The 136,529-nt window shown below is 48.9% G+C and overlaps 11 protein-coding genes across 23 annotated transcripts in view; 7 read left to right on the forward strand and 4 right to left on the reverse strand.

Annotated features, from left to right (window-relative positions):
• The first annotated feature begins 663 nt into the window (after positions 1–663).
• RAC2 (Rac family small GTPase 2) lies at positions 664–9,913 on the forward strand. Of its 2 annotated transcripts, XM_005015967.6 has the most exons (7): positions 664–864; positions 3,798–3,869; positions 5,480–5,597; positions 6,945–7,007; positions 7,545–7,704; positions 8,813–8,947; positions 9,664–9,913. In XM_005015967.6, exons 1-6 carry the CDS (start codon positions 830–832, stop codon positions 8,941–8,943), a joined length of 579 nt encoding a protein of 192 aa, XP_005016024.3. In that variant the 5' UTR covers positions 664–829; the 3' UTR covers positions 8,944–8,947; positions 9,664–9,913. The 2 variants fall into 2 exon arrangements, with proteins under 2 accessions (XP_005016024.3, NP_001297286.1); NM_001310357.1 differs by lacking the exon at positions 9,664–9,913 and having other exon boundaries at positions 830–864; positions 8,813–8,943.
• Positions 9,914–12,105: 2,192 nt separating this feature from the next.
• Positions 12,106–17,648, forward strand: SSTR3 (somatostatin receptor 3). 2 transcript variants are annotated; one of them, XM_005015970.6, is made up of 3 exons: positions 12,106–13,109; positions 14,849–15,061; positions 15,781–17,648. In XM_005015970.6, the coding sequence occupies exon 3, from the start codon at positions 15,836–15,838 to the stop codon at positions 17,039–17,041; it is 1,206 nt and encodes a 401-aa protein (XP_005016027.1). In that variant the 5' UTR covers positions 12,106–13,109; positions 14,849–15,061; positions 15,781–15,835; the 3' UTR covers positions 17,042–17,648. The 2 variants fall into 2 exon arrangements, with proteins under 2 accessions (XP_005016027.1, XP_005016028.1); XM_005015971.6 differs by having other exon boundaries at positions 14,857–15,061.
• Positions 17,649–22,838: 5,190 nt separating this feature from the next.
• On the forward strand, positions 22,839–31,734 carry C1QTNF6 (C1q and TNF related 6). Of its 2 annotated transcripts, none has more exons than XM_027450242.3 (3): positions 22,839–23,534; positions 27,215–27,452; positions 28,566–31,734. In XM_027450242.3, exons 2-3 carry the CDS (start codon positions 27,221–27,223, stop codon positions 29,111–29,113), a joined length of 780 nt encoding a protein of 259 aa, XP_027306043.2. In that variant the 5' UTR covers positions 22,839–23,534; positions 27,215–27,220; the 3' UTR covers positions 29,114–31,734. The 2 variants fall into 2 exon arrangements, with proteins under 2 accessions (XP_027306043.2, XP_038021378.2); XM_038165450.2 differs by lacking the exon at positions 22,839–23,534 and adding an exon at positions 26,143–26,379 and having other exon boundaries at positions 28,566–29,457.
• Positions 31,735–42,907: 11,173 nt separating this feature from the next.
• IL2RB (interleukin 2 receptor subunit beta) lies at positions 42,908–56,820 on the forward strand. The gene is made up of 10 exons (XM_005015973.6): positions 42,908–44,038; positions 45,276–45,373; positions 45,697–45,823; positions 47,422–47,527; positions 48,759–48,867; positions 49,882–50,030; positions 50,429–50,600; positions 52,088–52,184; positions 53,918–54,002; positions 55,649–56,820. Exons 2-10 carry the CDS (start codon positions 45,292–45,294, stop codon positions 56,474–56,476), a joined length of 1,755 nt encoding a protein of 584 aa, XP_005016030.1. The 5' UTR covers positions 42,908–44,038; positions 45,276–45,291; the 3' UTR covers positions 56,477–56,820.
• A 3,865-nt stretch (positions 56,821–60,685) lies between these two features.
• Positions 60,686–78,049, forward strand: TMPRSS6 (transmembrane serine protease 6). Of its 3 annotated transcripts, XM_038165190.2 has the most exons (19): positions 60,686–60,873; positions 60,965–61,358; positions 62,809–62,974; positions 63,158–63,300; positions 63,485–63,552; positions 64,653–64,837; positions 67,611–67,652; positions 68,618–68,822; positions 69,210–69,346; positions 69,659–69,771; positions 70,258–70,367; positions 71,631–71,776; positions 72,620–72,718; positions 73,404–73,517; positions 73,808–73,924; positions 74,674–74,842; positions 75,553–75,824; positions 76,119–76,255; positions 76,946–78,049. In XM_038165190.2, exons 3-19 carry the CDS (start codon positions 62,809–62,811, stop codon positions 77,102–77,104), a joined length of 2,382 nt encoding a protein of 793 aa, XP_038021118.1. In that variant the 5' UTR covers positions 60,686–60,873; positions 60,965–61,358; the 3' UTR covers positions 77,105–78,049. The 3 variants fall into 3 exon arrangements, with proteins under 3 accessions (XP_038021118.1, XP_038021116.1, XP_038021120.1); XM_038165188.2 differs by having other exon boundaries at positions 60,686–61,358; XM_038165192.2 differs by lacking the exons at positions 60,686–60,873; positions 60,965–61,358 and adding an exon at positions 61,377–61,464.
• Positions 78,050–78,452: 403 nt separating this feature from the next.
• Positions 78,453–87,580, reverse strand: KCTD17 (potassium channel tetramerization domain containing 17). 6 transcript variants are annotated; one of them, XM_027450209.3, is made up of 7 exons: positions 85,867–86,370; positions 84,810–84,918; positions 82,949–83,040; positions 81,988–82,083; positions 81,501–81,626; positions 80,598–80,742; positions 78,453–79,177 (listed from the first exon to the last, which is right to left on the reverse strand). In XM_027450209.3, the coding sequence occupies exons 1-6, from the start codon at positions 86,071–86,073 to the stop codon at positions 80,647–80,649; spliced, it is 726 nt and encodes a 241-aa protein (XP_027306010.2). In that variant the 5' UTR covers positions 86,074–86,370; the 3' UTR covers positions 78,453–79,177; positions 80,598–80,646. The 6 variants fall into 6 exon arrangements, with proteins under 6 accessions (XP_027306010.2, XP_071893984.1, XP_071893979.1 ...); XM_038165242.2 differs by lacking the exon at positions 78,453–79,177 and adding an exon at positions 80,280–80,419; XM_072037883.1 differs by lacking the exons at positions 80,598–80,742; positions 85,867–86,370 and adding an exon at positions 87,425–87,580 and having other exon boundaries at positions 78,453–80,419.
• A 4,564-nt stretch (positions 87,581–92,144) lies between these two features.
• On the reverse strand, positions 92,145–94,982 carry MPST (mercaptopyruvate sulfurtransferase). Of its 3 annotated transcripts, none has more exons than XM_005015986.6 (3): positions 94,843–94,982; positions 93,748–94,400; positions 92,145–93,144 (listed from the first exon to the last, which is right to left on the reverse strand). In XM_005015986.6, the coding sequence occupies exons 2-3, from the start codon at positions 94,340–94,342 to the stop codon at positions 92,846–92,848; spliced, it is 894 nt and encodes a 297-aa protein (XP_005016043.1). In that variant the 5' UTR covers positions 94,343–94,400; positions 94,843–94,982; the 3' UTR covers positions 92,145–92,845. The 3 variants fall into 3 exon arrangements, with proteins under 3 accessions (XP_005016043.1, XP_021125557.1, XP_027305996.1); XM_021269882.3 differs by having other exon boundaries at positions 94,749–94,890; XM_027450195.3 differs by lacking the exon at positions 94,843–94,982 and adding an exon at positions 94,767–94,790.
• A 228-nt stretch (positions 94,983–95,210) lies between these two features.
• Positions 95,211–102,415, forward strand: TST (thiosulfate sulfurtransferase). Its single transcript, XM_027450201.3, has 2 exons — positions 95,211–95,796; positions 101,943–102,415. Exons 1-2 carry the CDS (start codon positions 95,211–95,213, stop codon positions 102,239–102,241), a joined length of 885 nt encoding a protein of 294 aa, XP_027306002.1. The 3' UTR covers positions 102,242–102,415.
• Positions 102,416–102,924: 509 nt separating this feature from the next.
• CIMIP4 (ciliary microtubule inner protein 4) lies at positions 102,925–108,054 on the forward strand. The gene is made up of 6 exons (XM_005016018.6): positions 102,925–103,070; positions 104,585–104,660; positions 105,262–105,908; positions 106,349–106,496; positions 107,559–107,669; positions 107,882–108,054. The coding sequence occupies exons 1-6, from the start codon at positions 103,062–103,064 to the stop codon at positions 107,965–107,967; spliced, it is 1,077 nt and encodes a 358-aa protein (XP_005016075.3). The 5' UTR covers positions 102,925–103,061; the 3' UTR covers positions 107,968–108,054.
• A 2,124-nt stretch (positions 108,055–110,178) lies between these two features.
• LOC101794299 (cytokine receptor common subunit beta) lies at positions 110,179–126,873 on the reverse strand. The gene is made up of 13 exons (XM_027450172.3): positions 126,703–126,873; positions 125,242–125,371; positions 123,662–123,834; positions 122,692–122,837; positions 121,969–122,134; positions 121,555–121,693; positions 121,293–121,453; positions 118,937–119,070; positions 118,687–118,840; positions 117,733–117,823; positions 117,370–117,499; positions 114,970–115,067; positions 110,179–113,474 (listed from the first exon to the last, which is right to left on the reverse strand). Exons 1-13 carry the CDS (start codon positions 126,788–126,790, stop codon positions 113,018–113,020), a joined length of 2,067 nt encoding a protein of 688 aa, XP_027305973.3. The 5' UTR covers positions 126,791–126,873; the 3' UTR covers positions 110,179–113,017.
• Positions 126,874–135,471: 8,598 nt separating this feature from the next.
• LOC140002520 (cytokine receptor common subunit beta-like) overlaps positions 135,472–136,529 on the reverse strand; it is a 15,892-nt gene continuing 14,834 nt past the window's right edge. Inside the window, exon 14 of the mRNA XM_072037908.1 lies at positions 135,472–136,529. This exon is cut by the window's right edge and continues 293 nt beyond it. Within this exon, the coding sequence (XP_071894009.1) occupies positions 135,790–136,529 (740 nt within the window). The 3' untranslated portion in view covers positions 135,472–135,789.

The raw sequence follows: 136,529 nt of genomic DNA on the forward strand, positions 1-136,529 counted from the left end.
GAAGGGTGGGTAGGGAGAAATTGGCTTGCATGAACTTCTCTGTTCCACCAGTCTTGGCTTTTATAATAGCAGCAGAAGAGAGAATATTCAGTGCATCCTCTGATGTGTTTGCTCCACTTCATTGTGAACACGTAGACAGAGCCAATACTTCTTTGTATAGCAATCTGGGGGCAGGTGGGGAGGTGCGACAGGACCTTATTGGCACCAGTGTGGTGGGACAGGGCAGCTGTGGGGTGGCTGCTGCTTCCTAGAGGCCACTTCAGTTCCTTGTTCAGCTTTTGCAGAAAATATTATTCCTTGTGACGTTTTGTCGTTGACACGGATTCTGGGAAGACAAGAAAAATCTTCATTGCCCCAGCTCTTCATTCCTCCCCAGGTCCCACTGAAGACATCCTTGCCTGTTTACACCTCCTCCAAAGTTTGGATGATGAAGGAGGGAGGGGGAAGTCCACCCTCCAGCCTCTCACCCCTCTTTAAGCTTTGTTCATCTCCTGTATAAAAGCAGTTTGGTGCCCCCAGCCGTCCGCTGGGATGGGGCAGGAAGGGAGTGGGTTGAGACACACGGGGTGAAAAAAAAGACAGCAATAATCTCCCAAACCACAAAGTCAAGCACGCCCCGCCTTCAGCTAACGGCCTGGGCTCAGGGCGGCGGTGGGAGGGGAGGAGGGACCAGAGGGCGATTGAGTAAAGTTCCCTCTTCCATTTCCTCCCTCCCTGCAACCTGCCACTCGCCTCAGCTCAAGGTCTGATAACTCACATTTGCCCGCTGTTTGCCTTGGCCTGACTTTCCTTTGCCCCAGGCACTGTCCTCCGCCACGGGCCCAGGGACATGCAAGCCATCAAGTGTGTCGTGGTGGGAGATGGGTACGTACCCCCTTCTTTTTCTGTGGGTGCGGGGAGGGAGGGGTGGTGGCATGGGGTGAAGAAGAAGGTCACTGCTTGGGGAGACTTCCCCAGGCTTGCTGCTGACCTCTGGCAGCCTCATGTTGCCTTTCTCGCTCTCTGTGCCTTCACCAGGGTGAGGAACTTACCTCTGGGGAGGCTGGGGGAGGGTGGAGGAGAGGGCATTTTGAAGGGCATCTGCAAACGGGCATGGAAAGTGGGGCTGTCCTTCACCGGCTTGGCAGATCTGGCCCGCACACAGGAGGTGGTGGCGTCGCTGCCAGGCTCAACCTGTAGGCAGGAGTCAGGTTGAAAACCCGAGAGGTGCAAGTGCTCTCCTGCAGGGAAATGGCTCCTTGAAAGCCATCTGCTCACTGGGGCTGAGAGAGGACAGGGCACTGTGGTCCTGATCCTGGTGTATGCGTGTTCAGACACGTTGTCTCCGCCTCAGGGTGTTGGGGAGAACATTTTCAAGGGGGTTCTGTGGGCACCAGGAGGAGGAGGCGCTCGCACTGAGGTGGGCTCAGGTTTGTACCCCTTTGGGAGGGGGAGGCAGCCTGGCCTGGCCTTCGAAGCACTGTGGCAGCTCTGCCCACATCCTGTGCTCTTTGGAAATGGCTCGATCTAGGGGGACGAAAAGGGAGGTGTGGGGGACCACGTCTACGGTCCCCCTGCCCTGTGGGATGAGGGAGTGAGGGGAGCAGAGCCCAGCAGGTGGGCAGGACGTTTGGCATGGAGTCAGTTAATTCATTTCCCAGCTAGGAGCTGGCCAGACTGTTATCTGGGGCAGCTATCAGGTAACAGATGAAAAGACATTTGCAGCAGCCCTGCTCCCCACAGTCACTTCCTCCTTCAAAACTACCCTGGGGAGGAAGAAGTCTTTAAACATAACAATAAATGTCAGACATATTTTCAGGGGGTTGGGGGAAGGGAGAAGGAAGGAGACAGCCCCTCAGAAACATCGTTACCTCTCAGCAAAGTCCCCTGAAAGCTGCAAGCTAGAGCTGGATGAATAACGCCACCAGGCATTTAACCATTGCCTTGTTAACCCCCAGCTTCCTCTTCACCCATTGCCACAACGCTTGTAACCACCCCTCAAGGCACCGTTCCCTCATAACAAGGCTAACCCCACTACGTGTCCTGCTCTCAGACTCCCTCACTTCAACCCCTCCTAAATCTGTCATCTGCCCCATCGTTTTGTTTATCTGCATGCTGCACCGCTCCACCCTCCATCTTGCGACACAGAAGTCCAGACATCCCCCATCACTCTGAGGTCTCGTTTCACCTCCCTTCACCTCCCTCCCAGCCACACCAGCCCTGTCACCCTGCCACAGACCAACCTTACTGACTACAGGACCTTAACTAAAACCCCTCATGTTCTCCCATGGGTGTTCTGGCCCCATAGGCCTCTCCATCACATACCATCGACCTCCTAGTGCTCCGTGAATTCAGTCCCAGGAACCTGCAGGTGTCCAGACCTCTAACCCCACATCTCTCTTTGCCATAACCTTCACCCCTTCACTGACTTCTTGTATTCCTCTCGGTTCAATCAGATTAATTCAGAACTGTTCACCCTTCCATCACTAACTCATACCCCCCAACACCATAGATCTCCTGAGCCATCCCCGCACACTTTCAGGAAGCCTCCATGGCACTCCTTCAATATCTCTATAACAAGAGGGAAGCAGGGGAGCTGGGGAAAGAGGGAACTCGGAGAGGAGGAGCTCAGAAAGGGAGGTGGAAGAGGGAGGAAAAAAGAGTCAGAGCATGCTGAAGAGCTCTGTTTCCTCCTCAGCTGCTCCACAGTGCAGCGACCGGGGCAGGTGCCTTGTGACCAGGGTGAAGATGCCAAGTGTGCATGTCAAGGGCACAGTAAAATGCAGGGCCACAGCTCTGCAACGGGAGACCTCACAGGTACAGCTGAGGAGGCTGGAGCATGGGTCCATGGCCAGCAGGAGTGCCTCCATCAGAAGGACTTGGGCTCTTCCCCCATAAAAGGCACCTCCTTGATCCTGCAACTGTGGTTGTAGGCTGAGGACAGAGGTTGCTCTTCCCACGTCTACTTTGCACATGCTGAAACTGAAGCCTGGCCAGGTTTTCCCAGGCCACACAGACCTGAAAAATGACAGATGAGCAGAAAAAGGATTCTCCATCCCATACCTGCCCTGGCTGCTTTATCTTCTTGGAATTTCTCTCTACTTTTTTTTTTTTTTTTTGCCTCACCACAGGCTTTGCCTTGCCCTTGACACCTCCTCCCCTTGCCGGACTGCCCATTTCCCTTCTCTGTCACATCAGTGCTCTCACCCAGCCTTGGGTTGTGCTGCTACCCCATCTTACTTGCTCTCCACCCTGCTGCAGCATGTGGGTGGGGGAAGCTGAGGAGAGAGGAAGCACGAGCTACATGCGCAGAAACACCACAGGCAGCCTCAGGCAGCCACAAGGAGAGGCACCTTGCTTCTGGTGTCGGTGATGTTGCAGCTCGCAGCAGCCTGCGGATGGTACAGATGGGCAAGGCTGCAGACAAACGGACAGCTTAGCTCTGACACTCCTGCACCAAGTCACTATGTGTATATCCTGGCTGTGAGTGTGCAGCACTGTGCACGCACTGGAAAACGGGCTCACTCCCAGCTCGGAGTGGATGCATTTTGGCTGAGTGATCTCTGTACCAAACCATAAAAACAAGCCTTCGTGCTCAAAGACAACAAACAGCTCTGGGTGACATCCTGTCTTCCTTTCTACCAGTTGTCTGTCCTATGGCTACACGTTATCTGGTTCTGTGAATGTGTTTCTCCTTCCAGGGGTTTCCTAACAGGGCTAACTTTGAGGCATGGAAGGATTTCCCCATCCTCATCTCACCCTAACAAGACTGATGGCACTACCATTATTCCCTGCTATGTTTTTTCTTTCTCTTCCAGAGCTGTGGGGAAAACCTGCCTCCTTATCAGCTACACCACCAATGCCTTCCCAGGAGAATACATCCCCACTGTGTGAGTGACACATCTGCAGTCATGGGGTGGGTGGGAGGTGGGAAAGTAGGGTGTAGGAAGACCTGTTCTGCACTCTGAAGGCAGGGTTGCAGTCTCCGGGCCAGCAGAGAAAGAGCTGCCAAACCAACGAAGGTGCCTCTGCACTTCTGGTCTGTCATTCACCTTTCAGCACAATGGCCTTATAAAACCCTAGTATAAATGGGATATTTGGGAAACATAAACCAATCCTACCTGCCTGCTAAGTTTACAAGTAGCAGGTGGAGTCTTGCGAGGTGAATCAGTCAGGCAACAGGCTACAAAAATGGGACCAGACCAAGGAGAAGATGACTGTCTGGACAGGGGTCTACAAACCTTCCTTGTTTGAAGTAATGTCTTTGGAGCAGGCCCTGATAACCCTAATGGTAAGAATGCAGGATTCAGATAAGTGCCAGAGCAGAAGCACCATGCAATTCAGTGGATGTGTGGATTAGGTAGCAAGCTTAGGGCTGCCTTTGGCTGAGTGGTCAGGTGCATTTGTCTCCCCACATTACGTGGGGTATGTTTGGAGATGCACACAATGCATACTCGTACCATACCACTGGGGTGTGGAGTTTGACTACACGCTCCCTGAGGAGGGAGAAAGAGTGTGTCACGCTGCCAGTTCAGGTGCAGGAAAACCTCAGAGCCTCACTTTTTTTTCCAGACCAATTTGCATCGGAGGCTGCAATAATAACTGTGGCAACAAGAACCCATCTCACCTCAGTCTGGTTTTTGCAAGGACATCATCCCTTCCTGGCAGGTGGCCATGAAGCGGACGTGCGTTTTGTGGGCCACAGACCATTTATCTTTATGCCTGAGATTTGTGGCTGGAGATGGAGAACAGAGGCCATTTTATGCCCCTGGGCAGTATGGCTTATCTTACAAAGGCAGTGTGTGCCATGAGCACATTCAAAATGTCTTTGCATTGGTTCCTTCCCATCTCTGTTTCTCTTTATGAAGCTTATGAAAAGATACACCAAAGCGAACAGGAAAGAAAATTTTCTGAGAACCCAGGGCAGAACACCTCTATGGATGAAAAAGCCATTTTTGACAATATGTCTTTCCCAAGCATGCAATCCTGACAGCTGTTCTCAAATATTTCATTTTATGCTTTCAAAGAGGAAGGGAGCACACCTGGGTATATTGACCTCTGCTCCAGCAGAGATGTTGAAGAGTGCAGGGCTTTGGGACAGTTACAGAGACATGTGTTGTTCTTCCTCACTCTCAAGGATAAATCTGTGGTTTAGAGCACAAATGAAAAGCATGGGGACTTGACTAGAGTAAGAATGGTTGTGGGAAGGACATTGAGGAGATAAGCAGGAATATCACACGTTTATTGATCTGCATGCAAGATGGAGAAGGTGAAGCTGCAGCCAGGCACCTGTTGAGGACAGCTGGGTGATGGGGAGGATGTTGATGTTGAGTGGAAATTCTGTCAGATAGAGGTTCACAGGAAACCAGCATCAGCCACGTGAGCTGAGAAGAGGAATCACTATGCTTTGCCCTGGGGTACACACAGTGAATTTTCTGCCCCACTGGAAGAGCTCCCTCTTCTACTTTTTTGAGCCATGGTTTATGTCTCTGCATTTCAGGTTCGATAACTATTCTGCCAATGTGATGGTTGACAGCAAGCCTGTAAATCTGGGGCTATGGGATACTGCTGGACAAGAGGATTATGACAGGCTGAGACCTCTTTCTTACCCGCAGACGGTGGGTCACATTCCATGCTCCTCCTCCCTTGTTCCTCTTTCAGATATGTTTCCTTTCCCTGCTGAAAAATCAGCATTCGCCATACAGCAGTGACGGGATTGTTCCCTTCTCTCTTTGCCCTTTTCTGACAATATTTATGTTGATACACAGTGCCTGGATACCCTAAAGGTAAAAGGCATTTATAGGAGTTTTGAAGCCCTCATCTAAATGTCATTACTGGGATAACTCAGCAAGAAAACAGATCCTCAAAGATACTTTTGACTCCCCTTGACACTGATTTCAAGGTGGGGTTAGATGCCTTACACACCTCTGGTGAAAAAATGCCCTTCTGATGAAACCCAAGTGTCTCAGGGAATTTTGGAGCTAAGGCAGGAGCTTTCCACATTCCTATGAACCCCTATGCTGGCCTCTGACCTTTACAAGAAATCAGGTGTGTGGACACATGTATTTGATCCACTGGAGCCTCAACTAAGCCCAAGCCTCTAACAGAACAAATGGATGGTTCTTATCAGATACCGTGTTCACCGGTTTTTCACCACATTGTCAGAGTAATTTTAGGATTTCAAGGTCACCTCCCCTGAAGGGTGTTGTTCCAAGCAGTCTCTTGGCAAGTGCAGAAAGACCCTCCTGCCTCAGGCATTGGTCTGAAGGTTGCCATTGCAACCAAAAGGACTAGGAATTGAGGGCACAGTTTGTTTCAGCTAAGTTCAGCCACCCGAAAGTCAGATGCCTGATATAAGCTGCTTGCCTAGGCTCCTTCTGCAGTCAGTGCATATTTCTCAACACATATATTTCTCAACAACTTGCTTGCACCCACTATGGGACATGTGCCAAGCACAGGTAGGGTAAAGTCTTCTGAGCCCCTGGTGGCTATAGAAGTATGTCTAACTTCTGCCATGTACAGGAAAAGTGCTTATGTGGATAACATCCTCTGCCTCATTTGCCTCCTGAATATGCACTTTTGGAGTTCAATGCATTTTTTTCTCAGCAGCAGGCAAAATTATTCTGTCCTGAAAACTATCTGACTTTCTATGAGAAATGAACAGGGCACTGTCAGACCGTTTCCCATGAGGATGAGTGTGCCTACCACAAAAACCCCATCCTTGTAGTTAACATTTTGGCTCTTCTGATAGTGGTGGCTATGGTTACCATGAGTCAGGGGAGCAAATATTCTTCTCTCCTCTAGAGACAATCAGCAGCAGCCTGGACTGTGTCAGATAGTGAGAGACAGCTTTCCCCAACATGACCCTTTTTGGTGCTCACTCAGTTTTGCTGTCCCTTCCCTGCCTCCTGTATAGCAATCCCATGCGCTCATCCTAACTCTGCATCTTGGTTGTATGCCTACAGGACGTTTTCCTGATCTGCTTTTCCCTTGTCAGCCCAGCATCTTATGAAAACGTCCGTGCTAAGGTGAGATGGCGTATCCTGGTCCTTCAGGGGTTGTGGAGGGTAAGCTTGGTCTTGCAAAAAGAGTGACTGTGGGTGGAAACTGCTAATGAGATGTCTAGACCCAGAGAGGTAATGTCCTTTTTTTTGTGTCAGCCAGAAGGAATTAAAACATAGTATTTCCTTCCTACAACTGTCAAGTTTCTCCTTGGGTTTCAGGGAGCCGTGACTGATGGCAAACAGCTTGTGCTTTTGCCTAGTAGACTGCACTCAGCACCGCCTCTCCTTTCACCCCTCACTATTCCCCTGCTCTGATGTTTTAGTGCCTGAGGGACTCAATTCATGCTTTGAGCTCCATGTGAAGGATTATGCCTATGGACCTGGAAACGGGATGGTCTGGGCCAGGGTATAGTGCCCAACACTGGATGGAAGGGCAGTGGGGAAGGACAGGGTGTCAGCTATCTTGATGGATTTTTTTTTCAGGCGTGCCTCTTCGTTTCCCCTTAAATGTCTATATGAGTAGTTATCTCTCTCATCTTTGGCATTTTGCTCCCTCGCTAGTGGTTCCCCGAGGTGCGGCACCACTGCCCTAGCACGCCCATCATCCTCGTGGGCACAAAGCTGGATCTTCGTGATGACAAGGACACCATTGAGAAGCTGAAGGAGAAGAAGCTATCCCCCATTACGTATCCTCAGGGTCTTGCCCTGGCCAAGGAAATCGGTATGTACTTGCAGGCAACATCTTGGGCCTACTGAAAGGAGAGAGGCAGAAAATAAAGGCTTCCCCTCAAGCTAATGTGGCTTCCTTAGAAGTATTTCTGAGGAACATAGGGTGACACATGAAGGGCAAAATGCACTTTGGGAGGCTCAGGAAGGAGATGGGCTCCTTAACAAAACCTCAACACCTCAAGCCTCTCTCTTCTGCCCCTCTCTGGATGCCACCCTCCACACGCATGCAGTACACACATGCGAGTGCCTAAATACACACTTGCATGCCCTGCTCTCCTTTTACCCTGCTGTTTCTATCTGGGCCAATACTTTTCTGTGAAAGCCGCAGCTGCTGTGTGGGCAGAGGCCTTCCGGAAATAGGCGGAAGACTGAGTTTTCTAACATCTCTCAGGAAGAGCTGCAACTGCAGCTTCCTGTTCCTGCCTCTGATAAGCGGGGTTTATGCATGCAACCCCACACACTACATGTATCTCACCCCATCTCTGGACACCAGCCCCCTTCTGCGTTCTGGGACACGCACCAACGCCTGTGCCTGGTAACCCCTCAGATGCAGCAGACAGAGAGAGCAGAGAGGGGGAGAAACCCAGCTTAAGGGAGGAGTTTTCAACTGGGAGTTTAGAGGAGAGGGTGGCCAACCAGGATATCATAGCCAGACTCATGCAATGGCTCTGCTTCGACTACAGGAGGGGGGAAAAGGCAAGCCCTGGTCTTGTACAGCTGGAAAGCTTTGCCCTGAAGTCACTACTGCCTGAGTGAGTGAAGTGTGTCCTGCCAATGCTTAATGGATTTGGTCACACAAGCCCTGTTTACTCAATTTGGGCAAGAGCCAAGTGCCTCGCATGAGATCTCTGACAATTCTGGAGCCCAGAGTCCCAAAAAGGAGGTGCTAGGTGGTTTAAGATGCCACTGAGGGTGCTTGATGCCAGGCAGACTGAGTGACACTTGAAACCCGTGGATGCTTGAGGCCTCATCTCAGTGATCTGTGGTATTCCTCCTCCTCCTGCAAGGGTTCTCTTCTGAGTCAGGACCCTTCACAGCAAACTTCCAGATACCCCCAATCTTCTTCCTCCTCATGACGGTGCCTGCTTTCCTCCCAACAGACTCCGTGAAATACCTCGAATGCTCGGCATTGACGCAGCGCGGCCTCAAGACGGTGTTTGACGAGGCCATCCGAGCAGTCCTCTGTCCACAGCCCACCCGGACAAAGAAACGAGCATGCAGCCTCCTCTAGGAGAGTAAGTGTGAGAGGGATCTCTGGGGAAGATACCAGTGGCCCTTTCTGTCTCCTGCACCCAGATGGTTAGGACCTGCTGTGTCTGGTGGGATGGGTCACCCTCAGAGAACAAGAGGGAGACAGCAGTCGTGCTTTGGGACAGGACAGGATGTGGTGGAATGGAGAACATGGGCCCCTTGTCCACTTCTCCCCTTCTGCCCATGTGCAGGTTTGCCACCATCTCTGGGTGCAGGGAGGCACAGGATTTCCTACCCCTGCCCTCACAGAAAAGGACGGTCTGTCACTTTCTGCCACTGAGGGAACAGCATCCAAACTGCCCTGGGCATGGCCAGCTGTGAGCTATGCAAAGCTACAGCCTTTGCCTATAAATAAGGCAAAAAAAAAAAAAAAAAAGCTGTTCCTTATTCATGGGAAATTGCCTAAATGGCCCTTCCTCTTACCAGAGCCTGCTCACCTCAGGGGATGTTCTGTATGGCTGTGCATTAGCAAGCAGCAGCTGCACCCCCAGGACTCCTTTATTCCTCATATTGTCCCTTCCTGCCCTTCCCCTTCAACTCAAGGAGACAAAACTTTGGCCAGAGCCTGAGGAGAGAGAAGAGTGAGAGCTTTCCAACCAGGGCCTGGCCCCCTTCCTTCTCCTATCACCACCGGGGCCAAGGGAGGGAGAGCAGAACAGCCGAGCAGGTCTCACAAGGCCTGTCCTTGTTTTGTCTGCAGATCCCGGCCCCGTCCTGACGCCAGGCTGTGCCCGACACGCAGGAAAGCGATGACTCCACCATCCCGGAGCTGAGTACCTTCCAGCAGTCACTGCGCTTCTCACTTCTGCTGGCTTGAAAGACTGTTGTGGGTCTGTAGCACTGGTTCGACCGTTTGCACAACTGCCCCACGCCCCGGCTGCCCCTTCCTTTCCTCATCCTGAAGTCACAACGTAGTGAGTAGGACCCAATAAAAAGACCGTACGTCCTTACCGTGCCTCTGGTGTGTCACAGCTCAGGGGACAGCGGGACAGCAGTGAGCAACATTTGGAGGCACCCGTTAGCCATAACCCTCCTTTGGAAGGGGATACCCAGGTGGGACCACTCTGAGCTTGGTTCTGGGGAGCCCAGGGATTGCAAAAACGGTGTCAGCAGGGTGACCACACCTTGGCTTTTGCCCTTCTCAGGCTCCGTGTGCCCACTTGAAAAAGTTTCCTCCTCCCCTAGCAAAGCTTTGCCTCTTCTGCAAGCTTTGGGAGGGGACACCCTTACTCGGACTGCTCTCTGCAGTGGCTGTCCCCGCAGGGTGCTGGGGAAACCCTTCCACCAAAACATTTCTGCACGAACGCTCCTCAGCTGGCGTCATAGGCGGTCATATCGGTACCCGCACTTGCTCACGCCGCCAGGCACAGGCAGAGCGAGAACAGGAAGGGGGAGGGAAGGGGAAAAAAAAAAAAAAAAGAAAAAGAGAGCGCGAGAGAGGAATGAGTCACCAGTCCAGACAAATTGCCTCCGAGTCACTAAAATTAAGCTGGAGAGAGTGGTCCCAGCGGTACGATGGATCTGGCAGCTGTGAGCACCTGCCTCTGCTGATGCATTGCAGGGACTCGAGAGTCAGAAGTGCTACAGGGTGGCTGCCACCGCCACCGCTTGCAGGTGGGAGGAGGGCTCCGGGTGAAATGATTGGCACTGCAAAATCCTGCAGTCCTGGGAGGGCACGGGGAAGCCGTGGAGTTGAGCCAGCTCGCCTCTCCTCGCTGCAGCGCTGCCGCTGAGCTTCCCAGGCTGCGTCCTGCACCGAGGGGTGGTGTGGGTTGTGTCGGCATCAACCTGCCACAGCACAGCCCCCAAAGTACCCTGCTGCTGGGGAAACCTGTGTGAGTGCAATTCATGGCTGGATCTGCCTACAGCAGTTCAGTGATAGGAGACACTATCTGCTGGTACCTGCAAAGCCATCCTGGAGGACATCCTGGGGCAGCGAGTTCCACAAATGCCTGCATTGCACATGAGCTGCCAGACAAATTGCCCAAGCCCCACACAGGGGTAATGCAGATTGTGCCAGCACCGCTCCACAGGAGCACAAATTAAGTCTTGGGTGTAGGTATGTGCCTGTGGGTGGGCAAGGGACAGAAAGCCCTTGAGACTGGGACCCATCCTCCCTAAAACATTGCAAACATCACCCAAACCACTGAATTCCCAGCAAGTTGTTACTCTGCCTCCAGTTTCAAAGCTTTTACCTCCTCAGTGTGTTCAATGCTCTGTCTCCTATCCCATGCATCAATGCAGAGGGAGGAGAGGCTTGCCATATGCATGAAGCAAAATTGGTGCATCTGTGGAGGGGCACGAGCTGAGCTCCCCTTCTAACACAGCTCGAGCAGCTTGCACAACCACCGGTGGAGCTGCCTGAGGCTGAGAACGGGGCAGGACTCCAGGCATTGAGGAAGCAAGCTGGAGAAATGGAAGTTGTGGTCCTGTGACTGTGCGTATGCTAACACGTCCTGCAAAGGTTAGCTGGCGTGGGCAGGCCTCTGCTGTTGCGTGGCTGTTTCAAGACACGAGCCCTTGGGCTCTCTGCGTGGTGCATGGACACGGCCCTGCCATGACAAAGACAACCACTGGGTGCTGCCCATGCCATTTCTTCCCCAGTGAGAACTCATCTCTGCTGTGGTTCCATAGAGTATGTGGCCAAGACCTCAGCAGAGGTGTCCTGACAGTTTTCTAACCTGCATTCACCTGTTCACCTTCGAGCAACACTGGCTGGACATAAAATCACACCAGCAGTTATGGAAGCCCAGGTTTTAGCCCATGGCTATGTTCTTCTAACAGAGATACTCCCTGCTTGTGCTGAGGCTGGAATTGGCTCTAGGAGCTCAAATGCTCATAAGAGCAGTGCCAAATGCCAAGAGCTGTGTGACTGCACAGTGCAGGGAGTCATCACCGTAGGCTGCAGGGCAGGGAGGGAGTGAGGAGTATAGGGAAGCACTCAGAGCAGGGAATGAGATGGGGAAATCCTAATTTCCTTCCTGGAGAAGTCCAGTTACAAATGAGCTGAATTTCTTGCCCTGCCCCGTTTCTTCTGGGTCCACCCCTTCACCCCTTGCAGCACAGATTAAAATTGATGGGAGAGTTTGGGGCTAATTAGTTTTGCGTTTTTTTTTTTTTTTTTTGTTGTTTTTTTCTTCCCCAAAGGAAGTGTAAAAGACATGAGGTTCTGCAGGGAGCCAGGGGAGGGAGAAAGCCGAGACAGACAGCCCCCTGTTTGCCCATCTGCCCCCCGCCAGAGGTGCTCGAGGGGCAGAGCAGAGGGCAGCAGGATCTGTGTGCTCAACACCACCCCTGCCTCTGAGCATCTTGCGAGCCACAGGGCTTTGCTGTCAGCCTGCAGCTCCGCGCAGCACCGGTCCCTGCCTGCAAGATGCTGGCAGCAGGGAGCTCCCGGGGAGGGGGGCATTTCCACAGCGCTTTGCACCACCATCACCTCTCGCTGAGGAGGTCCTGGCTGAGCTGAATCCCCACCGCCACGCCACTCTCCCACCACACAGCTGCTCTCTGCATCCCTTTCTTCTCTCATCTCCCCTCCGCTCCCCCCCGGCTCCCTCCTCCTTCCACCCCGCTCCTCCATCGCTGCCTCCCACCCCCTTCCCTGCGCTCTCCCCTCTCTCCTCTCTTTGCTCTAGTCTCTCTCTCCCCCTTTCCCCTCTCCATCCCGGTCGCTCCCCTCCCTTTCTCCCTCTTCCCATGCCCTATCGCTCATCCTTTCATTCCCATTCTCCTGCTGCTGCTCCTGCGCCTGGCGCCCATTGGTCGCCAGGATCCATCCCCCAGCAGCTGCCACCCCTCTCCATCTGCCACCCCCAGCCTCCGAGCCCCCTTCTCCTGCAGATGGACAAGGGACCGGGGTCCGCTGAGCCACCAGCGTGGGGATGAGGGGTCTGGCATCCCTTCACGGCCACGTCCCCCCCATGAGTGGGTCCTGGGGCTGAGGAGGCGAAGTCCAAGCAGCAGGCAGAGAGGGGCGATGGGCAGGCCCAGGAAGGAGGACGTGCCCCTCTGCTGATGGGACATTTTAGGACTCGATCCCTCCTGGGACTGCTGTCCACAGTTGCTTTTAAGAAAGCAAGGGGAAGGGGAAAACTATGACACGGATTCTCCCGGTGGAGCAGAGGAAAACATGCATCCCAACGACACGTAAGTACCCGGCGGGCACCCGCTCTTCCCGGCTGTCTCCCGCGGGCATGAGTCCACGCAGAAGTTAACTCCGAGTCCCAAAGAAGCCTGCTGACCCCCCTGCTCTGCCAGCACAGCCTGGCCCACACCGTTTTGCTCAGCCCTGCAGGGAGGCAGCAGCCGTCCTGAGCCGGGATGGGACCACGGGAAACAAGGTGGGCAGGAGGGGAGGGTGGCAAGGGGCTTGCAAGTTGCTGGGCTCAGCGGTCTCTCCCAGCTTTTTGTCCTGTTTTGCAATCAGGTTTTAGCATCCCCTGCCTCCTCCCAATCAGTGCAGAAATATAGAAAAAAAATATTATTATTTTTTTTTTCCTAAAAAAAGCAGTGGCACCAATTCCCTGCCCCTCCTTACCTCTCTGCCCACCCCTGTTCTCCAGCTGTATGGGCCAGGAGCATTATAGCAGCAGCTGTTAGGAGATCCCAAGCCTCTTGCAACAGGTGCTGTTCACATCTCTAGGGACAGACCCCAAGCAGATGCACGCTTTCAGTCTGAAGCCAATTTTCCTCACCACTTTCTACCTACGTGGGTGCTGCCAAAGCAGCCAGCAGCGTGGATCCGACCCAAATGAGGCACTGATGTCCTGTGGTTGTTCTTTAAAACCAGCCAGAATATCTGCTGTGGAGCTTGAGTTGGTAGATGGTACTCGAAAAAGTTAGAGGGGCGCAGACAGACCACGCCTGCTAAAAGACGAAGTTTCTCTACCATAGCTGTTTGAGCTGGAGAATGAGTTTGTAGCAAATCTGTGTTTTGTGATGTATGCTTTAGCGTTTTTGGTAGGGCTTTTGGACCTCTGAAACTGGCTTTAATGTACTGCTAAACAGCCTGAGCCACCAGCTTTGAGGTCTAGACCCCAGACACTTCCCCACATGCTTTTCACCCCAGCGTGAGTGTCCTTATTCGTATTTGACATCCATGGGGCTCTTCTCCAAATGCCTTTATGGAAATTCATGTGCATGAAGGAGGAACATCCACAGGAGTTCCTAATGATGTCCTCACATTTTAGAGGATCATCTTTTTTATGAACACATTGTTCTGGTTTCTGCCACCTTTCACAGGGATCTTTCTGCCCTAGAGCAGCCACTGCCCTCCCCTTTCCAGCAAGAGCTAATGGGCACATGCGTCACTGGAACAGCAGTGGAAAAAACATCAGAGGAAAGATCCTGGAGCTTAGAAACTGAGTATCAAATCATTTCCTACTCTGCTTATTTATTGCATCCATTCATGATGTGTGGGTCATCCCAGTACTGCAGGACCCCAAGAGATGGTCTTCCATCAAGACAGTGCTTCACAGCCCAAGGCACATGAAAAAAAAATCCTAAACAATTCCAGTCCTTCAAAGCCCATTGAAGTATAGCATAAAATGTTTATGCAATAGCCAATAAGAATGGGCTTAAGATAGAGTTGCCCAGTTGTCTTTTAGTAGGACATATCAGACGAGGTTCTTTCAGCATAAGATTTGGTACATTTGTGGAGTCTGATGGGTTTGCCTATCTGATATTCAAGGGATCCATCCAAAACGCAGGTCTCCCCTGAGGTTCCCAGAAGCTGAATGACATCAACAAAAAAGACAAAAAACTGTACTATCAAGACATGTGTGAACACTGTTGGGATGCTTTGTAAAATCCTGTCTTTGAGGAAAGTTTCTGGAGTGTTTCTGGCCATCTAAAGGTTGTTAATATTGGGAGTCCTTTCCTTTGAGATCCCCAGGTTTCCTTTCAAGAACAAAGGAGCTTCAAGGCCCTAAGAGATCTGTCAGTATGCGTAAAGGTGAGCCTCAGGGTCCCTGTACTCTTCCACCAAGTCATCATCATTCCCAAGGAGCTGGTGCAGCAAGACGGTGACCCTGCCAGTCCAGAAAATTCCACCAGAGCTGGAGTGATTGGGAAAGCATCACACGTCTCCCCTGCATAAGGTATGCCAGGGTGCCTCTGGTCTGGAGTAACTGGGCACTGTTACTTGTCTGGAGCCCTGACTATAGACAAAAGGCACGTCCTTCCCTTATCTGTCTCTTCTCTCCCTGCAACTTCTCACCCAGGGTCAGCAGAGAGCTGGTGGAGAGCTGAGAGCTTGTTTGCTCAAAGCTCTCCCTGAGTGAGCTGAGAGTGCTGTTTCCATGCCAAACCCTGATGTGACGGGCAATTGGGCAACCCACATTAGGAGAGCCGGGACACGGCTTTGGTGTTGTGAACAGCTGGGGCAGGCAGAGCCCCTTCCATTAGCAGTGTGTTGCAGGGTGCAGAAGGAGAGAGAGAAAATGACAGAAAGACGAGAGAGAGAAATGTATTGATCCCTCTTGGAGTACCCAAAATAATCTTGCTCTTCCTTTACTTTCAAACTAGCATGACACAAAAGAGTGACTCTCCCTGTACCAAACCTATTGCATGGTTCTTTCCCTGAGGATCTTCCCCTGGAGGAGAAGACCTACTGGCCACACATGTCCCTGTTTATCCCTCCATGCCCACTGTGCCTCCCAGGTCTGGATGGGATCGTTATTGTCCCACATGTTCCCGTGGCTGCCAGCATCCACAAACCCACCTTGACTCCCCACACCCGTTCACATTCAGACTCTTAATTGTTCAGCTGTCGTATCCCCAGTGTAAATACCCTTTCTTCTCCTCTTCTCACCTGCAGGTTGCTGACTGATCCTTCAGGGAGACCTCCCCTTGCCCTCTGCCCTGCCTCTGCTATGGACACTTCTACTTTCAGCCTCCCCACGCCGGCAGTGTCAGAGGAGGGGAATGCCTCCGGTAGCTGGGCAGGCTTCACCACCCCCAACAGCTCCACCACCGCCAGCCCCGGTGTGGTTTTCAGCGGTGTCCTCATCCCCTTGGTCTACCTCATTGTCTGCGTGGTGGGGCTGGTCGGGAACTCCCTGGTCATTTACGTGGTCTTGCGGCACTCGGTGAGCGAGTCGGTGACCAACGTCTACATCCTCAACCTGGCCCTAGCCGATGAGCTCTTCATGCTGGGCCTGCCATTCCTGGCCGCACAAAATGCCCTGTCCTACTGGCCGTTTGGGTCCTTCATGTGCCGCCTGGTGATGGCCGTGGATGCTATCAACCAGTTCACCAGCATCTTCTGCCTGACGGTGATGAGCGTTGACCGCTACTTGGCTGTGGTCCACCCGGGGAAGTCCTCCAAGTGGCGGACAGCACGTGTAGCCAAGGCCGTGAGCGCGACCGTGTGGATGCTGTCATCCGTAGTGGTGCTACCTGTGGTGGTCTTCTCAGACGTCCCCTTAGGCATGAGCACGTGCCACATCCAGTGGCCAGAACCTGCCTCGGTGTGGAGAGCTGGCTTCATCGTCTATACTGCCACCCTGGGCTTCTTCGGGCCGCTGCTGGTGATTTGTCTCTGCTATCTCCTCATCGTCGTCAAGGTCCGCTCCTCCGGCAGGCGGGTGAGGGCTCTGTCCTCCAAGCACAAGCTTTCAGAGCGCAGAGTGACTCGCATGGTGGTGGCCGTGGTGGCCGTCTTCGTCCTCTGCTGGCTTCCCTTCTACGTCCTCAACATAATCAATGTCGTTTGCCCACTGCCAGAGGAGCCATCCCTCTTTGGTGTCTACTTCCTCGTGGTGGTGCTGCCGTACGCCAACAGCTGTGCCAACCCTATCATCTACGGCTTCCTCTCCTACCGCTTCAAGCAGGGCTTCCGAAGGGCCATCTTCAGGCCGTCCCGCCGAGTCCAGAGCCAAGAAGTACCAGCAGGTCCACCAGAGAAGACGGATGATGAAGGGGAAGAGGGGGAGATCAGCAAGATTGCCCAGAATGGCAATGACAGGCAGGAACGCCCGCTATGCAGCGGGGCAGGAGAGAGCAATGAGCAAAAACCACTCCCTGAGCAGCCTGTGGGCTCTGAGAAGAGCAACAAGCTGCATGTCAGCTATTTATGATGAAAGGGATGGTGCAGGGGAAAGAGACATTGAGAGGTGGGATCCCCTTCACCCTCTGTGCTATTCCACCTCAAATGCAATGGGCAAAGTCAACACAAGGGAATATTAAAGGTCAAGATTATGCTTAAGGATGAAGAGGACTCCATGAGCTTGTGGAAAAAGCTTATGAACACGAGAAGCAGTTTGCCCTGAAGGAAAAACAGCAAGGAAAACTCTCTGCAGCTAAGACCTGCCAGCCATTTGCATGAATGGCTGACCCTTCTCTAGCTCTCCAGCAAGTCTTAGGGACAGCTTCTGCACTGCTCCTGGCTGGAGACCATGCTGACTGCTCAAATCCTGCTCTTTCTTTCCAGGGTTCTCGTGGACTCTGGGCAGGCCGATTAGAATTACCTGGGACAGCAAATGGGACGCTTCTTTCCTGAACTCTGCAAACTTCAGGTTTTCCTGGTGACTCTGCACCCTGGTGGATGATGTAAGAAGGGTAGAAAAGAACTCAGCGAGGCATGGGTTGGAGGCAAGGTTTATTACAAACTGAAACACCCTTTCCCTTTTCCTCTTCCTCCGCCTGACTGTAAATAAACAAAAAGCCTTTGGACTTAAAGGCCAACTGAGCAAAGCCACTCTGTGTGTTAAGAGGAGGGGGGATGCTATAGATTTGGCTCTCCTGGGAATACACAGTGCCTCTGATCTCTGTACGGAGCAATGTTTGACTGGTACAGGAGATCAAAGCATGTATCAGCAGAAAAAGGGAGCAGAGGGGGCTTGGGAGATCTCCAGTGTGTGAGATTTATGGTTGCAGAAGTCTGGGAAATACTACAAAGTGATGGTTCTTGTGGGAAATGAGAGCACATTTGGCTCTGGATGGGGAAGAAATGATGTGTCTGCATGTGCACGAAGGTGGCTGTGTGTGAAAGTATGCAAGTATATATGGCAATGTGAGTGTGTGTGAGTGTGTGACTAGTTGTGTAAGAGTGTGAGATGACGTGTGTCGCTGTGAGTGCTGGGGGAGAGCTTGCTTCTGTGTGTGATGTTGGAGGGAAGCTGTTGGTGGCTCTGAGTGCGCAGGTTGGAGGAGCAGCAACGTACAAAGGCAGGTGGGATGAAGGTCTCTCCATTCACTTTGCCTTCACTCCTGCAGGCTCTGCTAAGCGTCTGTCCCAGCACCTTGAACTTCTCCATGAATGCCATTGCTAAGCTACAGCCACCAAGAAGATTCTCATACCAGTGCCCTTGGTTATGGGCACGTCCCTCCACAAATAATTTAGAGGAATGGAAGGGAGGGACCCATCAGGAGGAGACATGCCTCCCTTAGCTCAGGAGATGTCGGAGGAGGCAGTCTGTGGAGGATCAGTGACAAGAGCTGGAGGTGATCAAAAAGCCTCACAGGTCACTTGAGAGAAGTCATGAGGTGTGAAGGGATGGCTTGGGGCATGGGTGCTGGCTCAGAGGACAAAAGCGCTGAACTGGGAAGCAGAACAAGCTGCAGTAGCTGAGGATGGAGTCAACAGAATAGAGTGACTTTGTGAGGAAGCACGAGACAAGGTCACCCAAAGATTGTGTGGGAAGAAGTGAAGGTCTGGCAGGCATCAGGGGAACGGAGTGCAGGACACCTGAGTTTGGGAAAGGACTGTAGCAGGGCTTCAGGTGAGGAGGCATGCCTCAGGCAGGCCAGAGAGCAGAGGAAGGGTGGGAAGGGATGGCAAAAATAACCAAGATGAAGACATTTAGCTAAGCCCTCCGCCACTGGTACAGCCACCACCTCCCTGACCGAGAACACTTGTCCCTGTGACTCCTCCACCCTCTTGTTTCCTCTCTGAGCCCGGGACCCTGGTGCCAAGCCATCCACGCCTGCAGGCTCAGCCTCAGAAGCCAACGCTGAGCCACCAGTGACACCACCCACCTTCTGCTTAGCTCCTCTGGCAAAGTGCACTTGCTCCCCTAAGTGTGGGCAGTCATATGCTGAGGAGTGTGGCTCAGCTCCCAGGGAAAAAAAAAATAAAATAAATAAAGTAAAAGTGCTTGGTAGCCATTTTCTATCCTCTGCTGCATCTTCACATCTCCTCCTCCTTCCATCCATGCACCAGCTCCCCACGCTGTGGGCCCCGGTGAGAAAAGCAGCCAAATTATTCATGGCCGTGGGATACACAATCTGTTGCACTAAAAAGGCCTCGTTTTATTTTTTATTGTTTGGCTTGGGAAGCTCCTGCAGCATCCACTGGATGAAGAGCAATAAATCCTAGCAGAATAAAGACGAGCTGCAGAAGCTCCTGCCTCAATAAGAGGCAACAAAGAGTAGAAAGTCAGAAATGTCTGGCTACCAGGTGGCCAGATAAAAGGACAACACAGCACTTTAAAGAGGGGCCTGTGCTCTGCCTCTTGCAGAGAAGAGTAGGGCAAGGGGAATGAGGGGCACAACCAGCACAGAAATACCTGTACGAGCAGGGACTAAGGAAGGTGTGAAACACGGGATGAGGACCTCACAGGAGGCAGCTGAGCGGGATGGGGGCAGATATGGGAAGGGTTTCTTTCTCTGGAGCGGCTGCACAGCTGCCTGGGGAGGTGGGGGGAGCTCCCAACACTTAGCAGAGACGCTCTCCTTCCCCACCAAACCGAGCTGAGGCTTCGTTTCACACGCCTTTGCAGGTCCATCTGCTGCAAGTCACCAGTCGAGAAACTCCGCCGACTGCTTGGTTTCTTAAAACACCTACATCTCCGAAAAGCTCAAGCACTGCAATGCCTGCACTGATGGGATACGCCACAGGGACCCCTTTTTGGCACAGGGGATGTGAGCCCACCAGAAAGGCAGCTCTGCAGGGGAGCCAGCTGAGGAAGGGAGAATTGGGGGTCTTTAGTTTGAATGAAAAAAAAGTTCAAATGAAAAAAAAAGATCACAGGTATCATATCATTCTGTCTTTGGTTTCCTTCTCCCCCCTACACCACAGCTTATATTTCAGTGACAAACCAGGGGAGTGGGAAGAGGTGAAATGAGGTAAACCAAAAATAAGATTAGGGGGCAAAAAAAAAAAAAAAGGTATTTTTGCCTGAAATTCATGAGGAGAAAATGAGCGCTACAAAACTCTGCAAAGTATCGCCATCGATTAAAAGGCATTTGGGAATGATGAAGGTTACCTCCCTGTCTCCCCACACTGCCCTCTCTCCTCGGCTCTTTCTCCCTCCTGGCGTGTCCCCGGCTCTCCCTGTGACAATGGCACTAATCCGGGTGCCCTTGTGGTTCTCCTGAGGACAGCACGGCTGGCTCTGGGCAACCCAAAGGCCACAGGGACCGTGCGCAGCGGCTCAGTGAAATTCTGGCCGTGTGTCGGGGGGGGATTTGTTCCAGTCAGATGTGGAAATGGATTTTTCTATTCTGGGTGTGGAGGCACGGAGATAAGGGCTCCGGCCCTGCGCCGCACAAAGGGTTTTATTCTCATCACGTAGAGATGGGAGCTGCAAGACTAGAAAAGGCCGCAGTGATTTCAGCAGTGTTGTGCAATGTCTCTTCCCAGCGAGTGTTTGATCGCAGGCAGGGTGTGAGAGATGCGGGGAGCCCATCCTGCTGGCTGCCGAGAGCTTGTACGCACACGTCAGAGTGCAGAGGAGCAGATACAGAGAGGCGTATGCACGCGATGCATATGCATAGATGTAAATGAGTGTTTACGTGACCGTGTGGATATGTGCGACCATGTGAATGTGTGTGTGTGTGTATATATATCCACGTCTGTGGGTGCTTTTAATTCACGCATATCTGCGAGTGCAGGAGAGCATACGTGGCCACCACGAGGATGCACGCACGCCTAGACACGCGTGTAACTCCTGCACGCCTCAGCCCAAGCGTGTACGCGAGAAGACAGCACATCCACACCCCCACAGCCCAGGCAGAGCCTAAAACTGGGAGCTGACAACGTGATAACCCCCCTCACACACATTTCTGCCATCCCAATATCTGCACTGGGCAGCTTCAGACCCCCTCTGTTTGACCCCTTCTTCTGGAGAGAAGCTGGAAGGGCAGGAAACAGCAGTAGGGGAGGGGATCCTGCAGCGAGGGGATGTTTTCAGGCTGTTTGTAACGCAGCCCACACTTTAATGTCATTTGAAGCTGTTGTTAGGGAGCTGGTGTATTTGTAATCAGCAGGGTAATGCAGTGGCTCAGCACAGACAAATGCAAAACTGTCCTGGCTGCTTTCTGCGTCACTTGCTGCACAGGACTTGGAAAAACAGGGTGTGGGGAGGGGGATGAAGCAGTTAACCCGTTGTCAAAATAGGAGAGCTAGTAGTTAAAAGAGGCAGGGAGATCAAAAAAGGGAAGCCCCCCTCCAAAAAGAAGATGCTCCTGCCTCTCCTGAGGATGCAACAGAGAACTGAAATGCTTTATCTGCTCGAACGAGTGGAAAATATGCAAATATTTGCTCATGAAAACTTGGTGTTCTTTGCCTTCCCAAGCATAAAATATGCAAACGCCACGCAGCGCACAGCCGGCTCGCTCAGATCTCACACTCAGCACGTCATGCACACACACACACACACACGGCATGGCCGTGCAGCCAGCTGTGGCACGTCCCTCTGCACACCACAGACAGGGATGTGTGGGAAGGAGATCTCTGTGCCCTGACTCACTTGCAGCAATGCTGTTTCATCTCTTCCCTGCAGCGGTCTTTAAGCTAAGCTGGCAGAGGGGACAGGGGGACGTGTGCCAGCACCCAGCCTGCTGCCACCCACCGGGATGCCATCCCCGACCACCTCCTGCTGCACAGGTATCCAAAAACACCTGGTGTGGTGGACCAAATGCCTGCAGAATGTGGCAAGAATCTCTTTGACCAGGTTTAGGACCCGCTTCAGGATGGTGGGACCTCTTTGTTTCAGCCTCCCTGGTGCCAGGATGGTTGCAGCTGGAAATATCACAAAGCCAGGAGTTTCTGTGAGCTCTTAAACAGCAGCTTCCCACCTCTTGACACACAGTGCTTGTTTCTCTGGGGAGAAAGCTCACGGGCACCTCTGGAGAAAATCTTCTTGACCTAACCACTGTTCACCTTCCAAAGCACTCCTTGTGAGAGATGAGATGCCCCCAGGAGCGAGCTACTGTTAATAGCTGCTCACTGTCACCAGGAGAGGGCTAGGAGTGTGTGTAGGATGATGGTTCAACACAAGAGTAGAAGCTCCTGGGTCTCGACCAGAGTGGATGGGGAAAAGAGGAGCCATTGAGGTGGCAAGAGGGGCTCTAAGAAAGGGTCACCTGTGGGGAGAGGGCAGCCTGGATGACGTGCATTGAGCTGCAGCACATCTCCAGCTGATGCAGGGTGCCAGCAGGTCCCAGATATCCCGTTCAGATGTGCCTGGCAGGCGCGGCACTGAGATGAGCTGTGGGGGACGAGCACAAGCATCCATCGTTCATGCTCAGTGCTGGAGACAGCCAGCTCCAGCAAGAGTTTTGCTGTAGCTGCAAGCACAGGTGAATGGTTCATCCAGCTGCTCCACGTGGCGTTTAAGCAATGCACAGTAAAAAGGAAAAAAAAAAAAAAGGAAAAAAAAAAGAACTAAAAAAAAAAAGTAGTAGCTTTGCCAGGCTTTGTTCCGTGTGAGAAAAGCCAGGCTGCCACGCTGACAGAGCAGGCCACAGAAGAAATTGCTGCTGGAAGAAGTGCCCTCAAACGCTGCCGCAGGAGGCTGCGTAAAGCCAAGGAACGTGTCATTCCTCGCTGATCCAGGCCCCGCTCGGGCAGCAGCTATGAGTGAAATGCAGCCACGCAGCTGACTCGTAGCAAGCCTGCACATCCTCAGCCGTCCCCCCGCCAGCGGTTTCACACAGCGTTGGTGCTCCTGGGTAGCAGGGACTGGCTGCTGCACAAGCCCGCAGGCTGGGAAAGATTTCCCTTCCCACCCCTCTCCGCAATCCAGCCTGGGACGATCAGCCATCCCCCAAAAAAACAGAGCTGGGATGTGCCAGAGGGCCTGCTGCTGTTACGGGGTGACTTGGGGCACCCCGAAAATCACCGCCACCTTTCCATACCCTGCATGTCCTCCTCCCCATCTGCAGGCGCTGAGGAAGAGCGAGACCACGAGTGAGGCCAGGACCACACAGTGATGAAGAGGAGGAGAGTCCCAGCCCTGGCTCCTTGGGGCACGTGTGACCTCCCTCCCCGAGGGTGGCGGAGGCAGCAGCCAGGAGCGTGAGCTCTGCTTCCAGAAGGAATCAGCTGAGCAAAGCGCGGGGCGGGTGGAAGGAAGGAGGCAGGGAGCGCGAGCCAAGCCCGACACGGGGCAGCACGGGGGGGGAGGCACTCACCAAGGCCTCCGAGGCGGGATGGAGAGGACGGTAATTACATAAGAGCACTTGGCGAGCATCTGGCTGGAGTCAGCTGGGCCCCGCCAGCCCTCCCTCCCCTCTCCTTCCCTCCCTCCCTTCATCCCTCCCTCCCTCCCTCCCCAGCGCTGCTAACCAGGAGCAGCTGAGGATAACACCAAACCCAGCACGGGACCCCTCCGGAGGGGTGCGGAGGTAAGAGCTCCTCTGCTTCCCCTTCCTGCTTTGTGCTGCTCTAGGAGAGTGTGGGGAGAGGGCTGGGGAAGGGGAAAAGCGCCCTGGTCCAGGAGAAGCAGCCAGGAAGGGGAAGGGAAGGGGCTGCTCCTCTGCCTCATGGTGTAGACGGACGGACGGTGCCTTCGCAGCAGAGGGAAAGCTTGGGTTTTGCCACACGGGTGGGTTTGTGGTGGGTTCCTGCCCGGGTAGCAGGGCAGGGGGTCCACGTGTGCGGGAGGAGCTGAGCTGCACGAAAGGGGTGGGAAGATTGGGGAGACACCAAGGGATTTCCTTCCTTCTGTACCTGCGGCAGACAGGGTTAATAGGATGCAGGGAGTCGCTGGGGGAGAGCCAGGCTTTATCCCCTCCGCTCTCCTTTGAGGGGAGGGCTTCAGGAGAAGGAAGGAAATGCAGGACGAGGAAACAGCTGCTTTTCAGCAGGGATTGCTGTTGTCCAATCTGGCCAGAGCTTCCCTGGGCTGCCTCCAAGGCAGTGTGCAACAAGGGAGAGGGAGGCTGGTTGAGCACGCAGGGTGCCTCCAGGCTTGGGTTACACTTGGAAGTGTGGCTGGCACGGGGACAGCGGATAGAGCTCTCGAAACCCGTCATATGAGCACGCAGCCATGCGAGCCAAGACCTCCTGTAAAAGTGGCCGCACTGGCAAAACGCTGCTGGTACAGCCCATTCCCTTCAGGGATCGGGGTGATATTTCTCTGGCGATGGTGTCTTTGCTGGCACAAGTTGCTGCCCAGCAGGGCAATGCCACCAGAGCAAGTCTTTGTCTGCTGCTGGCTCCCTGAGTGTCCTTGTTCAGCTTGGACAAGACGTGGGGTGCAAGGTCCTGCTCACCACCCACTGCTGCTCTTCCAGAGAGATGAGAAAAAGGCAAAAGCCCAGCCAGTGAGGTCCTCCACGGAGAATATTTGCTTGGTTGTGAGCAGCACCTCACGTGTGTGGATGGAGAGGTAGGAGGGAAATGAGGGCAACCGCTTTCGTGCTTCCTGTTCCCCTAAAAAGGTGGAGGAGGTCAGATACAAGGCAGAGAGCTGCAAAAAGAGGTAGTGTCATGCTTGGGAATAAGACCTGAGAGAGCGAGGCACTGCAAGCTTTGATGAACAAGGAAGAAGACTGCCTTCAGTGTCAGAGTCTCCAAGTTTTCTTGCACCCCAGAAAATGTGTTGGCTAGCAGCAGTAGTACTGCCAGCTGCGGAAATCCCCAGCAGCAGCGGGCAGAAAATACAACTCATCACACAACGAGCTGCTCCCGTCAGCTGGCAAGGCTCCACCGGCGAGCAGCATCCCTCTGCCCCTTCCCCTCTCCCCCCCTCTCATTTTCCAGAGGGGGAAACCGAGGCACAGGCAGAGGTGGGAGGCTCAGTGCTGGGAGCTCGCGAGCACGGCAGTGAATTTCTTAGGCCTCCTGCAGCCGCGGCTGGAGGCATACTGGCTCCGTGTTCATTGAGCTGCAGGCTGACAGGCAGCCCGAGAATATCTCCAGCCCTCCCAGCCCCCTCCCTCCCTTCCCCCCGGCTTGCAGCACATATTTTCCCAGACTTTTCCGCTTGCTTCTCCAGTGGTGTTGGGGTCCTGCCAAGCGCCAGCCACTCTCTGGGAAGCAGGGCCTCCCGTTCCCGAACCGAACAACTGGGAGAAGGAAAACAAAAACATGAAAAAAAAAAAAATAAATAAAAATAAAAATCCAAGCATGCTTAGGCATGCACAAAAAGCCTTTTCCACTCAGAAGCCTAGAAGTCTTCTCCAGCTTCCCTTGGAAACTGTGCAGTGCTGACTTGGCACTTCTGGCCCTATTGCTCACCCTCCCTTCTGCCTTCCAAGGATGCACATGTGCACCCGCACGGGGCGTCGGTTCCCAAATCCAGTTTTGCCACAGAACCCCTAAAATCTCCTTCCTCCCCCCAAAACGGTCCTCACCCCAGCTCCCAGTGCAGCCACGTGGTGCTCACCCCAAGGGCACAAGAGGATCAGCTCGGCACCAGGCTGGGGGCAAAGACCCTCACTGGGGTTTGCTGCAGAGCCTCAGGTTTGGCTGGTGACAGCGGGGCTGAGTTTTGGGCCAGCACACCCCTCCTGTGTGAACTTCTCTGCCCGGGACATGACCGGGGCTTGACACGCGCCCGAGCGCAAGGCTTGGGGCTCTGCCCGGGGAAGGAGGATGACCAGAGAGGGAAAAAGCCAGTGCCTCTCCCATTTGGCAGATAAACCTGCTGGAAATAGAGTGAGAGGCCACGGTGACACCCAGAAAGAAACAGTACAGGAGAAAGTGGAAGATGAAAGAGAAGTCTGGGGATGATGAGTGGGAAAGAGCATGGGCAGCCAGGTGAAGGGCTGGTTCATAGGGCAAGGGGCTAACCCAGGGGGCTGACAGAGGGGGTAATCCTGCACCATCCCACCACAAGATGCTCAGGATGACACAGTGCCCTGCTGCCTTCCCACCCTTTCCATAAGGCGCAAACCATTCTGCCTGCAACTCACTGACCAGGCTCAGCTCTTTGGAAGAAACAAACAAACAAAAAAAAAAGTAGAGAGAATTAAAAGAGAAAAGAAACCACCTAGGAAAGAGTTAAGAAGCACTGAAACCTAAGCTGGTTTGCAATGGAGGGCGCCCAGAGCCAGGGAGGAGAAGGGAGGGAGAGGAGAGGGGAGGGAGCAGGTCCAAGCCCGGGCTGTGCACCCTGCCAGTGCTGAGCAGAGCCGCTGCCAAGCCGGCTCCTGGAGCCATGAGCCCGGGGGCCAGCGCTGTGTGCGGAGAAAAGGCAGCGAGCAAGGGGCTGGGGAGCACAGTGGGGAGCCCTCAGCCTCCAGGGTGAGCGGTGCTCGGGGGCAGAGGCTGGGAAGAGGGGGTTTCTGAGCATGTTTGCATGTCTGTCTTTTGCACACTCGCTTCTCTGCGGGCTGCCTGCTCTGCTTTTTGCTGCCTTCCTCCTCTGCAGGGGAGCAGCAGCTTCTCTCTGGACCTGCTGCGAAGGCCTGCGGCTCCGAGGAGTCGGCCAGCCCTTTGGGCAAGGTGCTGGGCTTTGGCTCTCCTCCTGTGATGGAAAGGAAGCGGGGAGCTTGGTGGAGGGCCCTAGGAACACAAAGGGATGGGATTTGGTGGGGATGGGGTTTTGGTGGGGAAAGGAGGGGCTGGGGTTTAGTTCCCAGCCCACCAGTGAAGGGGTCTCACTGCAGGGACACGTGGGTCTGGCTCCAGCTGGGGCACTGGGTTATAACTCCTGTGAATGGCAACTGGAGGTCTGGAGAGCTTCTTCACAGCCTTCCCCACAAATTCAGCACCCTACTAAGCCTTTTGCTGAAGGAGCTACATGGCTTGCCATGTCTCCTTCCTCTATCCCTGCCTGCCTATTGAGTCTTTGAGTGGCTCCAGCCTTGAGACAGGCTTTGAGGGTGAAGCCTTCTTCCACTCTCCATCGGTCTGGGTTGAAGGGTGTGGGGCATCCTCTTGGACCATGTGGTTGCGACCCAGATTGCAGCCTTGAACCTCCAGGGACATCAAGCATGTAACACTCTCCACGAGACAGTGCCTGTTTGTCCTTCCGCTGGCTCCAGCCACCAATATCACCTTCCTGGTGATATCTGCTCCATCCCCTGTGTCCTCCCTTTCTTATGCCTCACTCCAGCCCTTCCTCATATCTTCCCAGGTCACCATGGACATAATTTACCTGCGCACACCCCTGGCCTTCCTTCTTCTCCCTCTTGTTGTCCTTGGGGCGCCCACTGATGAACCCAGCCTCACAGAACCTGACCCTGGTGCTTGCAGGCGCTGCTGTGACCCGCTGGACTCTTCCACGGATGCCTCCCCTCACCCTCCCAGCCACCACCACCTGCCCTACCCAATGCCAGAGGTGCGTCCCTATATCAACATCACCATACTGAAGGGTAAGTGCCCATCTTGGTCCCCGGGGTGCCAAGGCCTGCGTGGGGCCAGCTTGTTCCACCCTGCTGTGGCTGGCTTGGCTAGGGGTAAAAGATTTAGAGAAGATTTAGATGTTTTAGATCAGCTCCTCCCTCCAGAGCCTTTGCTGTGGGCAAAAGCCTGTTCCCAGCTGGATCCTGCTCCGGTCATTGTTGCTCTGCGGTTCCCCTGGACAGGCTGGGCAGATGTTCTCCCTTCCCTGCCCAGCCTGGAAATAGCTGCAGCCCATCAAAGCTCACAAGAGTGTCCAAGGGCAGATAAAGGCCTGGATTAGAGTGGGGTGTTGCAGCAAAATCTGTGCACCAGCAATTTTGCAAAACCGCATGGAGGAGGGACAGGAGAAAGGGAACAGGGCACAAATTTTGCATGCTGGCATTTTTGGTAGAGGCTGCTCTGACCTCTGTCTTCTCTCTACACACAAAGTAAGTTCTGGTGCCGTTCTCTCCACATATTAATGCCTGCCCAAGCTTGTGACAGGTCATGCATGAACCCCATTACACAGGATGCCCAGATGTTGCTAGTATCCTCAAAGTACCAGTCCTCTAAACTTTGCTGCACCACCTACCAAGACCAGCTTGGATCTTTTCCTTCTAGTCCCACTTCTTGCCCCTCTCTAGTCATACTCTCTGACACATCAATTTACTCTCTTGTCCAGCCTGCAGCAAGCACAGTGTTCACACTACACGGATAACTGGGTCCTGGGAGATGTGTGTAGGAGGGGCAGGGACTGTGGTGTGGGTAAAAGAGTGTGGAGGATGAAGATGAGGTGAAGAGCCCCAGCTGTACTTTGAGCTGTTGTGCTCCATCTTGGGCTGGAGACTCCTAGGGACAGATCCTAATGCCTCCAGCAAGGCCGTATCAGGTGGTTAGTAAGGAAAGAGACCCCAGTCACACCCACAGCTCTGCTGGCTCCTTTTCCATAAAGCACAATGATATGGTGACCCTCAGGAGCATTCCTTCTTCTGGCATTGCCCCATCCTTCAGCAGTCCTGTTGCTTCATTGTTTTTTCTCACCGCCACTTCCACCTCTCCCTCTGGTATCACACAGGGGTTGTGTTCTCTGCTTCCTCTTGTAGGAGAGAAAGGAGACCGGGGAGAGCCTGGGATGCCAGGGAAATGGGGCAAAGAAGGGCCCCGAGGAGAGCGAGGTGCCCAGGGCCAGAAAGGCAGCAAAGGACAGATGGGCACAGCAGGGGACTCCTGCAAGCACCAGTACGCTGCGTTCTCCGTTGGTCGCAAGAAAGCCCTGCACAGCAGCGAGGGCTTCCAGGTCTTGATCTTCGACACTGTCTTCGTCAACCTCTACAGCCACTTTGACATGTTCAACGGCAAGTTCTACTGCTCTGTAGCTGGCCTGTACTATTTCAGCCTCAACGTCCACACCTGGAACTTCAAGGAGACCTACATGCACATCATGCACAATGAAGAAGAGGCGGTCATCTTGTACGCCCAACCCAGTGACCGCAGCATCATGCAGAGCCAGAGCCTCATGCTGGAGCTTCAGGAAAACGATGAGGTCTGGGTGAGGCTCTACAAGCGGGAGCGGGAGAATGCCATTTACAGTGACGATGTCGATGTCTACATCACCTTCAACGGGTACCTGGTCAAGCCCAGCCTTGACTAATTGCCTCTCCTCCTTCCCAAGGCCTCTCTGGCCTTCTTCTTCTTCCTCTCTCTCTCTTTACTGCCCGCAACCACTGCAAATCACTTGGAAATGGGCCTGTCATGTCTCAGGCATAGAGTGTGAAACTTGTCACACCGTCTCCCACCTCACGCTCTCTCGCAGCCAGGCCTGTATCTGTGCATTTAGAGCGTGACACTACCATCTCTCACCCCTCACCTTATGACCCCAGCTTAAGTTATTGGCTTGTTCTAAATCTGCCAGTGGGATGTGGCTGGCATTTAGGGTCCTAGAGTTAAAGCTAAGATGGTGCTCCTGGGAACGTGTCCCTCCTTGGGGCTTCCTACACAAAAAAACTCCTGTAGAAAGGGCTATAAAGTTCCCACTGCCCAGGTGCATCCTGGCTTCTCTCTGTCCTGACTAGACATGCCAGTTCTGCAGCCTGAAACATGGCCCTAATGTCAGCGCTCACACCTGTAGTGTGTTGAGTAGATTGGGGCCTGCTGGTCTCCTGTAGCACAAGGAAGATATAGGAGTGGTGAGAGAAGATATTGTCTTTCCAAAAAGAAGTCTGTTGGCCTTCCAAAGTATGTCATTGACTTTCTGTAGACGCAGTTTTGGGTCACAGAGCCCTCAGGTTATGGCCCTAGCTTCAGGGCCCTGTGGCCCTTCCCCCGTGTAGGCTGGTTGTAAAATGGCGGCCTGGTGGGACAGTCCTCTGCTGTGTCAGCCTAGCTCTTTGAAAAGACAGGGGTCAGACACATCCAGATGCTTCAGAGACATCTGCCATTGAATCGGGAGAGCCCACCACTCTGTTGCCACTGGGGATCACAAACACAGAACGAGAGAGAGAGAGAGCCCTGCCAAAACTCCCTCCCAAACCCCTGCTTGGTCTCAGTTCTCCAGCTCTGGGAAGCCAAGCCCAGTCCAGACAGGGTTTTCCCTTCCCCAGGTGCAGACTGAGCCCGATTCTGCTCACTTCTGCAGCAGGGGTGCTCCCTTGGCCCTGGCTCCTGCATGTCATTATGTCAGTCCTCCTGAAGGTGGTTCTCTCACATTAGGCGTTGAGGGACTGCTGTTTCAGGGCCTGAGCTGCAGGCTGCAAGACCAACTGCAGTTAAACCATGGTTCCAAACCTGGGCGGGTTGGCACCTCTTTGCCTCTCTGTTGGAAAAGAACTAGAGGCAAAGCAGCGGCGTGAAAGGAGAGACTTCAGCAGCTCATCCCTGTATTAAAAGCCTCCCTGCCACATGTTCTGTGCCCTTTTCTGGCAATCTCATTAGAGCAACTGAGAAAAACATGTGGCTAAAACAAACCCTCGCTTGTCAGGTTGGAGCTGTTGCAGTGGGAAAGGATGCCAGCGGTAGGATTTTCTACTACCGTTTGTTCTGGCCTCACTCACATCCCGCTGGGGGTGTGATTTTTTTTTTTTTCGGGGGGAGATTGGGTGAGGCTGACTCAGCACTTTGGGAAAATCACTTCCATGAGTTTTGATGCTGCCACAAATAGCAGTGCCAAGAGTTGTCTTTTTATTATTATTATTATTATTTTAGTCTCAGGACAGGACAAGCAGGAGGAATTGTATTTCTCCTCTGCCCATCGCTGATAATGAAGTCTTCTGACTTACGCTTCCATGGCCTTATGGTTAGCCATGGTCTCAGTCTATGGCACCTGTGACTACCAGAGCTCTCCGTTAGGAGATACAAAACAAATTATTATATTAGGACTCAGTCAGGTACACTCAGCCCAGGATGGCAAAGGTACAGGGTCACAGGCTAAATATTAAAAATTAACTTGAGAGAATTGCAGGACATTTTCTCTCTTGCCCTGCTTACTCTACCCTCCCTGCTTTGCTAGGGAAGCTGTGCAGACTGGAATGAGTTTTAGGCACTTTCTGCCCCTGATCCTCCCCACTGCTGTCACTGAGGCAATGTGTATAAAAATGTGGTTTCGCTGATGCAAAGCCAGGTCTTTCCCAGGGAACCACGTGATGACAGGATCATGGGAACGGAAAGAAACCGAGCTTCTTCCTTTCCCTTAGCAGGTCAGTGTGTGAAACTGCTCAGAGACAGGATTCCAGGCAGTGGCGAGGAAGCAACATGCTGGAGGTGATGCTCAGGACTGAATCCCTTTCTCTTTTCCTAAGCCACAGGCTGCAAACCCAGATATTGTGTATTTAGTGTCCCATGTCTCCCTGAAGAGAACCAAGCCTCTCTAACACTGAATATCTCCAGAAACAAGCTTCTTTCTTCCTCCTTTTCTGTATTTTTTGTTTGTTTTTGTTTTTTATTTACAGTGATAGGTCTCACGTGCTACCCATGAGCATCCAGATGGTGCCTATAATGCATGTGGTAGAGGAGGGCAGGGGGACCAAAGGGTATGTTTAACAGGCTTCTTGGTGCTAAACAAGATGGCAATCAATCCCTTGGTGCTAAATCAGATTTCAGGAGTCTTGGGTGCTTTCTGGAAGGTGTAGTAGGCTGAGTTGTAATGTACTGTGGAATTAATGGTGCTTTATGTTACAAAAACAAACTCCAAGAACTTTTTGTGTGTGTATATATATATAAATATATATATAAATTCTGTGGTATTAAACTTTTTTCCCTGGTTGTTTTGCACTTAGACCTATTTTTCCTTCCTAGCCTGTTCCTTCTAGCTCTGTGTGCGGCTGAATAGTGCAATGAAAAAGATAATAACCTGTAACAAACAGGTACAACCACTAGCTCAGCTCTGAAACTTCCCTTGGAAATCCACAGCAATCCCTATCTGTTTCCTTAAAGACATTTGCTACATTGATACTTTCAATTATGACACCTCTCTTCCCTCTCCTGGTAAACTTTTAAGCAAATTCAGGGAAGAATGCTTTGGAAGTTACCAAAAAAAAAAAAAAAAAGAAGGCAGCACAAAGTCGGATTGATCTTCAAGTACTTAACTAATTCTATCGAGGAAGGCTGGGCTAAGGCCAGACTTCTCCTTAGGGGGATCAGGTCCTTTAGATTGTGAAATTTTTGGCAAATCCTTCTATCAAGTACTTAGTAAGCAGAAGCAAGTTTTCCCTGTGGTGTTTCTGTCTTCTATGCCAAGAGGTAAAAGCCAGGAAGTGCAGACATGAGGGACATTAAATTGTTGACTAGGCACTTGTGCTTGCTAAAAACAGGGCAGAGGTAGTTCCAGATTCAAGCTGGGTACACGTTTTGGAAGACCTGGGTGAGACGGCAAGGGCTTGAGGCTCATGCCAGGAATGCAAAGACAAGTGACAATTACACATAAACTTGGGGAAAATGGTGAGCATTGAGGGTTGGTGGGAGTGAAGACTTCAAGGCCTGAGTGGAAGATCTGGGAGGGTTAGAGTCCCAAGAGCAGGGAGGATGCTTATTGGAGGTCTCCATGCAGGTGGAGGAGGTCAGTGGGGTTTTGTTCAGGGTCCTTGGGGTTTGGACTAACGGGATGAGCACTCGTAATGAGGTGGAGGAATGGACAAGGAAACAAAAGCAGATGCCCATATAGGACCTTTTATTTTGAGTCTCATTCATCTTCGAATAGCTTCTCCTGTGGTTTGACATGTACCAGACGATTCATTTGGCAAGGGGTGGAAAACATAACCATGTGCATCCTAATAGGCCTCTTTAGTCCTCTGTCAGGCCCAGAGCTAGGGCTATATATATCTTAGTAAATGCGGTGATCTGTTCTATCTGAGACCAGCCCTCTTCAGGTTTTTTATTTGCTTCTGAGGAAGCAGTTAGAAATATGTCCTCAGGAAGTTCCGGGGCTGTATTTGTACATGTTTCTGGCCCCTTGAGGTGAGATGCTGGTAGATTGGAGGTGCCTCTGTCACACTTACGAAAGCTGAGGAGTGAAGGAGGAGGGAGGAGCGGAAATGTGTAGCCATACCTTCTAGAAAAGTTTTCTATGGTTCAGTCCTTCAGCCTGTCCACTTGGAGAGGAACATGCCACCTGATGCCTAGTCTGTTTGGCCCACTCCCTTGGGGCTAAGATGCCCATCACTGGCAGGGTCTGTGCACCATAGATGTCTGGCTGGGGAGCTACCATGGGTGAGGCTCAGCTCAGGCAATGTGGACCCTGCAGTGTTGTTGAAGGAAGAGCCCTAGAGCTGTAGACAGCTCTGCTGCCCGGTCAATGTGTACAGCTCACCGTGGAGACCTCCAGTCACCTCATTCACCCCATCACATGTTTTCTCAAGTTCCTTCAAGGTACGGAATTGAATGATAGACTCTCAGAATTGCTTGGGTTGGAAGGGACCTCTAAAAACCATGTAGTTCCAGCTCCCTTGCCGTGGGCAGGGACACTTTCCCTGATCAGGTTCGACCAGGTTGCTCCAAGTCCCATATGTCCTGGCCTTGAACACTTCCACGAAGGACACATGCATGGCTTCTCTGGACAGCCTGCTCCAGTGCCTCACTACCCTCATGGTAAAGAGCGTCTTCCATATATCAAACTTGAGGTGAGGACTCATGTGAACCTCATGAAGGTATCTACCAAGGGGTTGGCCCTTTAAACTGGTTTCCTGCGGGTTTGTGGTCTTGCAGGTACGAAGGGGGAGGGAGGGAGAGAAGGTATAGGGCAGGAGATAGTGCTATCTCCGGGAGAGGAAGTGTGTGTCAGCGCCAACTTAGGAGAAACTGGAGGCCCTGTGAGAGTTCCTTGCCCTGTGATAGCTGTAGGAAAGGAGAAGCAGGGCAAGAAAAGGGGTATGAAAGGCTGGGAGGCTGGAATAGGGTTTGTACCGGGGTGGGAGGACAAGAAGGAGACCTTCAGCTTTGCAGCGGGTGCTCACACGGACACAAGTGTGCGTGCCTGCACCCAAAGCACCATGGAGCAGCCATGGAGGAGGTCTCAGGCAGCCCCTTGAGCTTCACCTCAGCTTCCAACCACATGCAGGACCTGCCCCATGTCAGGGCTTTCTCCTCCATTCAGAAGGCTGGGTAACGTGGCAGGTTTCCCCTCCGCTCCAGCCTCCCGAAGCACCCAGACAACCTGCTTCGTTTGCACCTCAGCCGTGTGGGTGGATTTTCCATGGTGGTAAAATGGGCATCTGCTGGGCCCAGCTAGGCTTCAGAGGCCATCTCGGTGCTGCGCTCTGCTGTCACACCCACACACATCTACACGCGCACACACCAGCCCCACATGGACATCTCTCGCCTTCCTGCCAGCGGAAACCGTTGCCCTTTGCACGCCTGGCTCGCTCTGAAGATGTTATCAGGAGGTGGGTACGGGGGGCTGAGGTGCCAGGCCTCTTCTCTACAAGCGCAGCTCCTTCGCTTGATGACTTGCCTTCCCCCGCTCTCCCTCTGTGATCTCTCTCCCACAGTTATACCACGGTGAGTGGCAGGCAGAAGGTCCCAGTCAAAGGCTTCTGACAGCTTCTCAACCCACAAACCAGTCCCGTCTCTTGAGCTCGCATTAGTTAACTCACAAATGGCCAGGGAATTATTGCAGAAGAAGCTCATACTTTTCCAAGGCTGTTGGCAATGGCTAAGAATGGCACTTGGGTCTGAGAATTTAAGGAGCAGAGGGCTCCCCATCTGCCCTGCAAGGCTGGAAATCCAGCCCTGGGTGAGCCGGAGGTAGGGGTTGATTCGCACCAACCTACTTGCACCCATGCCTTCAAGCAGTGATGCTTATCTGCATCAACCTCAAATCTGTTAATGTGCCTCAACCACCGGGGAGCCCAAAACAATGCAAATTGCAGCTCACCTCTGAGGTGTTAGAAGTGACCAAGCCCCACTGGTTGCCACTGGGGACAGCTGCAGTGCTTCAAAGTACACAAGGGAAGGGAGTGCCCAGCAAAAGGAGGGAGGACAACGGGTCTCCTGACCCACCGCCACCCATCCTGCAGGCATCATTTTCACTGACCTGGTCCCCTGCTCTGAAGTTCTGGCCACACACCAGGTGTTTAACAGAGCAGTGTCCTACTGCAAGACTTGGGCAAAGCATCCCAGAAGGAACAGGATGAGAACTTTCTGTTGCTCTGCCCTTTTCCACCTTCCTTCACACATGATCTAACATGGTGATGGGAGGACAAAGAGAAAGAAAATGAGTCATTGGACATACGTAGAAAAATGGGTGCATGCTTCATGGGGTGCCTGATGCTCACTGCATTCTCCTGCTGGCCCCACACATGCTTTTATGGGCTCACGGCATTCTCCCATACACACATTTTGTTTTCCATGTGTCCTTGATCCTTCCCCTGAAGTAATGGAATGGAGCAGATCACTAGGAAGGGCTCCCAGGTAACGCAGCTCTGTTCCTCCAGCAATTCAGTACATCCTTTGAGACAAGGACCCACAAGATTACCATTCCACACACAGTCCAAAACTCCTCCCAAACCCTTGCTTCACCCCGACTCCCACTTCTCTCCATCTGCTGTGTCAGAGGTGTTGTTTGACTCTTTAGAACACTTATGGAGACTTTGCAGTTACACCAAGCTTTCAAGGTTATTCCTTTTATTTTTTTTTCTTTCTTTTTTCTTTTTTCTTTTTTTTCCCCAGAATTTCCATTTGTTCATACTTCAGTCTGAAGCACTCCCCTGACCCCAGGACAGGCTTACTCCTCCCCCCCTCTCCGTAAGGTTGCCAGCTGCAGAGGCAGAACTGCTGTGCCTTCATTGCAAAGGCTGCACCAGGCGGGGACAGTGGTGTGCTGGGTCAGCACACGGTCTTGACCTGGAGAGTGGCAACATGAACTCTGTGGAAATGCAGAGATGATCACTGCAAAGCCCTCTGTTTGCTGCAGTGTTTGTTGTTGTTTTGTTTTTTTCCACTTTCCTCCCCTCTTTAAGCTCCTGTGCCTGCTCTAATCACCACTGCAAAGAGCTGTGCAGAGAGATTTCTGAGCGCAAAGTGCAGGGGAAGCGGTGGGAGGGTCAGGTGAGGACTGAGAAGGGCAAGAGGAAAAGGTCAGTGACGCAAGCCCAGAGCGATGGCTGTCCCTCAGCTGAGCTGCTCTGCTGTTTGTCCGTGGTGCGCTATTTCTTCTCGGCAACAATTCACACATCTGGGGACCACAGCTCCTTCCACCGCCCACGCTCTTCCTCCCCCCTCACGGGGGCTGAGCAGGGGAGGGGGGGAAGGAGGGAGAGAGCTGCTGCACCAAGCTGTCGGCATCGTTTCCAAGACGGAAGGGGGGAAAAAAACCTCAGAGTGGTCCTTTTTGACCACCCTCTGGGCATTGAGGATGTCTGATAAAGGAACCTGCAGCTTGCAAAGGGGAGCAAGAGAAAGAAAGAGGGGATCCTTTCTGTTGGGGTGCAAGGGAGGGAGGTCAGCAGTGAGGAAATGCACTGACACCTTTCTTCTTCAAACGCAGAAGCAATGGTGCAAGTTTCCCTTGGAATTAAGGTGTCAGCCGTGGACACATGACTAAGGGATGGGACCCTGGTGCCTGTGGACACACGTTGTCCTTGGGCTGTTTCCAGGGTAAGCATGCGAGTGGAGCCAAGAGCTTGGCCCTCTCCGTGCTTCCCACCTTAGCTGCAGCTGTGTACGTGCATTTGTGTGTGTGAATGTGTGCACAGGTGCAGACAGAGGGCATTCCCCCCAAGACCTTCTCCACAGCCCGCTCCCAACCGTGTGGCTCAGCACCCTGACAAAAACAGCCCTCCTAGCCCAGTGCGGGCTGCGAGGGCTGTAATTGCTCTCTCGAGCTGCAGGGAGAGGAAGAATGAAACTACAAACTGCTGCAGTGCTCTGGGCCCTTTTCTGTTTCTTTTGCACAAGGTGCTGGAGCAATGCTCAAAAAGGCCTTTTCCAGAAGAGGAGGAAAGTGACATTCTGGTCTTGCCTTTCTTTCAAGGGACCAAGACCCAGTTCCCCCGAGGCCTCCATTTCCAAATACAGGTGCAATCAGTGGGATTAATGTGATGACAAGTGGCTCGGGCTTCATGTTTATAGCACTGAATCTGAAGTTTCACACAGAAAGTGCTCTGTGTCACATCTCTCGAGGAACAATTCCAGGCTCCTCAGAAGCCCCAGTGGAAAAAAAATAGCCATTTCCACACTGCTTGGCTTTTCTCCAAGTGGTGGTCCCAGAGTGTTCACCAGGATTAGGTTAGCAGTTTTAGTAACTAGACCTTCCTACTCCGGGCCCCTGAGCTAGAAAATGGCCTCCTAAATGTGTGCCTCCATACCCTAAAGCCTTGTCTAGCTGCAGAGTTGCTCTGTTACAGATAGTCCATCCCAGAGGAGGAATCCCTGGGAGGAAAAGTCTTCAGGGAACCAGGGCCAGAGCTAAAACCATGACAGAGGTGAGGTCTCATGAGGGACGAGGAGCTCTTTGTGTTGACCTATTCCACAAAGCAGAACATCCCTAGGGGGAGTGAAGTGCCCTCAGGTCCTTGGGTCAGGTCATGGACATAGATTTCACTTTCCCATTTTATTCTTTCCATCCAGGGACACTGGCTGTGGCAATTGCCTTTCTCATCACATCTTTTGCCTCCTGAGGTAGAGAATAATGAGGACAGTGCTCAGGAGCAAAGAAGGTGGAGGAGCAAATAGGGGTCTGAACTTGGTAAGCCACAGAGCAGGGGGAAAAATGTCTCTCCTGATAAAGCCCAGGGGAGAGACAGGAATGCAATTCGATGTGCAGAACGGTAAGGAGACAAGAAGCTGCCGACAAACAAGTAACTTCTGTTCAGGTGTTTTAATAACATGAAAAATAGCAATTGCCATAGTCACAAGTCAGCAACCTCCAGAAGGGCTTAAGGAGGGGGGGGTGGGAGTGTTGGCCTTTGGATGAGTATGATATCATCAAGCATATTTTAAAACAAAATTCAACAATCTAATAAATCCCTTTCCAACAACTGCTCAGATAGAGATGAAGAAAACAAAGAAGCAAGGAGAGCTCTGAGCAGAATGAAGCAGAATGGAGGTAGTTATTGTAATGAATTTTACTATGGAGAAGGAAGTGGAATGTGATTAAATTGAGAGGAGGCCTTGCTAATCAGAGCACCTGTGGGTTTATTCCCTAGAATCTCCTTGCAGTGTCATGTCTTAACTTCAAACAATTTTGACTGTACAATAAATTTCTGAATTCTTCTCAGTGTATTAGGTCTGGAAGATATCATTGCTTCCTATTAGGCTTGTCAAGTATGCTCACAAACCCCTCTGCCTTTAAATAGAGAGAGGTATAACACCTTGACAAGCTGCAAAATAAAGCAGAGCTTTATATTTCCAAGACTGCCCAGGTAACAAGGTAATAATCTGCCCCAAGGACAAGAGCAGTCCCTGGTGCTGAATAGTAAACTGGCCAGGTAGTACTTGTTGATAATCTTGCTTGGGTACAGATTTGGTATTAGGCTGGTCTCTGAATCCAGTGCTACCTTCATAGATCATACAACTTGCACAGATATCTCGTCTTCAATACTGGTCTGTGAGTGAGTTCACAAGTTGCTCTGGCCATGTGTTCTCCGCTTTCAGTGCAAGGGGAACATTCAAGGACACCTATAGGCACATTTTAGTACTAGAAGCTAACAATGTCCCTGCAAACCTGGTCAGTGGACACCTGTTTGTGATGCAGGACCTTGTCCTTGGTCTGAGACTCTCAGTTCTTGAAGAAGATGGGAAAATGTCCCTCACACTTCTTTTTCTGATGTGGAAATTGAGACTCAGACAGGATGTGAGAGCCGTGTAAATACGTTGGTAATCCCACGGGTACGCCACCTTCCTTCCAGCTTGCGCTGATGAGCTTTCTATCACAGATGTGTCAAAGAGCATTTGCACATGCAGATACCACAATTCAGCTACCACTTGTCACACCGCTCTGCTCCAAACACGTGCTCTATTTCCCACACTATGTCCTTATGCTCAGAAAAGGGCGTAGATACAGGTTCCTCAGCCCAAGAGTACTGAGAGACATGGAGTGCCAGGCCCAGGGTGAGAACCCAGGTCTTCAGTGTGTGTCTCTCTAGGGAGTGACTCTGTGTCCGAGTCACCTTTGTGGCACCACGGGCAATGGCTCTGCAAATGTGACAGCTAAGCCTGCTCCACGCGCACCCATCAGGGAGGCAGGCACCCACACCTAAAAGCTCTCTTTGGTCTGCCGCATGGGTTCCAATCCTTCAGACCAAGGTCCTGACACTGCCTAGCTCCACACCAACATAGCAAGGAGTCAGAGCTCAGCTCCTGACTGAGAGCATCTCATGATTGCCCCATGTTCATGTTCATGAGTTCAAAGACGTGTGTTGACAGCCAGGCAAGCTAGGAGTGAAAGTGCTTGAAAGTAGCATGCTTCCCCTCCCACCCTTGTTTCTCCACCTCTCTGGGCCTGCGACCATCACTGACAGGGAGGGAAAGTGAACACCTCCTCCATCCTCTCCCACCTACAGCCCCAGACTTGTCGTGGGTCAGCACTCCTGCAAATATCTCGTCTTCCTACTACTTTTATCTATGTTCTTACACAGCCTGCAGGGCATGAAAATCCCTGCTCCTGAACATTTTGTTCATCTCTGTATATATTTGATGTCTTCTGCTTTTATCAGGCAGATTTATCAGGTTACTCTCTGTGGGACAGAAGTTGGAAGGGGAAGAAACACTGGAATATTGTCTGCTGTGTAGGTGGCCTTAACACTTTCTGGCCAGCACAGTGACCCCGTTGTGGACTGTGATCCCAAAACTTAAATTCTGTTGCTTAAGTGCCTCTCCTCTTTAACACAGTTACAGAGATTAACCTGAGGGCAGCATTTAGCCTATAGCAACAGCATCCCTAGGGATGCTGGAGAAGGAGGAACAAAAAGAGCTCGATGCTTTAATGTCAGCCCAAAGTTGCCATTTTGATACAAAGCAAAGCCTCTTATAGACTGGTAATGTGAACAAATTCAATAAAGAGATCGCTGATACAATAAACAGCAGTTCCCCGCAGAGCCATTTTAACAGACGTTTTTCGGAGTAGAACCACAATTTAAGGGGAAGATAACGGCAGATGTAATACAATGTTGTAGTTTTGAGAAGCACATGTATATGTATGGCAGGAAATTCAAAGTAAAGGTTATAGTTAAAAGAACATTATTTGGAAAGTACCAAAAATAACCTTAAAAGCGTCTAGAGATGTTCATAATGTATCCTGGCAGAAAGCAAACTTTGGCAGCCATCAGGGCGATCTCTGCCCTCATCCCCTCACCTCCTGCTGGCTCTCAACCCTTCCCACTGCTCAACTCCAAAGGGCCACGGGGACAGGACACTGAGATGGGTCTCCTGAGTCCTCCACTGAGCTCATCCCTGGTGAGTCGGATGATTTGTAAACCACAGGCAAGGCATCCCAGTTAGCCTGGGACTCCAGCCCCAGCAGAGAGTTGGCAAAGGGAAGGGATTTGTTTAACCTGAACGCAGCTAATGGGTTGATAAATCATGGGATAATTCAATGCCACAACATACTTTTGCCCTTCACAGTTCTTCACTCTGTCTGTACTTAGTGAAAGTGTTCCCCTGTTCACCTTTGCCATCCTGAAGAGACTCTCAGTGGACATGCAACTGAAAATGAGAAGTTTCAGCAGCACCACTCTGCTCTAATGAAAGCAAGAGGGGAGGAAAAAGATCAGCCTGCCCCAGCCTTGAGGGCTAAAAAAAAAAAAAAATTTACACTACCTCTGACAAACTGATCTAACCCAAACAACACCTTTAACCAAACCTCCAACTCCGCACTTTTACCTGCCACTTTAACACTGCGCAGCAGAGTTCACGGGTGAGTTTGCATGCCTCAGTCACCATTATGAGGACAGGAAGGTAATCACAAGAACACCTCGTATGTGTCGCTGACAATGTGGTTTTGCTTGGCTTTTTAACTTAAAAATGGTACCATTCCTGACAATGTCGATGTAAAGGAGATAAAAAGTGCCAGGTTCTCAGTTGTGCAATGTCCTGGGCAGTCAAGTCTAAAAAACATGCTGAAAGCAAGTGTTTTTATGTGTATTAGATGGGGTCTGGATACATATGTGTTACCTTACCCATATGTGAAACCCTGTCTTACTCTACGTAGTTGTTGCTTTAGTATATTCTCAGTGTGTTTCTGACAGAACTTGAACATACTAAAGGCAGTCTGTGTGTTTATGCATGGGTGTTTGACTGTCTGTTAGCTGATCTGTCAGACCATTCCTCCTTCCCCCACAATTTTGAAAAAAATCAATCCATTCCAGTTGCACTTGTCAACTGGAGAAGATCGGTGGGGGGAGAAGATCAGTGGGATTTTCTTTTCTTGATTAGCTGAGCAATAAAGGGGTGCTTTGTGCTTTCTTTCCCAGAGAGATCGCTCATCTGAAGGAAGGTGCAGATTTCTCCGTCTGAAGGACAAACGGGAAAAATGATGGTTAATACAAATACTGCATTGCAGCTGCAGAGTTGGCGATACCAAGAAGTTACTCACAGAGCACTTCATTGCTTCATCGGATGACTTCTGAACCAGAGGAAGTTGTGCTTATTTTAAGAGTTCCTGGGAACTGCAGCCTGTGGCCTGGTGATACATGGAGCTTCTTGTACCAGGATTTGGTGTAGAAAAGCCCTCAAAGCCAGGAAACAGTTTCAGGACAAGCCAAGAGCAGGTGCCACACACAACGTTATAATGCAGTGCTCTTATCAGTGCTCCTACTACTACTATCAACAGAGCCTGTCCTGTCTCCCACTTTCATCCCAAGCCCCACACACAGACCTCTGCAACAAGTCCCCTTCACCCAACCTTCACAGCTCCCACCAAGAATATATCCATGCCCACAGGGCCTAACAGCTGTCTCCAACACCCTGAGGACATGCAGGGCCATAGGCCATTTCTCTGGGACTGGCAAATATGACCTAAGCAGGTGCTGGAAGAAATGCTAAGAGAAGCTCAAGGCCTCAAGACCTTGAGACCCATTTCTTGGCCCTTCTTCAACTCATGGGCCATTACGGTTCCACCCTGGTGGGAACTTCCAAGGTGCAACTGGTACATTGTGATGACCAGGGCAGGTGAACGTACAGCTCATCTTCACCCTTGCTCCTCTTCGACAGGGGCTAACTGGTCAGATTCCCCATGTTTCCCTCACAGAGGGTGGCCGTAACTTGCCAGTGGTCAGATAGCTAGCAAGAACATCCATACGATGCCTCTGAGACTCCTAGACCATGCCAAGCGTGGTGAGGAGAAAGGTGTTGTGCTCCAGGCCTCTGCCTTTCTAAGTGAGTGCTTGATGCTGGGTTGGAACCTGAACTGCAAGGCTCTGCAAGGAATGGCCTTGACCAGCATTGCACCCTCCTTCAGAGTGGCTCCACACATGGTTTCAAATCACTGTTTTTCTTCGACACCCTCTCTTTTTGAGGTCTGATATCTTCTGAAATCCATTTCTGGTTTGGACTGCCTGTGACTAAAAGCTCATCCTCCTCCCACACCCTTTTTCCACCACATGAAACCAAGATCCCCTAGCTGTTACAGGAGGCCCCATCCTCTTGCTCTTACAGTCCTCAAAAAGAAACAGCCTGGGGGCTGACATTAGCCCCTTGCAGCTTTTGGTCAACAAGACCTGCTACCGGACCTGAACTTTGGCCTTGAGCTGCTTGCTGTAGGAGAGAAAGGTGAGCAGTGCAGAGCATGGTGACCACAATATATAAAAAAGGAGATTCGCCTCTTCCTGCCCCACACCAGTGGCCATCTTTGTACAGCCCAGACCAAACAGGAAATGCGATGTGCTGCTTTTCAGAGCTTTTTGTGTTTATGGAAAAAGAGAGGTGTGTGGGGAGATGTGTGTGTGCACGCTTGCTTGTGAAATAGGCAACCAGCAGGCTGGGGACTTGAATCTGTGTGTGGGGGTTGCCTGGGGAGGGGAGGGCAAAGGGTGTGGGGGAAGACACCTGTTGTGAAAGGATCTGCTAATATTAAATGTTCCGTGGAGAACTGTGAGGAATTGTGTCTGTGAAGGTGAGGGCACACTGACCCTCAGAAGAAGGTGGACATATTTTTTGCACCTTTTCCGGCCTGCTGAACGGACAAACCACGTAAAGCAGGTACCGCAGCTGCTGCAGGGCCGCGCTGCCTGGCCGAACTAGCTGAGATGGTCAGGTCAGAGGGAAGGCTTCTTTCTTCTGTGGGGCGAGCAGGGTGTTTGGCTGGGTAAGCACGCTGCAGGACAGCTGTCCCTGTGGTGTCACACCATCTGCAAGTGTGAGGGCTGTGCCTCCAGCTTGCTCAGCCGCAGCGCTGGCCTCTTTCCACTCAAGCTCTGACCCAGGATGGATCCTCTGTAACTGGGGCACCAGTGGGGAGGCTGGTTTCATTCTGGTGTTGCTTAGGTCAATGACTCGAGCTGTTTTTCACAAAGTGGTCCGCAGCGTTTCTACTGCGGAGTGACTCCTACTCCAGTTTCAAATTGGTCTGTGCACATGTGCAGCCCCTGAGAGTGAGCCTGGGTGCCTTGGTATCTGAAAGAGGAAGCTATGGGTCTCTCGACAGTGTCTGGAGAGGACAGGTTCTTCTCTCTCTCTCTCCTTTGCTTCCCAGCAATAGTTACAGACTGGTCCCTAGTATATCTGAGCACTGCAAGCTAACACCTGATCCCTCCACCCTTGTTTCTGCACCTATTGCTTTACCAGCAGGAAGTAGGACGTGGTTTGGGGCTTTTTATTCTCGGCCTTGCTAGCCTTTTCGATACTTCAGGGCTTCGTCTCAGTCTGACAAGGCAAGCAAGCAGCAGCTTCCTGTGCAAAGGTGAGGAGACAGAGAGGTCGAGCGCAGACAGGAGGAACGGCTCCACAGCAGACCTGCCCCTCTCCTCTCCTCTCCTGCCAGAACTGCTGGCTGGCGGCTGGACATGCACTGAGCGAAGATCCTCCCCAGCCCCTCTCCCTTATTCCCATTCTCCTCCCGGTTTGGCAGCCAGCACCTTCATCCATCATCAATCCCATTGTCCTGTCCCCGTGGACCCCTTCACCTGGAGCGCCGGGTGCCTGGAGCTAGAAGGTAAAGGGGGTGATGCCAGCCCTGTCCCGCACGGGGGTGGCTGATCTGAGAAGCGTCTTGGAAGGAGTTTCGGTCTGACAAACTGATTCTTGCCGTTGGGGAGGGCTGAGCATATATTTATCTCTCTGTCTTTCCACAGTCCTCTCAAATCAAACCCCACATCTCACAACCACGTCGGCGCTTTCTCTCTCTTTCTCTCCCCTTTTCTCTATGAATGCGCTGTCGTCCTGTTTTTCTTCCTCTGAACCTAATCTTTTATCACAACGGGAATCGATATCATGCCTCATGCCAGCCCTTTAAAAACCCTCCACTCTCGCTCCCCCGGCAGTCCTCAGCGGGGTTCAGCGGGTCTCTACCTTGGTCTCCCCAGCCCTGCCTGTGCTGCAGGCTCCCTGAGAGGTGAGGATGGTCCCTTCTTCTGCGGGCAGAGGCAGACCTCGAGGTACGGGTGTCCAGGTGGATGGGGAGCGGGGGAGGCTCGCTTGAGAAACCCATAAGCCCTGTGTGTGTAGTACAGCACACAGCTGTATGGGCTTTGTAAGACAAGGGGTTTCTCTGGGTGCCAGAGGGGAATGAGGGATGCTGTAGCTACCTAATTGCAAAGCTGGAGTTTTCTGCTATACCTGAAAGCACACGTCCATCCAAGGCAGTGCGGGGTCTACTTGGCAAGGATGGTGTGTGATTTGTGCATTATTTTAATGTTTCATTATATGGTAAAGCTTTGCCTTTCCAGAACTTGGTAAACTTCCCCCTAATTTATTTTTTTTCCCCAGTCCCAAACAAGCCATTGAAAATCTACCTCCTAAACTGACTTTTCTGATAGTTGAAGCCAGAAAGCCCTCTTACACAGCAAGCACCTAGTGATTTCAGCCCTAGGGCTTACCAAAAAAAGCAGCTCTTCGCAACGCCAGCCTCGTGCAGCCACGATAGCACTCTCTACCTGAGTCAGCAAGCAGCCTGAAACAATACACGCGGAGGGCTGTGCACTCACACACATTTCCAGAAGACATTACCTCTGCAAACAGCCTGTCTGTTGCACTGTGGATGGTTTCAGTGCTGAGCAAAGCACCCCAAGGCAGGAGAGCAATGAGGTGCTGAGGGAAAGGCAGAGGAGAAGGAATATGAGTTTCTGAGCCTGGAAGATTTGAGCCCTGGGACACTGGATACCTCGTATGGGATGACAACTTCTTAACTTTCATTGCTGAGCTGTGTTGCGGGGGGATTTTCTCTCTTTCAGTGTGTCCTCAGTACAGATGAATCCCTACTTGCTGCTCCTGTGCCACCTCTGGCTGCTCAGCCTCACACCTCTCTTGCTGGCATCGGTCTCTACGCAAGGTAAGAAGTGATGCTCTTCACCTGGATGAACAGAGGGGTGTAGGATGGAGTGCCTGGGCTGTGGCGTGTTGTTGTGCAATGTCTGTGTTGTAACATACAACTGGAGGAGGCTGCAATAATTAAAGATCTTTTACAAGCACACCAACCTCCAAGGACATAGAGCAGTTGAAGAAGTGAGCGGTTCTGCCTTTCTTACTTGGAGACAGCTATCCAGATGAGGACTCTGTAGTTTGGGATGTGGCAGAATTGTCTGGGGTGATTGTTAATGCCAAAAGTCATTGCTAATTCAGCCACGTTGCTGTCCATCTCTTCTCTGCTGGCAGGTACCTCCAGTCTTGCTTGTTGGTATGACTCGCGGGCAGCAATCTTTTGTGACTGGACCCCAGGCAGGGACCTTGCCGATGCACCGTGCCAGCTGGAGATTTCATCGAAGCTACCATTTTTTGCAAGGTGGGTGACCAGAAAGGTTGAGGAAAGATGATACTTTGAATTAAAAGTGTCCTGGAAAAATTAGCGCTTCACATCAGTGTAGGCTCTCCCTCCCCAGGCCCGGTGTGGTGGAATCACACAGATGAGGGCTTTCCATTTGAAGTCTGTCTGACCCCAGGTGTATGGAGATGCTGGCCACTGCTCAGTGTTTGCCATCTGAGGGCTCCAAACTGCCTAGCAGTGCTCATCTTCCAGCTCTGTAGCATTGTCTGTGCTTCATTTTCCAAAAATCCTTCTTCCCTGGTAGCTACTCTCTGGACTGGAGGGTATTTTCGTCTGAAAAGGAGGGTGTGTAGAGACGGAGGCAGAAGGAGGTGGGATTGAAATCATACAGAGGCCATCTGCCCATTGCCAGGGTGGACTGGATGTAACAGGAAAGTCGCACGCTGAACGACAGTACATGAAGGAATATATCATTCCCTTTACCATAGCCCACCCTGGCCCTTCCACCTCTCCCATTCTGTGATGTTTTCCCCTCCCAAGTATCTCCCAGATCAGCAGTAGGTGTGTGGCCAGAACCACAGTGGATGCTGGTTGATTCTCTGTGGTCTCCATGTGTGACATCTTGAGTCAAGAGTTACTGGTCTACCCAGGGCATCCCTGGGTGCCCGGTATAAGAAGAGGCCCAGAGTGGTTCTAGCAGTGGGTGGGTTGCTCCTGACCATCAGCAGAGACATCTCCAATGGGGTGAGATTGGCAGATGTGCTCTGGGGTCTGCTACACGGACCTTGACAGCCAAATACTTCTTTGCCCTATGGGATTGAGTCGAAAAGTTTGGATCTGGAATTTGGGCTGGCTCTGGAACTGTGCCGTTGGTTGACCAGGGCTCTAGGACATCTAAGGTTTGTGTGACCAGTTTATTTTGCTTCCCATTGAAGTAAACCACTCAATGGGAGAATGAATTTTCTTGGTCCCCCAGAACTCTTTCAACTGTCCCCCAAAGAGGGTAGGGTTAGAGCCGTCTCCTCTAGGAGAGCTTGAGGCAAAGACACCAGCAAGTCTGGCCTGACCCTATTGCTGGAGCAGCCAGCTCAATCTGCTGTCCCCTCAGTTCCAACCACATGGACGCTCTCCCACCTCTCAGCTTAGCCTGTCCAGCCACACTTGTCAGAGCAGAAGAGGGGTCATGGCACAGCACTGCCAAGTGTGGGGTACGGTCCTGGCTGGCTGGGATGTGACCTGGTTCAAGAGATACAACTCACTTGGTATCTGCAATGCTACAGGGCTGTCAGTGGCTTGAAAGAGATGTGTAAAACCCTAGAAACAGGCATCTGTCTCCCATATCAACAGGAAGCAGAGGAGGTAGCCAGAGGTTTGGAAACCTCCTATCATCTCTGGCATTGAAAAGCTGGGATGCATTAACTCTCCATGTGCCAGCACGTAAAACTTGTCTGAGTGATGTAGTAGGGAGGGAAAGTGGGATTACATCCTAGCTGTAACCTGCTCAGCAAGTAAGGTAGGATGCAGTGTTCTTTGAAAGGCCTTTAGAGTTAGATAAAATCTGACTACATATAAAACAGACTTCCCAGCTCACTGGTGTTCTCCTGCTTAAAATCCAGGTCACTTTTCTCACCGGAAAAATACAAGGAACATTGTGAATTACTTAAGGCAGAACACACAACAGAACTGAGGAGATGCATCAAGACCTTCAGCAAAAACAGTAACGTGAGTAATTCATCTATTCATCTAGGATGTCCTGGCTAATGACAAGGTTGGTTTCTCAATTTGAGGCATATAAAGAATGTGACACCCAAGAGTATTATAAAAAGCCCAGACCTAATCCTTGACTCCAGTTCTGGGCTTGGACTTATTGCGTGTTGTCCTGCACTGGGGACTGGCTTCATTGTGAGTGGGGCCATGTTGTCCTGACACATGCAGGACGGACAGATCATATGCAGTGTCCCCCATCACTGTTATCTGAGTTTGGCCATAATCCCTTCCTCTGTGGAAGGATGGCCACGATCATCATCTCTGAGGTCACCTCTGGACCTCATTTTTCCTTGAAGAGGTCATTACCATTTTCCAAATTATTAATTACTGAGAAACCCAGTTAATCGCGTCAAATACAAGATGCAAAACAGCACACCAATGAAGCCAATGGTGATGCAAATCCCCTACTTACTATTATTTATTTAAATCAAACTTCTTTTTTTTTCAGGCTTATTGGGTACGTTCCTCAGTCATATTAAGGAATTGCTGTAGTTCCTGTATTTTCAGGGGGAAAAAAGAAAAAAGCTAATTCTCCTTATTGGGATAGTCACAACCAGTTCTAACAACAGCCAGGTTTTCTTAGTTTTGTATATTATGTGCAAAGACAAATTGCAGGATTCATAAACAGATTCAAAAACTACGCTGTCAAACTCCTTTCTTTCCAATCAAGCTAATTGACCTATTTCTTATTTAATACTTTGTGATGTACCCTTTAGAATCATTGTGGAACCGTGTTATGTCGGCTCATCGTAACTCCACTGCATTTCATGAGTAATATTTATATTAATATAATATATATAGATATTGAGTAATATATCAATATTATCGCAACCTTACAAATGAACATGAAATATTTTAGTCAAAATATTTTGTCTCAATAGATGTCACTCACTGAAAGTACCATCTTTCCTGCTTAGTCAGCACATGCAGGAATCCTATTAAAATAGCATACCAAAATATTTTGTGCCCTGCTTTCCAGTGAACAAGCAAACAAAAAAAATCCAACCACATCAAGCATAAATCTTTGGTTCCTCTACTCACCACTGAGGCTTATGCCTTTCAACCACAAGTGTCATCCATATTTATTGTCAAGTATTCCTAAACCACTTATGTGCAGGCAATACTTATAAATATGAATGGTGATTGATGAGGCTGCAGTGTCACTAATGCTAAATTTTCCTTGCAGTCTCAATCCTTCACTACTGCAGACCGTCTTAACATGTCTGTACATTGCCGGCTTGGAGAGAATGGGTCTACACCTGCACGACTGGAAGACTTCAGTCCACTTGCAAACAGTGAGTTATCTTCTGTCTTGAAGTCCCTGAAGGTCCCCCACAAAGTGACACCCAGTTTCTTCTCCCCATCCACAACCATGCAACACCCGTAGCAGATTTCAGTCTTACCTCTTTTTGTTGTCCCCTGCTACATTTAGCACAGATGGACTACATTGACTTCTGCGCCATGCACCTCTAATGTGCAGTGGCATGCCAGCCACTTCCTATGCCATCCTGTATCTGGGACACAGCTGAGTGACAGTGCTTTGTCCTAGGAATTCAGGCTTCAAGCAGGCTACGTCAGCTCAGCTGACCTTCTGAAAACTATGTGCTGCAGGAGGAAGGGAAAGTCTTGCTGCTCCATCCCTCCTACGAACTACATGGTTCCCCCTCCTTTAAGCCAGCTTTGGCAAGCAGTAGTCTGCTGAATTGATTCAACTCACTAATCCAACAGAAAAAAAAATAATACATACATACATACATACATATATATATATATATATATATATATATATATCTGCTTGGGTCATTCTTCTGCTGGATGTTTACCTGGCTTAAGGAGAAATCCAAGGAGCTGCTGGAATGTGAGGCATAAGAAGGCCTGTCTGGAGTCAAGGTTCACCCCAGACAGTCTATGTAACTCCAGCCCTTGTGGCTGTAGCTTTCTGAAAGTCCAGCTGGAAAGAAGTTGTCACCCAAACCATGATCCTTTCCTGTCCATACACTTGCCTTGTGGATCACCCTTACAAGATAAGATGCATGGCCAGGTGGGATTGCACTGACTGCTGTGGCCACTCTCACTGGAAGCTCTCCGGACAAGTTGCCTTTAATGCAGTCCCAGGCCTTTTGTCACCAGTGACAGTGGGTAGGAAGGAGGAACGGAGAGGGGGAACTCTCTAAGCATCTCACTTGGCCATGGATGGCTGGAGTCTGTGAGCTCAGCCAAGGCCCCAACCCTACCGACACAGGTTTTTCCAGTGGAGCCTTGTTACAGGCAGTGCACTGGCGTCATTCCTGCTCTCTTTCTCTTTCCAGTAAAACTGAGACCTCCAGGAAATCTTCAACTGGTTAACAAAGCTAAAAACAGCTACAACTTATCATGGAGCCTGAATATTTCCTCTCACTACTTGGATGGGGAGCGGCAATACCAAGTGCGGTACCGAACCACAAGTCAGTCCTGGGAGGTGAGTACAGAGTGAGGGCACTGGGACATGTCACCATTTGAATCCTGGTCTTCCTTATAGAAATCTCCCCTCAGAATGAAAAAAGTTTTAGTGAATCTGGAGAGGGGATTACTTCCTCACCCCTTTTTGTCTGCAGAACCTGCTGCCAGCATTTGGAGGCAAACAGGAACCCTATTTTATTTAGTGCTGTCACAAAAGAAATCTAGATAGCTCCAGGGTAGACCTGAAAGGGATGAGAAGTACAAAATGAAGGAGATTTATGCCTCACTGTGACAAAACAATGCACAAAATGGAGGGATCTGAGACAGGTCCACTTGGAGGGCTTGGGAAAGATTGATATATGATACTGTGAGCCACGGCAGGATGTTGATGATGCTCTCTTTTTGCCCTTCTTCCAGAAAGCCAAGACACTCTGCATTAAGCAGGACCAGATGTGGGTGGTATTTGAGGGACTGTCCCCCAACCTGAAATATGAGGCAGCTGTCCGTGCAAAGCCAAGTAACTCAAGTGCCTACAAAGGCGTGTGGAGTGACTGGAGCAAGACAATACTGTGGAAGACAGACGCTGATGGTAAGGATCAGAGTCAGGCAGTCTGACATAGCGGGAAAAGAGGGAACTCAGAGAAAACAAAGCAGAAGGACCAAAGCAGGAAGATGGAGGAAGATGGGTAAGGAGGATTGTGTTAACCAAAGAGCAGTAAAAAATAAAAATAAAAATGAAGTCCCTCCTAATCCGTTCTGTCAGGCTGGCTCAACAGGGCTTAAGGAAAAAGACCCCCTGACTCCAACAGAGTAAAGGGCAGCAGCCCCTCTGACTTTCAGAGGCCAGGCAAAATCCACAAGGTGTAAATCAGGGCCAGTTCAGTGTGGCCATTGATCAGTGAAATGCAATGAAACCAGAGCCTAGGAAGGAAAGCCTCAGGGAGAATGAAAGAGACTTATATGTGTGTAAGTCGCTTCCAAAAAGGACTGATGATATATGCACCAGTCGTTACCATGAGCCAGAGCATGGAGGGTACCTGCATCCTTGAAATAATAGTGACCTGAGCGAGTGTCTTCTGTGAATTACGGGCTGTGCCCTCCGTCACATCTTTTCCAGAAAATAAGCAGCTAGAGGTTATTCCCCTTGCATCACCCCCACTCCGCCCCTGCCCGGTCCCTCCCTGTTGTGCCTAGCACTGGTATAAACAGAGGAGCTATGTTTAGAAAGGGCACTGTGTTGCTGTGGCGATCAAATTCTGACAGTGTGTGATGTCAATGAACAGGATACAGCCGCAGCCGGTTGTCACAGCAACCAAGACCCAAAGATAACCAGGGTACCAGAGCCAGAGGAGACAAAGTGATCTTGGTAGCATCCCAAGGACAGGCAAAGACAGGACTCTACAACTGTCTCCTTTATCTCTTTCTGCTCCCTTACCCTGCAGGCCCAGACCAAGGGGCACTAGGGATGGAGGGAAATGGGGGTGGCACGCAGAGGCGGGCACCAGAAGAGCAAGACTAAGCAAAGGTGCCCGGGAGAGATGTGAGAAAGAGACAGATTAACAAAAGTTTAAGATGATTCCAGAAAAGCTTGAGGAGTGCCGGCAGAGCTTTCAGTGAGGAAATTCAGTCTCTTTCTCCTAACTCTACAACCCAAGTACCAAAATCAGTATATGGCAGAAAGCTGTAAACCTCCCTAGCCTTCTAAAACTTTCCTCCACCCGTCCTAATAAAGAGGCTAGTCCCTTGACCCCTAACCTTCTCCATCCTTGGCCCTGCTACCCTCTAACCCATCCCATGAACCCCATGACTCTACCTCCCCACTGACTTACAATGCTACTCCAATTCCCCAAGCCCAATTAAGCTGATTTTAGGACTCCCTTTCTTGGCATCCTACACAACAGAGATGAACTCCTTTATCTGTCCTGTGTATTATATTATATTAATTATATTATTATAATTAACAGCATATTATAATAACATGATCAGTTTGAACAGACATGGAAAAGTTGCAGATCCTACCTCCAAAATCCCGGCTAATTTTTCATAGCAACTCCCTCTCTCTCTCTCATCTTGCAGAAACATCCCGGCCAGTTCTGCCAGCTCTTATAGTGAGCACATGCATCTTCGTGATCATTGGGACTGCCTTCCTTATTAACTTACGGACCCTGAAATGGTAAATGAGTGTCAAGTTTTCCTCTTTGTTGCTCTCCTGTATATTGTGCATCTTCTCATAACCTGGTTTATTTTTTATTTGGCATTACTCAGCATACAGAGGGACTCAAATATACAGTTCATAACCCAAGCTTTCAAAGCTGACATTTGTCTGAGTAGATACATCACCACCCAAGATGATGTTAACACTGTCATCATATTGTGCCATACTCCCGAGACCCAGTGCCATGGTCTGGCTGGCTTCAAAATAGATGCCTCTGTACTTCTATTGCCCGTGGGTTACAGCGGTTTTCCCTGGCAGGGATGCACCAAAATCACCTCTCAAAAAATAGGTTACTGAGCTGGGCACTCTCTCAGAGGGGAGGACGAAGCAAGCCTAGGTACCATGACATTCTTAAATACTCCAGTAAGAGCTCAGTGAGGATGGGTAGTATTTGATCTACAGGAAAACTCCTGAGTGAGGAGTACAGTTCTTCTACTAAAGTGTCTCATCACATGCTGGTAAACATCTATGTGATGCTTTAAAGATCTCTTCTTTTTGCCAGCATACACAGCTTCAAGTCAGGACTGAAAGTATTTCACAAGGTTACCCAGTGCAGTAATACAGAGAGTGGCCTGTCAGCATGGTGAGGTTAGAAATGGCTTCAGGTTTTCTCATCTCAGGACAGGGACAGAGAAGCAGGTCGCTGGTGTTGGTGGTAGAAATGTTCTCAGGGAAGAAGGCAGCAGAGGCTGGGATGGCTGGAAGGAAAGAAGGAGAAGCATATTTAGTAGATGGATACTGAGAAAGTCGCTGTTTTGCCTTGAGTCATAACACAAAGGTGAGGAAGTGCTAGCTACATGGCAAACAGAGAGATAAAAAGGCCTCCTTTCTCCACAGAGGGTAGTTAACCTGTGAGATTGGATGGAAGATAATGCTGAGGTAAGACCCAAGGAAGGATTAGACATGCACGAATAAAAATAGCATCTGCAGCGATGTAAAATAGTTTATATGCAAGAACTAGCAAATTCTTATGCTTCAGGGAGTACACTGATTGCCTCCAGAGGTCAGGAGGGTCTCTCCTCAGAGCATCCCACAGCAAAGCTTCAGCAAAGAGCTGACGGGATCAGCCGACCTCTTTGAGGGACAGATGAGATCACTTCATGCTGCCTCAGGATGACAACACACTGGTTCCAGTAAAGTGGAGGTCACTGGGCTGGTGCATGACATGCTCAGATAGGTTTGCATGTCCAGTAAGCACTAGCTGTACCGCAGAGTATCCTGCTAACAGGAGAGACAGTGGTGACACAGCTTTGCCAGTGGTGGTCCTGCTCACACCACGGGGTCCCCTGAGTCTTTGTGGGGGCAGCAAAACCAAAAGGGGGCAGCTTACAGCAGCTGGACCTTGGAAACGAGGGAGAGCTGCCCAGATCTATCATGGAGCAGGGGGAAATGGAGAAAACTAAGGTGACCACCAAGGTAGGGAAGGTTGTGAACTGTTGGTTGTGCTCCCCCAGGAAAAAGGCTGATAGGAGTGTATTTTCCAAAATCAGGTTTATCTGGCTTATCCCTGTCGCTCATCTCTTAGCTGCTGCATTTTGGGCCTCTCAAGCGCAAGGAGGGTCCTCAGGCTTGTTTTTACTTTACCTTTCTCCTGCTCCCATGTGCTGCAATGCTCTCTCTTATTCCCATCACAATCCCAGAGAGGTCAGGATCAGGCCCTGCTTCATTTCTCAATCTCCTCTCTTCTCAAGGTTTAAGAAGATTCTGAAGATTCACATCCCAGACCCCAAGAAATTCTTTCCCCCGCTCGTCTCTGTTCACGGAGGTGACATTCAGGTATGGGACTGGGGATGGATCCAAGTGGTTATTAGGGAGAAATGAGGGAAAGGAGGGTCCAGCTGTACATGCCTGGGACAGACACCAGGTCCTCAGACCTACATGTGCGCATGCAACTCATGTGCCTGTAGCACCAGCTGCTGGGTTCTCTGCTCAAGTTTTATTTTTTGACCTAAAACCTGACACTCGGCTGATACATCTCTAATTTCAGAACCGAGAAACGGCAAACCACGCAAACCTCAGCAAACTGCTCCCCTGACAGGAGAACTTGAGCGAACATAAAGGACCTGTGGGAGGAAGCTTGGCCCCTCAGATCCTTTTCCACCCTGCTTCTGTCCCTCCCCACCTGCCCTAGGCTGCCCAGATTTCCTGCTGTGGTCCCCTTCTTCTGGCTGTGAGCCCTACCTCCTCTCCTATTGCTAATTACCATCACTTTGGGTGGCACTTAGCTATTTTCTGTGTTCTTCTTTCTTTTTCCCTTCCTTCTCCACCCCCTCTTTCTCCCTTCCCCAGTCTCTCTTTGAGTATGGGCAGCTGCAAGAAGACAATTACCATTCTGTGCAGTATTAAAGGAAGCATCAGATGCAAGACGTGGGAGGTGATCCCAAGGGATATTTTGCTTCGAGAAGGGTGGAGACAAGCTGCAGAGAGTCCAGAGGACAGCAAAGCTGTGGAAAAGCCTTAGTGCAAAAAGCCTTTGAAAGCTAAACCTACAGGGGAAGAGTGTGGGGGAGGAAGGTGCAACGGGCACCGGAGACACTTTCCTAGTGTAGAAAGAACTACAAAAAAAAATGCTTTACTGGCCATAAATGAAAATAAGTAGGATATTATCAAAATCAGTGTATTTTTAAGGATAATGATATGCTGCAGGCTGTAACTTGTGTGGAAATCCAGGCAAGAGGGGCTTAGAAGAGCAGTTCAGACAAGAAAGCTGCATGCAGTCATGTAGGTGTATTAGACACTGCTTCAGCACATAGGAATATTTTGCATGAGACCTACCTTTTTCCTTTTCCTTTTCCTTTTCCTTTTCTCTTTTTATTTTTTTCCTTTTCCTTTTCCTTTTCCTTTTCCTTTTCTTTTTCATTTTCTCTTTTTATTTCCTTTTCCCTTTCCTTTTCCTTTTCTTTTTCTCTTTTATTTCTTTTTCCTTTTCCTTTTCCTCTTCATTTTCCTTTTCCTTTTTCCTCTTTTTCTTCTCTTCTCTTTCTTTTTTTTCTTCCCCTCTCCCCTCCCCTTTCTTTTCCTTTTCCTTTTCCTTTTCCTTTTCCTTTTCCTTTTCCTTTTCCTTTTCCTTTTCCTTTTCCTTTTCCTTTTCCTTTTCCTTTTCCTTTTCCTTTTCCTTTTCCTTTTCCTTTTCCTTTTCCTTTTCTTTCAATTTAATCCTCCATTCCCCACCCAGAAGTCTCATAACATAGTTTTGCAATATCTTCTCTTGATTTTAAAGTGACAGAAGGATATACTCCCTCTGAAACACTGCAGATGAGACATCATGGATATGAATCTCCCTCCCACACCTCCTGCAACTCTTGCTTGACCAAAGAAATGGCCACTTAATTGGTGTGGGTGCTTAAGGGGGAGGCCTTTTGTTCCTCACTGTGTTATACTTTGGGCATAACAGTCTCTCTCCTATGTTTTTTCCACATCAGAAATGGCTCTCCTCCCCATTCTCCTCATCTTCGTACTGCGTGAACAGCATAACCCCAGAAATTTCTGTGCTGGAGGTGATGCAGAAGAATGACCAGGAAGCCCAGCTTTTGCTTTCCAAGGGACCCCTGACTCCTGAACCTCCCGCAGAAACCAGTGGGCACTCTGTGTCCAGCTGCTTCACCAACCAAGGCTACTTCTTCTTCCACCTCCCCAACTCCTTTGAGATTGAGCCCTGTCAGGTCTACTTCACGTACGAGCCTTTCACCCAGGAGGGCAGTGGCAGCGAGGACAGCGAGTCTTACCACGCTCTCCCCTCCCCAGACCTCTGCACGCTGGCAGAGGACATGCCCATGTTGTCCCACAACTTCCTTCACTGCTTCAAGGGGATCCAGGGCTTCCAAAACAGTTCCTTTATGACAGAGACACAAGGTGAAGCCCAGCGGCCCGTGGCTATTTCAGCAGCTTTCCCATCAAGTGAAACCACCCCACCGAAACCAGTTCTGAGGCAGGATGAAAAGGTGGTTGACAAAGTTCCTTCACAACCTGCTGAGGCCCTGTGCCAGCTGGACAAAGACTTTCCTGACCCACCAGGCCAGCATGACAGCAATACCGCCAGCGTGATGGAGGGGAGTGGGAAGGCAGGCCTTCCGACTGATCCCGCCGCTCCAGCAGCACATGTTACCCCTTCCCTTCCTCAACCTACATCTCTAAGGCAAGCACAGGATGAGAATCCCTGCAGAACTGCCTTCCCCAACCAGATCCCAAACACCGGTGCCTATCTTTCTCTGAGGGACCTCCAAAGCCAATACAACCATTGCTCTGTCTAGGATCTGCCTGGGGGAAATCTACAGATGGGAAAGGCCTTCTCGGCGTGGAAGGCTAAATGGACATTTTTCTATTCAGAGCATGAATGTAGCTTTCAGTATCAAAGACATTACGACTGTTCTTTGATGAGGCTGAAGAACGAGGATACTCAAGAGGGATGCAAAACCAGAAAAGGAATAGGCCGGACAAGGCGTAAATTCATGGATGACTACCATGGTATCACTAGTCCCAAGGATAAAACATCAGTGAAACAGACCACTGCAAATGAGAGGACATTTTGCATGGAAAACTGGGCTAGTGATTAGTAAAGCAATGCATGGAGAATAATAAAGACACCTTAAAGTTGTTAAGTGGCTACCACCTAATAGAGACAAAGAAATGGGATTCTTAGGCGTACAGAACAACAAGGACTCACCTTCGTCACTGAATCTGTTTCTCTGCTATTACTGGATCTGGTAGCATAGAAGCCCTTTCCCACACTGCTTAGGTGCCATCCCAAATCTCAGTAGCTTTTTCTTTCTTTTTTTTTTTTTTTTTCTCCCCAGCTCCCTGTAAGAGGCTGTGCTGGCACTTCCGTGCTCTGCATCTTGGTGTGATAACAGCACCCAGCTTTGAAGCTGAGCGGCCACATATTCCATTTCCCTTGTTCCAGCCTACAAATGTCTCATGGGCGGGAGAAATGCCCAAAGAGGTGGATATGGGATTTTGTTCAGGCCAGTGAGTGCTGGGGCTGATGACAAAATGAAGACATCTCCTCCTGCCTGACCAAAGGTGTCGTCTTTTTTTTTTTTCTTTTTTTTTTCTCTACGTCCCCATTTGGGGTTTTAATCAGAGTACTTTCTGAACCGCTTGGACCAGCTTTAGACTCAGATCTCTAAGGTTAGCTCAGAGCCAGAACTGTGTCAGCTGTCTAAGCAGTGCAGTGTAAAAAGAAATCCCCATTATTGGGTTAAAAATACTGGGGAAATCCCCTTCCCCCTCCCCTCCCCCCCACTTTTCCCCCTAGGTCTGATGATGGCAGTAAAAAGAATGCACACAATTTCCCATTCTTGCTGCAATATTTTTCATGAAATCGAAAGCCTCTCTGCCCTGCTGGCAAAATACAGTTATTTGACTGTGATAAGCTGATTGCAGAAGAGTTCATCCCACATCCTGTATTAGTGGAAAACATTGCAATGGTGCTGCCCATTCCTTCCATTGCTCAAGGGAAACCATTGCCTATTTAGCGGCAAAGATGTGGTAAATGAGCCTAGAAAAGTAACTCACAAATCAGCACCTTTGCTGAAAAGAAAACTTCAATCCACTCACAAAAAAATAAGGATTGCAAAGACTACTTTTTTTTTTTTTTTTCTTCTGCATTTGCTGATCTGGGTTCAGAAACAGCAAAACACCACAGAAGAAAAGCAGTAAGACTAAGCAAGGCATGCTGCTCTGCTTCCATCCATTCCTGCATTCAACGTCTGTACTGTCCGTCTGTACTCTTGCTATATTTCTGGACTATTCAGAAGTGGGAAAATACCAATCCTGTGCTAAAGATCTTTCTTCTAAGAGTTTTTACATCAAAAAAAAAATCAAGGATATCAAACTTGTTGGTACTTTTGTAGTTTCTTTGAGTATCACCCGGAGCTGATTCTTCCCTACCTCTGCCTGTAGAAATGTGGATCTTCTGCTTTCTCCCAGTCCCACTCTGTTACCTGACCTTGCATTGTGCAGCTTGAATGTCATAAGAAATCTCAGCTACGGGGGCACCCACTGCCTTGGATTTCACCTCAAAAGAGTTGCTCAAAGGACTTGAGCTTGCCTGCAGCTGAGAGGGCTGGGGCAGCTATAACCCTCTTCTCATCAGCTTCTTCACCTGCCTCAAGACGTCAGCTGCTCCGTTGTCTTCAGAAGACAGCAGGCAAAGAAAGCCTCACAGTGTCCCAAATAAGCAAGCACGAGGCTTGCCCAGCTATTTGCTGTGCTTTGAGACTCTTTGCAGATGAACTTCAAAAAGAGACAATGAATCCCTTGCCCTGATGGGCAAATTGCTATCTTACATAGGCCATGGATCCTAGTTGCACTGATGGCTCTCCTGTCCCTATGTAGATCTCCATAAGCTTCTCAATTATTCTTGCTGCTAAGATGAATATGAATAAAAATAAAACCACCCCTTTTTCCTCTTGGAAAATAAAAGAAATACTACGGAATCTATGGTGTTTTATTGCCCTTTGGGGTGGGGGGAAAGGATCAACAGCTCTTCTAAACAGAGGACTAGGCAAAACTTTGTTGGGACCAATATACCTTTAGTCCCACTCCGACTCCCTTCCCCAAGGCACTCAGGCACCTAAAAGAGGGGGTAACTCACTTCCAAGGCTGTCAAGTGCCAGGAAGCAGCCCAGAGCAGACGGAGCACCGTGTAGGCAGGTAATATTGAGGCCAGGGCACAGAAAGGGGTTGTTTGTAAAAAGATTTGCCTGGAGAACTCAACAGTGAGTATACCACCAGGAGCCTTTTGTAGTGAACGACACGTATCCCACTAACTTCAGCAGGTTTGGGGGGCAGCTCCAAAATTCAGGCAAGGAGGACTAAGCTCAAACTGAGGTTTCAGGGGGAGATGGTGGATAGATCCACTGCACAGATGGCTGGGCACTTACACAGCCATGTCCATGTTTAAGAAAGGAGGGAAAATGTGTTAGCTACATAATAAGCACAGCAGGCTTGGGGAAGGGGGGGAGCAGATGGTCTAAAGAGGTGAATCCTTCAGCTGCTGCCGTGAGAAGAAGACAGTTTTGCAGAGACGTGCCGCAGAGATGTCTTTACCATGTTCCGCTCTGCCTGATCCCCAGGAAACAGAATTGGAAGTGATCCTGCTGCAAGCCCCTGAGGACCGTCCTGCTGGCTGGGTATTTTTTTCCCCCCCCTGTGAAAAATGCTGACAGCTTTCGAAGTGGCAAGCTGTTAGCACTGCATTAGCAGCCCCGGAGGGTGTGAATGTGTGACACACAGCGGCAGGAAGCGCTCAACATAAGATGTGGTGATAACCGGACCATTCTTCCAGGAAGACAAGGTCATGTGGCCTCATACGTGAGTAACCCAGGTTATGAATACCCGAGGCATAACACTCAGCGATATGGGGCCCTTTCTCTGCTGGGCACTCCAGGGCTCTTCAGAAATGTCACACAGGGGAGCGTTCCCCTCCACGGCTGATGTGAACACGGTGCTGAGATAAACCACAGAGAGATGACAGTGTCCAGCAGCACCAGAGTCATACTGAAGCTAAACTTGAGCGCTGTGTGGAAGATATTCGAGCGAACCGCCCCATACATGAATCCTCTCCTTATCTTAAGCTGTATACAGCAAATATAGCGGTCACATATCTCATCTGCCTCTTTCCAAGATGCCTCGTTTACAAATAGGCAACATCATTCTCCACCCCTGCTCACCTTCCTTCTTTTCACTATGGGAGGTAAAAAGGGTATTTGCAGCAAAGGAATTCCTCTGAAGTCAGATCTGATCAAGATTTTGGGTCCTTGGTTGATTCAAAAGGCTGCGGTGATAGATGTGGTATGCTTGCTGAGATAGATCAGATTGAAATACTATATATTTTGTTCTGCTGAAAACACCAGGGAAGGAACTTGCCGCTTTCCAGTAAAGATGGATACAAAAAGGTAAGATCTCTGGGAAATACCCTCCGCTGGGTACTGACCCACTGTGGCAAGCCCTCGTAGTGTAAGTCCAGGAAAGCCATATAAGTATACACACATGCCTAAAGCTAGTCCTTGGTTATCTAGGGAAATTCTGGCTCAAAGCCATTTCTGAAAATGAAATCTAGTCCCTTCAGTCTCTTAGGCAGTTCTGAAAGCACTTCTTATTGTCACTGCATGCCTCAGTTTCTTACACGTACAGCAGTGAGTTAGTCAGTATAACCACATCGACACGTTCCCAGTCAAACGCTGAAGCTTTTCATCTACATTTAACATTTTTCTACTAGAATCCTACTCAAGGTAACTGCAGCAATAACTTTTGGTCTTCTTAGAGTCCCAGATTAAACCTGAAATGGTGACGGAGCTGGGAGCAGCTACCCCCTGCCCAGCTGCCAAAATGAGCCCAAACGAGCTCGTCCCCAGACCAACCCCACTGGCTGGAGCTCAGCCCCAGGTCAAAAGTAGTCTGTGTGTCCTCTCCCCCTGCTTTATTGACAGGATATCTCTATTTACTTTGTCCTGGCTGGAGCACGGCTGCTTTTTGTGAAAACCGAGGGGCAGTGAGCAGAAGGCAGTGCGGCAAGGCGGGTGGGGAGGACCCGGGGACAGAAGACAGCAGACGCTGCAGGAAGGTGGCACGACCGAGTGTGGGGAGCCCCGTGCCAGGAGGGTGAGCAGTGAGGAGCCCAAGAAGGTCAGAGGGAGCATTGCAGGTCAGGACTGACAGACACCGTGCTTTGCTTTCATCTGCGTGACCGCTGCTGGATCTAGCCCCGCTGTCTAGCTCCATCTTCCCTCCTTCAGGACATCTACGCCTGTCAGCCAGGGGCTGCTCCATCCCTGTGCTGAGGATCTCTGCCTGCTGACACCCGATGGGACCAAGGAGGGTGGCTAAGACATACAACAGTCGCTCAGCAACTCCTCGTCCCCTGGGGAGGACAACATAAGCTGCCTGCGCCAGCCTCCTGGGTTGTTCTCACTACAGCTGGAGGTGCTCCTAGCCTGACTTTTTCCAGGCTCCCCCCTTGCAGATCTTCTCCCCCAAAAGCCTTCAAAATCTCCATTTCAGGAAGAAAAAAAAAAAAACAGCCATTGTACAGGGTGTGCTGACCCACCACGGCAGACCGGTGTGGGACAAAGGCCAAGCTGAAGATACATGGCATCAAATCATTGATCGCTGAGGAGACCTTGAGCTTGGGTAAATAGATATCCTCCTCTCTCTCTCTATCTCTCCCCTTGCATGTGTAAGCGGGCTTGCGTGGGGGGTGTGGGCCCGGCCTCACAGGCGGCAGCAGGTTTCAAAGGTAGGTCTGTAGCTCTGGGGGAAACCCCAGTGCCTACAATTAAATCTTCAAAAAAAAAAAAGAGGTTCTTCTATTGTTGTTTCCTGCCCTCCTTCCCCCCGCCCCTCGGTTTGCGGTTCTTTGCTTACGCCTGCTGTTTCTGAAAGGATCCTATGGTAGTGGAGAGGTGCTCCTGCCTCTCTGGAAGGGTGCACCAGAGAAAGCAGATGTGATGCCGTTTGTAGGAGTGTTGGTGTTCACCGAGCTGTGTTTGATTTTCTGGAGCGAGTCGCTTGGTGCTTATGTTCTGTGAGCACATTGCGGTGCCACAGGCCAGCCTGGAAGGTTTGGGGCTCAGTAAAAGGTGGGAGAGTAAGGAGGCTGAACAACCCCTGTCCTGTGAATGTCCCTGAGCACCCACGCAGGCTAAAAGGGGTGTGAGGCCAAGCATCTCCTCCTACCTCTGCAGCACGTCCCCCAGGCACCGCAGGCAGGTAGGCAGGGCGCAGGCATTCCCCAGGAGCTCCGTGCCCTCCCACGTGGATGTGCTCACATCCCGTTCCCTCTCCAGCCACACACACAAAGCTTTTGAGGACAGTGGGTGAGATAAGATGGCTCTTTGGACGATGGCACTTCTTCCTTACCTTCAGCATCTGGGGCTGGCAGGAGGGGCGCAGCCAGAAGAAAGCAAAACAGGCAGCCTGAGGGAGGAGAAAGGTGAGGGAAAACAGAAAACGTCCCCTGGAACAGAGACAGGTGGAGGGCTGGTTGTGGTTTGCGAGCTCTCCCTGCACTTGCACAGCTACTGAGTCAGGGTCAGCATGGGCTTCACCCTGGGACAGGCGATCTGGTGGGAACAGCAGGGGTTTGTTTGCTTTGAGGGGCCGATAGCAAAGTGGCACAGCAGGCAAAGTACAACTGCAGGCTCCCAGGCCGGGGCTGCTGCATGCAACTTCTGTGTGCATTTGAGGGCACTGATTTTATTTTGCGTTGATCTCCAGGTCAATAAAATAACAGTTTTAAAAACCATTCCCCAACTGAGAAAACAACAGCATTATCTATGGAGAATTTTCTTATTGTACTTGTGTTTTGGGCAGAAGCAAATGAAACCTGGGGATTGTCTTTGAAAAATCTGGAGATGCCCTGGAGGCATAGACAGATAGGACAGCGTCCTGGAAGCCTGTCTTCTACTGAAATAGGATTTTAACTCGCATTTCTACTGAGCAAAGTCTTTGATGGTTAGCCCACAGACCTCTTAGGGCTATAGATCTGGGGAGAGGATCACAGAGCTGACAGCACGCCTCCAGAGATGGATGTAAAAGGCTGCATGAAACCCAGCCTGACCGTGGTGTGCTGTGTCACCAGATGCCCCAAATGGAGGCCGAGGAACAGGAGGAAGATGCCAACTCCCTCTCAAAAGACGGATCAGAGACTAACTCAGCTACCTCACGTGACTGCCGCCGCTACGTGCCTCTTGGAATAGTCTTTGTTTTGCTGGCTGGAACTGCTGCAACAACATGGTATTTCCTAGGTAAAAATTCAACACGTTTTTTCCCCTGTGTAGGAGGTGGATGGGGTAAAGTAAAGGCAATGTCCAGCCCAACGAGTATTTGTGTCTTTGGGCAACATTTACAGATCAAATCCGGGCAAATCTGGGCAAATCCCTCTCTCCTACGTATCAGCAAGGTAATCCATTAGTGTCTTCTGTTGGCAGACTACAGACCATGGCACCTGGAACCATCTGTCCTGCAGTTTTACTCCGGCAGCCTCCAGGTCCTCAATCGCCAATACTTCCCAGACCTTGGGGAAGTGGAGTCCAGAGCCTTCTGGTTGGAGTCAGCTAAACTCCAGAATATGGTGAGGGCAATTCCACGACCAGAGCTGGCCCTGAAGCAGTTCAGTGAGTAGCAGAGCAAGGGGTCAGGATCCCTCATCCAAGTGGTGGGTCTGTACAGCAGGAGGGATGAAGCCCAGGGCTGGCTGTAGGTTCTTTGTCACTGTAACGTTGCACGATAGTTACCAGACGACACTCTCGTTGCAGCTGAAGGATCTCATTCGTGCCACAGAGCTGGGTCGATATTACAACTCGAGCACGGTTTATGCCTTCGGGTGAGTAGCACCCACAGCATTTCTGCTTGTCTGTACGTGAAAGTTTCCAGTCCACGGTACTTTCGTTTCACTGAAATTTGGTCACAACAAACTGCTGCACGCCCAACCATGAGCTCTAGGCTAGGCTGGGCAATACGCATCCAGAACGGCTCCGGTATGACAAAGCTGTGGATATTTTCACATTCAAATTCATCCGAGGTCAACACAAAACCCCCAAACTGAGATTTTTTTTCACAGAGACAAAAGTTCAAGCAAGGAAAAAAAAATGATTGGGAAGAACTGAAAAAAAAAATAAAAATCTGGGCTTGGCATTCTCGGTAGAAACTAAGCAGCTGGAAATTAATTTCTCTAATTCAAGGAAGTCATTTGTATGGCCTGATTCTAGGCACCAGACGGCAGAGGCCAGAATGCACCATGCATAAGGTATTTCAGCCAAGAAGCCTGGTCCACCTGGGAACAGGATGAGAGTGGAGTGGGACAGATATGGGACTACAGCTTTGCAGGTCATCACAGTAGTTTGAGAAATCAGGAATAACTTCCAAACTGATGTATACATTCGTTTATTTTTTTTCTATGAAAAACTACACCCCTAAATTTGACCTTTCGCTAAGGAAAATTCCATTTTTGCTGTAACTCCATTTTCTACCTGGGAAAGAAAAGTTTCACTTGCAATTCTTCCTCTGCTTTTTTACCGAGCAAAGTTTTGCTTCAACACCTCTTCCCCCTCCCCCAGCCATTTTTCTCTGCCAGCCGGTTGAACAGAGCTTTCCCAGCCACATCCCCCCACAACTTGAGCCTGCCCAGCATTAATGGCTTGTGGTAAGGTACTGAGTCATAAATCAACCCCATGTCACCACTGGGAGGTGATACAAAAAAGTCTTGAGAGTTTCATCTCAGCCTCTGGTCAGTAGTAACCAAAAGTCACTTCTACCTGAAATGAGACTACTCATTTGGCCATAATTTGACCACGTATAATCATCACTGGAGAGTCCACACAGATATACCTGACTTGTGGCTAAACAATGGGGGATTAATCTGTGGGGTTTGAAACTCCTTGTAGAGGAAGACAGAGGATATTTAATGTGCTATTTCTCTGCTAGGGAGGGGGCTCTGACCTTCTTCTTCTGGTTTACCCTCCAAATCCCTGAGACTAAGCAGAAGGAGATGACGGCTGAGACGGTGAACACAATGCTCCACCAAGAGCTCTCCGCCAGCTTCAACATCTCGGGCAGCCTGTCCTACCAGGCAGAGTACAGGGTCAACCCAGACTCACTGGTTCTGCTGGGTAAGTACCCTCTGCTCAGCTGTGGCCTGAGCCATCAGACGTGGCCCCAGGTTTACAGGGTGCCAAACAAAGGTTATGAGAAGTGGCTAGAAGTCATTGTTGAAGGGGATAGGAGAAATCTGAAGAGGACAGGGAAGAAATGAGGATCAAGACAGGCAATTACATGTGTTGCTTCCTCACAGAGAACAGAAGTTTCACAAATAGCATCATTCCTTTGAAGGATTAAAGATTCTTGGAGATACAGCTGACTATGACCAACTAGTTAACAACTTCCTATTTCTTCTCCTTCTCCCCTCAGCCTTGGCTTGTGTTAATAACTTACGCAGGTCATGGCTTTGACCAGCTCAGCTCAAAATCAGCAAGCAGTTAGGCTTCTTGCTTTCCTTTGGGAGCTTATTCCAGTCTACTCAATTCAGAGAAGAACAAAATCTTCATACTTAAGTCACTGCTAGTCTTACTCCAAAACAAAGCATTGTTGCCACTTCAGTTCCTAACATATGATTTTAAGCATTATTTATCAGTTCCCAAAGCAAAGATCACAGCCTGTTTAAAAAGAAGCCCCCATAGAACTGCTCTAAAATAGGTGTTAGATAAAGGACGTGGGGATGTGTCTATATTCAGTGCATCAAAATCCAATGGAATTTGCATTTAGTCCTTATAATGAAACAGCTTCTCAGCCTGATCTGATCCCTCCTTCAGAGCCGCAAACCACAGAGGTTTTAAACTGCATTGCCTTTACTCTCTCCTGCTAGGACTCACATTTCCAAGTTTTTTTTTCCCATGAAATGCCACATCTCCAAGTTTTTTCCCCAGACGTTATCTTGCATTTTTCAAAGATGAATCTTATTTTAACATATCCCACCCATATTTTCTTTAACCTTTCCCTGCACGTCACAACTGTTTTGATTTGGAGGTAATTTTTTGGTGTCTCCAAACAAAATCTGATTTCCTTAAAATGATTTCACAGATCATTTTGTGGATCTGATCCAGATCTTTGTGTTAAGATCCAGTATGAACCTGAATTAGCACCCCATGAAGAGCTCTCCTCCTGCATTTACCATTAGTCACTTACTTCTGCTTATAATTTGTTTCCAGTGTACCAGACCTTATGTTCAGCCAAATTAAATCAACTTTCTTAAGAAAAATGTCATAACACAATATGCTAAATGCTTCAAAGTCAGCCCATCTTGCATTTTCCATTTATTTATTCACTTCCTAATGTGATCCATAAAAAAAATTAAAAATGATGTTACCATTCTTTTAGCTGTTCCCAGTTCCCTCTAATTCCCTTTGCATCTGTTTCACTGTTTTATTCATTTCAGGTAGATTTGCATGAGCAGAACATGCTTCTTTCTATTTTGGAGTTAACACACCAGTTGTAGTTTCTCTGGCTCCTTCTGCTTTCTCTCATCCTTCCTGCCTCCTTCTCCAACCAGAAGCACAGTCTCGCAGCTGTGGCATAAAAAAATTAAAAAAATTAAAAAAAAGAAACTATACTGCTGGGCCAGGATGAGCTCACACTAGTGGCTTAACCTCTGGCTTCATTTGCTCTGTAAAAGTGGAGTGAAAAAAATTGCCAGCTAATAGCAAGTCATTAGCACTTCATTGCCTTCTGACAGACTCACTGGCTGACCCGCTGAGCTCTAAATATGAATTATCTCTCTGCAGTCTTCTGTAATGCATGGAGCTGCAGACCACTGGCTAATTCATGAAGATTTTTCCACCCCCTGGTGCTTTATTTTTACTAACAGGTACACTCACCCCAGGGTACTAGCTTCCCATTGTCCCCTGAAGACTTTTAGGATTTCCTTCCTTCTTATCGAAGGAACTCAGTTCTGTTACCTTCACACAAAAGAGAAGCAACCTCAGCTCAGCATACCCCATGTCCTTCCCTACAGCAGAGGAGCTTCTCCAGCTTTGTTCTGGCAGGATCCTCCTTTCCACAACATCTGTTTTTACCATGACAAAGCTGCAGAGCTCTCCCTGCAGAATTGCACGCTCTGCGTAGGGGCCACAACAGAGCAAAGGCCTGCCCTAGGCAAGCCCCCAGCAGCAGCTCTCACACCCAGCTGACCTCACGGCGCCTTTAGTTTTGGCAATTATCCCCAGTAGCACCTCATCTCTGGCTGCTCCCAGTTCAGCTGGGAGGCTGGAGCAAGGCCCAGCTCCTAAAAGCACTGCCCATGAGCTTTAGTGTGTGCAGATTTGTAGCCCTTGCTGGTGGCTCTCTCTGCATCTGCCTTACCCGAAGGTGGACTCTGTAGGCTATTTAGTAGCTATCAACCAATTGTCATCAAAGGAGACCTCCTTTCCCACCTTGATAAGCTCCCATGCTTTTCAGTGAAGGGTTATTTGAACTCAGAGAGCAGGGTGAAGGCTCTGGGTTAGGGCTGTGCCCAGTAGTGTGGCTGCCAGGGAAGGGGAATGGTGTCCTGAGGCAATGTCCAGCCCTGGTGGGAAGGGGAAGGTGCCCTTGAGGAGCATTGGGTAATGGGCAAAGGAGAAGATGCAGAGAAGCCTGTGTTGGTCTGGAAAGAATTAATTGAGGCTGTTGGATTTGAAACTGAGGCCAGAGAGGTTTCCCTGTGGGATGGGATGAGAAAAGCATGACTGAAACAAGTCCCTGAGACCAGACAGATAAGTGCCTGGAGAGTGCCCCACACCAAGATTTTAGGGGGTTACCTACGTAGGAAGGGCGTCGTCACCTGCCATGCTAGCAGTCAGTTACCACCACTTTTTGTTTATCTTCCTTTATATATTTCCTTTCTAACAGAATCCAGTGTGAAAGACATAGTAGTGCTGAAATCCACTCTGGGTAGGCCATCTTTTCTTTTCCTTTTGAGTTTATTACTTTGTGGGAGGGATTTTCACCGGGGACAGGTTTTGTTTGGCTTCCTGGAGCTGCAAATCCTGGGAAGGGGAGAAGAAAGCCATAGCAAGGGAGCAACAACACCACTGCTTAGCAAAAATGCCCATGGCCACATCCAAACTGTGTGAAGCTACTACATGGTGGAGTGCTCTGAGCAGCTCTGGTAGCATACAACTATGCAGAAATACCAGCTCCCAAGAGCAATGCAGCCACCTTTGTAAAGTCTTGGTGTAATGGTGCCACAGTGCCAATTCTGGGCCCCAGAAAACCTATTGAGAGAGGCTGAGGGTTTCCCTCCATCGCTCTGCACTGGATGTGGTATAAGCCATTGTAAGTGTATTGTCCTAGTGATGTTTGAAGGTGTTTTTAATAATTTTGGGCAGTGCTGCAAGTGCTGTGGCAATAGATATGCTATTAGAAAGTCACCTTTAAGTTGATTTTTACTCAAAAATCTTGGGCTAGACAGCTGCTGAAGGCTGGAAACCATACAAGGGGGATATAAGGCTGGGAAGAAAATGGTGGTGAGAGGAGAAAGAAATGAAAAAGAAAATGAAGCCAATGGAAGATAACTGTGTTGTGCTGATGTTTAACTCCTCAGACAGTATGGGCTTAACCAAGAGAGAGAGACCAGTTATTACAGAGATATGGAGGGGGTTTCTTCCACGTGCACCATGTACTTTCACATGCATCTCTGTGACACCAGTAAGATGTGACTGGTATCACTGAGATGCGTGTGAAAGTAGACTGAGATCACTGGGATGATTCAGCCTAACCCTGAAATAGGGCTTACACTAGTATCCCAACTGGCAATCCCATATCTTAATTTCCCTTACAGCCACCCCTAAGCCCCATTTTCCCTCAGTTTACATCACCCTGAGGTTTAAATCCTCCTATCTTTCCCCGGCGTTCAGGTTGCTACAGATACAGCTACGTCCAGGAGGACGACATCCTAACGCTGGAGGGCCCTGACTACCTGGCCTCCAGTTGTCTTTGGCACCTCCACGGCCTCAAGGGCTACATGATCAAGCTACACCTGGAGTGGACCCTCCCGGACTGCAGGGACCGCCTGGCTATGTATGATGCAGCTGGGCCACTGGAGAAACACCTCATCACCTCGTAGGTAGCTCCTGAGCAGGGCGATCACAGTGGGGAACCCAGGCAGGATGGCACACCACCACAGCAGGGGAAGGTGTTAGACTACATCAGAGGAAATTCTCTTTGATGCAAAACCTGCCTCTCACTGATGAGCTGAAGTCACTGATGTGGGATATCACACAGCCAGCCCTGCAGTCTGATAGATTACAGCAGCACGAGCTGTGTCTCTGGTGGCTCTTTATTTGGTTCGGTTGGTGTCTCACAACAGGAATGTTCTTTGGATAACGCAGTCCTCCACTGCTTTTTTTTTTCTTTATTTCTTTTTTTTTTTTCTCTTTTTTCATTCCTCTCTTTCATTTGTTTGTGGCTTGCTTCACTCCCACTCCTTTGTTCTCTCTTTCCCCTCAGGATCTACGGCTGCAGCCGGCAGGAGCCTGTGGTGGAAGTCCTTTCATCCGGCCCCGTCATGTCCATCGTGTGGAAGAAAGCCATGTACAGCTACTATGACCCCTTCATCCTCACAGCACAGGTGGTGCCCCTCAAAGGTGAGGAAGGCTGGAGGAGGGCAGCCATAAGTACAGGATGGACACTGGTTATCTCCTACAACATCACTGCTAGAGGTCAATTCGGCATAAGATAAAGCAGCAAAATGCATTACCATCACCCTTCTGTGGACAAGAAGGGGAAGCTAAAAGTCTTGCCAGGTAGAAATGGTCCCTTGAAGGGGGATGGTGGAACATCCCAGTGACCATTAGTGTTAGGTCTTTTATCCCCTGCTACAATGGGATAAGTACACGGTATCCCCAGGCTGAGGTTGAGCTGAAAGGTATCGGGGCTTTTAATGCCTGTATTTACAGCCTGCGAAGTGAACATAACCCTGCGGGAAGGCCTGGAGCTTCAGGGGAAGATCAGCACCCCACACTACCCCAGTTACTACTCGCCCAACACGCAGTGCACCTGGCACATGATGGTAAGAGCCAGCTCCCACCGAAGCATCCACCTCCTCCCTGAAGCCCACGTGGCACTCCCCGCATTAACCTGGGGCACAGCGCTCAGCCAGCATTCTCAATCAGATCATCATGAGAAGCAAAGAGAGGGTAGAAGCCTTGCCTAGCCTCCATTTAATGGGTCTTTCTAAAGCCAAAGCAGTCTAACACTACATGCCAGAGCAGAGATGCCATAACTGAGGCAGAATCTGAAGTCTTGGCTCCAGGGGAGTTCTTCAAGGCAGAACCAGTTTACTTGAAATTACCATGTTTTGAGACCAGTGGCAGAGCCACCCTGGTTTATAGCATGGGCCCAGTTTAGATGGTCCTTCCTTCTGGCCTGAAATATGTGAATTAGTACCTCTCCCCTTCGCATCTACCCTGTTCATTTCTGTTGATGGGGTGGGCTGCAGCACTCACCCACTCTGTGGATGCCATCTCCACTCTGCTCTGGACCCCCTCTCCTGCAGGTCCCCTCCCTTGGCTATGGGGTCACCCTGTGGTTCGACGCCTATGCGCTCAGCAGACAGAAGCAGGACCTGCCCTGTACCCAAGGCCAGTGGATAATTCAGAACAGAAGGTGGGTATTGCTGGGGTCCTGGTTTCTGTCTCTCAATTCCTTTTCCTGAACTGGGATGAAACCTCTGCATGTCCCCAGCTCCGTTTAGCCACCAGGTCCGAAGAGGGAAATCCCACTGCCCTACTTAGTGGTCACTGTCAGGGCTGGCACCTCTTGCTTGTCTACTTCTTTTTTAGCCTCTCTCATTCACAGGCTCCCTAGGGAGCACATTTCTTATAAATTTGCTCCGAGATACCAGCCTGCCTTCTCTGTCTTGCTGTTTGCATCAGGCTTCCTAGTTTTCTCCTGTGTGTGTAACCTTGGTGTCCTCCCACGTCTCTTGTGTTTGCAAATCTGCCTGTCACCACCTCTGCAATAATATCTGCGTGTGCCGTTGCCTCGCATCCACCTCCGTACAGATCCTCCGCCAAGCTCCAGATCCTCCTGCTTTGACTAGAGCCACTTCCCCCTGCGGGACTTCCCAAAATCAGCCTCCATACATTGCTGGGGCTGCTGCCCACCACCGTCTAGGTGCAGTGGAGACACAGCTGCCACACTTTTATCTCCTCAAAGCAGGCTCTGAGTTAAGATGGACCCTTTTTTTTTCCTCAGAGTTACTGCAAACTTGCTCCCTGCTCTCCAAAACCTCCCCCAGCACATCTCATTAACTTCCTATCCACTGCTCCTGCAGTGGTAATTTATTTTCTTCTGAAAGATCTGAACGAGAAGCTACTGAAAATTATCTTCCCCTGGCTTAGGGTTTTCACCTTTTCTCTCCTTACCTTCCTCTCTTGAACTGTCAGAGCCACAGTTTCTACAACATGATTTCTTATGAAAGATAAGAACTGAGTTGTTTTGCATGGCCTGAATTCAGCACTTGCTCTAAAATGGGAAATATCCAAAGGTAGTAGGGTCACTCTGGAGTAATGAGGGCAGAAATGGGTGACAATATGTATGTAGACTGTTTCCATCTCATTTGTAAAGCCTAATTATGCCCTGTTGTCCCCAGTTATTTGGTTTCCCCTCTCTCTTTATCAATTCCCATCACAGCATTCGTGTTGACTGGACGTGGGTTAAAATCACAGCTTCTTCCCATTGCTCCTGTGTAATCTTATGCCACACTGAAGGCATTTTGCTGTACTGGCTACCCCCTCAACACCCCTCCATACCCAGTCTTTGCGGTCTCTTTCCCACCTTCCCCAGCCCCACAGAACCCCCCTGCCCCACTTTGCTGTCTTCTTCTCCCTCACTGCCCAGGACATCCCACCTCTGTTTGCTCCTCAGGTTGTGTGGCCTGCGGACCCTGCAAGCCTACGCCGAGAGGATCCCAGTCACGTCCTCTGCCGATATCACCATCACCTTCACCTCGCAGATCTCCTTAACGGGCCCTGGCGTGCAGGCAGCTTACAGCCTGTACAACCTATCTGACCGTACGTCCAGGCCTCCTCCCTGCTCCTTGGTGGGGTGTGGGGGGGTCCCAGATGCCTACCTGCAGCCTCCTGTGTGCTAGGATTGTGTTAGGAGAAACACCATGCACATCCCATGAGCCTGAGGTGCCAACTGCCCTTCAGACACATGCTTGGACACAATACCACACACACCACTCATATCCCCAAAAGAAGAGGTATTTACATCCAAAGCTGCTTCTGCACAAGTGTTCCTGCCTCCCAGAGCACCCTTGTGCCAAGGCCCAGCTTCTGAAAACTGCCTACAGGCTCAGCCCTCAGCATGGACTGGCCTTGGGATTTCAATGGGAGACTATTTCTGACTTGAAGTGACTCTTGTTTCAATCACAAAAGCTCACAGAGAGAGCTGTTTCCTGCTCACCTTGGAACCTGTGCAAGTGAGAGACAAAACCACACACAAATACGCAGATGCACATATGTAAAGATGGAGAAACCTTCCCAAGGTTTCTCCAGCTCCCTCCTGCGTGGGTGCTGTAACCCACACTTGCCCCTGAATACGTGCACCTGGCAACACGTTACAACAGCCCCTCCACGGCCCTGACCACGTTTTAATCCCCAAGAACCTACTTCTGTTTCGCTGCAGTGCTCAGGAGTCACAAAACAGAGCTAGGGCAGAGGCAGAGCGTGCCAGGCAGGTGGGTGATCTGGCAGATTTTGGGGACTTTACGGAGTGCCTCCTGCGAGCTGCTGCGGCTCGTGTGCGGTCAGGAAGGTGTGCAGCTCCATGCTCCACTTTCAAGCTGCGGTGCTGTGCTGCAAGGAGGTTTCCAGTCACCGGGGACTAACTACGATCTGGTGGTTTCACAGCCTGTCCCGGTGAGTTCCTGTGTTCGGTGAACGGCTTGTGCGTCCCGGCCTGTGATGGGATCAAAGATTGCCCCAACGGGCTGGATGAGAGAAATTGCGGTGAGTGATCTGTTCTCCCCGCCGGTCCCTGGTCCCAGCAGGACGCGGCTCCTTGCTCTTCCAAAGGTAGGGAGAGATTGGGGAGGAACGACGTGGCCCCTGCCTCCCCCTCAGGGAGATTAAATCTCTGAATCACAAACGCCTCTTCTCGCTGCCAAGTGGCTTCAGCCTGCTCTGGAAGAGGAGCAGCACTTCTTCCTCTTGTGCACAGTGCAGTCTTCCCTCGAGAACCCCCAAATATCCCTGCACCAAGAGCTCCGGACAGCCTGAAAGAGCCCCCTGCCCATGCTATCCAAAACCTTGCCTTCCCACCACCCTGCCCTGCCAACCAACCTCAGCCCTGGCCTACAGCCCCCTCTGCTGTCAGAGCACTGTGTCCCCCCCTCCCTGCCTCCCAGGGCTCCTACAAAACCCCATTCTCGTCGGAAGACCTATCCAGGCTCAGACAAGACATCTGATTCTCCTCTTGTTCAACATCCATCCCCCAGCACCTCCAGCCCCTTTTCTGTCAAGCTGCCTCCCAGCTGGGCAGCCCCCAGCCTGTTCTTGTGCATGGGGTTGTTCCTTCTCAGGTGCAGGGCTCAGCACTTCCCTTTGCTGAACTTCAGAATTCAAGGCAAGGCAAGGCAGTCACAGCATCCTGTGCATCTAATTGCTGGCTGCTTCCCCCCCCCACACCTTGCAGTGTGCCCTGCAAAGTTCCAGTGCCGAGAGGACAGCACCTGCATCGAGTTCAGCCGAGTCTGCAACCAGCAGCGGGACTGTGCCAACGGGACCGATGAGGAGCAGTGCAGTGAAGGTAGGGAGGGTTTGGGGGGGAGGGGGGGCTGACAAATGCCTTGCTCTGCTCTCAAACCACGGCTGCTGGTAGCGTGCCTCCCTCCGGTGAGATAAGGGCACCAGCTGGGAGCTGGCCTTCCGGGCCTGCCCACAGCATTTGCTCATTTTGTGCCTTATTCAGGAAATTCTGTCGTATTTTATGTAGTTCCTCCAAGCTCTGCGTTGCCTTCTTCCCTCTCTCAAAAGACTTCAGGCCGTACCTACAACCTGGTGCCTTTCCTCAGCCCCAGCTTCCCTTCATCTTCACAGGGGTCCCCTGTGGTCCCTTCACCCACCGCTGTGACGACGGGACCTGCGTGAAGAAACCCAACCCCCGGTGTGACACCACGGCGGACTGCAGGGACCTGTCCGACGAGGAGCGCTGCGGTGAGGAAATAAATGCTCACTCACCCCTCAGCCAGCCAAGCAGGTTCAGGGTGCCACCTAGCTCCAGGTTGTTCTCACCCCTGCCACCCCAATATAAGCATCCTCCCTCCCTCGGCCCACCTTGTCCTGCTCCCCCCAGTGCCATTGCTCCGTCCTGCTCTCCTGGCTGAGCTGTGAGGAGGAGCTGCCTGCTCCCTGACCAGCTGCTCCCCGTCTCCTTCGGGCAGAGGCATCAGGCCAGGCAGATACATCTCAAAGGCCAGGTCCTACCCACAGGCTGCCCTTTGGACCGCTGTGCTGGCTTACGTGAAGCGATGCCATCCTACAAAGCTCCAGCCAGGGAAACCACCCGTGGTACTAGCGGGGAAACCACCCGTGGTACTGGCAGGGAGATAATTTGTGTTTTGATTGCCCTGCTTGATATTTCTGGAGTTTCCACAGGCAGCAAAAAGCTGGGGAGGTTTCCCCTGACCAGATGGTAGCTAGCACAGACTGGCACTGCCCCGAAAGCATCCCCAGGAGGAAGGGCATGGCTGTGCAGGCATCAGTGGGGGAATATGTGCTTGGAGAGGTGCTCCCTAGACCTGTCCTGGAGAAGACGTACAGCATCTGCTGTCTGGGGAGGGCAAGGGTTTGAGGGAGTAGAGGTCAAACTTTTCAGCCAGTGGGAGCAGGAAAGGAAGGGCAGGCACATCATGTTCCCTTCCCCTACTGAAGCACCTGCTGTGTCTCCTCCTCCTCCTCCTCAGACTGCGGGCTGCAAGCCCCTCTCAGCAGGATCGTGGGTGGTGCTAACTCAGTGGAAGGGGAATGGCCCTGGCAGGCCAGCCTGCAGGTTCGGGGCCGCCACATCTGCGGGGGAACGCTCATTGCGGACCGCTGGGTGGTCTCAGCCGCGCATTGCTTCCAGGACGAGAGGTAAGTGGAGAGAGGAGGGGGATGGACAGGAGTAAGGAAACTAAACCAGGGAGCTTTTTGCAGCCAGAGAGGCAGTCTCGGGGAAAACAACATGTGTAATGTATGAGGTGGTCAGGACTCGGAGCCTAAAAACATCCTTCTTCTTGCTTCCTCCTCCTCTGGTCCAGGAGGAGGCCCTTTGCCCCTTCTATTCTGGAGACAGGGTCTGTGTTGGCTGTTCTTTTCTCCTGTGTCACCTCACTAGGCTTTCTCCAGCTTTAAACCCTGCTTCTGTAAGAGGCTGTCATTTCCTCTTAGAAGTTTTTTGGGTCTTCGTACCCTTTCCCAAGTCTCCTTCTTGCAGCTCTGCTTCTCCAGTTCAGTCCTTGCTCTCTGCTCTGTTTTAGTCATTTGCACATGTCCAGCTCCACTTATATGTCTAAACTACGCATACCTTTTAGCTTTTCTAAGGAAAATAAAGATAGAAGATCAAGTTGCCTATGTGTATGGGTGCCTGCCCAAAGCTGATCCCCCGGTAAAGGCATGTCAAGGCATCAAAGAAATATCCCAACCAACTTCTTGAAATTAGTAACCAAACAAAAAAAAAAACCTTCTAAGGGAGATGATTGTCCATCATGACACCCCTTAAAAAGAGTATGATAAAAGCAGCAAGGCTCTTCCCATCCTTCCCTGTTCGTGTGATGTGTTATCTTCTCTGCTGCATCCTACAGACTGGCTTCCCCCTCCATCTGGACTGTTTACTTGGGCAAATATTTCCAGAACACCAGCAGCCACACAGAGGTGTCCTTCAAGGTGATCCGTCTCTTCCTCCACCCCTACTATGAGGAGGACAGCCACGATTATGATGTGGCCCTGCTCCAGCTGGACCATCCCGTCATCACCTCGCCCTTCATCCAGCCCATCTGCTTGCCTGCCCCTTCCCACCTCTTTGAGCCTGGCCTTCACTGCTGGATCACTGGCTGGGGAGCCCTGAAGGAAGGAGGTAGGTGCAACATCTTTGCTGGTGTCCCTCTGTAGCAGGGCCAAGGTGGAAATAGAGGTTCTGGTGTGGGGTAGGTAGAATAGGGTTTTGTTGACTGCAAAGGATCATGCCTCCTTCACCTCCTTTGTTTTTTGGGCATAGTGGCCAAACCCTGGACACTCCAGGGTTTGCATAGTTTGCCAGATGAGCTTAACCTCTATTTTGATGAGATGGGCATGGGCTGGGGGATCAGGGTAAACAGTGGGAAGTTCCACCGTTGCTCACTGGTGCTGCTCTTGGTGCTCTACCCCCCAGGACACATCAGCAATGTCCTGCAGAAGGTGGACGTGCAGATCATCCAGCAGGATATCTGCAGCGAGGCCTACCACTACATGATTTCTCCGAGGATGCTCTGTGCTGGGTACCGCAAGGGCAAGAAAGACGCCTGCCAGGTGACAGAGGGGTTGTGGGAGCAGGGTGGGCTACCACGAGTGTCCCAGGCCTCCCGAATGCACTCCATAGCCTGAAATAAGGGTGAAAAGACCATAAAATGCCTGACTCCTCGATCCTTCCTCTGATCTAAATGGCAAAAACAGCTCCCAGGGCAAATTCTTCACGGCATCGTTGCCTTAGACGGGGTACAAATACACATAAAATTCTCATTCCAGCCCATTCTCCACTCCTTACCTCCCACTCCCAAGTCACATGCCTACATCAGTCTCTTCCCCCCTCGTTCTCATTAGCATCTGTCAAGCACAGTAACCACTCTGTTCCTTCATTACAGTCAATCAATCTCCAGCAATTCCTCTATCTCCCATCCCTCAGGATATCCACTTAAATTCCACCAGCTTCCTTGCTCTCCGTGTGTTTGCAAATGCCTCCTGGAGCAGAAGGAGGCAATAGAGCTGCCAGCTTCCTGGGAGATGCTAAAGGAGAGGAATTGGCATGATGAAGGAATGCAGCAATGGGTCAGATGTTTGCACAGGAGACAGTTTTTGACATCTGCCTAAGGTTTAAGTGCAGATATCCCAGACATGAGTTGAGGGGATACATGAATCTGTGTACTCCAGAAGCCAGTGAAAACACCCAGCAGGGTAAGCTGGTGGATCACCATCACCCCATTTTTCCTTCCCTTTCTCTAGGGTGATTCTGGAGGTCCACTGGCCTGCGAGGAGCCCAGCGGCAGGTGGTTCCTGGCTGGTTTGGTCAGCTGGGGAATGGGGTGCGCACGTCCAAATTCCTACGGAGTGTACACCAGGATCACCCAAGTGCTGGGCTGGATGAACCAAACCATGAGCTGAGAAAAGTGCATCTCTGCCCTCTCCCCATCAGACCTACGCGCACAACGGCACTCGTTCCTGACCTTGCTCGCTTGCCTCAGAGAGAAAAGAGTTTGTGTGTGGGATGTTGTCAGACCCAGGATGCTCTTCTGAGCAGGGTAAAAAAATAAAAAATCTGACGGTGGGAACTGTAGAGGAAAGCAGGCAGACCCTCTTCTCCCTTCAGTGCTTCCCGAGGGAACATCCCAAGGTGGATTTGGGCCATCTATCCAAAATTCTTGGCGGGAGGGTCCCAAGCTGATGGTTTCTAAGTGCAGGAATGAGGGGAGCTGAACTTTCCATGAACCATGTGATTCAGCCACAGTCTTATGCTGGAACGAAAATGTGACTGATGTAGTTAGAGATTCCAGTAACTGTGAAATCAATCAGCCTCCCTCTTCCTTCTTACTGCTCGTCCTCCTTCCCCCCTTCCCCTCCCATCACTCCTCCTCTTCCATCTCCCTAATTGCTTCTTTTCTTAGCCGGCATGTGCTGCTCAGCTCAGCCAGGCAACGCTTCACGTCTCACTGCCTCCCAGGCACGAGCCCAGCATCACGCCCCGAGGCGCTGCTGCTGCTCCTGGACCCCTCAGAAGACCCCGGCCCCTCAGTAAAAAACATTAAAGCAGCCTCCTGGCCCCTTCCCTCAGCCCTTCTGAATGCCTGTAATGTGAGGGATTGTTCAACTGCTTCCATCTCCTGAAGTAATAAGCCATGAGATGAAGGAGAAGGCGTAAGGGCACAGTGCTTTAGATAGTGACTGCCAGGGGTTGTGTTTTTTTTTTGTTGTTGTTTTTGTTTTTTTTTTTTACCAAAGATATGCATATATATATGTGTGTGTGTGCATAAGTATGTATACATATGTGCATATATATAAAGGGTCACTTGGAATTAGAAATACAATTATTTTGGATTTTTTTTTTCTCTAGTTTGCCTTACTCTGTTACAAATTCTTTTGGGGTTTGGATCTTTTTGACCAAACATCAATCCTGGCACTGGCAACTGGTAAAAGTTCCCACAGCCCTGCTCTCCTTCTCAGCTGTGTCCCAGGTACAGGAGGGTCAACCTGCCAGCTAGATAAGTCATCCTCAATTATTGTTGAGATTTAGGGGTGCAGATACCAATAAGTAAACCAGCTCTGCAGCCCCATCTGCACACAGTGGGGATGCAGCACAGATGCAGCAGGAGATATCTCCGACGCCCAGAAGGCAGGCCCAGCACAAGAAGCTTCTGGTGGCTCCGGTTGATGAATCCAAGCTCCTCTTCTCCATTCCCAACCCCCCTTTTCTACCAGCATCAAATTTCTACCACTTGAAATGAGAGGCGGCAAGGAGGAAGAAAGTGTGAGTTTTATTTAGGAGCTACAACCCAGCGTCCTCAGAGACGGCGGTGAAACGAGCACCCTGCTCCTTGAGGCAGGGATGTCCTCATCCTAGAAGACCCTACATCAGGTGCCAGCATGTTCCCCACGGGTACCCGGACACTATGCCTGTCTCCTCTCACCCCTCTGGCACAGGGCTGCTTTGGGGGACAGGGAGCAAGGCACCAGCGAGGTGACACCCAGCACAGGGACAACCCCACGAGCAGTGCAGGTGGCCCAGAAGAAGGCAGTGGCTCCGTATTCACCCTCTGGGCACAAGCCCAGACCAGCTGCCCGCAGCAGGGAATGGGCAAGGAGCGGTCCTGCTGCAGATACCACCACATCTGGGCACCAGCCCCAGCCAGGTGTTGTTTGGGAAGTTCTGCAGTGGCTGATCACTGCTGTCCCCAGCAGGGGCCACTGTGACATTAAGGAAAGACAGTCTGCCAGGCGTGCGAGGGGGCTCCAGCCCCTGCAGCAGCCCAGGCTCTCCTTGGAGCATCTGCCCTACCTCCAGGCAGAGGTGAGTTTGTAAAAATCGATGGCTGCATGTGGAGAGTGCAGGGGGGCTGGGGGTGTCACTGTGGTGCAAGGGGCTGTCGCACAGTACCGTACAAAAATAAAAATATAAACCAGAAATTAAAAGGCTGGAGCGGAGTGTCGGGATCACATCCTCAGGCCTCTGGCTTGTAACAGCTAGGGAATGAGAAAGAGAAAAACCAGATCAAAGGCAGAAAAAAGCAATTGAGAACAGAGGGGAGAGCAAGAATGAGGAAAATGGAAAGGGCACATGACAGAGGAAATGAAAACAGAGGGGAAAAAAAGAGAAATGAAAGAGGAGTGAGGGAAAAAAAGAAAAAGGAGGGAAATTCTCTGTAATTAACATAGACTGACTTTTAAGAGAGTAACATTCAGATCCCACAGCCATGGACAAGGAGGCTCTTGAGCAGAGGGAGTGAGAAATGGCACCCAGCTAACAAGTGCCCTCCATCAGGATGGAAAACGGCACCGAGCACCAGCAGTTCAAGAAGAGAGCCAAGTTTATCAGCAAGAGAGAGGACTCCTTTGAAAAGCTCTCTGTGCCCAGCTGGGGAAGCCTGCCTCAGCAGGAGGCAGAGCACAGAGGTGCCTCTCACACACAGCTGCAGGAACATCTGGAGGGGGGACCCACAGCACCCGCTCTGCTTTCACCACCCTCTGTCACTGCGCTGTCACCCTGGCAGAGGCAGTGGGGGAAAAGCCCAGGGAAGTGCCAGGAGGGGAATATCACAGCCTGCCTCCTGCAAACCGCTCTCTCTCTGGCAAAGGAGCTGCGGGACGGCAGGCAGGAGAAGCGATCTGGCATGCGTGGCAGGCAGCCACCTGGCAGGCATCCCCCTGTGGCATCCCTGCCTGCTTTGCATTCATTCCCAGCCCTCTTCGCTTCTCCCAGCTGCATCCTCCCTCCCTCCTGCTGCCAGAGCCTCCAGTCCAGAGCTGTACGGTCTGATCGGCTGGTGACGACACGTGAGAATCGGAAAAGCCACCTTAGGAATGATTCAACCTCCCCCTGCTTCTCCTCCTTCCCAAGCTCTACAACCTGGGGCTGTACCCACACGAGGGGAGGGTGTGAGTCACTCATGCGGAGCTCAGACAGGCAGGGTGTGAGAATGCAGATAGGTTTAACGTACCTGCAGAGGAGGAAAAGTGAGGAGTGGAGAAAGACAGGCCCTGAGCGGGGAGCACACAGGCCCTCGGGTTTGGGAGGGGAGGCGGGGAACCTGGGCTGCTGGGGAGAGGCTGTGAGGGGTGAAGAGAGCAGAGGGAGGGATGCTGGAGGCTGGGGAGTGGGGTATGGTGTCCCAGGCAGGTGACAGTGCAGAGATGGGCACGGAGGGGAGCAGGAGGGAGGATCCGGAGGAAGCAAGAGTTTAGTGGACTCCCGAATACATGGACGGTCTGCAAATAAAAATATAACCATGAATAAACCAAACAGTTACAAACACGAAGCAGCAGCCAAGGGAACGGCTCTCCCCTGTGGGCTTTATCTCCAGAGAGACTCCTGCTCCTCGGGAGGCCTTCCCCTCCACCCCACACCTGCCCTAGTCCTTCCCTGCTGCTAGCTGCGAGTTCTCACCAGACAGGTGGACGAGTCTACGCTTGGGGGGTTATTTCTATCATTGTCCTCAAGGATTTGCTGCACCTTTCTCCTCTGCTTCTCCTTCTGCCTCTGCCTCCTCCTCCACCTCCTGCTCTTCCTCCTCCAGGTCCTCCTCTGTGCTCTGCGGCCCAGCATGCAGGACAAAGGGAAGAAAGAGTGGAGACACTTGCAAGATGAGCCATGGCAGTTCTGACACACAAGGGCATAGAGCTATGGTCACAGTTCTGGGATAAAAAGGGACCATTCCCCACAGACAAGATAGCTCTGGGTTGGGAAGAAAAAAAAAAAAGACTTTTCTTCTGGAGAATTATGTCAGGGCTATCTAACACCCTTATAAATGCTACAGTCCCGCTGCCCAGCAGCTGCCACCAGCCACTAGCACTCCTTCCCACATCCTAGGTGTCTGCAGGATGCCATGCACTGCCACACGTTCCTGTCCTTCCCTCAAAAGCAGAGCAGGTGAACTCCTCAGGCCCTTAGGCTGGGACTCAGCAAAAAAAATAAAATAAATAAATAAATAAATAAATAAATAAAAGAGAATGCTGTGAAACCTTTCAGGAAATCACAGCCTAATGGCAGTGACACGCAGAGCATGGGCATGAGGAGGCATGAGGGGGATGTCAAAGTAGCATGAGAAATGCCAGGGTCATTTGGTAAAGCCATTTGCCACACGCACCCAGACGCCACCACTCACAGCACACACATTCCTTCTTTTGGGCCACACGTGTAATCCCGTGGTGCTGAACACCGGGAGAAGCCCCTGCACTTCACCACTGAGGTGCCCCACGCTCATGGTGGAGAGAGGAAGGAAGAGGGAGTGAACAAGTGCAAATGGTCTCATAGGGAACAGGAGCAAGGCCCCGGTGAAGCTGGTCTCACCTTGGCTTTGTGGCTAGGCTCGGAGCTCAGGCCGTTGGGGGAGTTGTACAGCTCCTTGGAGACCACGCACAGGAACTCGGACTGATCCTCATTGCCATAGCTGTAGGACGAGCCAATGTTCACAAGCTAGAGAAGACGAGAGCAATGATAACAAGCACATGTTGCTGCAAGCTTCCACTTCAGCTGGGGAGCAAGGGAGAAAGCCCACCATGGCCCACCATGCAGCACGGACTCCATACCCCCAGTAGAAAGGCCTCATAACTGAGGCAGCACAGAGAAAAAGGAGGGGAGTCAGACAGGACGCAAAACAGCTTAACGTCACACAGCATCCCCTAAGCTTCTACAGAAGAGGTGAGACAGAAATTGTGACAGCACCATCAGTGACTGACTCAATATTCTCAGACAGAGAAGTCTGCAGACTGCATGGTATCTGTGGTCCTTACTCCAGAAGGTAACTGCTTGCCCCTCTCCTCTGCCCTCTCCATACCTGTTCAAAGCGCCATCCATCCGACATAGTGGAAACCATCTGAGTGAGCTCCTCTTCCTGGCACTGCAGCACGCGGTAGACATGTTTAGGAGGCACCTGACAGCAAAATCGTGGAGAAGCATGTTGAGAGAGGACAAATGCTAAAGGCTGCTGCCCACCTGCAGAAGGAAGTGGCAGCAACCCTCTTTTACAGAGCTGTCCTCCTCCTCACATCCCAGGTTAAAGAGGGAGCTGGAAACCACTGCGATGTGGTTGCTGTTTTGGGAAGCAAGAATAATGGTATCACTTTTGGAGAAGAGGGACTGAGCTGAGTTTCCTGCAGTGTCCTCAGAAGATACTGGGCTTGTTCTGACAGGGAGGTTGCGTTTGTCATTACACATGCCACAAATGCCGATGGGGCTTTGCGAGCACAAAGCGATTGCGTTGCTGGAGGCTCACAACCTGAGGCAGACACGATGAATAGCGAGACGTCAGTCAACACTCCCAGAAGACAGTTTTAAAAAGGCTATTGGCCAAGGCAGGGTATGATTGCGCCGCAGGATTGATTCCTTCTGCCTCGTTTTCTGTGTTTAACTCTTCCACAGACATCCCTCCACCTGCTCCCTCAGATTTTGTACGTATCCTCACACTCTTCACTGTGATTACACTCTCAGGACTCCCTGCAACTAGCTGGCTTCTTCCAGGAGCTAGAGGAGCCAATTTAGTTTCAGGGACCACACCCAGCTTTACCTCTGGAGCTGTAAAACAAGCCTGTAACTCGTTTATTGCGACTAAATTGGTGTTAGCCAGTCCCCAAGCAAGGTTTTGCTATGCAGAGATTAGCACATAAACACTTAATTAGTTGCTTCTTTCCTTGCTGCCTCTCCCAAGCCTGCTCTCCTGTTTAACTTGCTTTTCCCTTTCAGCATCTCCCCCTTCACCTACTATCCATTCACCTACTACTTGCCAATTCCTGCCGTACCTGAGTCACTGTGTAGTCCTTCTCCTCCAGTCGATCCTTAATCATTCGGATTAAAGGGCCAATGTTATAGAACTCTGCTTCTTCGAGCACCCCTAAGAAAGAGCGATAGAGAAACGATTAAGAAATCTAACAGCCAGTCTTTTTGGCTGGCTAAAGATCAACTCTTGGGATGCTTCCCAAGTTCATGTCCCTTGAAAGAATTGACACTCCAGCCTCACTCAGGAGTTCAACAAGTTCCTGTTGATTGAAACCTTTACTGCAGAGAACTGAGCACTGGCTCTCTGCATTGTGCTCCTGCTGCTCACCCCAATTTCTCTGCACTGTCTGCTATGACAGAAACAGGCATTGCCAATGAGGGTTGGTGCCAAGGCCTGGTAATACATTTCCAGGAAAGGAAAGGCTTTCCCTGGGAGTCCAAAATCCATCTACTGGCCAAGAATAACCGTAGACTCCAACTTCTTTCAATGACCTCTAGTTATCACCTTGTTTAGGCCCTCTTTGGAAGGCAGAGAAACAGAGAGCTTATCAGCAAAAGATCCTAGAAAATCCCATCTTTCCACCCCCTGACCAGTTAGAGTTGCACCCACCTTGCAGCTCCATAAGACTTCAGACAATCTTTGGCTCTCTCACCTGTGCTTCATCTTAAAGCAGGTAAACAGAGAATCGTTTTGTTTTGTTTTCTGCACAGTGCCTGCAGCCATCACCTCTCCCGAGACTCTCCTGTTTGCTAACAAGCCGTCAGAGAAAGGGAGGTGGGGTCCCAGTGGGTCAGTGAGGAGAAGGAGGCTAGGAACCAACATTTACATGACTCCAAACCAACATGCAGACAATGCAGGTGGAGGGATTGAACCTTCTCTGAGCACTCAGACCCCTTCAGAGTTACCTCATTCAGCCATGAACCCTCTCATGGGTTAGTTTTATACCAGCCTGTCTGAGCAGGAACAAAAGGCAACGTTAAGCTGTGAACAAGACTCCTGTTAACACTTCAGATCTGGTGCTAAAAGCTGTGGCTGAACTCTGTCTGACCTGAGGATTACAAGCAGGAAACATCTCTGAATCACGTTGATTACAATTCTGTACCATTGCTTATAAAAATTTTCTTTTTGAATTATAACTCATGAAATGATTCTGAAGAAAACATTCCTTGGTAAAAATACGTAAGAGAGAGGGACAAGAAGGCTAACGAACCTGCAGAAACTGTGGTTGGCAAGGGATGGACAGCACAGCCTGCCTTTGAAATTGGCTGCTTGTTAGACCCCAACATCCAAAAAAATAACGAGGCATTGGGGATCATTGGCTCGTAACACCATGACGATGTTACTGAGTTATCCTATTGGACTCCCTGTCAACATTACATGAGGGATTGGTTTGTCTGGCTTGCTCCGCTGGAGCTGCTGCAGTCCACAACCCAACAGAGCACTAGCAGCATGCATCACATATCGCTGATGAATGATGGTTTTTATTAGCCAGTAGAAGAGACAAGCTTGGTCTGTTTGGTCTTCTGGGTTTTCGATCCAAATTAGAAACAGGCATTAACAGAAAGCTCAGTCACAAAGCCTGATCAGGAAAGTCTACAAGGAATAGGCAATAAAACCGTTTATTGATGCTGGTAAACCTTGCCTACTTCTGTCTCACTGACACCTCTCCTCAACTAACAGTCACAAAGCTGCAACACCTGCAGGATGCTCCAAACCCCTTTAGTCAAGGAATTACTGGTGTGTTTTCCAAGAGCTGCAGTGAAGGCCTGCTCAAGTCCCCCACACCAACCTTCAGAAGGACAACGAGAGGCAAGAAGGCCAAGTCCAGTGCTCTGGCTGCCTCCGCCACGTTAAGTGGGAAGTTTCTGAGCTCCAAGACTCACCCTCTTCTGCCATATCTTTATCCAGGACCAGCTTCCCATGACGGAGGAAATTCAGGATGGGTCCAAAGTAAGTGGGGTCCCGGTCTATTAGGTATGCACCAGTCTCATCCTAGCAACAGAGATAGACCATGCGGTGAAAAAAATGGATGGTAAATGTGTCACCAAACCTCTAATGCTCCAGACTAGAATTAAATACACAGCCAGGTAAAAATGTTAACTTTTCTAAAACTCCTTGGAAACCATGGGCCCTCAGTTTAGCTCCTCTCTGGTATGATCAGTTAGAGAGTGCGCATAGCAAAGTTCTCCAGGTGAAGCAGATACCATCCCGTTGTGAGATGATCCAAAGCATAAGGATCCCAAAGCACATACACACAGAAGCGTTTGCATAGGACAACAGCCAGGCACCGTGCAAAGCCACAGCCAGGCAGGGGGACACATCCTGTCCTGCACCCACAGGTGAAGGGGAGAGCAAGTTCACCACAGCACCACAAGGTTTGGGGGAATGAGCCACAGATTTTTAAGTTTTGGTGGATCTCTGACTTTCTAAAGGTTTTATCCCCGTGGTATATCGCATGGACATCTGCAATCCACTCTCCTGAGATATACAATGGAGAGACCATAGTCAAGTCATCCCTTCTTGGACCTTAACTCCTGCATTATGCTGCCCAGCATATTTATTTCAACATGGACCAACCCAGCTGAGAATGCCAAAAAAAAACAGACCTCAGGCTCCTCCTGTAGCTGTGTGTGAGGCCTGGTGTGAGGGAGCAGAGAGGCCCCTTACAGGGCACGAGGCTGAGTCAGGCAGGTGTAGCTGGGAGGTAAACCCAGAGGATTGGGGTGATAGAGCAGCAGGGGAGCAGGGCTGGAGCAGAGATGGCCTCGCTTTTCGCCAGGCAGGGAAGCGGGGTGCTGTGCTACGGGTAAGGCATTTGGAAAGGGTTACTCCTGCTGCTGTCGGGGTCTGGCTCCATCCCTGCCTCCAGCCAGCCAGCCCTCCTGCCCTCCCCGTGCTCGGTGCAGGGGCACGGTGCAGGAGGCGACCCAGCTGCCTTACCCGGTCCGACTGCAGCTCCTCGCCCTGGCACAAGCGACAGAGGAAAGATTTCTGCTCCCGGCACAGGGTCTGCCTGGTGGTGAGGAAGACGGTGCCCCCCACATTGAGCCTCACCCACTTGGCCTGAGTGCCAGCTGGGGCTGGGATGTCCCAGCTGCAGCGCAGCCCCACGGCGCCCTGCATTTCTTCCCCGCCTTCCATCCTCATCCTCAACCCCCTCCAGGCACGCAGGGACTGCTGCAGGTACTGCCTGCCAGGGGATGCTGGGATCTGTAGTTTGTCTGCCTCTCCTTCCACTGCTGCCGTGGTTCCCTAGGGGCCAGGATGCTCCCTGGGACCACCAAAGAGGGTCCAGAAGGGATGAAGGATCCTCCGTGCAGGAGGATTTGGCTGCAGCTATTAGAGGTGAGCAAAAGCACAGCTCCGATGCTCCCTGGTTTCCCCCTCTTCCTGGTTCCACAGAGCATTATGCAAAATTCCTCGGCATGTATTTCCATGTCCACCCTCTCCAGCTCGTGAAAAAGGTTCTGGGACCTGTAGTTCACAAGGATGCGCACAAAAGGGTGCTGGGAATTGTAGTTTTCCCAGCCCGCCCTCCCTGCACGAGAGGATGTTGGAAGGAAGGGGGCTGCCATACGTGGCCCCCGCCTTGCAGCCAGCAGTTTTGCCTGCCTCCAGCCCTGGGTCTTGCAGGGAAGCTTCCCTGGAGTCGGAGAGAAGAACCTGCCCTCTGGCAGGCAGCAGATTAAGCCCGTCAGCACTGTGCTCCACGGCTTTCCCTCCAGGAGATATATTACCCCAGGCTCGCAGCTCGGCGCTGCATCAGTCACCACACTCTTCTTGCTGCAAAATGTGCAGACAGCTGCCTTCTTGCTAACATATGTAGCGACACTTCTGGGAACTCTGTCTTGGAGCTGCACGAAGTGCTGGCAGGGGGCAGGAATAATTTTTCTTCTGGCTCGGAGGAGCCGCTGATTCAGCAGATGTCCCCCCACGCTGTCCTAGCAGCACGAACCACGCCAGACAGAGCCCCCTGTCTCCTTCCCCTGCGCTCCTGTCACCCAAAATGCTGTTTGGGCAGCAGAGAGCTCTGATTTTTACTCAGTTCTGCACGGTTTTACCTCTGCCCCAGGCACGTGTCGCCTGCTGAGGCCAGTCCCTCCTTGCGGAGTCCATTCCTGCCTCGGCCACCCCTCCTGCCAGACCGAGCCTGGAGCTCGGCAGCTCATACCCACGGGACTCTGTTCAAATGCAGTCCTTGGCATGGACACAACCTGAGCGAGAGCTCTCTCCAGCAGCTCCGCTTTTCCCACTCCCACCTAAAGACAGCCAGGCTTGCCAGCAGCTCAAGCACATTGGGGATGGGAAGGAAAGGCTGATGTTTCGCCTGAACGTGGCCCAAAGTCTTCCTTCACCCAAAGCTGCTCTGTGGCTCTTCCTTGCCAGGGCAATGCAGCACTGCAGACTGTGGTACCTTACTGACACGTTCTTGCACCTAGATCCTGGGTCTTTTGAGGTGAGACTTTACTAGGGAAGAGAAAGATGACATTTTACTCACATTCCTTCCTTGTCTTTTCTTCCTTCCCTCTTTCCTTTTGCTTAAAAATCACTCGCATTTATCCTCATGGCACACAAAAGCAGTGTTACCCTTCCCCCAAACCACACAGGACCTTCCTGACAAAGACAGTGTAACTGTGTGTGTACTTTGCTCCTTGCATGGAGGAGTGCAAAGGGGAGGAAGGGAAGAGAGGGCAACACGGAAAAGGTTTTGAGATTGCTGACCTCCAGCTAATTTAAGCACGGGAACAATTTAGCTGCTGCAGGGTGTAAATTCAAATAACTCTGGATCTCCTTTAATTTATACCAGAAGCTTGGCAGCACTGTAGTGCCCATTAATAGGGAAGAGGATGAAAAACTATTTTTTCTCCTACCTGTATGAAGCGTTAAATTAGTCCTGCATTATTAAATTAGTCCCCAGCCCTGAGACCACTCTCCACTGAGCAGAGGACATCAAGGATGCTCAGACTAACACTGGCCTGAGCTGAAGCATCACACAGAGCAGCACGCTGTGGGACTGCTGCCTTTCTACTTCTGGCTCTGAGTCAACCCACGGCACATTCGAGAGCTCTGCCCTGCACCCTAGTGTGTAAGGGGTACAGGACCCTGCCACAGCTCCAGCAGAGACACAGAGGGAGGACTGTGGCTCCCTGATATGAATGCAGCAGTTGAAGGTGGCAGCCTATAGCCCCTTATCTTCCCCTCCAAGAAATCTGCCCTGCCTTTGTTTTCTCTCTTCTTCTATCAAGGGTTTAACTTGCCTCCCTTTCCTTCAACCCTGTTTCACAGCCTCTCAGCCTCTCTCTCCATTTTAGGTCCAGTCTCTTGGTTTTGATGCCTTCTTCCCTCACCTCCTCTGTGCCAATACTGCTTACAGTTCAGGGACAGCCTGTATTCAGAGCACACCTTATTTCGTCAACTCCAGCCTCCACCCGTGGCCAACTCTTCAAGTCCTGCTCACCCCAGGAAAATGGGATTAAAGGCAAGTTGGTAAATATGAAGAAATATCCTGCAAGTAAGAAAAGAGGTCAAAGTACACCACTCCCACTCCCCAGAGACTTGTTTTTGTTTTTGTGTTTTTTTTTTTTTTTTGCAACATACAGCACCAGCTTTACTGGAAACCCCCCAGGTCAGGGAGTTTCCCATAGTAAGTAAAAATCATCTTTAGGAAGAAGCCAGTCCAAGGTGAGTTACCATCCTGCTTAGCTGGGCTAAATAAGAGCCTGATTTGCACATCGTCACCAGACGTAGCTCTGAGATGCCCTTGTTAAGGACCATTAAAATTACGCAATCGAACAGGGGAGAAATAAATTTCAATAATAAATGCCTGTTCTTCCTGCTTTGATGATAACTATATATAAAACACTTGCACAGAAACAGCGAGACAGCAGCAAGCAAGAGCTGCCACAGGACAGCGTGACTGTGTATTGCCACACAGCCCCAGCGATTACCCAGCTGATTAAAGGGACGGGGCTAATTGCACGCACAGGCCAGGGCTTGGAAAGCTGGGCAGCCACCTGGTAGATAGGTGGTGGGGCTGAACAGAGAAGAAATATGGGGAGGGGTAAATGGAGAGCTCTTTGTTCAGCAGCCAGCAGGCCTGCTGCGTAAAGCTGCAGAAAGCTGCAGACACTGCAGCATTCGGCACGTACATCGCAGCCTGAAGAGCCCAGCTGGGTACATGGCGTGCAGCGTGCCACTGACGTTGCGGAGCTGCTCGTAGGGAGCTGCTGAATTTTGGAGCATCAGTGGGAGCAGGAATGACCACGTGTTGGCAATGTCACCGCTCTGGCAGGCTGGGAACACGTGCCTGTGTGTGGTCATTTAGTTAATGAACATACAGTGACATGGGGCACTAGAGAAGAAACTGGCTCCTCTCTCTTTTCTACAGGAAGGGAAGGACAAGGTAATGCGCTGATATTTGCCACTAAGCCCACAGGGAACTGGGCAAAGAAAACTCCCTACATGGGACACGGTGTTGGCAGTAGGACAGCTCCTGGGTAGCCAACCACCACCACAGCCCTGCAGGTGAGGGATGCTCACACTCTTAAAGCTGAGCTGTGCTCTGGAAGAGGCACAGAGTTGCCCAGTGACCAGACTGCTTTCATAAAGCCCCAAACTGCTTTTACTATCTCTAAAATGTAAGTACCAATAAAGCAATGAAGAGTTTACGTGTTGACTCGGGACTCTCAAATTTATATGGAGCTGGAAAAGCTCCAGTCTCAGTTTAGCCACAGGTCAATACGACCTTCCCACATCCGGACTGTTTTTTAGGCTACTTCTCATCCACCATGAGACCTATCCCACTCAAGATGCTATTTCCTAGTGGCAAATTCTCCACGGGAGAGTCGTGAACATCAGCGATTTGCACACACATCCACTTCTCCCCTTCCTCGTTTGCAGTTCCCATAGGAAACCCACCCACTGAGTCAGAGACATACAGATCTGCAGACCATTTATAGTCCTGGTGCAAGTCCCCTCAGCTGTTCCATATGTCCAGTAGCATCTGTTGTGGCTCAAAATAGGCTTTTGCAGTCTTCAGGCTTTGAAAACATTGTCTCAGTCCCCTCAGTGTTCCCAGTGCTTTGCCTGCAGCGTGTGAACAGATCTCAGCTGAAGGGAAGTAGAACATCAGAAGGCTGTCTCTCGGACAGATTTTTGATACATAACAGGGCATACACCACAAAGACAAAACACCTTGGCATGGGGAAATCAAGGCAAAGCTAAGTGCCTTGGAAAAGACTTGCTGAAAGCTGGGAAACCAAAGAACTGCTGGGAAGATTCTGTGATTCAAAAGGCAGCAGGGAAAAGGGTAGTTGAGTACTGCCAGCCTTAGCACACACAGCACAGAAGGGAAGGGCCCTGCTGGATGCCGTCGAGTCACACAGTAAAAAAAAACACAGGGAGAAGGAAGTCTTTTTATTTTGCCATTCCCAGGTGGCTCGCTGGGCCGCACCAGATACCTTCCCCTGACACACGTGACAAAGAAAAGCAGCTCAGCCTCGAGAAGAAGCAGAGAGATTCCTACTAACCCCAAGGACTGCTGTGTCCTAAAAAGAAGCAGTGCTTAGGCAGCACTGCAGTGTGCCAGATTCTCTGGGAGGACGAAAGCCCAAGCCAGCCCTCCTGCATCCACTGGAAATGATGAATGAAGTCTGAAAGAATGTGTCCATTTTCACTAATAACTAAATCTTCCTGGAGAAATGGGGCAGGCACAGCATTCCTATTTGTCCATTTGTAAATATTGACAAAATCTGCCTCACCTCCCCACCACACCCAGGGTGTTAAGCCTCAGTGACCTACCACACGTAAGCCTCTCAGCTTGCGTGGTGGTGGGAGAAGCTAGAAATCCTGAACTGAAAAGATGTCACAGGTCAGATCCTGTTATAGGATCCCATACCAGCCAACACTGTCTGTAAAAGTGTCTTAAAAAGCAAGGCCCTGGTTGCTCACATTGGGAGTCCCCTCCACAGAGGGTTTAGAACCAGCTGCTGATCCCCACCTGGGTTTATCCTTTTATTTTCACACCACCAAACTTCAGCTAAAGAAGCATTTTTTAAGTGCCTTCAGTCACAGACCTCAATCAGATGTCCTACGTGAAACGTCGAGCAGTTCCTCCCTTTCTACTGCAGGAAAGGCTTGTTAAAAAACCATCACACTTGGAATAAAGCAAGGTGTTGCTACCAGTCTTTACAACGCAGCAATTAGATGGGTGGGGAAAAGTCATAAAGCACGGGACTAGAAAATCTTTCCCTAGCCGGAAGAATAAAATCAATTAAACAGCCAATTACATCAGAAGCTGATCCAGAACGGAAAGCCTCCACAATTTGCAGGGTGTGATATAACCTGTTAAAAGAAGAGCTTTGGGGAAGTTTAATCCCAAAGAGCTAAATGGAAGCTGGCAAAGATAAAGCATTGTTATTTTACCCAGATCCGTGTCCTGCACTGTCTACTAAAGGGTCACTCAATTAAGAGTGCACTTCTGTATGCCAGAATCACAGATGCAGGGAATAAACCCTCTCCAATGGGATAAGATCCAGCCCTTGTAGGGGAACCTACAAATCTCTGATAGTAAGCATCCCCTAGAAAGGATGACTGCATCACCCCCTGATGTCCACAGGTACGTGTTGCTGCATGCCCAAGAACAAAAGCTGTCTCATTAACTTTCTAAGTTACCAATGAGCCAAAATAGGTGCAGGCATTCTTTTTTCCAAAGGAGAAAATCCTGGAGAAAACAAACAGTTGAACATTGGCAGGGATACCTAGGGAGATTTCAACTCTGAAATAGAGGATGATGGTCTCAGGGAAAAAAATCTTGCCATTTTGGGCTATTCCTCTTTATGTTTCAGTTCCCCTGCTTTCATTTTAAGGTTAAAGGGTAAGTCTCAAGGACAGAATGGGAACACCCATACAGTCCAAGTTTCACCATGTGAACTGACATCTGCTCTTTGAAGAACAGAGCTGACACTGCCTAACACGGAGTTTTAAACCAAAAAGCAAACAGGCAAGGACTAAAAGTAGGAATACAGTGAAAAGTCCCAAGAGAGAGGCATGCCATTGTCTTTCGTCAGCTGAAGAACTCGTTGAAGGTAAGAGAAGTAGTTCTGCTCATGAAAGAAGACTTCTCATTTGAATCATCTAGACAAATTGATCCCATAAAAATTGATTTCCTGGAAAGGACTCGCCCAAGCAACATTCACACAAGCTCCATTTAGCAGAAAGACCTTGAAACAAATGTTTATTTATTTCTTTTTACTTCCAGAATCTTTTTGTTTTTATTTTAAGGGGGGATTTGGTGTCATGGGGGTACAAAATTGGCTAAGCACACATTGCAGTTAAGAGTCCAAGTGCAAGAAGAAATGCAAACTAAATCTCTAAACCCACAAAGTGCCAACCTCAAAGCTGTATCTCCTTCATTAAGTGCTATATTTTTTCCTTGGATTTTGCACCCAAAATAGCCCTAGTGTGCGTGGCTGGCTTCTAGGATAGAGGCAGAATAAGACCATGAGGCACAGTTATACAAGTATGACCATCCTGTGACTAAACATGGTGGAATGTCCTGAGTCATAAGCCTGGCTTGACTCAGTTAACATCTCCACAGTGCCGCCAGCACTCTCCCTTCCATCTGACACTGTAAAATGGTCACAGAATCGCAGAACAGTTGAAGTTGGAAGGGAACTCTGGAGGTCATTTGTTCCAACCCACCTGCTCATGCATGGTCACCTAGAGCAGGCTGCCCAGGTCGTCTTTATGCTCCTGAGCAGCAGGGGTTGAGGAAGGAGAAGGTGCTGAAGCACTATGTGCCCATACTTGCTACCCAGCACCTTCACCTCATGACACTTGCCCAGGAACATTAAACCCATCTTTTCCAAACTCTGTTTCAAGGCAAATTATCTGTACGACTGGAAGATGAAGCAGCTCATTACATAGTCTTCCCCTTTCCATCAGAAACAATATTTTCAGGATCTGCCCGCATGTACCATTCCACCCAGGCCCCATCATACACGGCGACATCTGGTTTGCCACAGAGGTATGCCCCCAGAGCCACGTGGCAGGCAGTGACCCCAGAGCCACACGTAGCTACCAGAGGCTTTGAGAGGTCCACTTTCTTCTCATGGAACAGACTTTTGATCTGCTCAGGGGTCTTCTCTAAGCCGGACTCTGTGAGGAAACTGGTGAAGGGAATGTTCACGGAGCCAGGGATATGACCAGGCTCAATTCCTGAAAGAAAAGCAGTACAGATAGGAATTAACCTCTACTGTCTAGGATGAATCCATCACAAAACCCGTTATCTGTTTCTCTAGGAGGGGTATTTACTGTTTAGCGTATTTTGTTAAAACATATGCATTTATTTCTGTTAAAGCTTACTTTACTAGATTACTGATTACTCAGGAAGGATGGCTGTAGCCTTCAGGTTATTACATGCACAGAAAATCCTGTTATTAAGCTCTATTCTTCCTCCCCGTTCCCTCCACCAGAGCAACCCACTCTGCAGAGTTGCTCATTGAAGCACTTCCACGGGTTCTTCTGATGGAAGAGAAGCCAGTACATGGAGAGATTAATACACGTCGTTGAGGTGTATGAAAGCTACTTACCTCACCCCAGCCCTTCATAAGAAAAAAATACACAGTTTTCCCACCCCTGAGTTTTCAAAGGAGCACTAGGCAGTCAGTGGGATATATTGTACAGGTGGATATATTGTATTAAGTTCCATCCCATAAAGGGCAACTATATATCCCATCACTACTTCCACAGGAGTCAAACTTACAGACAGGTTACATATAAGCCCTTGTAACTACCCCAATATCTCAGCAGGCACATTACCATCTCGGGGCTCTGGCTCTATACCCTGGAACCGTCCTGCAGCACGCGCATCCACTACTTGGAAGCGGTGGGAATCCAGGTTATCTAAGATGTCCTCATAGGTTTTCACCATGCCCTTGTCCAAGGTGGCGTGGAACTCAGAGTGAGCTACTGGGTTTTTCCCAGAGCTCAGCGGAAGTCCCTCTCGCAGCCAGTTCTTCAGGCCACCATCTAGTAGGGAAACTGCTTCATGTCCAAAGATCCTGAACATCCACCAAACTCGAGGTGCTGAGAAGAGGCCTTGGTCGCTGCCATCATACACCACAACATGGGAATCATTCCCTACACCCAGCTTCCCCACGTACTCAGCAAAGTCACTGGCTTTAGGCAGCATATGATCGTAAGGTGAAGTACGATCGCTGCACTGGTCAATATCGAAGAAAACAGCACCGGGGATGTGGCGTTCTTCAAATTCCTGCTTCGGGTCACGCTTCATCTTCGGCAAATACCAAGATGCGTCCACGACTTTCAAGGCCTGTCCAGGTTGCTGGGACTTGATGGCTTCTGAAAGCCATTTGGCAGACACCAGAGCACGGTAGAGGAGCTGTTGCGACATCGCTCCTGAATCCTGGCCAAGATTACCTGATCGCCGGGGTTTGCTTCAATCCACCTGTCTGCAAAAGGGAAGAAAGTCAGGAATTAGAGACCAGCCTCACAATAAGTGACCAGACAAAGATGTGTTTTGGAACCAAAGCCCTGTGCCCACACTGAAATGAGAACTTAAAGCCTAGAGTGAGGGGTTTGCCGTGCAAATAGGGAATAGGGATTTAATGGAGCTCAGCCTAAACCCTGCATGGAGAGGGGCAGCTATGGCAGAGCTCCACCCTACACCCAGCCACCACAGCCCACCAGCCCTTCCACACCCAGCACTGCCAGCAACACGAGGACAGCAGGACAGCCTTGGGACCCCCAAAAATGAGGATTGGAGCACCCTGCCGCTCCCACACCCCCCTACAGCCCACCTCCAGCCGAGGCCGCACCCGGCCACCACCGCACGCCCCAGACACCCCCCACCCCATGCAGGGGAAGGGAGGGGAAAGCCAGGGGGCCCCGTACCTCAGTGCCGAGCAGCACCAAGCCTCAGTCCCCTCCAGCCGGGCCCTACACCGCCTTCGGGGCCCTCCCAGCGGGCCGGTCCCGGGCGGTGCCGCCCGCCCCCGCACCGCCCCTCGCCACCCCGGGTCCCCCCGCTGAGGCGCGGGGCCGCCATTTTGTGTGTGTGTACAGGGTATTGGGGGGGGGCAGCCCACTTTCGGCTGTCCCGCGGCTTCCCCTCGCTATCAAGGGGGGATTTGGGGATCTCAGCCCCTTCTCCTCCGCCCACCTCGGCAGCCCGAGGGGCCGGCACCGGCCTGCCCCGCCCGTACGGGCTGATTGGCCGTGTCCCGGCTCCGCCACCGCCTCGGGTCTCTCTGGCTTCCGAGATGGCGGCGCAGGTGCTGGGCAAGGCGCTGGTGTCCTCCAAATGGCTGGCCGAGGCCGTGAAAGCCGGGCGGGTCGGGGCCGGCTTGCGGGTGCTCGATGCCTCCTGGTACCCTCCGCAGGAGCGAAACGCTCGGCAGGAGTTCAGGGAGAGCCACATCCCCGGGGCGTCTTTCTTTGACATCGAGGAGTGCCGGGACAAGTCGTCCCCGTACGACTTCATGCTGCCCAGCGAGGCTGGCTTCGCCGACTACGTGGGGCAGCTGGGGATCAGCAACGACACCCACGTCGTGGTGTACGACGGGGATAAGCTGGGCACTTTCTACGCCCCCCGTGCCTGGTGGATGTTTCGGGTCTTCGGGCACCGGCAGGTGTCGGTGCTGAATGGTGGCTTCAAGAATTGGGTGAAGGAGGGCCACCCCGTGACGGCGGAGGTCAGCCAGCCCACACCGGCGGTCTTTAAGGCCAAGCTGGACAAGAGCCTGCTGAAGACCTTCGAGGAGATGATGGAGAACGTGGGGTCCAAGCGGTTCCAGGTGGTGGATTCCCGCCCCGAGGGCCGGTTTCGGGGGACTGAGCTGGACCAAGGTAAAGAAGGGGGAACAGCACCCGACCCCTGCGCTGGAGTAGGATGAGTGTTGATAGTCCGAGCATAATAACACCTTGCAGCCAGTGGGCATGCATCAGCCTAACTCATGGATTTACCTTAAGGCATATGCAGCTGAGCAGTTGGATCCCAGCGCCCTCATGGGATGCTTTTTGTGTAATTCATTGTAAAGCTGCAGGAGAAAATAGCAGACAAAGGAGCAGGAACACCTGGAGGCCTGCAGTCAGTTGGCTCCAGGATCCTCTGTCCCACATCCTACAGAATTTAATCAGACAGAATGCAAACATGGGATATGAGAGCTTCCAGGGGGTTCTTTAGGGCCCAGTCTAATAGTAACAGGCACATACAAGCGGTATTAATACAGGCACCTCTCACAGAAATGAACACACCAGCAAAAGCCGAGGTTGTTTTACATAGTGCTGTAACCCAAGAAACATTTGCCTTTTTGCTCTGGTTCCCAACAAATAGAGAACTTGCTGGTCCTGATCAAAGGTCATTTGCTCTCTGCCGTAAATCAAGCAGGCTTAAATAAGGAAAGCCCCAAACCTTTCCCAAACGTTTGTGCTGTCACCCTGTCTCTTCTTGCACGTAAAAGGAATAAAAATTGATTTAGTTACCTCAGTCCCATGCTGGATATGCAAACAACAGAGGTGGGAGAAATACACATGCAGTGGGGACAGCTGGTACGGGAATGTGATTCAAATGAAATTCAAGTTGGTTGCTAAAGGAGGCCCATAGTGTGTAATTTAAGCTTTGGTATATTGCAGAATGTCTTCCCCTCCAAATCGGTATCAGAAATGGCTTTAAAAATTTGGACATTTAAAAACAATATGAAAAACTCAATAACAGGCTTGTCTTGAGTTATGATCCGTTCCATCAGAGTGGGTGTGCAGCAGGTTTCTGTGGTCCTGGGGCTGTGCTGTGCCTCTGCGTTGCAGGTGCGCTGTTACTCTGTCCTGAACGTTTCATTATGTGCGTGCTGCTTCACAGCCATCAAGTGGGACACTGCGCCCCAAGCTCTGAGAAACCAATCCTGAAATAAATTCCCCCTGCCAAACCTCAGGACTGTTTGGCTGTAATGGCTTCGTGCACGTGGTTTGCCTATGTGTCTGTGGTGCACCCTAAATACTTGACCTGTGCTTGATGCTGCAGAAGGTGGGAGTGGATGAGAGTGATAGCAGATATTGTTGCAGGGAGAGAGCGGAGTTAGGCTTATCACTCGTTCTGTTTCTTCCCCTATTGCAGCCCATCAAAGTGAAGGTGGAATTTTAATCTTAAGACATGAATAAAGCCCTCCTTGCTGATAGAGCTGACGGATTTCACATTCTCTTTTCCAAAGTGGAGTTATCACCGGGTGACAAATACCGCAGCCCCTGACATCATCTTGAAAACAGATTTCTCCTTTGAAATGAGTCAGCATGGAACAGTTTATTTGTGGTGGTCCAGTTTTGCTTCCCACAGCAGATCCAGCAGGGTAAGCACTCCAGCTGCAGCTGCTCGTTCTGCAAGAGCTCGACAGCTTTCTGAGCCAGGCCAGCCAATAGCTGTGCTACAGCCAGTGGTGGGTAAAAGGCAGTGCTTACACCTAAAAGAACAATTTGAAATCAATGCTGATTAATTACAGGGGTCATTCCATCAGGGAGGAGAAACATAGCCTGCAATTTAGAAAAGAAGAATGGTCTTGAGGTTAAGGAACTTAATATGTTCTCAGGTGATTTCAGTTTAATTATTGCCTCAGCTCTTGACTTCTTAATTAAGTCCATTAATCTCTCCAGTTCCATGAACTCCATCACCAGAAGAGGCTAATTTCAGCTGATGCTTTTGTCTGCTTAGTTTTTCAGCTCCTTATGGTAGGAATTAGCTGCCCCTGCTTTATTTTTATGCAGCAGTCACCTTGCTGGTGACTTAGATCTTGTAATATTTAATACAAGTCACGATACATACTTCATTTTCAGTTGCTGGTAGATATCTACACACGTTGACAGGGTGGAGAAAGGCAGATGTGGTGTCTTCACGCTGGGTCTCAGAGGTCTAAAATACAGTTATGTCTTTGGATGAAAAAGAAGCTCTGATGGTAGTGCTTGGTGTGCATCCCTGACCTGTGCACAGAGTGGGTAAAGTTATCCCTCCAGAGTGCTGTGTCCCTGGAGGAGCTGGCAACTCAGGACTAGCTTGGCTCATGAGCTGTTTTCAGCAGCAGCCAAACCAGCATATTCACACAGGTGCTGCAGGGTACAGGTCTGGGGAACCAGCCTGAACAGAGGCCATCCAGGGACAGATGATAAAAATAATTGCAAGGTGGTTGCCAGTGCTGATTCTCTCAGAGTATTTTTCACAAAAAGAAATGAGGAACAGGAATTGTGGCTGAACAGAAGTATATAAAAAGAAGGGAAACTTGCCAGACAACAAAATCTGTTCTCTAAAAAAGAAAGTAAACCCTAAGCTGCTTAATGAACATCCAGCCATTTTTATTTCTCATTCTCAGACCTTGGGTAGTCCCTGTCTCCCTTGCTCCCATCTTCCGAGCTCTTATTGTGACCAGCTCCACACAAAAAGCTTTTGCTCAGCTTGAATGATCAGTAGCAGCAGGAGGGAGAATGAAATGTCGCTGCTCCTTCCTCTAAGTGGAGTCTGCAGCTTGGAGCAGACTGCCTGTATGTTGTCCGTGAAGTAATACTCAAGGCACAACATAGAGAGTGTGACTTTCAAAGTCTGTTTCATCCCTCGGGAGCTTACAGTCAGAGCTGTCCATCTTTGTGACAAGGTTGACAAACAGAAGATGCCAGGCTGGAGGTCGTGCCAGTTCTTAGAGTTGACTCTTCTGGCCACATACACACGCAGTATTTTGACATTGGTGGCAAAGGCTTATTGATCTGAAAATGAAGATCTGTCAGGCCTGGATGGAGCTTAAAGTGTTCTTCCAATGAGTTCACAGTAGGTCAGATGAGATCTTTAATGGTCTGCTTGAAGACATACAGTTTTAATGAAAGAGAGAGGGAAAAAAGGCAACAGAGGAGGATTTGGGAGAGAACCGCTATTTGCAGTCAGCAAACTCCAAGACCACAGGGAGTTAAATGTGAACAAGGCACATCTTTTATCTTTTTGCCCTTAAGAAATTCCATTTGGAGCTTTTGTCACAAAGGGAAAGGCTGGAGAAAAGAAACTGTAGTCTTAGCTAGACAAATAGCCAATGAAAAAAAAAAAAAAGATGTTTAAGCAGAGAACCTAACAGATGTGGAAAAGGGGATTAAACAGTGAAGAAGATAACATATTACAGGTTACAGAGTGTGAGGGAGGATTGCCAGAAGCCCAGCTGAGTGAGATTTGGCAAAGGAAATTAAAACAAATAACAAAAACTGCTGGAACAAAGTGTAAAAAGCGAACAAGGAGAGCAGGAATGAATAAGGTCGCTATGGAGTTAGCAGGGGTTCTGGATGAAAGATCGTGTGCAGCCTCCGAATTGCAGCGAGTCAGTGCTGCTGGCTTTTTGTTTTTCCTGGGGATAAAGTCTTACAGAGTGAGGTGTAGCAACAGGAAGGGGAAAGAGAAGGAAATGATCATTTCTAAACAGGGAGTGTAACCAAAAGCTATCTGTGTGCTCAGATCTGTGAGGCAGAAGATCTCTATCCCAAATACGTGTCAAAAATCAATTGTGACATTGCAACTCCACGAAGCAAGACATTTACTAAGTAGATCACGTCAGAGCATGGTTTTATAGGACCGAGACACTAGCAAAGCTGTGTTTTTAATTTAGGATAGGAGGTACAACATAACCCATGTGATTTTGATCTATTAGCATAACATCAATAGATTGGAAGGCTTTCCAAAGACTTTTCAAGAAAAAGTATTTGAATTGAGGGTGATATTGAATTAAATACCTTGATAAACTTGCACTGCAGCTAAGGACTCTGTTTCTTTGACAACAGAATTGATTTGCCAGATAAGAAGAAAGGGAACATTCATGCCTGGATGTTGTGTCTGTTTACTTCCTTCCAGCTATTGGAAGCAGCCACAAAGTAGATTTAATCCATTTGAACTTTGACCCACGCTCAAAAGCAACAGAAGAGGATGGCAAGAACCTCAGATGTAGCTTGGCCTTGACAGCAGCAGTTATTAACCTCCTGTTTATCAGTCGAGATGCTAGGAAATGACACTTTCTTATCTAGTAGACAAGGGAACCTATAAAGTAATTCTTGTAGTAGCTGGGGGTCAAACTCTGTGATCGTAGGGTCCCTTCCTTGAGTTACAAGGGTGACTGCATGATTCTGGTGTGGAGTATGGCTTTGTGTCATCTGAGGCTCAAGTGGATGTATCTTCTCTTCTTCAGATCCTGCTCTGTCCAGCTTTGCCTTCTAGTGCTGATAAAACTTCCTCAGCCACTCACGAGCACGTCTTAGGCAGTCCAAGGAGCTGTGGTTGTGCAGTGTCAGCTAGTTCTTTCCGCTCAACACCCACATACATGAGTAAATGCTGTTTCTACAGAATTCCCTGTCTTGAGCACTGGTCTCTCTGACAAACTTCAGAATGTCTGGAGCAAGGAAATCTCGCTCTAGGTGAAAACCAAAATACTCAAATGAGACTGTTCTTTTCCGAGGCTGTTCTTCTCCTAATTAAAGATTCATTTAAGGGTGGTAAGTGTAGAACATGGAGGGATACAAAGCTGAGTATTGTGGACAATCGTGACCATGGGGCCTGGAACAGCTAAGAATTGAATCAGCGACCTGGCAAGCTTCTTCGAGCAAGAGCTGGCTCCTCTTGTTCAGCCCCCAGGACTTCTTGCGCTCAGTAGACTTCCCCAGTGTCCCCCTCCACTCAGGATGAATTAAGAGACAAAGATAATCCGTCTCAAACAGAGAAGGATTTTGTGAAGCAGACTAGGGGCAGCTTTGCATGTCACTTTTGCCCAGTTGAGCAAAAATCCCCTCCTCAGCACCCCCCTGAAATCCTGTTTTCCCCTCGTGGCATGTCTCATCACATCATGACATCACTCTGCATGAGCTATGAAACTGCATTATCATCACGACGATGCCAATCTCTGACCAAGTGTTACTTTAATCATTTGGCCCTGACAAAGGCTTCCTGCCCCGATCTTTCCCCATCTCTTGGGATCAGCTACCCTGATGACTGAGGGAATTGGAAAGCTATAAATGAAACATTACCGTTTCTGTAACTTTCCTAGGGCTGACTTGTTAGAAATTCAAACCTAGCAAAGAGCCGTTCCCTGAAATGCATTTTCAATGTAATATTTAATATTTCCTGCTCCGATGGGGCTCGATCTAAAGCCTATCAAAGTCAGTGGAAAAACTCCAGTTGAGTGTAATGGATTTCAATTAAGCCTGTAGTGACAGAGATTGAATTTCAAGGATGTGATGAAAGTCTCATTCATCGTATCTTTATATCTGCATCTCTCTAGAGACCTTGTTCGTGAGATGTAACTTTCAACTTAGCTGAAGTGGTCAGCTGTACCGGTAGAAAAACAGGACCCATGCTGAGTTTATCCCTGGAGTGGATAAGAAGTGTTACAGAATCTAAATTCTCACTCCCCTGACCCTATTGCCCTGGTGTGGCTGCCTCAGCAGTAATGCGCATGACGTTAAGGTCGCTGTACTTTCCTGAAGCGTGGTTTTAATGTGGCACAGGAATGAGCTGTGAACAGAAAGCTACTTTCACAAATTTCACCTACAAGCCACAGCTCTTGCTTCTGAAAGCTGTCACTACACGCTGCTGGCATAGGTGGGTAAGGTCAGAAACACGCTGCTATATTTCTCTTCACACAGATCCCCTTAATGCCTTTGCTAGGATCCGTCCTGTGGTGGCTCTTTGATTCTTGTCACATCCAGGGCTGCCAAAGCCTTCGGATTCCTACCTCCTATTGCTTTCGGGGCGGTAATAGCTTGCTTAAAAATCCTGGAAGTTTTGACTTTAGCAAAGTTGAATAATCATTGTCCTCCTCTTTTTAGCCCCCTGTTGCTTTGCATCATCGTCGTATCCTGAAACAAATGAGTATCCTGGAGAGACTGGGAGTGTCTGCGGCGATGTCTCTGCAGTATCTCTTTTTGTAGGTGTCTTTCATCACCTTCATTAATATCTCCCTGCTAAAACTTTCTTTTCTTGTTCCCTCTTGCAGGGCTGGAATCTGGTCACATCCCCGGTGCTGTGAACATACCCTTCCAATCATTCCTAACAGAAACTGGCCACGAGAAGAGTGTCGAGGAGATTCAACAGATGTTCCGCGAGAAGAAAGTGGATCTCTCAAAGCCGCTGACGATCACGTGCCGTAAAGGCGTCACGGCGTGTCACATTGCCTTGGCTGCCTACCTGTGCGGCAAGCCTGACGTGTCCATTTATGATGGTTCTTGGTCGGAGTGGTTCCACCGTGCCCCACCTGAGTACAAGGTCTCTGAGATGAAGCGCAACAAGGCCTAGAGGGAGCCTTGTTTCTTGGGCAGCGAGATCCAGCAGCTATCTCCAGCCCAGGCTAGGGGGGAAGTGGAAATAAAGAAAAATCATGCTGATTTGTATTTTGGCAATTTTTCTAAGAATAATTTTTATCACTTCTTACACTTTCTCACAATGAAATAAAATTTACTTCAAAGATGATGCGTTTATGAACACCTCTAATTATTCTCAGCTTCCCGTGACCTCTTTGTACTGGGTGGGGGAAACAGTTTTGCAGGATGAGGGAGAGTTGCACACTTCCCTTGGTGAGAGCTCAGGTTCATGGTACGGTGCAACAGATGAAAAGTCTGGAGCTAAAACACAGCACTGGGTGCTGAACGCAGGAGGGCCAGGCTTTGGTTCAGCCAACCATCTCCGTTTTCTGTTGTGGAAAATGGGTGCACCTCTGATGGGGGTCAATGAGAGAATGTGAAACATTTGCAGATGCTAGGAGGTCCCATTCTGTTGAAATGCAGTCTTGTTGATTATCGTTGTGTTATGGAAGTGTCCGAGAACTCATACACATGTGATGAGGACTTATGGACACAGGCACTTCATGAGATGTGAGCCTTTTACTCTCTTTCCTGTTTCTTTTTTTCTTTTTTTTTTTTTTTTTTTCTTTTTTTGATGAAGGATGACCCTGATCTCTGCCATGTTTCTTCTGGTTCCCATGGTGACTATAGCTCATAGAGGGAGGGATGTTCCCTAGCAACTGTCCCTGCCGTTCAGCCTTCACACCACCTCCGTTCCTGGACTTCAGCAGGACCTGTCTGCTTGTAAGAATCACTGTGGCATCGCGTCAGGGGCCATGGAGCAGGTGAGAGAGGTGGTTATGGAAGAGGCTCACGCTGAATCCTGGATCTTTTCTATATGAAAGAAAAAAAGAGAAAATTTCATTTTAACCCAATCCATTTCATTTTAACCCAAAGGGGCTTCTCAGATCTGGAAAGTCATTGAAATATTCATATATTTTGGAGGTCCCATCAGATGTGGAAGGCATATGAGACCATTATTGATCGCATCTGGTGCCTGTGGCATACTAATCTGTACACCTGTCTCTCCTCCGTGGCTGGTTGTCAGGAAAGTCAAGAGTGCTAGGGCTGTAGAAACACTTTGTTGGTGGTGTTTTTCAGAAAGAGGTATCAAGTTTAATCGTTTTTAGCTGTTTGATCAAGATAATGTCATTTCTGGTGTGTCATATGTTGTCCCTTACAGAATTGGCTTAACAAAGGAGTAAGTAGGCATTGTTCTACAGCGTTTGTTACCCAGGAGGATGGTACAAAGATCTTTGAGTCCTTCTTTGTATTAAGATCCAGGCATCTCAGGGTGGAACTTTGGCTGGCTGAAAAGTGAAATGAACAATAAGCACTAGCAATAACATCAAATCCAATTACAACCTAGAAAGTAGGGACAGTGGCAGGACTTCAGCGTCATTTTGTCCAGCATGAATTGGGGAAATGAAGGTTGTCATTGAATGGGATTTGGGAAATGAGCACGTTGCCTCTGTACGCAGAAATTCTTCTATATTGAGAGATGGGCATTGAGATGGGAAGGGAGGAGTCCAACAGCGGACTGCAAAGATGGTGTAAAACAAGCTGCTGGCTTAAATCAGCCCTGTTGGTTCTCACGAGCTAACTTTGAAGCTGTAGGCTCCCTGCCCCCTCAGCTGATGTCTGTATTCCAATAACCAGCCTTCAGAGCAGAACCTAAGCACATAAATCATAGGCTGAGCTAATATGACAGATGTAGACGTATTTCCCTACCTGATCCAGATCACATTTGTGTTGCTGCTGGTGCCAGCGGGCTCACAAGTAACACATTCACCAGCACGTGTCGTGGCTTGAACCTGCCACAGGTTTCACTTGGGCTCAGCCTGCAGGGCCGCGTGAGGATGAGGAACAGACCAGCAGCGTGCCCAGCTGAGGGTTACACTGTCCTTCCCTGTGCAGGAAACGCATGAGCTCCCTCCTAGTGGAGGAGGCAGGTTTCAGAGGCTGTGTTTCAGATCACCTCATCAGCCGGAATAGCAAAGCAAACCAGGGAAGAGTCTGGGCCAGAATTAGGGAAGAAACCCCTTCCTCAGCCCATCTCCTGACAGACCTGACATCTCTGGATGCCTCAGAATAAATTACGATGTTTTCACTGTGGTGTTGAAGATCATGAGTTGTAGGACCGACCATCCAGTCAGGCACGGAAAGCTCTGCCACGACCTGGGGAGGTTTATTTGCTTGAGAAAAGTCTATGTCAATAGAAAGATGAGCAGGTGAGCAAGGCCACTGTCCCCTTCATTCGCTTCTCTGGGCCTGACACAGCATTTGTTTCTCTTCCAAGGGGGTGCTAGAGGTCCCACCATCCCCCGCACCTGATGTGGCAGAAAGTGACCCTGTGCTGGCCAGCAATACAGCAGGTAAGCAGGATGGCAGAGAAGCTGTCCCTCCTTCAGAGCTTGCTTTGCAGTACAGCTTGTGATGCAGTGGGTGGTTCCCTCCCTCCTTCCTGAGAGAGCCGATGGGTTAAAATCCCCTTGGGTGTGTTTTGCCCCCACTGGAGGACCTGTCTCACCACCTCGCTGCACAACTGCAGGGAGCCAGCACCAATTCTGTAAACTCACCAGCAAATAGCAGCGAGCCACAGAGGCTCTAATTGCATCTTCATGAGTGTGACGATGCTCAGGGGTTGGAGGGGCCACCCACACACAGGAAAACACAGACCTTTGTGTGCATGTTTGACCACAAAATTTTTACTTGCACATTTCTGTGCCTGTTCATGTGGCAGAGGCATGTAAGACTGCTTAGGAACTTTCATCTGGTCCTATAGGAAATATGGCATAAAGCTACAGGGTTGTTGTTCTTTACTGCTTTCTTTCCCACTTTGAGACTTTAATTCTTCTTTTGTTGTCTGCCAACAACACAGTGACCTGTCTGGTTGTTCCCAGCTCCGTTGAAGGTACCGCCTATCAATCATCCAGACAGTATCGAAATCATTGAGCTGTTCTTTTTGTCTTTAAGTGAAACCCGAGGAAGAAAAAAAGGAGCATCTTCCAGCAGGCTTATGTCCCAGCAGACAGAGAACATCCCAAAGGAGCTCCAGCAGAGCCTCTTGGAAGACCTGCAAGAGCCCAGCAGCTCAGGGAACAGCAAAGACCTCCACATCTATTAAATGCCGGGCATCTCTTTCCGCAAAGTGTATCCAGACGAAAAGACAGAGCAAACAGAATCTCCATGCCAAAACTCCCCCCGCTCAGGGCCATCATTCAAGAAAACTTGAAGAGGAAAGAGAAGATGGCTCTGCCACCAAAGACCCCAAAGCAGGGCATGAGCCAGCAAGGAGGACCAGCACTAACTGCCTGTGTGCAATACCCAGGCAGAGGGAGTCGGAGGACACCAAACCCATTTCAAATGCCACAGAACCAGTAGCGAGCCAGCACCAAATGCCGGGCACTAGAGTGCCTGGATCTCCCCAGAAGACCACCAAAGCTAGCTGTGAAAAAGCCAAGGAGACCTCCAGCAGATTGATTACCAAAGGGTCCTTATCATCACTCGGGCCAGATATGAAAGCAGAGTGGAAGCTGCTTCTGCAGAAGAGAAACAGCTTGATCCATGAAAACAGCAAATATAAATTTTCCAGTGCAGATGAACTTGCCAGCAGTGAAGAGGTATTGGAGGAAGCTGTTTCACGTCTCCTTTGTGGCAGATTGAAGGATGTTTTCATGGTGTAGCGGGGGGCTGAATGGGTGGGATATTAGCCCACAGACAGCCTTTCCCATCTCTTTTCAGTTTGATTTTCCATCCCCCTTCCTTTTGTAAGGTTCCTGTAGCTAGGCAGAGTCTAGCTCAGCGAGGCAAAATGTGCAACCTGGACCTAATCCAGGGCACGACACCATCGTCCCTTTCTGATTTGCACCCTTTTTTACCAGTCCCAGTTGTTCTACACAATAAGAATGACTGCAGGACCTGCTGGGGGAGACTCAAGGACAGACCCAGTCCCCAGGGGCTAGTCGTAGCTCAAAGGTCTCTGCAGGGATGGAAATACCAGCAGTTTGCTGCACTCGGAGAGCACTGAATGAGAGTGGTTCCTTCTTGTTCATGTTTTCAGGAACGGCGGGCTCTGTGCAAGGCAGCGCTAATCATAGGACAGAAAAGACTCAGCGACCGCACCGAGATGCTAAAAAACCCCCTGGAGTCTTCGACATTTGCTGATTACAATGAGCTGGGTTTTAACCTGAGGTCAAACATCTTCCAAGGTGAGGGGATGCACGTGCCTGTACCTGACCTTCAAGATGGTTCTATCTGTGCTGTGCCTGGGCTCCCAGCAGCCACCTTAGCTTGGATAGAGCTCTGACTGTGGGTTACCCTCACTTCTCTTCTTACTCCTCCATCCACAGTCGCTCCCAGGCTGTGGTGTTCGAGGAGGTGAAAGCCAGAGCCTCCCTTCCTACATGTGCTATCCCTTTCTCTTCTCTTCTTTCACTATTTTCTCTGAAACATGAAAAGCAAAGGTGTATCGTGACCCCTATCCTCCATGTGCAGAGCTGTCTAAATAGACACCATTTGGAATTCAGTGTCCCCTGTCATAGCCAGTCCCAAATTACCCCCAGGTCCAATACTGGCATTATTTCTCGTTAAGCCATTTAGAGATGCGGGCCTCTCAAATTTCTTCCCAAACCTCTATCAGGCATTGAAGATTGCGTTGTCCTGGTCTTTGTCACACAGAAAAGAGGGACATCTTAACCCAGGGAGCTCAAAATCATTATTATCAAGGAGAAGGTACAATAAAAAGGAAGGTGAGGAGAAAAGGATGAGAGATGAAAATAAAGCCCCCCCCCCCCAAAATGGCTAGAAGTCAAGAGGGAATAAACAGAAAAGTCCCAGCTGGGAGCTAATTGTAAGTATCATGGCAGAGAAGAAGTTCAAGAAGGCCTGGAGTGGTAAGATGGTGCTTCTTGTGGAGCCGTACTGTTGAGTAGGAGGTTACTCAGATGGATGAGGAGATTCAAGGGGGCATCAAGTGAGCACATGAATAAAGGAAGGGCACTGGGACACAAATAAAGGTGATACCCTTGCTGTACCCTTTACGTATGTCTCATGCTTGGGAATGAAAAGCAGATAAATTGGCAAACGAGCTCCCTCCTGGGTGATGATGAAGCTATTATTCAGCACCTAGCCACACACCTGATCAAAGGTATCGCGGTCAACGCATGACTTTTCCCGTGCCCTTGAAATTGCTGGTGGTGCTCCCTGCTTCAGTTCCAGGACTGCAGTAGGGTGATTTCTGCATGCATTTTCTCATTCCCTCTTCCTTTCAGGTGGCCCACTGGAGACCAGGAGCTTGATGAAAGATTCCTACACCCCCGATGTAATTCAGAAGGCGATCAGGGATCCCAAAAATTGGCATGGAAGGAGGACTGATGAGCTAGGTATGGCATCTGCTGGGAAAAGTATATTGCTGAATTCCTGAGAAAGATGCTGCTTCTGCCAAGGATAACGGATGAATCTGGACAAAGCGGGGGGAGGAGGAGGTGCTACAACTTGGCGTTTTCACAGGAGAGGAGCTGTACAGCTAGAAAAATCCCTGAGGGATAATAGTTTTAGAAGTGAGGCTGATGATTTTCTATGAACTTCTTTACAGGGAAATGGCATCAGAAAAATGCCCTAAATCTCAACTTGCAGAAAGCGTTGGAGGAGAAGTACGGGAAGAAAAAAGGCAAGCTTTAGAAGATGAAGGATAGGAACTGGAGTGCATTCAGCCGGGGATCTTCTTCCTCCGCCATCTAATAAACCTCCGTGTAGAGCACCAGCTCATTGCTGTTGTCAACGACAGATTTGTTGCTGGTGCGCTGTTCCCCGCTCAATTAGGGTATCTTTGGGGAGAGCAGTGCAAGATAAATCTGAATGCAAGAAAAGAAAAATCACTCTGTTGGTCACTGGTAAGATGGGCCTGCCTGGGGTGTGGAGCACACACCCTTGCTGAGGGTAGAAAATCATGGTGGTGAGAGGAGGCCGTATAAGCACAGAAGGGGATTCCTGATGTGTTTTTCTCACTGTATATAATGGTCCCTATTGCAGGATCCTGCCTTCCAGCTCCATGAAGTGTACCAGTTTGGTGCAGCAACCATAAAGTACGTGTCTGGGAGCAGCAATGCCCTGAGCCTTCCCCCCTGGTCCCAAGCTTTCATAGTTTTAAAAGACTGATGCTTTTCTCAGTGATATGAAATGTTTAGAGGCAGAATTAGGATTGTTACTCCACCCTTCATTGGTTGGGGGTTAGGTAACAATATGCTGACTTCATAAAAGCAGTGAAGGATGTTAAAATATAACTGGCAGTAATCAAGTGATTATTTTCCACCAGCAATAATTAACCATTCGGAATTCAGATATTGCCAGGCACACGCTCAAGTCTTTCAATTATGGAGAATGGCCAAATGGCAGCTTGTAGAAATCTCCCTGTAGGATTTTTCCTTGTGCATCAGTACCAAGAGGCTCCTGCCTGAGCACACACTACTCAACTGCAGCTGAACATCACGGCCCTGCAGGAACACCCTGTTCTGCTGCTGCTTCCAGCACTGATGACAAACATGTCTCCAGGTACATAATAAGTGCTGTCTTCTGAAACTGTGGCAAATCCTAATCCAGAAAACACGGAGGTGAACAAAAACCTACTGATACTGTTTGGCATACTGAAAGCAGGCAGTTCAGGGCACAGTTAGCTAATATATACACCACATAACGTGGGCTGAATCAGCATCAGATTCACAGGTCTCTTTCTAATGTCTGGGCAGACAGACTGCAGAATTATGGTAAAGCTTGAAGCAAATGCCCTTTGCTACCCATGAGAGGCTAATGAAGAGACTAGATCAGAAGGGAAACAAACAGACTGTCAGGTCTTGCACCACTACACCCTGCCACAAACCATGTTTTTGCCTTCTGCAGTGAAGAGCCGTAAGGTCATTTTGCACATTTTTTACAAATTGAAATGCTTATAAGCACTTAAATAATACAAAGCAGATTGAATTGTGTAATAGCCTCAAATGAGTGACAGCCCATTGATGACAAATGAACGCATACACGTGCAATCCCCCTTCATCTTCCTTTCTGCTATGCCAAATGACAGAGCACAGCCAGGGGCAAACGCTTTCTGATGGGTGGTACATTGAAAGCTGCAGAAATAACTGAGATAGCTTTCAAGGAGATGGCTCAGCTTCTGGAACTGATCAATACCTGAAGTCTCTGAGTGCTGAACAGACTAATTTAGACAGAACCTTGGCTAGGAACACCAACAAGTGGCACTCCATGATGACTTTGAGTATCCAAACATGCATATTTAAAGCCAGCTTTGAAATCTCCAAATAGCATGTCAGATACAGGTAGGCATGAACTGGGCTGAAATGAGCACAAAATGCAGCTGGAAGTCTCCCTTCTGCTCATTCTTTTCCTCTCAGCTGTTTTTCGTTCCTGTTTGCTTACTTACCTGCTCACACTGAAATGATTCAACTTGATAAATCAGCAGAAAATCAATAAAGAAGAAAAAAGCAAAGTTAACAGGTTAAAAAATGTCATTTGTTAAGTAAAAGACCTTTCTACAGGCAAGGCAATGAGTGGTTGGCCCTGCAGATGCTGGGGAAGGGGACTACAAAAGGAGTGAAGAGGGAAATATCCTTTCACTGCCTTTTTCTTTTTTTTGTGCAGTGAGAAATTAGTTGCTCTCTTCTAAATAGTCTCACTGAACTCAGCACTTTGCAATGAAGGTAGGCTGTATTTAAGTGATTTTGCCTGTTCTTATCATTGGGTGGCAGCTCTGAGCCAATGTTTTATCTAGCACACAAGAATTCAGAAAAGGAAAAAAAAAATAGGTTCTTCTCTGGCTTAGATAAATCGTTCACTAAAATAGCTATTTAAGAGCTGTTTCAGTCATCTATAAACAGGTAATGTGCTTGAAATATAGATAATCATATGTGGTGGTTTTACCTAGCTGGGCAGCTGAGCTCCACCGCAACTGCTCTCTCACTCCCCCTCCTCAAAGGGAAAGAGGGAGAAAATATGATGAAAACGCCTCAAGGGTTGAGGTGAGGACAGGGAGATCACTCAGCAATTATTGTCACGGGCAAAACAGACTTAGCATAAGGAGATTAATGAAATTTATTACCTATTACTAACAGGCTAGAGCAGTGAGAAACAGAAGCAAACCAAAAACACCTTCCCCCCATGCAGTCTTCCATGTCCTCCCCCTGAGCATTGCAGGGGAACAGGGAATGAGGGTTGTGGTCAGTCCTAACACTTTGTCTCCACTGCTCCCTCATGATCCCTCTCTGCCCCTGCTCCCTGCGGGGTCCCTCCCATGGGATTCTGGCACCCTCAGGCCCTGCTCCTGCATGGGCTCCTCTCCATGGGCTGCAGCTCCGGCCCAGGGCCTGCTCCTGCGGGGGCTCTCCATGGGCCGCAGCCTCCTCCAGGCCACATCCACCTGCTCCACCGGGGGCTCCTCCACCCATGGGGGGGCTGCAGCATGGAGATCTGCTCCATGGGGGACCCATGGGCTGCAGGGGGACAGCCTGCTCCACCAGGGGCCTCTCCACAGGCCACAGGGGCACTGCTGCTGCATGCCTGGAGCACCTCCTGCCCTCCTGCTGCATGACCTTGGGGGCTGCAGGGCTGCTTCTCACTCTACACTGTGCTATGGTTCTCACTATACATCATACTATGGCAATTCAATACAGAAGAGACCAATTGCATCTAAGTTTCTAAAACCCTCTCCTCCTATCTTTTAGTTTTTCCTGCAGTGAAGGATATTTCCTGGATTAGGTTTATGCATCCCTGTAATTGAGAAACAGATTATTCTGCAGGGTATCACTGTTAAGAAAGATTTCCTGTTCTCCAGCCAACCTGTTTTTCTTTTCATTTAGCCCTCTGACTTCTGCCTATTCTGTGCTATCCTGAATGATTCCAATCTCTGATATCTCCACTGCAAGCGATTTTGAACGGCTCACTAAAGGAATGGTAACTGTAAGAACAGGAGATAGTGCAAAAACTCTTATCAAAGTCTTCAGCCTGCTATTAAATTCATTCCTTTATGCAGTAAAGCCTGCACTACAATAAAAGTTAAATTCAGAGCTACATCTATCCTGAGGTAAGCCCAAAATTCCTGAAAGAATGGAGTACTTATTGCTGATCCCGCTTATAATGGGATAAAAGGGAAATCCAGAGCTGTTTGAAGTGACTTGAGATCACAACAAAGAGGGTGCAAGTGCAGTGCCTTCAGTGGATTTCAGTCTTTTGCACTGAGACTGAAATGCAATTGTGTCCGAAAGGTATTTAAAACACTAGTATCCAGTAGGAGAGAATGGTCTTTTGAGCATTAGGAATTGCCTGTGTTGTTGATACTGGTAGAACAAAAGAGCTATGAAGTAAGAAATTTAAAAAAAATAACAATAAAAAATAAATTCTCAGGGTTGTCTTTGGGGTTTGTTTGCAACTGGCTCCTTTCTGAGTATTTGAAATGCTGAGGTGGCAGTGTGGGGACTGCAGGCAGAACCAAGGTTTCTTGGGCTAAAGCTGCTAAAAGCAGTGGCCCAGCATCAGGGGTGGAAACACAGCACTTGGGAACAGTGAAGAGAGGTTTGGGAGCAACATTTTCCAATGTTTCCTTACACATCAACAATGAATGGACTCTCAAATCCATGTAAAATGTGGGAGTGGGCTACATCACCATGACTTTTTCAGGTTATACAGCTGACTTTAGTAAATAGGCCTCCCAGTGCTTATTCTGAGTTGCCATTTCATCCTTTTTAATAACATTCCTTTTCTTTTAAACACTTGAGTTCATTGCTCTTGAGCAGGAAAACTGATTATCCATGCTTATTATGTGCCCAAGCAAAATCACTTTCTTTTCCTATATCCTGAGACGCTTGAGCTGAAATTGATTACCTATTTTTAGAAAGGAGCCCTAGCTAAATCTGGCTTCTTGCCCTGCCAATCATATCTATCAGTGGAATGCGAAGCAAGCCTATATAAATGCAGGTACATGAGAATTATGGCCTGCCCCTTTTACCAAAAGCAGTAATGTAACTAAGAAAGGGGTAGGCTCACCTGGGATCTTTCACCATGCTGGACTAGAAGCTGCAGAGAAGTAACATTTGTGGAAAGAAAATGGGATTAAACAATATAATTTTTGAAAACTTTGTCTTAGCTGTCAAAGACCCCTGCAACTCCAGCAGGCTTTTCTGAATCTCAAAGCTGGCTGCTTTCATTTCTGTAACACCTTCAGTTTTCTGAAGATCTGGATGACCTCGATACTCTGTACATTTTAGTCCTTGCCGCTGATGGATCCTCCACCGTGTATAAATTATCTGATACTTAAAATGAATTTCTAACACTTATTTACTACGGGATCATTCTGGCTCGTTTGCACCTTCTCGTTAGATTTTAGGCAGGGAACAAGGCAGCAGTTTCCCACAGTGGAAGAAAACTGTCATGGTAGTGCCAGGATTCAGCATGATTATGTTGTTCTCCAACACAGGCTCTTCAGAAAAATTGGTTCCTTTTCAAGAAATAAGTAAGGACACTTTTGTGGGTTCTTTTGTGGGTGGCAAGTGGCAGCTGTGTGGAGTCACTGGCTGATGGCAGTAAGAGGCTGTCTGTGGCGATATACTCTGAGGGGCACTGCTGAAGGGATGTGGCACAGGCAAGAGCCTTTGGAGATTTCTGCTTTTCTGGTTTCACATTCGTGCCTTGCCCACCAGCTGGGGGGAGTGGTGAGACTTCTTTCTCATTATTGAGGTGCTGCATCATTTCCTGCTAATCTGGGAGCAGGAAAGGCTGCTGAGGACCTGCTCTTCTTGCCTGCATGGTGTCTGGGAGCAGACTCATGCCCCTGAAGGGACACTGATTTCTCTTGGTTTCCCACCGGGTCCACTTGAAGAATTTGATGCATCTCAGGCTGGGAGGACATCACTGGGCTGTACAAGTAGGGACCATTGAAAGCGAAGGAAGTGGTTGCTGTCTGGGAAGCAGTACTTGCATCAGCAGCGCTCTTGCACGGAAGCCTGGCCACCAGGCCGGACACTGCTGCACTCTGCTTCAGTGGGCTGACAAGGGCAGCTGTTAGAAGTGAGGTTTTATGTGGCACTTCAGAAGTCTGACAGATTTGTGGATTCAGTGTACCGTGGGAAACGTTCTCTGTTGCAGACTTAGCTCCATGAAGCTCTGGTGAACTGTTCTTAATCATCCTGTTGTGGTGAAAAGCACAGGATTTAGCTGCTACTGACAGCTGTCTAAATGACAGCTCTCTAATGTGATCTCTGCATACAAACAGGAGCTGCTGTACGGGGGTGCACTGTATTCCAGGAAGGTAGTAGGAATCTTTGGCCACATCTCTTGTATCTTCCTCAGAAGATGCAAGCCTCAGCCTTTCCTGTGCCACAGCAAGACACCAACTATCTGCTGCCAACTCCAGCTCAATTACAAGCCATGCAAGCAGCAATTAGCTTTTGAGAAAGGCTGTGCTTTTACTGTAAGTAAAACAGAGCCAAGGACCATTCTTTGGCCCTCAGGTTAAATGATGTAGGCTGGCTGCATCCACACTGTACAGCCCTGGTTGTCTTGCAGGTCTCCCCCAGTGTCCCTGCAGTCTAAAACACAGCTAAGTTTTGTTGCTGTTTGTTTGTTTGTTTTTTCATTTCAGTGTACACAACGTAATGTGAGTGCTGTGTTACAGCTGTATTCATAGTATGAAACTGAGGATTTGTAGTATGAAACTGCAGGGCCTGGGTGCAAAACTTGCTAGAATACTGTTGAGGGACACCGAACCTGATACAGGCATTTCTGTGTTGCCCACTGGGAATGATTACTGCCCTGTGCTATTGCAAACTGTGCCAGGATGTTGCCTTGGAGAGCACTAGTTGGCACAGGCCAAACCATGGCCAGGAGAGTGCTGACAACAAAGCAGTGTGAGCAGTTACAAGACAGAGCTCGATAGTACATCTTGGCCCTGATTTATTTAGCAGTATAGACTCAGGCAGAGTGACTGCTAGCATCAGCATTTATGCAGCTCTAGACCTCTCAGTGATATTTTACAGTTACTTCTTCAAAATAAGGGGCCTCTGTCTCAAGGATCTTACAAGCACTGAATGGGAAGTTAGATTAAGGGAGAAGGCAAGGTAAGATTTCAAAGAAGTAACAAACATAAGCCATCTTCCCCTAACATGACTCACAAAAGTATTTATTAGAAAAAGCTGACCCTCTCTTCTAAGAAGCAGATAGTCACAAAACCCAAGAGCCTGTTTAATTTTTGTCAGCTTCCCCCTGACTTCCATGAAACCTAGGATAATTCCTTGAACAGAGCACTATGGTCACTTCTCCATCTTTGAAGACCTGGCACAAATTTGTATGGACAATTTGGAGCTATTTCCGATCAGCCTCACACAGGCCAGGACCACTGTAAACAGCTTTTTGTTTATCCTCCACTTTCAAAGTCAGGCTTTGCTTCAAGGAGAAGCAAATACGTCATTTCTAGAGGATGAAGAGGCAGGAGAATATGCATATCTGCATATTTCATTGCAATTTCTGTAGATGTTTGGAAGGTGTGTGCCAACTTACAAAATATATAGGTGAAAATTCTTTGTTCTCTCTTTCTCAGCAAGTGAATCTATGCACAGTCTGCTCTTCCCCAAGATTAGTAAGGAACCTTTCAAGAAAGGAGTCAGGAGTGGGCTGCTTACTTACCCATCCAGCATTTGAAGGCAGTTAATCTCCTCCACCCCCTCAGAAGTGTTCTGCCCACTGAAGCCCACCTGGCTGGCTGGCAGTTGGCTGACAGCTTCCTGGGGAAAGAAAAAAAAGAACATGAAAATTTAAACACTTCTGAGGAAAAAGAGATCACTCTAAGGCTGGGAAGAGACAGGCACCATGGGCACAAGCATGCTAGTAGCACATCTGTGATGGACATTTATGATAAGAATGAGTTTCCAGGCACTTACCCCATATAATCAGTTTTAACAGTTTATCAACCCATACCTCAAAAGTAGCCTTTTCAAACTTTTGTTGAAACGACCTTGGTGTTCTCATTTTAAGGGCTGTGCTGTTTCCCCATCTAAACAGAGCAGTAACATTGCTACAGGCCATCTGTAATAGATTGACACAGGCTTAAAAGCTGCCAGTCTGAATGTATTCCTGGCACCTTCGTACCTCCTCAATTCGTTTTAACATTTTCTATCAGCTTTTCCCTCCTTCGTTCTTGCTCCAATCTGCAGATCCTCTTCACATTTCAACTTTCATTCTCTAGTCAAAACAAGCTGAGATCTGTTTGTCTCTGATCTTCAAGTCACAAAAGATGGTAATGCAGAAGCAGTCCCACTGCTGTGGTTACAAAGTATGTTCTGTCCTCCAGAAGACTGTTCCTTAACTTCCATGTTGTCTACTCCTGAGCTGTCTTTATGTAGCATAACAGTCAGGGGCTGCTGCACCTACAGGTTTTCTGTTCAGAAACAGAATTGCTGGGATGCTTACAAAATTTAAGATAAGGTAATTCACTACAGGGATGGAAACTCTCAAAACCATGAGACAAAGAGCAGACAGCACTTGTGGATGGACAGCTGGGTATGAAATGCATAACAAAGCTACTGTGATGCCCTTTAGCACGTGGGATGGCCTTGTACCAGTGTTGATTATTGTGTGGACAGGAAAAGAATTTGATTAAGTCTGCCAATAGCCAAATTAATCAAAAGGAACTTTAGAATGATAAATGATCTGCAAGGGGGGATTTATCAGGGCCTGCAAAACATGCAGCTATGCATCATGTGAAGAAGTCTGGCCTACCACACTTCCCCTGTATCAGCTGCTGACTGGATGCATGCCTGAGATACACTGCTTGATGACTGAATAAGGGGCAGAGAATGACTGAGTGTCACAGAGTTAGCTGAGGGCCATGACAGCCCACCATGTGGTCTCAAAAGCAATGCCAAGACCAAGCATTGCACTGACGGAGAAACTATAAAGTGGGACAGAAGGACTTGAAAGGTAGGGGGTGAGGCTGATAGAGATGATAGGGGTAGAAAGTAAAAATGTTGTGATTGGAGAGGTAAACGAGAAGTTAATCTTTGTAAAGACCACTCTTCCCTGGAGATCTGCATCACTGACTTACACTGCAGGGAGTCAGAGATGAGGTGGAAGTCAATTAGCTTAAGCAGAAGATAATACAAAGTGGCAAAAATAGCACGAGCTCTGTCTGTGGAACGGAGATTAGCAGCATTGCCTTGGGGAGATAGAGACATTACAGATGTGAGATCAAATACAAATCCATCAGTTTCAGGGGGGACTCACAGATAGATAAGGCTGTGGAATTGTGATAGTGGGAAACTGAAACATGCAAGAGTCAGCTCCAGGAAGGAACCCAGTCACTATTTTCGTAAAACTTGAAGTGTGCTTCATGCCATGCCTCTTTTGGTGATATCCACCTACTGGGATATCACTTGTTTGGATCACAAGATTTGCATAGGCTTCTCAGATGAAATCAAGAAATGGGCGAGGGAGAGAGATGGAGGAAAATGAAGCCATCTACTTTTAAAAGTGCTCCAAAGATAAGACTGTGTCAACTGCACACTTCTCTTTGCCCTCTCCTTTCCCACATGGAAGAAAATGTCCATGTCCAGGAAGAGTACGATGTGGGAGGAAATACATCTCTCACAGTATGAAGTCAACTTGCAGCAACTGCAGGAGAGTATAGAGGGAGGTAATCATGCAGTGACTATAGAAGAGGGGCAGGCAACACTGAAAAGAGTCAGGAGACAACCTAACTAGTAACAGAGAAAGGCCAAGTCAATTTAGAGACAACAGATTTCATGCATGAGGAATATGGGAGGCATTTTGGAGGCAGGTGATGACAAGCCTTACCAGATGCATCAAAGGGGAGAGATGGCTTTACTTGTCAACTCTCACACCTTGGCTACCAAAGCTGGAAAATAGGCACAAGATCAAAGGCTGTAGTGAAGGCTTTCGTGAGGTTCACCCAGACCCTGTACTCCTCCTGAACAGGATAGCAGCCTGTTCAGTGACAGCCCAGACCCTGGTCTGGAAGCTCCCCCTCAATAAGTCATCCCACTACATCCTTCCCTTCTTTCTTCTCACCTTAGAATACCTCCTTGTTGTACTTGCAGAGGCACCCTGCAAGGTACAGGTCCCTCTTGCCCCCAGGTAGCTCTGGATCAGCAGACTCTTTCCAGGATTTGGAATCTTTTCCTCCCACAATTTCTTCTGCCTGTAACGACGGCAACACAGAGTTTTCAAGATTTGCCTCACAGCAAAGATTTGCCTGCCAAGACCTGGCAGGCCACCACCCAACTCTCACCTGCACACAGACACTCACCAGGCTGCCCATTGCACACCAAGGCTCATCTCTCACAGACCACTTGCACAAGCAATGCCTCACAACCTTATTCCACTCACATGGCCAACACCCTGCTGAATCTTCTCCTCACGATGCAAACCTACCTGAGGAAATACTTATAGCTGTAATAAGCAACTATTAGCAAAATGACGGTGAGAGCTGTCAGCATCACTGGTAGAAGCGCTGGTGATGGAACTGAAAGAGAAAAAAGAGAAATCAGGAGGCATCAACAGAGGGGCTGCTTCCCATAACAGGTTTTGCGTTTCGGACTCTCTCCATGCAAGCACATCAGGGAAATGCAAGCAGCACAGCACAGGATGTGAACATGAGGCCTTCTAACTGCTGAGATCCCCTACCAAGTGGGAGAGACCAAATGTGGCCTGAATATCATACTTACATCTTTCCCTCAGTAATTCCTTTTTTTTTTTTTTTTTTTTTTTTTTTTTTTTTCCTGCTACAACAGTTTCCTCTCCAACAGAGCTCAGTCTGCTAGAGTTCCTGAGTACATGCATAAACAGCCCTACCTCTGATCTGATCCACAAGCTTATCTGACTTTGCACTGGCCCCCTTTTCATCCTCATAGCGTTTAAGATACAGTATACCTCATGCTTGAGATACCCAGATCATGTATGCGCACGTATGTGCATGTGTACACATTTCTGTGTGCCCAGGAAGATTAAAACCAAATGACCCACCACAAATTTTTTCTAAATCTTGAAGCCAAAACTATTATCAGACATTTTGAAAGTGAAATATCTTTTTATTTCTAATCCAGCCTGTGATAGCTCCTCTATTGTCAGCTTTCTCACACACTCCCAGGCCCTGATCCTAACACTGATCTAATGAAGTTTTGCTTTCTGTCTTCCCATGGTTTTGAGGACATAAGACCAGACACAGCCAACAAGAAGGCTAAGAGGAAACCTGGCTTCGTTGTGCCTCTGAATACTTTGTCTTGCACTTCACCCCCACCTGACAGGACTCTTTTCCTAAGCATCAGATTGCTTTTCCTGCCACTCCCTTACAATCTTGCACAGGAGGGAATACAAACTGAACTGTACCACTGTCAGTTTTCCAGGTGAACTCCTCACTCCATTCGCTCCAAAGCCCTTCATATTCTCGCACCTTTGCACGCATTTTTATGGTGTAAGATGTGGATGGCTCCAGATTCCGCAGTAGGTGGTAAGGATCATCATTGATAGACTTTCTGGTAACCTGAGGAATACAAAGAAGAAAACATGGAAGAAGCAATAACTTTCCCATCCATACTGCCCACAGGATGCCCCCAGTCCCATGTGTTACATCACCTACCGTTTCCATTTGGCTGGTTTTCCAGTACTCCAGTTCATAACACTGTTCCCTATGTGTATGTTTTATCCATCTCAGCTCATACTCTCCATCTTTATTCATTGTCACTGTTAAATTTGTTGGGGGTAGCACCTTGACTGGAAGAAACAGTTTTGATATCAGGCATCACCTTCCTGAATACTCCTTTCCTTCCTATGGATCTTTTTCCTTTTCCTACACTAGGTTGTTCAGTAATCTCTAAAATTCAAAAGATGCAGGTGTGCTTCAACTAGTACCTCACAGAATGTTTTTTTCCTGACATTAGTTTGCTAAGCAAGCATAATAGCCAGCTTCAATGAGCTCTTGAGAAAGCTACTCTTCTTCATATCTGCTATCCTCAGCCAAATCTAACAACCCTGCAACATAACTGAAGTATTAGCACTATTTCAGATATCTTGAAAATATACTAACAAGTACAAGAAAGGATTTATGAACTGGGGACAGTCCTGGAGGAGCGCACAAAGATGTTCAGAAGGGGATGGACCACATGACATATGAGGAGAGGCAGAGGGAACTGGGCTTATTTAGCCCAATAAAGGAAACACACTAAGGAATATCTGCTTAATTTCAACTAACTAATAGTAGAATTGTAGAGAAGAATGATAGAAATGGTAGAGATGATGAAGCCAGGCTCCTCTCAGAGGTACTTCTTGAAGGACTGGAGACAATGGATATAAGTTGCAACTCAAGATAATAGGGGGGAAAATATTACCATGGGAGTGGTCAAACACTGATACAGAGACCCAGGGAGGGAGTGAAATCCCTGTCCTTGGAGGTACTCAGAACTTAACTGAACAAGGCTGTGAGCAACCCAGTCTAAATGATCTGCTTTGAGCATGTGCCTGGACTAAATGTTCTCCGTTCTGTGGATGCCTGATTTATGAGTCTGTGAAAAAAGCTGTGAAAAAGCCATATATAATCCGTGTCCTCAGAACTTCTTTAAGGTATCACCATCTCTCTACACAGACTGCAGCCCTCTCCTGGATCATTTTAGTGTGACTTCTGTATGGATGCTGACTTCTTCAGTACCTGTGGCGTACGCGACGAAGGACATACTGCATGGCTTTCAAGTATCTAGGTGGGTTTTTCTGTTGTTTTGTTTTGTTTCAGCAGTAGTTGCTTGACAGTTTCCTGCAGACTCCACATTGATTTATGTTTTTTTTTTACAAAAACTTTGTCAGCATGCGTGCTTGATGCCTTTATTTCTAGGCATGTGCTTGGTCATACTGTACCGTCACAGTCTTTCAAAAAGAAACCATAGGCATGAGATCATCAATGGAAGGATCAGTAAAACTGCTATAGGGAAACAATTACAGTGTCTTTTAACATAGAAAGCATTAGAAAGGTTACTCTGTATGAGTGAAACACATAAGAGGCAAGACTGGTGGGTGCTAAATAGTCCTGTGCAATGAGGGCTAAGTGCTTCTGAGAGACTTTTCAACCTGGCAACAAATATGGTCTTCACAGTGTGGATGTGATTTGCCTGAGAACTTGTTGGCCATGAGCAGTGAAGGCATAGTCACTTCACCACCAGTTGTTACAAATTTCCAAGATCTTCTTTCCAAGATCTGGAGTTTAAAAACTGATTTGTTCATCTTTTGATATTCATCTGTTGCTTCCGAAAAGTTGCTGAAGTATAGTGTTACGGTCACTGTCTTTGTTCAACATCTAGATAACCTACTCAGGCATGTAAATTCCACTAATTCTCTAGATGTTTTTTCAGTTCTTATGCATACTCTTGGTAAGTTTCCTACAACGTGATCATTTCCAAGGGCATGTATGTGGTCTTAAGTGCAGTGTTTTCTGTTTCAAATTTCTACTCTTGTTGCACTATAGAAAGTCTGCAGGCACACTTTCAGAGCACCTACTCAGACTCCCTCAACTTCGAGATACAGAAGCGTCCTCTGTATTTTTTGTTTGTTTGTTTGTTTTTATTACAGAACTTCATAAATGATCAGCTTTCTGTGCTATGCTTCTTTGTAAGAATAACTAACTGAATAGATTCCTATTTTATATTACTCTAACAGGTTACAATAACTGCTTTGAAAACTCCAAGATGGCACCATGTACTACACTGAATCCATGAAATCCACAGCAGTTTCCACTACTGCCACCATCCTGAGAGCAGCAAGAGACACTGAGAAACTGCACACCTGCAAGCCACATCTCCCAGACCTTTGCCCTGTCACAGCATCCAGACTCTCTCTTCACCAGCTCAGCTTTTATCCTTCTCACCCGCTTTTTCTCACCACCACTTGCCCACACAGCCACCCCTCCCAGAAAACTCCCAGCAGAAGCGAGACACAACACAGCAGCTCACTGTTCTTGTGGGCTTCAATCAGTTTCTCCTCCGTCTTGGTCCGGACAGACACATGGTACCGGCTCTGACTGCTGATGTTGCTAACAGGGATCGCACAGCTCTGTACCACATAGGGGATGTGGGGCAAGACCTTCTCATACACGGGAGAGCATTCCTCTTCCCTGGGGGGAGAAAGGAGGCTGTGCTGAGATCAGTGGGAATGGGACAGAGCAGAAGCTCAATGGGAGAGGCGTGGGCACTCTGCCATTGGCAGACCACATACGCGGATGCTGGAGTGGCCCTGAAGAATAAGCCAAAGATGACAGAGGTGGTGATCACTTTCTTCACTTCCCAGCTGCACGTAAGAAGATTTGCACTACTGAAAATACAGCGAAGGTTCCTGGGCTGAATGGGTTCCTGACCTACACAGAAGATCAGAGTAAGCTAAGTGACAGAAAAAGCGCAGTGACAGCCTTTGTCTGGGTCTGCATGAACAAGGTCTGTCCAATGGGATGGAAATGCCAAACACTCTGGAAGAGGCAAGATGGAGTATCCCAGTTCTGGGGCTTTCCAAGAGACACCAATGACTAGAAACAGCCACCCCATACGCTCTTCCTGCATCGTGCCTACATCTCCCAGCCCTGGCTACTCTACAAGCCCTCCCATCCCTGCACGGACCCACTCCAACCCACGCTACCTTCAGGGGTCTCCCAGGACACATCCGTGCTCCACTCGCTGAATGTCCCAGAGAAGCCTTTGGCCTGCTGCACTCTGGCTCGCACACGGGCAACGTATCGGCTCCCCATCATGAGGTGGCTGAGGTGGCAACGTGTGGTGTTGGAGAGCAAGCGCAATGCGTCCTTCTGGTAGCAGGGAGGACAAATGGGGAACAGAGAAGAGGTGGAGGGAAGGCAGGGAAAAAGCATGAGGCAGCTCCAGCCCAGCAGATGGACCAGCTCCTGCAGCTTGCAGAGCTTTGACTGACTCCAGCACCAGCTGCACAAGAGTCACAGCACTGCCCAGCTTGGAACTGTGTGGAGTCTGCCCAAGACACTTGTCGTGGTTTCAAATGTGTTTTACCTTTCTCCCACATGAGCCCTTCCACTGGCTACGCATGAAACATGCTTTACTTTCATTTGGGAGGGGTTCAGGGTAAAATAAATTCTAACTCAAAGCCCAAGTGCAGTGCTTTTTTCAGTGGAGTGCAGATTTTTTCATTGAAGTCAGGACGGATGGTATTTCACCTGGAAGGTCACTTGCAAACAGAAATGGGGCCCCTTCCACCTGACCTGAAACAGCATTTGTTGTGTTTCTTTCGAGTACCTGAGCATGGAAAGGCCACTTGTTTGCACAGCTTTTACCACAAGCCCTCAACTGTTCCAAAGTTGGAGTCAGGACAGCCCAGCTTGTCCACTCTTACCTCCCAGGACTCCCACTCCCGCTTGTAAGTGACTTCATACTCCAGTGCATTGCCCAGTCCTTGGCTTCCTTCAGCTGCTGTCCAGGTCAGGAAGAAGTCTCCTGAACTATTTTGAACTTCGAGGTTTTGTGGTGGAAGGGGCTGAACTAGAAGTTGAAGGTGCAACGCACGAGATAGTGAGTGCAGGAACATGAATAGGGGAAGAAAACAACTAGCTGACCTCTGAATGATAGGATCTGGACATTTAACAATTTTCTTTCAGCTCTGCAAATAATCCATGACTAGTTTTCAGCACAAAAGGGAAACTGTACTAGACCCAGGTAGTATATTCCTGAACAGAATAGGAAAGTAGGGAAAGCAGTGTTCCTGTGCAGCTCCACAATAGCTTTTTGTGGGAGGATACTTTAGAGAGCATAGCGCTAAAACTGAAGGCTTTTTTGATATCTCCCCCCTGCCCTGATTAAGACATTGGTAAACTGAAAGGTCTAGCCCCATTTTTCTATTGTAGCCAGGTGCAGTCTTTTCTGTCTACCCAAAATGTACAGAATCCAGTACTTACTCTACTTAAACTTCATGCAGTTGGTGGTTGCTCAGCCTTCTAGTTTGACCAAGACCTCTCCACAAGGCCTCTCTACCTTCAAGGGAGTCAACAGCTCCTCCTAATTTAGTATCATCTGCAAACTTCGTAGGCATTTGAGTCCTGTGTCCATATTGCTTATTAAAACATTGAAGAGAAGTGGTGCCAAAATGGAGCCCTGGGGAACCCCACCAGTGACTGGTCACCAGCTTTATTTAACCCCATTAATTACAACCGTTTGAGCCTTACCAATTAGCTGACTATTCACCCATACATAGTATTATGTTCTTGTATCTTTTTAGGATTAGATATTCAAAACATAAATGACATCTTCATCTAATAAAACTTCTAAATACTCCAGAATAGAGACAAGACTTAGAGGCTCATGCTTACCATTCTGAAACAAGTAGACATTTAGCTCTGTCTGCAGGTTCAGGTCAGGTTTAAACTTGTACCTTTCTATATTACTTGCTCTCAGATGGCTTTGACACACCCAGTGCATTGTGAAGTTCTGGCACTTAGCGTGGTTTTCCCCTTTGTGGAATGCGCAGGTCATTTCTTTGTTCCTGGTTACACAGAATAAAACGCAGGAGTATTTTAATAGGATGCTGATAGATGGTCTAAATTATGGGTTTCTTCTCTAATATCAAGCACATCTAGTTTGTTCTCCCTTCCTTTCCTAAGGGGACGATGCATTCACAATAACTGTCTTGGCTTAGTAGTTGTCTGAGCCCTGAGCACATCTTTCCCCTCCAGGGATTTGGTTCCGTATGGTCAAGACCAGCTTTGATGCTAAACTGGAATTGGCCTGACTGAGGACTTCCCCACTTTCACTCAGAAGCTGCTTTTAAGCTCCTCAGGCCCCTGCCTGAGTTATGACACAGTCATATCTGTGCCTGATGATATATGCTGCTGATTATGAGCTTGGCTCCTGGCTACGGACTTCCCTGGGGATATGGACGGCTGATCCCGGTCATTCTCAGTATTCTTACTTACACTAGAGAAAATGACTTCAGTCATCCTACCAAAAAAAAAATCTCCAGGCAGACTTCTGGAGTCCATTGTGCTACAGGAACACTTCTGAGGTTTGTAGATTTCAATGCAGAGAAAATTGCTCAAATATCCAATGGGATTCAATACTCTATAGACTGTAAGGGAACTATGTCCCTTACATATGTTCCTTGCATATGTCCCTTACATATGTCCCTTACATATACAAATCAGGCTTTGCCAGATTTTGGGTCAATTCATGAATAAATCCAACAGCCCTTTCTCAAAAATAAAACGAAGACAACTTCTCCTCATTCTCATTTCACGTTTTCTTAACACCCTCCAATCTATCTGCTGTTGACCCTCCATCCCTGCTTCTGTTGTCTATTCTTTTTCTTTTTCCTCTATATCTTCCTCTTTCTCCGACCCTTCCTCTCCCTCATAATCTCATGTTTGATGGTTCTGTCTGTTCTTGAAAGGAAGCAGAAGCATTAAAAAGATAATGACAGATGCAACCCAGTATCTCTGAGAGGAAACCCAGTGAAATAAACACATAGAACTTCTGTTTTTGTCACAGCTCGTTCTGCAGAAATTATTTCAAAATAACTATTTCTTACCAACAGAAGGAGAGGGAGCCTTCTATGGCATACTAACTAGGTGTTATCACCATTGCATCTAGTGTTACCTTCACTCAGGTGCAATAATTAACATGTCTTGCACTTGTGGTCTCACAGCAAAAGCAGGGGAGAATGATTGAAAAGATCATGAAAACAACTCGATTACCATGCTTTGCTTCCTTCCTGTTCTTCCTTATCCTGTACAGATCCAACTTTCTCCCCAGCCTGGACATAACACTGGTGTCTGCATGCTGGATACTGCACTGGCTGCAAGCTCAGACCATTGCCCAATTGCCCTGCTCCATCTCTTAGTTTCAGCAGCCAAGTCCCTTTGAACTCTTCAGAGAACACCAGCCAGTCACTTACTTTCCATGGCTGTGGTTAAAGTTCAAAGTCATATTCAGGAACTGATGAGCCTCTGAGCATTCCATCCATGTGCAAGTTGTAAGAGAGTTGTAGTCAGGATAGCAGTGTAGAGTCTGCATCGGGATGCTCTCTGAAAAGAGAAAACAGATGAAGCATAAAGAAGGCAGTAGGAAATGGTAAAATGAACACAAATTCTGCTACTGTGCTTCAGAAGGCAGAGAAGTGAAAATATTCCCTACGTAGTTCAGCTCACACTGCACAGATTTCACAAATAAAATTTAGTCCTTCATAGGACAGCCCGAATGCAAGAAGTCTCCAACAGCAGCTGCTGCTGTGAGAGTAGGGCTGACTCGTATTACATTGCCATTTATCTGAATTTTATTGTGAGTCTTAGGACTGAGAAAGTCTCAGATTTTTGACTCTGCCTGTCGCCTGCAAATCAAAATGGTTATGCAATAAAAATAAGAATTTGGTCTACAAGCTCTGAAGAAAAGATGGAGTTTTTTTGTAGCTAGTAAAATTAATTTTACCAGCAATTACCAGGCAAGAGATGGCAAGGAATGATTTTGCCATTTCTAGCAGGCCTGGGGCAGCTGATGCCTAGTCTTGCAAGAAAGGCCTGTGGCCAAGCCAGGCCACTTTCACATCCAAATTGTGGAACATGATTAAACAAAAAAGTTGTTTCAGTCTTCATGGAGACAAAGCTTAGAGAGCAGAGAGCCCATGGTATTTAGTACTGCGAATTACATGTATGGCAAGACAGCATAATTCTCCCAAGTACCAGATATGTGTCTCTCTGTGGAAAGATAGGTGTGCAAAAGGTATGTTTTTCAAGATCTTTTATTTAATTCAATCTCAGGACTTCTAACACTTGGATGAAATGAATAATTTCTTCACTTAACAGGTGTGCTGTGGGACAGCCTCTGCTCTGCCAGCTGTGCTACCAACAGGCTCTCAGTTCTCTGTCCCTTAGGGTGCAGCCAGCCCTCACTGTAACTCTAAAGAAAAGGAGAGTATCACCTGGAGGCAGGACAAGTCAATAGACATAACAAAGAGCCATTGGGGGAAAATGGCAGGTTGGAAAAGAATCTTTCTGGTATAAACAAAAAAGGTATCTAATTATGGGATAGGCAAAGTCACAGTTCACGAAGGTAATAGTCAGGCCTAGTCAGATGTGAAACTTCATGACTATTCAATTTAAATAATATTAATAGACTTTGAACATCGTTTGACCCATGCAGTTTGGAGTCTTGCCTAAATACCATTCACAACTTTGCCATTGATAAACAACTGGAGTACTTGTTATAGTCCTGGTAACCATGTGTGTACACTCATAAAGTCTCCTCTTCCTGTCACCAACATGAAAGTAGAAAATAAAGGGAGGGTGGAGAAATGTCAGACTAAAAGAAAAAAAAAAAAAGAAGGAAAAAAAAAAATAAAGGGAAAGATTCTGAAACTCACCTTGCATTGTTCCAGCCCCCCAGACCAAACATGGAGCCAGAAGAAGACTGATGAACTCTGGCATCTTCACACCTTTGCACACAAGCATGATACTACATCAAGCAACAGCTCCCTGTGTCACTGGCTGTTCTTCCTCAAATGCATGCTTAACAGCTACTGTACTTCCTTCTTTGTCATCTGTTATAGCTGGAAGCAAAACTCATTAGCTGGAAAAGTCTTGGGCCTTCTCTTGGCCACAAACTACCTCTTCATCAACACTGAAGTGATCTTTCAGAGTAGCTTGATATGGAGATAATTTATTAAGGAGAAAAGTTTCCACCTCTCCACCAGAGAACAAAGACAAAGGTTGTTGTTTGGAAATAATGACAAGATTTTCAACCTCCTTCCTTCACCTCAAAAGAAACAATCCCTGTGTTATGAGAAGGAATTAATTATCCATGTTGATTCACCCTTCCAATCCATTCAAAGCACACCCTCTGTTCCACTGAATAATTAAGATAACACAAAGGAAATACTTCCTTATCTTTCTTATTACTCCCACTAACAACAATATACTTCTGGCGATCTGAGAGATCCAGTCCCTCTATTTCTTCACTTTACAACTTTATTCATAGGGATTTTAATCCTTTGTTTATTTGAGGGGAGAGGGTTCATTGCCAATTCCTTCTCTGCAGTAATACACTTGCCTTACCTGAATACTGAGTAGTCTTCAAGGCAGGTACTTCAGAGAAAGTGGATTTTTCATTTATCACTCACAGGAAGCTGGTGCAAATGCAACTGCTAGTGGGACACCCACAGTCTTAGCCTTCCAAATAAGGCTGTGCTTTGTTTTTCTCACAGTTGTGTTGTTAAAATCTTTAGTGTGAGAGGCACGTGTGTGACTTGATATCTGTGACTTTCCCATTTGTAGTATAAGTTAAACAACTAGGCACCTGATCAGACATCATGCAGTTAAGAGGAAGAGGGAAGGAAGTACTTTTCATTGTTACATTTTGCTTAAACACTTTCCAAGAAATGACACCAATTTTTCAGCAAATAAGATATGATGATCTCTTCAACAGATTCTGAACTTTGCTATTTGTTCTGTCTTCTGCTGAGCTGTACTCGAAACCTCTCCTTTAAATCACCATTCTCGAGGAAAGGCAAGGAAAATTCATTGCCATCAAATCAAACAGTAATTAAATAAAATAGTTTACGTTGTGAATATAGTCTTAAAGATGCATTGCTGCTGCTAAGCCTGACCTGCGTAAAGCTTTCTCCATCCAAATAATAGCATGAGAAGTGTGAATTATGTTTAAATGAAAACCACAGTTAAGGAATTAAAATTCAAGCCATGCTCTGCTTGCATACTGTAATTTAAGTGATAATATCATACTGCATCGGTAGAAGTGAAGAAAATACACTCATATGGAGACAATGTAGTTTAACATATATTTAGATCTTTTTGATCTTATGAAGAAGAGTTGTAGCATCTAAAGAAGTGGAAGGAAGGGAAGTTTTTTTATTGCTTTCTCTTAGCTAGACTGTGCAGTCTCTGGGAAGGGAAAGTTTTTCACATTACCTTTATCCACTGAAAGTGGATAAAGTCCTTATGGGGGACTTCAACTTGCCAGACGTTAACTGGGAGTGCCACACGGCTGACACGAGCAAGTCCAGGAGGTTCATGAAGCACCTAGATGATAACTTCTTGGTGCAGGTGCTAACGGAGCCAACTAGGAAAGGTGCCCTCCTAGACCTGTTGCTAGAAAACAGAGAGGGTCTGGTGGGAGATGTGGTGATTGGTGGCCGCCTCGGTCATAGCGACCATGAAGTGGTTGAGTTCAAAATTTACGGTGACAGAAGGAAAAGTGCCACCAAAACCTCATCCCTAGATATGGGGAAGGCGGACTTCAGGCTGCTCGGGGAACTAGTCAGCAAGGTCCCCTGGGAAGCTGCTCTTGAAGGCCTTGATGTCCACCAGTGCTGGTCACTCTTTAAGCGATGCCTCCTAGAAGCACAAGATCAGGCAATTCCTAAATATCGCAAGTCAGGCAGGCGGGGCAGGAGGCCGTCGTGGCTGACCAGGAACATTCTTATGGAGATTAGGCGGAAACAGAGAGTGTTTCGCTACTGGAAGGAGGGCCAGGTGACATGGAAAGAATACAGGGATGCTGCTCGTGTCTGTAGGAAGAAAATTCGTGTGGCTAAAGCACACCTAGAGTTGAAGCTGGCTGTGTCTGTGAGAGAAAATAAAAAGGGTTTTTTTAGATATGTGAATGGAAAAAGGAGAACTAAAGAATACATAGGGCCGCTCCTTGACAGGGAAGGTCTTCTCACAGACGATGACATAGGCAAAGCAGAGACGCTTAACGCCTTCTTTGCCTCTGTCTTCAATGCCGATGATGGGCTTCGGGACCCAGGGTGCCCCGAGCTGGAGGACCGGGACGGTGGGGATGACAAACTCCCAACCGACCCTGAACGTGTGCGGGATCTGCTACTCCACCTGGATCCCTACAAGTCCATGGGTCCGGATGGGATTCATCCCCGGGTGCTGAAGGAGCTGGCGGACGTCATCGCGGAACCTCTCTCAATTATTTTTCAACGATCCTGGGAGTCTGGAGAGGTCCCGGTAGACTGGAAGCTGGCAAATGTTGTGCCGATTTTCAAGAAGGGTCAGAAAGAAGACCCTAGCAATTACAGGCCTGTCAGTCTCACATCAGTGCCTGGTAAAATCATGGAGAAGATGGTTCTCGAACGTATTGAGGCGCACCTGGGGGACAAAGCAGTCATTGGTCCCAGCCAGCATGGGTTTGGGAAGGGTAGGTCCTGCCTAACTAACCTGATTTCCTTTTATGATAAGATCACCCGTATGGTGGACCAAGGGAAACCAGCTGATGTGATTTTTTTGGACTTCAGCAAGGCTTTTGACACGGTTTCCCATAGGATCCTACTGGACAAAATGTCCAGCATACAGCTAAATAAAAACATCATACGATGGGTGAGCAATTGGCTAACGGGCAGGGCCCAAAGGGTTATGGTGAATGGGGCTGCGTCAGGCTGGCGGGCGGTCACCAGTGGGGTCCCTCAAGGCTCCATTTTAGGGCCGGTACTTTTCAATATTTTTATAAACGATCTGGATGTAGGAATAGAAGGCATTTTGAGCAAGTTTGCTGATGACACCAAACTTGGAGGAGTTGTGGACTCGAATGAGGGTGGAAAGGCCTTGCAGAGGGATCTGGATAGGTTGGAGAGTTGGGCGATCGCCAACCGCATGAAGTTCAATAAGAGCAAGTGCCGGGTCCTGCACCTGGGACGGGGAAACCCTGGCTGCACGTACAGACTGGGCGATGAGACGCTGGAGAGCAGCCTAGAAGAGAGGGATCTGGGGGTCGTGGTAGACAACAAGTTGAATATGAGCCGGCAGTGTGCCCTGGCAGCCAGGAGGGCCAACCGTGTCCTGGGGTGCATCAAGCACGGCATCGCTAGTAGGTCGAGGGAGGTGATTGTCCCGCTCTACTCTGCGCTGGTGCGGCCTCACCTCGAGTACTGTGTGCAGTTCTGGGCACCACAGTATAAAAAGGACATGAAACTGTTGGAGAGTGTCCAGAGGAGGGCTACGAAGATGGTGAAAGGCCTGGAGGGGAAGACGTACGAGGAACGGCTGAGGTCACTGGGCCTGTTCAGCCTGGAGAAGAGGAGGCTGAGGGGAGACCTCATCGCAGTCTACAACTTCCTCGTAAGGGGGTGTCGAGAGGCAGGAGACCTTTTCTCCATTAACACCAGCGACAGGACCCGCGGGAATGGAGTTAAGCTGAGGCAGGGGAAGTTTAGGCTGGACATCAGGAAGGGGTTCTTCACAGAGAGAGTGGTTGCACACTGGAACAGGCTCCCCAGGGAAGTGGTCACTGCACTGAGCCTGACTGAATTTAAGAAGAGATTGGACTGTGCACTTAGTCACATGGTCTGAACTTGGGTAGACCTGTGCGGTGTCAAGAGTTGGACTTGATGATCCTTAAGGGTCCCTTCCAACTCAGGATATTCTATGATTCTATGACTCTATAAGTATCAGAGTTCAGGCAATTTTAGATTATGTACTCAGCAGCATATACAACTTCTTATGAATCAGTGGCAGCTGAAAACACATTAAAATACAAAACTAAAAAAGAGATAGGGAAAAACACAACACAAGCAAAGAAACAAACAAAAAACACAAAACAAAACAGAGTAAGCCAAAGAGAAGCAGAAACTACATGGCAGTAATTTTCAGGATATGCTGAAAAGGTGAACATTGCACACAGTCTATATGCATGAACTTGAGACTGGAGATGTTTTATCTTTGCAGTCCCACATGTACTCTACTTCCCTTTATGGTCTTTTTACAGATGAAAAAGAGATGTAAGCTTATCCCTTCATGTTTTTTTCTTAGTGGGTAGAAGAATTATCCCACTAATGTGCAGAAACTTCAGTGGAGAAAAATAAGGATTGATAATGAATGTCCATGGACTATGTCTCTTGACGTTCTGGTCATTCACAAGTAATTGCTTTTTTTATTATTTTCATGCTTTTTATTCACACTGTGTGTGATTCCAAGCAATACTTCATTATTCCTCTCACTTAATTTACTCCAAATTAGATTTTGGCCTCCCTAGGCATGAAGGATCTCCCCGTCAAATGGATGCCTATCATGGCTTCTGCAATGCTTGGTGACGTTGAGAATGAAAGAAAATATTTTAATTAATTCTTTCAGAAAACGCAAGACCATGAACTATTAAGACACCAAAAGGACATTTGCTAGTCAGTGAAAATCTTTTAACCCAAAATAAGATATACCTTGACTGATTGGATAGCCAAGTCAAGGCCTTTCAGCTCCAAGTCAGGACATGGGAAAGAAACCAGATCATCCTTTAGATACTGCATGGGTCTTGTCATATCTCTGTAGGTCCTCCATAGCTTACCTTGCACTCAAGGGAAGTTCTGTCTGGCATGTGATATCACAGGCAGGGCAGTAGCCGGATATCTCTGGGTGCGTAGAGTGGACCTAACCCACTGGAACTGGTCTTCACCTGCAGGAAACAGGTCTCTATCAAAAAGTGATTCTGTTGGATATGAGTGCTAGCCACAGGTTACCCAACAGGTATCATGGTGTGGAGGTTGATGGGTGTCTTTACTTAGAAGGGCTCCCTTCCGTGGGAGAAAAAGGAAAATATCTCCTTCATTGCTAACAAATTTAAGCAGGATCATGACAAAGTAAATTAAATACGTGAACAAACAGTTTACTTAGGAAAAAGTATACACAGTTGAAAAGATGGCACTTATCATGAGGAATTTAGACATTTTCTGTGCTGAGAAAAAAGCAATGGTTATGGCCCAAATCCACTCTAGCAACAGAGGATGAGCAGGTGAGAGGTCCTGAAAGCAAAGCTTAAATCAAGAGTCTAAAAACGCAGACCTACAAAGAAGCATTTTTCAAAATGGTCCTAGTCACATAGTCTGTGTCAGACAGCAGGGGCTCAATGCATGATTGATTAAACTGTGTAGGGAAAAGGGAATTATATTTACTAGTATCTGGTAGATTTTTGAAATAGATTGAGCTTATGGAAGATGGGTTCCATCCAATCAAGATAGAATCAGTGCTGCTGACATTTAAGATTAAAAATGCTAGGAGAAAATTTTAAACTGAGAACCAAGAAAAACATGTTAGATGTGAAAAGTAAGTTGTTCATATGAACAAAACAGAGTGTAATGGGTAAAAAACACACATACACACACACACACACACAAAATAAAACAGCTAATATTCCAGGTAAGCAGAGCATATAAAAACAAGCAACTGGATCGAGACAAATGTCCAAATACCTTCATACAGATGTTTCAGTTTTAAAGTATGGTTTAAATGGCAGAACCATTGGGGAATACCCATTTTTTGTTTTAAAACAAAACTTTGATTGTGGAAGTTTGATAGACGGAAGACATTCAATCAAACATTAATACAAGAAAATACACTTTGTACAAGAAGACTCATTTTAATTTACACACAAATGCTAAAGAAAACACTGTGTCTAATAGAATAGATGTCTACAGTTGTGTGTTCTACTACAGAACTTCAATGTCTGTGGAATTTCATTCCACATTAAAAGGAACAGTATGCTATCAGTCACCTGACCAAAATGAGATGAGTGAAATGCCAAAGACAAAGAGCTTGAAGGACAGACCAGCAATAGCAATGGACAACGCAATCACACAAGACTAGGTAAATATCATAGTGCACCACGGCACAGGCTTTGTCTGCACTGGTTGACTAAGCCTGGTCAAGGCAAAGGCTTGAGCTCTGGAATGAGATCACAGGCTCCACTCAGTTGTCAAACCCTTTAGTACCTCTTTTATCCATGTCAGTGAGCAAGTCAAGGATAGTTTTCACACATGGTGTGGAAAAGGTCACCTCCTACTACAAGAGAAAAGAGGCTGTATACATTGATGTCCCATGACTACTCCATGTCATTTGCCCTTATGACCAGAAATCAGCCTTATCACAGTTTATTTCCCAGAATGGATGTAGGCACAGATCAGCCACTATAAATGATTGCTTCCTGAACAATATACAAGACCTAGTACAAGTTGAAACAAAAAATGACATAAGTTTACTACAATAATATTTTGAGGGCATACGTGAGAATAATGGAACTGGCAAAAAATAGGCCCAGGAAGCTGTAAAACAGGTCAAATGTTTGCAGTGACAAAGGATCTGTTAAAAGAATCATTTAAAAACTCAAAAATGAGCTTAGGCCTTTTGAAAATCAAGCTACACTATAAAGGCAGGGTTATTGTAGCCTCAATCTTCTGAAAAGGTAAATGAGGCAAGACAGGTATAGAAAAATGATAACTTCAAGATAATTTCCAACTAAATATATTGGTTTAATAAGACATAATTACTTTCTTTACAAGCCTTGCATAACCTACAGTCTTACCAATTTGCTTTCTTATATTAAAATCTATAAGGAAATTTAAAATGCAATTGCTGAACAAGTAATTGCAGCAAAAAATCAAAGGCTTTAGTAGTGCAATGGGTTTACATGTTAAGCTTTTGGTAGTGGGGGGCTGTAGAGCTGGCCTCTATGAGAAGAGTCCAGCAGCTGCCCCTTACTAGATAAGGGCCCGTTTCAGCCAGCTCCAAAGGGACTACCACTGGCCAGAGCTGAGCCAGTGAGCGATGGTGTTTGCACCTCTGGGAGAACAGACTTAAGAAATGGAAAAAAAAAAACTGCTGTGCAACAGCAGCTGGGAGAGTGAGAAACTGCCATGAAGGTCAAGTGGAGTAGGGGCAGAGAGTGACCATGAAAGAGTGGCAGAGTTGAAGTGTCAGGGACTGACTGCAGCCCCCGTTCCCCTGAGCCACTCAGGGGGAGGACATAGAAGAGGGTGGATGGTGGGAAGGTGTTTTCGGTTTGCTTTTTATTTCTCCCTGCTCTAGCCTGTTAGTAATAGGTAATAAATTACATTAATCTCCTTATGCTGAGTCTGTTTTGCCCATGGCGATAATTGTTGAGTGATCTCCCTGTCCTTATCTCATCCCTTGAGGCATTTTCATCATATTTTCTTCCCCTTTCCCTTTGAGGAGGGGGAAAAAGAGATCAGTTGTGGTGGAGCTCAGCTACCCAGCTGAGTAAAACCTCCAGAAGTAGGTCTCAGTATCAGAGAAAAAGAAGCACCAAATGAAAGTTTTTGAGAAGCACTCAGAGGTGAATCTAGGGAACTACTGACCAATCTGTCTAGATTTTGTACTGGATACCTGATATAAACCGTGATATAAAATAGAAATAGTAGACAGAAATCATCTGGGAGGAGTTAACATGGCTTTTGTAGAGATGTTTCACAAAACTAGAAGAGCTCTTGGAAGAACTCCAGGAGCAAACAAACACAAGGTTATGCAGTTAGTATATTAGATTTCTAAAAAGCATCACAAAGGCCCTCAAAAATGCTGTTGCAAGAAACTAAGGGATAAAAGAAAGGCTCCCACGTGGATTAAAGTCAAACAAAGACAGAAAACAAGTGAGAGAAATTAATGGTTAGTTTTCATTTTGGAGAAAAGCTTTAAGTGAGTTCTTCCAGGAATTTTTAATCTTCAGCATAATTATAAATGATCTGTAAGACAGGGTTACTGAAAGGTTTACTGAAAGATTTATCTAGGGTACTCAAATCTAATGATGATAGAGAAACTGAGTTACTAGGTATAAAAAGGGTATGAAATTCAGTGTTAATAAATGCATAGTAATTAATGTGACAGAAAAATAATTCTAACTTTACAACAAGATCAAAGAACATGTAAGTGCAGAGTAATAATAGTAATGAGAGAGTCCAATTATCATTGACTGGTTAAATAACATGTTTTTTGAATACCATACTCAGTTCTTGTCATCTCATCTCTGACAGAATATTGTAAAATACTCTGTAGAAACAGAAAAGGTGCAGAAGGGCAAGTAGTGTTATCAGGAATATGGGTTTAATATGAAGAAAGAATTACTCTGTAATTCTTTGGCTCGGAAAAAAAAAAGTGAAAGGTGATAAGACAGAAGGTTATACCATCACAAACAGGAGTGAGATAGTAAATAAGGAATGATCATTCACTGATTCTTATAGAACAAGAACAAAGGAACAATTTACCATGCAACTGGCACAAAACGAATCAAAAAGAAAAAAAAAAGAAAAAAAAAAAAAAGAAGAGGTTGTTGTTTTGTTTGTTTAAATGTTTTTATTTATAAAGAAATTGATGAAAGCTTTATGAATAGACATTATGAAGCCAAAAATTAAGTGGTTTTACAAAGTGGTTAGCTCAATCTCTAAAGGCCAGAGCCATAAGATCACCAACCGCATGAAGTTCAATAAGAGCAAGTGCCGGGTCCTGCACCTGGGACGGGGAAACCCTGGCTGCACGTACACACTGGGCGATGAGACGCTGGAGAGCAGCCTAGAAGAGAGGTATCTGGGGGTCGTGGTAGACGGCAAGTTGAATATGAGCCAGCAGTGTGCCCTGGCAGCCAGGAGGGCCAACCGTGTCCTGGGGTGCATCAAGCACGGCATCGCTAGTAGGTCGAGGGAGGTGATTGTCCCGCTCTACTCTTGGGGGTCTTCCTGGCTCATATGCACCTTCTCGCTGGATTTCAGGCTGTGGAAGCAATAGTCACCAACCTGGCAAAGGAAAACTGGCTCAGTGCTGTCAGGGTTTAACACCACCAAATTACCCTCCGACAAAGGCAGCTCATTAGGAAGAGTGCTTCCCTTCTGTAGGACAGGCAAAGAAATCTTTATGGGTTCTGAAGGTCCATGGGGACCTGAAGGGACAACAAGGTAGTCCCCAAATGCATTCGGGTGAGATTCAGGAAAAAAGACTGGGGCTTGACCTGAAACTGGGACCATGACACCAGATTTCCCAGGAGCAAACTCATGGCAAGAACGGTCACTGGGGAGCTGGGGCTCCTGTGGGTCACAAGGCAACTTCCCAGCAGTGGCAAGTGGCAGGTGTGTGGAGTCACTGGCTGATGGCAGTAAGAGGCTGTCTGTGGCGATATACTCTGAGGGGCACTGCTGAAGGGATGTGGCACAGGCAAGAGCCTTTGGAGCTTTCTTCTCTTCTGGTTTCACATTCGTGCCTTGCCCACTGGCTGGGGGGAGTGGTGAGACTTCTTTCTTATCATTGAGGTGTTGCATCATTTCCTTCTGATCTGGGAGCTGGAAAGGCTGCTGAGGACCTGCTCCTGGCTGCTCTTGTCTTCGTGGAGCCTGGGAACAGACTTCATTTGGGAGGGTCACATACTGTAGCGACACTGATTTCTCTTGGTTTCCCACTGGATTCA

The sequence above is a fragment of the Anas platyrhynchos genome, chromosome 1, assembly GCF_047663525.1.
Source record: "Anas platyrhynchos isolate ZD024472 breed Pekin duck chromosome 1, IASCAAS_PekinDuck_T2T, whole genome shotgun sequence".
Taxonomy (NCBI): Eukaryota; Metazoa; Chordata; class Aves; order Anseriformes; family Anatidae; genus Anas; species Anas platyrhynchos.

Excerpts from the sequence above, each read along its gene's own strand:
- TMPRSS6 (XM_038165188.2), top strand. The coding sequence starts at position 62,809 with ATGCCCCAAATGGAGGCCGAGGAACAGGAGGAAGATGCCAACTCCCTC. Across the intron at positions 69,347-69,658 it reads ACAGGTGGTGCCCCTCAAAG|CCTGCGAAGTGAACATAACC; the intron begins GTGAGGAAGGCT and ends CTGTATTTACAG. Across the intron at positions 69,772-70,257 it reads AGTGCACCTGGCACATGATG|GTCCCCTCCCTTGGCTATGG; the intron begins GTAAGAGCCAGC and ends CCTCTCCTGCAG.
- KCTD17 (XM_072037873.1), bottom strand. The coding sequence starts at position 86,073 with ATGAGGATGGAAGGCGGGGAAGAAATGCAGGGCGCCGTGGGGCTGCGC. Across the intron at positions 84,919-85,866 it reads AGGAGCTGCAGTCGGACCGG|GATGAGACTGGTGCATACCT; the intron begins GTAAGGCAGCTG and ends CTCTGTTGCTAG. Across the intron at positions 82,084-82,948 it reads AGGACTACACAGTGACTCAG|GTGCCTCCTAAACATGTCTA; the intron begins GTACGGCAGGAA and ends TTTTGCTGTCAG.
- RAC2 (XM_005015967.6), top strand. The coding sequence starts at position 830 with ATGCAAGCCATCAAGTGTGTCGTGGTGGGAGATGG. Across the intron at positions 3,870-5,479 it reads GGAGAATACATCCCCACTGT|GTTCGATAACTATTCTGCCA; the intron begins GTGAGTGACACA and ends TCTGCATTTCAG. Across the intron at positions 7,705-8,812 it reads TGCCCTGGCCAAGGAAATCG|ACTCCGTGAAATACCTCGAA; the intron begins GTATGTACTTGC and ends TCCTCCCAACAG.
- LOC101794299 (XM_027450172.3), bottom strand. The coding sequence starts at position 126,790 with ATGCTTGTGTGCAAAGGTGTGAAGATGCCAGAGTTCATCAGTCTTCTT. Across the intron at positions 123,835-125,241 it reads TTTAACCACAGCCATGGAAA|GAACAAAGAAATGACCTGCG; the intron begins GTAAGTGACTGG and ends CTGTGTAACCAG. Across the intron at positions 122,135-122,691 it reads GGGAGTGGGAGTCCTGGGAG|AAGGACGCATTGCGCTTGCT; the intron begins GTAAGAGTGGAC and ends CCCTGCTACCAG.
- CIMIP4 (XM_005016018.6), top strand. Across the intron at positions 104,661-105,261 it reads GCTGGCCAGCAATACAGCAG|TGAAACCCGAGGAAGAAAAA; the intron begins GTAAGCAGGATG and ends TTTGTCTTTAAG. Across the intron at positions 105,909-106,348 it reads AACTTGCCAGCAGTGAAGAG|GAACGGCGGGCTCTGTGCAA; the intron begins GTATTGGAGGAA and ends TCATGTTTTCAG.
- C1QTNF6 (XM_027450242.3), top strand. The coding sequence starts at position 27,221 with ATGGACATAATTTACCTGCGCACACCCCTGGCCTTCCTTCTTCTCCCT. Across the intron at positions 27,453-28,565 it reads CAACATCACCATACTGAAGG|GAGAGAAAGGAGACCGGGGA; the intron begins GTAAGTGCCCAT and ends TTCCTCTTGTAG.
- IL2RB (XM_005015973.6), top strand. The coding sequence starts at position 45,292 with ATGAATCCCTACTTGCTGCTCCTGTGCCACCTCTGGCTGCTCAGCCTC. Across the intron at positions 50,601-52,087 it reads GTGGAAGACAGACGCTGATG|AAACATCCCGGCCAGTTCTG; the intron begins GTAAGGATCAGA and ends CTCATCTTGCAG. Across the intron at positions 52,185-53,917 it reads AACTTACGGACCCTGAAATG|GTTTAAGAAGATTCTGAAGA; the intron begins GTAAATGAGTGT and ends TCTCTTCTCAAG.
- MPST (XM_005015986.6), bottom strand. The coding sequence starts at position 94,342 with ATGTCGCAACAGCTCCTCTACCGTGCTCTGGTGTCTGCCAAATGGCTT. Across the intron at positions 93,145-93,747 it reads AGAGCCAGAGCCCCGAGATG|GAATTGAGCCTGGTCATATC; the intron begins GTAATGTGCCTG and ends CTTTTCTTTCAG.
- TST (XM_027450201.3), top strand. The coding sequence starts at position 95,211 with ATGGCGGCGCAGGTGCTGGGCAAGGCGCTGGTGTCCTCCAAATGGCTG. Across the intron at positions 95,797-101,942 it reads GGGGACTGAGCTGGACCAAG|GGCTGGAATCTGGTCACATC; the intron begins GTAAAGAAGGGG and ends TCCCTCTTGCAG.
- SSTR3 (XM_005015970.6), top strand. The coding sequence starts at position 15,836 with ATGGACACTTCTACTTTCAGCCTCCCCACGCCGGCAGTGTCAGAGGAG.